The sequence below is a fragment of the Myxocyprinus asiaticus genome, chromosome 36 (genome assembly GCF_019703515.2).
Source record: "Myxocyprinus asiaticus isolate MX2 ecotype Aquarium Trade chromosome 36, UBuf_Myxa_2, whole genome shotgun sequence".
Classification (NCBI taxonomy): domain Eukaryota; kingdom Metazoa; phylum Chordata; class Actinopteri; order Cypriniformes; family Catostomidae; genus Myxocyprinus; species Myxocyprinus asiaticus.
In genome coordinates this window covers 29,045,897-29,190,075 of record NC_059379.1, presented here as the reverse complement: position 1 = coordinate 29,190,075, position 144,179 = coordinate 29,045,897, and positions in this window count along the sequence as shown.

Sequence of the window (144,179 nt, the reverse complement as noted above, 5' to 3'; positions counted from 1 at the left end):
AATAAAAAAATTGGAAAATTAGCAGCCGCATGAGCACCATTGCTCAGAGAAGTGTCAGATATAACCTTTTCCATTAATGGGCAATATTTACTCCCTCTCAGTATTTATTTCTTCATGGTAATTGTTTACCTTTATGAGGGTTTATTTTAAGAGAATATATATATAACAAAAAGTGTCATCCTTTTATGTCAAATACTTAAAATATGATAAATTCAGTAAAATAAATTCTCAATCTAAATAACTTATGAATTTTCAATTAATGTCAGCTCTTTTTATTAGTTAATGCTTGTACACTAACTAGACCTAAAGTAGAATATGAAGACATTTATCAGCTGTTACAATATTTTCAATTGCCATTTGTCACTTTCTGTGGCATGTTTAACCTATTTTAAATGACTGACTTTTGGAATAAATGAACAAATTATACATGTTGTTATTAGGCATGCATCAAAACCACTTTTTCTATGACTACACATTTCATTATAAAACAAAGTAGACAGAAAAAAAAAATACATTAAAAAATGTATTGCCTGTTAAGAAAATATTTATTGTTAACTACTGTATAATGCAGGAGCAAAATTAACAGTTATTCTAGTGAAAATCTTCAGTTAGCATGAAGCCAGTTCTGTTGGCACTGGTCCGGTGGTAAATGGGTTCTGGTGTGGTGGAAACCAGGAAGTAATCATGTTTACCTAATCAATAAAGAGTGTGCTTCGGTGGTTGCATTTTCTACATTTTTACTCCACTGACAGTTAGGTTTAGGATTGGGGTTTGGGTCACTGGGGTTACTGGGTTTATGGGAAATAGAGTTAATATGTGGCCATACTTAAAATTTCAGTGGTTAGAATTTCAGTAAGCACAGACCGAGTTTAGCTCAAGAACTTTCGACCTACTGTTCCCGAATTCACAGTGAGATCAGTCTGTAATTGGTATACACTTTGAGTAAGTACACTCTCAGAATCAAACCCATGACCTAGGCATTGCTTGCATGATGCTCTACTAAGTTGAGCTACAGAAAAAGAGCAGTAAAACTGCCCTGTCTGGATATAGACAGGCTGAGTATGACCACAGCTCCAACAAAAACTTTAAGTTAAACTAATCAACCCCTGTGTTTAATATTTTATGAGGAAATTTTTTTGATTACAAACTGGTAATTGCAAGGGCATTATGCTATAAATGTGGTTTATGAGGACATTTCTAGTGTCCCCATAATTAAAATCGCTTAAAAAACATACTAAACTGTGTTGTTTTTTTTAAATGTAAAAATGCAGTAAGTTTTTCTGTGAGGGTTAGGTTTAGGGGTAGGGTTTAGGGGATAGAATCTATAGTTCGTACAGTATAAAAATCATTATCTCTATGGAGAGTCCTCGTAAGGTTAGCTGCACCAACATATGTGTGTGTGTGTGTGTGTGTGTGTGTGTACTTATTCCCATTTCCCAGTCAGACTCAGTCTGACTATATCCAGACAGATCAGTTTCCATTAAGATAAAATAAGCTAGGGGGCCTTGGTAGCTCAGCGAGTAAAGACGCTGACTTCCACCCCTGTAGTTGCAAGTTCGAATCCAGGGCGTGCTGAATGACTCCAGTCATGTCTCCTCAGCAACCAAATTGGCCCGGTTGCTAGGGAGGGTAAAGTTATATGGGGTAACCTCCTTGTGGTCGCTATAATGTGGTTCTCGCTCTCGGTGGGGTGCGTGGTGAGTTGTGCATAGATGCCGCGGAGAATAGCGTGAAGCCTCCACAAGCGCTATGTCTCCGTGGTAACATGCTCAACAAGCCACATGATAAGATGTGTGGATTGACAGTCTCAGACACGGAGGCAACTGAGAATCGTCCTCCGCCACCCATATTGAGGTGAGTCACTACGCCACCACAAGGACTTAGAGCGCATTGGGAGTTGGGCATGCCAAATTGGGGAGAAAAAAAAAAATAATAATAATAAATAAAAAAAATAAGCTGCTTGATAGATTCATTCCATAGATCAGATGGCAAATGTGGTATGAGGAGAATCCCACAGGTCCTTTTCATTTTTAAGTTCCAAAAACAAAAAGATTGACAAGGCACCAACCTGCTGTGTGTGTGAGGGTGTGCGAGTGTGTGTATGGTTCGGGTTCATCAGTGAGGTAATGAAGCACAGTTTGTATGTCTAAGCAAGGCATGAAGTGTGTGTGTTGTTTCATTGCTCTTGTTCCTCCTACACGTTCAGATGCATTCTACGGCTTTCCTCTCTGTCCATTTTAAATGCGTTTTCAAGTCTGTGTCCTCTCATGGTCATTTAATCTGTTCCTTTATTGCATCCAAGACTTAATCCGTCATATTGATAGGAGAGTTGGTTCTTTTGTTTGTATTTGATTTGTTGAGTGTCCACGTGTAATGAAAGCACATTAACAAAATGAAATAACTAAAAAACTTGACCCAAAATGAAACTGATGTCATTATTTACTCAACCTCATGTTGTCATACATGCTGTTATTTTTCAGTAAAACATGTAGAAGAATGTTTTTCAGAATGTTCATGCAGTTTGTTTTTCATACAATGTTCACAAACAGTTGGGTGAGCTATTCTTTTAATTTTTGTTTGTCTCATATTTCTTGTGTTATACATTGTGGTTGACCCTAGTTTTTAAAGTAATCAAAGCTTTGATAATGCATTGAAGATCTCTGCTTTTACTCTAGCAAATACCACTTCAGATGTGATGGGAAAGGTACTTGAGAATACCCAGTCAACCTGACTAAAGCCCTCAGGAAATGTGCCTTTGGAAACATCTAAACACTTGGTTTTGGCACTTGTCAGCTTATCAGGCTAGGAGTCCCATTAGACAAGCTAAAGTTTAACTGAAGTTCACACACCGAAAGCAAGTGAAATGGTGTCATAATCAGACAAGGTTTTTAAGGTGAAGATTAGAGGTTTTTATGAGTAAATCGTACCTCCCTAACCTAAAACTTTAACCTAAACCTAACCAATAGTGTTTAAAAACAAATGCGAAATGGAAAGCACATGTTCTGAAGCACCCACGTCATTTTGTGTCGCTTCTAAGAGACTTTCATCGTACATGTCAGCTTGCATGCTTGACTGGTCTTGAACCACATACTTCAGTGTCCAAAGTCCAACACTCTCTCAGGTGAGCTACTGCAGTAACTAATGACATTGAAATAAGTGTGTAAATGAAGCATATCATTAGTTCAGGCAGGTCACATGAGTCACACTTGCAGATAGATAGATAGATCAGCTGACAGTCAGCTGATTATGATGTCTACCAATACAATTCAGATGCTCATAATCTATCTATCTATCTATCTATCTATCTATCTATCTGTCTGTCTGTCTGTCTGTCTGTCTGTCTCTAAGAGTACACTGACTTGCCAGTTTAAAATTCTTATCTTCAACATGTTATTGCAACTTGTTCTTGAATTACAAACCAAAATACAGTATTTACATTTTTTTTTTTTTTGTGTCCATTTAATTACACAATGAAGGATTGTACTATGTTGCATTGTCAGAATGTACATTTTTGTGTAAAATAGTTTCATAAAATTCATGTTTCGATATCATAACATAGCAGTGTTAAAAAGTGTTAAAAGTCTGTTTGCAAAAATGTAGTTATAGTAACGTTCATTCTCTGAGACTGGGCTGTTTTTATTCATTGACTGTTGTCATGTGACAACACTAACAGATCAATAGAAAATCTTTCACACTGACCCATTTCTCTTCTTTCCTGTTTCCATGTTGCCATGGAAACTTGTCTAAACCATAAGGGCAGACGTAAGAGAAGAAAGCCCCTTGGGATATGAAGTCCTCCAGGAGCCAGAGAGAACGTGGGTGTATATGTGTACTGAAATGCTCGAGCCCACAACCGCAAGCCACTGGGCTGTCGAAGTTGGGAGTGAAATACATTTACTTATGATAATTTTAAAAGTGAGGCAATGGAAGAAGAGAAACCACTCAATTTTTCATTATTTGTTTCTTTTCTTTGGGTGAGTTGTCAATTGTAGTTATTTGACTATGAAATCTGTAGCCTCACCGTCAGCGGGATATGCTAATATTCCTGTGGGATGACTTTGTGTCTAGCCTTTGTAGTGTCATATTTTTGTGTGGGACCATATTGACCTTTTGATAAAATGTAACTGTATGTGATGGTGTGTTTTTTGCATTCCATAAGTCTGAAATTGACACTTACAGTTTATGATTACAGAGTTGTGAGACTTTGTGTGATGAAATGTTTATGGAGTTACACGCTCTCTGAATCTGCAGTTTTGGTTAAGTTTGCATATTGTTATATAAATCAAACTTGACTTGTATGCCATTTGAGCTCTTATTACAATGTTGTCATTATACAGTCTTGCTTGACTATACAGCTTTAACAGCCTCCTGTCATTATGAATCACTGTCACTTCTAAAATCTTTCTTCAGGCTGGTCTAGTGTGATTGTTTAAGAGGGCATTTGGGCACTTGTCAGTTGATAACTCTGGGAGACCAACTGACTGATCAACTAAGTCAACTAAACATCAGCATGACCAGGGTGGGAGACCAGCTGGACCAGCTTAAACCAGTCAAGGCCAGCAAATTTCAGCTCATTTAAGCATTTGTTTATTTATTTATTTTTTTTTTTTTTTCAGCTGACCTATTTCTACAATCAGTCAATATAAGACTGACTAATATGGCTTACTGAGTCCAAAACTGCTGCTCTTATTCACACCACTTTTATACACACTTCAATTTGTGTCCTATATGTGCAAGCCATTTGTGTATGAGAAGTTTTGGATGCAGCTTGACATGACCTGACATTACTGTTGTTTGGATAAGGGCTGATGTCCTGTGTCCTATCAATCTTTGGTTGTTTGTTTTTGTCAAAATCAAATCAAATCACTTTTATTGTCACACAACCATATGCACAACAGTGGGTGAAAGTCTTGGGTGCAGTTCCAAGCAACATAGCAGTCTTGACAGTGATAAGACATACACCAATTTACAATAAACATCAGATTTACACAACACAATTTACATATCTAATATACACATAATTACACAACACAATAATAATATACAATGTACAGTACACAATATACACAATTTAGAATTCACATACACATAATATAGAATACACATACAATAAAAAATAGTATAAAAAGTATATATAAAATATACAGTAGGTTGTATTGTACTGTACTGTCAGTTGATAATCAGTTGCCAGTGTGTTGTTAAGACAAAATATAATTTATGACAGTCCGGTGTGAGATAATAAGATTAATAAGTGCAGTGCTGATGAATATTGATCGTGAGAGATCAAGAGTTCAAAAGTCTGATTGCTTGGGGGAAGAATCTGTCATGGAGTTGGCTGGTGCGGGTCCTGATGCTGCGATACCGCCTGCCTGATGGTAGCAGTGAGAACAGCCCATGGCTCAGGTGTCTGGAGTGTGGTTGTGCGGTTACTAATGGTGGTTCATCTTCGCTATGACATCTCTTTTGTTTTTCATTGCTGATAAGCCAGAGAGAGAAGGGAAGCATAGGTGTATACCCAGACTTCAAATGTTTCAGCCTTTGTGTACATCAGCATTTTACACTTTGACTCATGTTCAGTTTAAGTCACAACTCACTTTTAGTTAAATGCATGTTATTCATTGGAAATCCACAAAAGATCCTCCCTAAATGAATACAAATGAATTACACTGGGAACCTGAGGAGTAAGACGAATATGGGTAACACTTAAAATACAGTTTCCAAGTTCAACAAATTACACATACCATGAGTCCGTTGAATGCTTGATTCTGATTGGTTGATGGATGTTCTAAGGTGTGCAATTATTTTCCAGTAAACGCACAGCTATTAAGTAGCTCCAGGTCTTGACCGCATAATGGTTCCATGTTAATTCACCAAATTATTTCAGTTATTTCAAAGAGCAGTGCAGGCTACCACAGCAAAATAACCAATTAAAACAAAGACACTGGCTAAGTACAATACATGAGATAAGAATGACAAACAATGTCTATAATATCCTAAATTTATTTCAATCTTTGTTAAAAAGCACCCTTGTGCTCCCTCTCTCTGTCAAGTAACACACCCCCGCAACTTGATCAATACAACAGTTTCTATATTATCTGAAATAACTTGTAATATGCGCACGTTTCAATGTATTTCACTCTAATCAGCCTCCCATAGTGGAAAGCACCCTCGCGCTCCCCCTCTCTTTCGCTTTCATACAACACACACACTCGCAGACAGTCAGCGCACTCTTGCGACTCAGTGGGGTTGCAAATAGTTGTTTAGCAATAGTAAAGCTATATACAAAAATGGTGACACCCGCTGCTGCTGAGAAGTACAGTATATTTAAACTTACAGTAAATCTTAGCAATTTGAAGCGATGTTATTGCTGATGAGAGCCGCTTTAAACACAAGTAATTCCATTCCCGATCTCTCTAATTTTCTCTCTTTCTCTCGCTCACACGCTCTTACACACAAACACACGCGCACACACACACACACACACACACACACACACACATAAACACACACTACCTTTTTACTCCAATGCTGAAAAGCTGCGCATCCTCCATTACTAATTCATTACTAAGTGAGGTTTTCGAACTAGCAGTGAAGGGTCGGGCTGTCTCCAGTGTTAATTTGTTCACAGTTTTTTGTTTTAGTCATAGTTTTAGTCTTTTGATGAAAATGTTCTTTAAAATTAGTTAATATTTCTTCATGTCATATTCATTAATTTTAGTCAGTTTCACTCTGATGAAAATTACAATTTTAGTCAACTAAATTATATCTTTTAGTTGATGATGTTGTGCAAAATGGACAAAAAGTGTTTCAAACTGTAACAGACCAAACTTGAATCAAATATTCAAACATTTTGAAGAAAAAAAATAAATCTATAAACATTTTTTTAATGTAAACATGTATCGTACATATAAATATACATACTGTCTTTGTTGTGAAAAACCTGTGCTCCTCAAATAATAATGAATAGACTGAAGTACTTGCTACTTTTTAGAAGTTAGTCCACTGTATTATGAATTCTTTATGCTTTAGAGACGTATACATTTTCAGTGAAAGGATATTACATTGCATGTAGCATGTTTCTCATGGAAACAGCGTATTCACAAAGCAAGTAATGCAAAGCAAATTGCATATTGCAAATATGCATGTTCTGATTAGCGCATCATTTAGTTCAAGTTTACCTGTTCATTCACTTCACTATGCAGATGTAAGTTGTTTTATTACATATACAGTATGTTGTGGATATAGTGATTGAACTCATGTATAAATAGGATGCGTTTGAATGAGGTATTTACCCTGTTTTGAAGCGGTTCATTATGCCGGTGTTCAGCGTGTTCAACTCACGCAGCTCAAGCGGAGAAATTCCTAACATACTGGATTAATGTTTTAGATGAATCCATGTCTAATATCTTCTTCTATATACAGATTCTCAAGATGTTTCTTAATTTTGTTTATATCTTGCACTGTAAATACTGTATCTTGCAGTATCATTTTATCTCATCATATTTTCGTCAATAGTATGCTTTATTAAAATAGTTAAATTATTGTCATGATGCACCTTTTTCATCTCATCTTCGTTATCGTTGACGAAGTCAAAAAACCCTTGTCAACGAACATTTTCGTCAGTGATTTCGTTGATGGGAAGAGCACTGGCTGTCTCAAAGCAAGACACTGAATCCAAGGCAGAAGAAAGTATTTCCATCCACAAGAGCGTTTTAGGGATACAAGTCAGAAAATATCTTGATATAAAACCCTGAACGGTGTCTTAAGGTGTGGTAGCCGTGGTATAAGTGGAATAATTGACTCTGGCCCGTTGAATCATTAAAAATTAATACACACCTGAGGTATAACAGCCATATTACCACCTACATTATTTTTCAGTAATTCAACAGTTAGTCATCAATTATACCTTACATATAATTAATCACTATAGTAATAACAATATGTAATCAGCTGTACACAGAATTAATACTTAGAGTGTGACGCAGCAATTACTATGTAATTACACAGTACAATATTGCAAAAATAGTTTTGTAACAACATATTTCAAATTTTTTACATTATATAACTGGGAATGTTTAGGGTTGGATAAAATGTGATTTTGTGGTGCTTCATGATTTTCATTTGGAAATTCTTAAATCTACTCTCGCTAATGTGCACTCAACCAAAACACTTGTGCTAGACACTCACTGAACTGCCACTATTCTAAAAGAGACAGTACCGTAAGTTAGAAGGTCCCCTGTATAATTAAAAGCATTAGCTGAGTGAGAATTTATTTTATATGTAAGCAAAATGGACATATTATATATGAAGTAGAACCAAATGAATCAAAATCTAATGGATTCGAGATCAGAATGGAATCGAAAGCTTGTAAATCAAATAAAATTGGGAATCTCTAGAAATGTGTGATTTACGGATCTATAATATGTAAAGTTTTTGCAATCAATTGTTTATTTAGTGATTCAAAATGAAAGAAAAAAGAAAGAAAAAGAAAGATTTATTTATTTATTTATTATTTTTTTATTTTTTTTTTGGCCTCCCAGTCTTTTGACACATTTTCTAGTCTTTATTGCCATTAGATTGGATGACTGAACGAAAAACTGCAGAGCTATAGTTCATCTCAGGTAATCTCTATGTCCTCAGTGGACTAAATCAGTTGAAAGACCTCTTGTTTGTTAGAGGATTTCCTATGAATGACCAGAGCAGGGCTGCAATAGCCAACAACCTGCTGAATGGTCTGCACATAAAGCCACAGAGCCACACTAAATCCAAAAAATGACAACCTCTATAAAAGCAGGCTCAAGGAAAATGGCAGATCTTGCAACTTTACTGCCCCTTCCATGTCAGGTAGTGATGGCTTTTCCTGCATTGGCTCCTGATACCCAAACAGCTTAAACAGAATGCTTTTTATCCGCCACTGAGACCTGTCTTTGTGACCTGCGGTTACCGAGATGGTGTTCTGGTCCAAACAGACCCCATTTCTTGAAAAGCAGAACCCGGTATAATGGATGTCTGGGGTATCCCAAATGCTCTTAAGTGACTCAATACCATCCACTGTAAATAAGCAAGCAAGACTGCAATTAAACAAACATATTAAGACATGTTTCCTAATTGGGTCCCTAATTGATGCTTTTAGAGGGCTGATATAAATAGGCAGCTCGTTTTATGCTTTTGTTTGAAATGCTCATTTTCCAAGCGATGGCCGGTGGAGGGGGGCTAGTCAGGATTTTAGAACTATGCATATAAAAATCTGCTCTATAGGCATGTGCCAGAGTAAATTGGGTGGAATATGGTCAGAATATTTCCCTGTTTGAGAGTGAAGGCAGTGGTCTTATTTGGGATGGAACAGGCGGGCTCAAGCCAGACAGTGCTGCTCAGAAGACTCTTTGTGGGCCAGGCGTATGTTCACCAAACCACAAATTATCATTGGAGCTGAGAAGGCCTCAGGCCTGGGCATCCCACACACTCCTCCTGTTTAATTTAAAACACACAGACACACTCATATGCAAACACACTCCTTTCCTAGTTATCCCACACATGTTTGACGCATAGGGGAGATCAGGGCTAGTTGTCACACTTTCAGCAAACATAAAAAAAAATAATAAAAACAAATGTATAGACACATATCTAAAGTCTTGACAGCAAAAAAAAACAAAACAAAAAAACAAACAAACAAAAAAAAAAAAAAATATTGAACGTTTCCACCGTTCTTGCCCAGAAGGAAAGACACATGGTAACACGCCCCTGGCAACATGCCCCTATAGCTGTCAAAAATTGTTAGATTCTCAGCTAAATATAATCAGTAAAACAGTAATGAAACACAAAACAGTTAAATAAATATTTCTAAACTATATTATTAAAACAATATTATGAATAAAATTTGAATAGATTTATAAAATGTTAAACATGTGACAACTTTCCCCAACCTGATATTTATAGAAAATACTCTTGTCCTGAGGACAAATCTCAGTTTTTTCAGTTAAAATCTACCTTCATAAGTTGACGCTTGCCTGAATATTTGTTGGTGTTTTTTCTTTTTTTTTTTTTTTTTTAAATATGTTCACTAATTTACAATCTATAAAAAACAGCACCACCACTATTTGAAAAAAAGAAATTTTTGATCAAATCTAGACAGGCCCCATTTCCAGCAGCCATCACTCCAACACCTTATCCTTGAGTAATCATGCTAAATTGCTAATTTGATACTAGAAAATCCCATTATATCAAACACAGCTGAAAGTTATTTGGTTTGTTAAATGTAGCTTAACATTGTCTTTGTGTTTGTTTTTGAGTTGCCACAGTATGCAATAGACTGGCATGTCTTAAGGTCAATATTAGGTCAAAAATGGCAAAAATGAAACAGCTTTTTCTAGAAACTCATCAGTTTCAATCATTGTTTTGAGGAATGAAGGCTATACAATGCTTGAAATTGAATTGAAGATTTCATACAAAGGTGTACACTACAGTCTTAAAAGACAAAGGACAACTGGCTCTAACAAGGACAGAAAGAGATGTGGAAGGTCAGATGTACATATAAACAAGAGGATAAGTACATCAGTCTCTAGTTTGAGAAATAGACACCTCACATGTCCTCAGCTGACAGCTTCATTGAATTCTACCCACTCAACACCAGTTTCATGTACAACAGTAAAGAGAAGACTCAGGGGTGCAGGCCATATGGGAAGAATTGCAAAGAAAAAGCCACTTTTGAAACAGAAAACAAAAAGAAAAGGTTAGAGTGGGCAAAGAAACACAGACATTGGACAACAGATAATTGGAAAAGAGTGTTATGGATCTTAACCCCATTGAGCTATTGTGGGATCAGCTAGACTGTAAGGTGTGTGAGAAGTGCCCGACAAGACAGACACATCTATGGCAAGTGCTACAGGAAGCGTGGGGTGAAATGTCACCTGAGTATCTGGACAAACTGACAGCTAGAATGCCAAGGATCTGCAAAGCTGTCATTGCTACACATGGATGATTTTTTGATGAGAACTCTTTGAAGTAGTTTTTTTTTTTTTTTTTTTTTTTCAAATTGTAATAGTAATTTTTCATGTTATTAATGTCCTGACTATACATTGTGATCAGTTGAATGCCACTTTGGTGAATAAAAGTACCAATTTCTTTCCTTAAGAGTAAAATCTGTATATTATTCCAAACTTTTGGCCGCCAGTGTGTGTGTGTGTGTGTATATATATCGTGGACAAAGATACTTATTGAGAACTTAATGGTAAGTACCATTGCAGTTCACCTTACCTAACAATATTTAACTGAACACTGATTATCTTAACTGATTGGTACATTACCCTCCTTACATCCTTGTAATTTCTGGCAATTCATGAAGGGATATTTGATGACATACCTAATAATTATGTGTGTGTTGACAGTTTTCATTTTGGACATATGCAGTAGCTACCAGACTCATATTTGCACTTGACTTTACCAGTTGTCATGTGAAGAAGGCCTTTCTTAAAAGAATTAACCCTCTGAATTACTGTACTTGCTGCTGTGTTTCATATTAGGTTCTATGTAAGATCCCATCCAACTTCAAAAGCATGTACCATGAGGACTTGTACTTACTTATATTTATAATTTTTAAAGTATTGATAAATAGCTACTGTAATGTTTCACATTAGTTAACATATACACACACTATAGGTAAGTGCCTGTTATTACCCCCACACTTGTCTGTAAGTGCTACATATTTACCATATGTGTAGCATTGAGATGTACTAAGTTTCATATTAGTTGCCTCAGTGGTGTAGTAGTGTCTGAGGAGGTGGGCATACTTGTGAATTTATAAAAAATAAAAAAGAATATTGGCTGTTATAATTATAGTCCCACATGAACATGAAAATGTATATCAGGGTAAGTTTCTTGCTGGCATGGTGTTCAGTTCATTACTAAGAACCATGGTATGGTAACTTGATGTTAAATATGTATTTAAATTAATTGGTGTCATTAATGTTACTTTCATTAGGCTACTATTAAAATTGTTAATACTTTATAACTACTCTAACTAATAAACTAATACATACTTAATAGGCAATAAACTGTTAAGCTTTGTATAGCTAATATGAGTGCAGTAATGTTCACGTTAACACTTTATCTAGAATTACCATATATAGCCTACATAAACATGAAGTGGCCCGACCAGACTGGAGGGGGGGCCCACAGAAAGGCTGTCCCATACTGTAGAGCGCATTCAAATGCGGTTAGCGGGAGACGCGCTTATAAACACGGAGACAGTGTGTGAAAGCAAAAGCCGCCGAGTTAGCGCACGTTGATGGAATAACAGTCCACACAACTGATTGGAGGGGGGCCCACTGAATATGTTTTGTACCAGGCCCAAGAATTTCTAACTGCAGCTCTGTCTGTAGGTACAACATGTTTACTGTATATGTACCAGGAAATTACAAATTCTGTAAAATAAAGTGATACCAACATGGGTATAATTTTACACAAAAGATATAGTTATTGAGATATAGCCCTTGTGACAACTTCCCCATTTGACAACAAACCCCTGCAGTCTCTCCTACATTCTTATATACTTCCACTTACATTATAAATCTTGTTCCTACTATCGACCTCTCACTATCACTCTCTCCTCTGCACCTTCTTCATCATCCACTCATTGTTCAACTCGATACAATATTTTCACGATAAATGGAGTGGAGTCTAAAGCATACACTTCAAAATCATCTGTGTATATTTTCCTCTCTGTCCAGAAGTCATGCATATGTGTATGTACAGTGCGCTGTGAAAATATTTTTCTATGTTTCGCAGTTATTTTTAGTCATCGTCCCCTAGTTGTTTTCCATGGTTTGTATAGCACACCTTGTTCCATAAAATAGGTGATTTCTTATGCACAGTCTTCATATATATATATATAACATGAAATTAAAGTTCTTTCCTGACAGAATATAAAGCAGCCCAGTATTAAGTTAAAATGTATGTTTTCTGACAGTAAATTATATCTTTAAAAAAAAACAAAAACAAAAAAAAAACCACATTTACCACCTTTTCAAAACATATAAACTGGTGTCCAAAAATCTGAGACCACTAGTACAAATTCTTCAGTTTTGCATATGTTTTATACATACTTTAAGTTAATACAAGTCAAGTCATTTTTATTTATATAGCACCTTTCACAACACACATTGTTTCAAAGCAGCTTACAGAAAATCATGCATTAACAGAAAATTAAACCGTAATATTTCTAAAGTCTTAGAGTCATCATTGAGATCAGTGAGGTGCTTTGCAGTTCAACCAGCTGGTAATTTCGGTGAGGTCTATCCTAAATCCAAGATTCAGGCAATGGCATATGAAGTATCCCATGTCTTATGGTTGGAGTTGGCATCAGTTCATCCTCTGAGGTCCATCGTAATAGACTGAAGTGATGTCTGGCTGGCACCGGCTGCATTTAAGTGACAGGTAGCATTGGAGTCCGATACCAAGCAGGAATGGAGCTGATCCGGCCGGTTCTGGTGACCTCGGGATAGGAGTCCCGAGGTTGAGACATGGAAACAAATATAATAATATTAGCGTAGATGCCATTACATTTTTTGCAGAGTTATAGATCAGGATCAATGTTTCAGGTTCCGGCAGACCTAACTTGTGCAGCCTAATTGTGTGGTGAAGAATAAATTAGGTGTATGCCTGGCTAAATAGATGAGTCTTTAGTCTAGACTTAAACTCAGTGAGTGTGTCTACATCCCAAACAGTGTTAGGGAGACTATTCCATAGTTTAGGAGCCAAATAGCAAAAGGATCTACCTCCTTTTGTAGATTTTGATATTCTAGGAACTATTAACAGGCCAGAATTTTGTGATCTTAATGAACGTGATGGAATATAGCATGCCAGAAGGTCACTTAAGTACTGTGGAGCTAGACCATTCAACGCTTTATATGTAGTTAACAAAATTTTAAAATTAATACGAAATTTAACAGGTAGCCAATGTAACGACGATAAAATGGGGCTAATATATGATCATATTTCTTGGTTCTAGTCAGCATTCAAGCTGCTGCATTTTGAACAAATTGAAGTTTATTTATTAAACTTGCTGGACATCCTCCCAGTAATGCATTACAATAATCTAGTCTTGAGGTCATGAACGCATGAATTTGTTTTTTGGCATCAGAAACAGAGAGCATGGGTTGTAACTTAGCAATATTTCCTAGGTGGAAGAATGCTGTTCTACAAACATTGATCTACAAATTACAAATTGGTATCAAATATAACACCTAAGTTCTTCACTGTTGAAGATGATGTAACAGTACATCCATCGAGAGACTAATTATATTTTAGTGGCTTATTTTTAGAGGTTTTTGGTCCAATAATTAGTACCTCTGTTTTGTCGGAATTGAGTAGAAGGAAATTTCTGGCCATCCAAGCTTTGATTTCATTGATACATTGCTAATTTGGAAAATTGTGAAATTTTATCAGGTTTCAAAGAAATATAAAGTTGGATATTGTCGGCATAACAGTGGAAACTTATTCCATGATTCCAGATAATATCTCCCAGGGGCAGCATATACACTACCAGTCAAAAGTTTTGAAACACTTGACTGAAATGTTTCTTGTGATCTTAAAAATCTTTTGATCTGAAGGCGTATGCTTAAAGGTTTGAAATTAGTTTTGTAGACAAAAATGTAATTGTGCTACCATATTAATTTATTTCATTATAAAACTAAAATGTAATTTAAAAAAAAAGTTTTTGAAATTAATGACTTGGATCAAATAATAAAGAAAAGCAGCCAATAAGTGCCCAACATGATGGGAACTGCTTCAATACCGTTTAAAAAACATCCCAGGGTGATACCTCAAGAAGTTGGTTGAGTAAATGTCAAGAGTACATGTCTGCAAATTCTAGACAAAGGGTGACTACTTTGAAGATGCTAAAATATAACACAGTTTTGATTTATTTTGGATTTCGTTTAGTCACAACATAATTCCCATTGTTCCATTTATGTTATTCCATAGTTTTGATGACTTTACTATTATTCTAAAATGTGAAAAAAAAATTATAATAAAGAATGAGTAAGTGTTTCAAAACTTTTGACTGGTAGTGTATAAGGAGAAAAGCAGAGGCCCTAAAACTGATCCCTGTGGCACTCCATACTTAACTTTTGTTTGATTTGAGAATTCCTCGTTTATACAGACAAAGTGGTAGCGGTCTGTCAAATAGGACCTAAACCATGCTAATGCAAGTCCACAAATGTCAACATAATTCTCTAGGCTATTCAAGAGAATATTGTGATCTATCATGTAGAAGGCAGCACTAAGATCTAAAAGCACTGGAAGAGAAATGCAGCCGCAATCAGATGATAAGAGCAAGTCATTAGTAACTGATAACTGAAGTCTTTGTACTGTGGTGTGGCCTAAATCATGACTGAAATTGTTCATATATACTATTTCTCTGTAGAAATGAACATAATTGGGAGGACACAAAATGTTCTAGTATTTTTGACATAAATGGGAGATTTGAAATCGGTCTATAATTAGCTAATTCTCCAGGATCAAGTTGTGGCTTCTTAATAAGTGGTTTTATAACTGCCATTTTAAAGTTTCTTGGGACAAGTCCTAAGGATAGCGAAGAGTTAATAATATTAAGAAGAGGTATTGAGATTACAGAGAATACCTCTTTTAAGAGCTTAGTTGGTATTGGATCTAACATTCATGTTGTGACTTTTGATGTTTCGATAAGTTTTGTTAGCTCTTCATGACCTATGACAGTGAAAGATTGAAGTTGCACGTGAGGAAAATTATGAGACACTGTTTTCTGAGGTACTGTGACAGATGATTGCATAATTCCAATTTTATTTCTGATTATTTCAATTTTATCAGTAAAGAAATTCATGAAGTCATTATTATTGTGCTGCGACGGAATATCTGGTTCAGTTGAGGTTTTATATCTAACCAATTTAGCCACAGTACTGAATAAACACCTGAGATTGTTGTGGTTATTTTCTATGAGTTTGCTAAAATATGCTGACCTGGCAGCTTTTAGTGCCTGTCTGTATCTACCGACACTATCCTTCCATGCATCGTGAAATACCTCTAATTTTTTATTCTTCCACTTGCGCTCCATTTTCCGAGCTGCTCTCTTGAGAGCTTCAGTGTGATCATTGTACCATGGAGTGGGGCTTTTTTCTTTAATTTCCTTTAATCGAAGGGGGGGTGACACTATCAAGAGTACTAGAGAAGACTGTATTTATATTTTCAGTTATTTCATCAAGTTCTTCTAGACTTTGGGGCTTACTGAATGTATGTGATAGATCCAGAAGATTATTATTGAAGCTAACTTCAGTGGTCGAAAGAACTGTTCTACTTGAACAATAGCATGGTGTAGATTGAGTAACATTAGCTGATCGCAGCATACAAGAGATGAGGTAATTATCTGAGATGTCATCACTCTGCAGCAGAATTTCTATAGTATCAACATCAACTCCATATGACAGAGTTAATTCTAGCATATGATTGGCCCTGTCACATTTTGTCTGACTCCAAGCGAGTTGAGAATATTGATAAATGCTAATCCCAGTGTGCCATTTCATTATCTATGTGAATGTTGAAGTCACCAGCAATTAAAGCTCTTTCTACAGTAACTAGTAGATCTGATAGAAAATTTGCAAATTCACCAAGAAAATCAGAATAAGGCCCAGGTGATCTATATACTGTAGCCAGGGTTGGGAGGGATAATTTTAAAATGTATTCCACTACAGATTACAGAATACATGCTGCAAAATGTAATTTGTAATGTATTCCGTTAGATTACTCAAGCTCAGTAAGGTATTATAAATACTTTGGATTACTTCTTCAGCACTGGTTACACATACACATGTTAAAAATACATAAAATACATTCTCTGAAAAACCTAAATATCTTATGCAGTGTTGTTTCTAAAACAAGATAAATCAAATTGATCTTGTTTTAAGGATTTTTAGATATTTTTACAGGAAAACAATACAAAAATTATTATCAACAATATGATTTTTGCCCTAATATCAAAGGTCTTAATAGAAAAAAAGAAATTATGATCTAACGTGAATTTTCTTGATAAAAAAATATGATCGTGTCTGGTAACGTGCATGTAAAATGGCTAGAAATAGCATTTTAGCTTAGCGTAAAGCTGACAATTTACACAAGGTTTATTTCTATTTCTTCTGCTTCAAACTTACTTCTCTGTCTGCTCGTAAGAATGTAACACATCATAAGAAAGTGTTTCACCGTTGTTCAAATGCACTTTGGATCGCATCATTTATATGTAAAAATGTTCTCCATCTGAAAGGACTAAATATTAAATGAAACAAATGACAATAAAATGCAAAGTAATCTCTTCAGTAATGAAAATACTTTTTGAATGTAACTGTATTCTAATTTCCAATTATTTAAATTGTAACTGTAGTGGAATACAGTTACTTATATTTTGTATTTTAAATACGTAATCCTGTAACATATATTCTGTTACTCCCCAACCCTGACTGTAGCAAGAGCAAAGGCAACAGAGATTTTTTTTATTTATATCTGATGGTGTTACATTAAGCATTCTTAATTCAAAAGACTTAAACTTATATCCTGTCCTCTGAATAACACCAAAAACGTCACTGTAAATTGTAGCAACAATCTCCGGACACCACCCAGACATCCAGCTGTTCAGTGACACTAATCTACTATAAACCTCGTCACAACGATTAGCAGGGAGGGGGCCAGAGCATGTTACAGTGTCTGACATAATTTTTGCATGTTCACAGACCTCTTTAACATTATTTCTAGTGATCTCCAACTGGCAAAGCCGGACATCGTTAGTGCCAACATGAATAACAATTTTAGAAAATCTACATTTAGCATTGGCCAGCACTTGTAAAATGCATTTAACGATGGTGGCTGGAGTCACTATTTCCACGTTACTTACAATAGAATCACCTATGACCAAGGCTCTTTCAAAATTATTCTCAGTAGGTGCAGCACTGAGTGGGGAGAATCGATTGGAAACCCTAAAAGGAATGGGAGAGTGGTGTCGCTTTGCTGAGCATGTATGCCACCGAGACGTCACCCAAACGCCCTGCTGCGGGGGCTCTTCAGCCACAATCAAAGTGTGTGTATTGCTCGCTGTACTACCCGCATCTGAAACAGTATCTACAGGCTTCTCTTTCTCACTGACCTCCACTAGCATTCGGATGCGGGTCTCTAACTCATTAATCTCCTCCATCAGCCTAACTAATTCCTTACATTTATCACATGTGAATCCCTCACTGCTGACGGAAGAAGCTATAGTAAACATGTGGTATGTAATGCAGGAAGCAATAATATGAGCGGATGCCATGACTTACCTCAATTGTTTGTTGTTGTTGGTTGTTCCTGAGCGGCGAGGGTTTGAGATCGATGTGAATCCCTCACGCAATTGTTTGTTGTTATGGTTGTTCTTGATAAGCGGTGCTTTGAGATCGATGCAATAATCTGTGTAACACAGAGGTGATAATGGGTGCGCGCTGTAAAATGCACGCAGTTTAATCACGATCAGAATAGAAAGTGGATGCACACAGAAAAATGCATGCAATTGAATCGCGATAGAATAATGTGGCGGAAAACCTGATATGTGCTGAAAATAGCAGATATTAAAGATTAAAAGCTGAAAACAGATAGATAAGCAATGCTAAAAAAGCTAGCAGGCTACAAACACAGACTCGAGCTAGGTGCCAGCAGCAACAGGAAGTGACGTCCGAGCTGTCTACATGTCCCCAGAAATACACATTTTCCCCAGAACTATATTATCAGCATAACAATTTTAAAGGAATATTCCAGGTTCAATACAAGTTAATGTCATGGTCCTGTCACTCTGTCAGTCTGGGATTTTGTCTGACAGGACCGTGGCATCATCATCCCATGTCTGTCTTGTGCTTCTGTGTCTGTCTTTGTGTGAGTGCATGGTTGTATTCCCTGCTGTGCGCTCTTCGGTCTGTCTTGTTTCGTGTCTGAAGTATGGTGTTTGGGTCCTGACTTCCTGTCTGGTTCAGTTTCGGTCTGTGTCGGGATCCGGACACTCATGCTCCATGCCTGTCTGTTATTGACGTGGGTGCATCGTGCATATGTCATCTTGGCAGCATGCACTCACATCAATAGTTTATGTCTGTCTCTCGTGAACACTGGTGCGCCTAGCGTCATGCTCATGTTGTGCTGCGTGCCCGGGTTGCGAGTTGCCTTCACGTTGTACTGAGGTTCGGTCACTTCGGTCTGAGATTTCGGGTTTGTGTGTGACCGAACTCTCGCACAGGTGTCCTGTCTTGTTTTTGTTGCCTGTTGCGTGCATCGTGTGCCATTTGCCTCATGATGTACGCTCAGGTTTCGTTTAGTGTGAGAATGCATGGCATCGCTTTGTTTGCCGTTGCTTCGCATTCTCTCATCTTATTTGTCGTTTGGCATGGGCGCAGGGGTGGACTGGGAAGAAACTGGTCCAAAAGTGGTGTCACTTTTGGGGGGGGGGGGTTGCTGTCCTTTTCAGAATATCGCTGCCCCCTTCGGCATATCACGGCGCCGTTTTGTGGCCCGTTCTGCATAACACGGCAGCTCATTTCAGCTTAGTCCTGGTTCTCCCCATGGCCAGTCCACCCTTGATCAGCCCCAGTGTGCATTGGCCCACCGGGAAAATGCCCGGTATGCCAGATTACCAATCCAGCCCTGCATGGGCGTATATTGCCTTATTGTCTTGGTGATGTACACTCATGCCATTCAGGTGTTTTGTCTTGTGAGAGCATGTGGCTTTGTTTTGTTTCTGTATCACCACGTGTCTCTCTCTTACGTCATACCCCACCTCCTTGTTTGATTATTATTAGTTAATTTGCCTCACCTGTCCTCTGTTAACCCGTTTGATTTCTATCCCTATTTTAGTCTCCTCATGTTTGCTGTCCAGTGCCAGTTCATCTTGTTTCCAATCTTGTGTGTTCAGTCTTCCCTGTCGGTCTTGTTTCCCCACACCTGGTTCCTGTTTTGGTCCGGTCGTTCCTGTTTCTCTCTGCCCCTGCCTGGATTACCCTTTTTCCCTTTTGGGGTAGTTTATGTTTTATTCCCCCTTTGTGGGAGATTGGTTTATGTTTTTGCCCTTGTTATTAAATAAATTCCCTTTTATTTTTCAACTCTGCATTTGGGTCCTGCCTCCTGCATTTCGTGACAGTTAAGCTCAATCGACAGCATGTGTGGCATAATGTTGATTACCACAAAAATGTATTTAGACTCGTACCTCAATTTCTTAAAAAAATAAAAAAATAAAAAAATAAAAATAAAAAAATGAAAATCTGGGTTACAGTGAGGAACTTACAATGGAAGTGAATGTGGCCAATCTTTGGAGGGTTTAAACACAGAAATGTGAAGCTTATAATTTTATAAAAACACTAATATTAATTATTCTGTTAAAATTTGTGTATTATTTTATCTGTAAATTTGTTTAAATCTTAATTTTTACAATCATTTTAAGTTTTTAGGGTTTGCTGACATTACATAATCATGGCAGCAAAGTTGTAAATTTGGCTATAAATTTACACAGAAAAGGTTAGTAAGTGATTTTATCACAGTGAAATCATGTTTACATGTATTTTGCTTGTGGCTATACTTTTGAAAAAGTCGAGTCAAGTCGAGTGTTGTGCTTCCCCTTCAGCAGCTGAGTCCACAGGTGTTAAAAGAGTATATTCCAAAAGAGTATATTTTCTCTAAAAGAACTGGCACAAATGATTGGCGTCTTTTTAAAGATGTCCTTTCGCCTTTGTGCTACTGGGTGCGGCCGTTATCTCTCCCTACCGGATGGCCATGAGATCTGTCTCGAGTACTTGGGTCACCAGCATGCCGAGGCAGCTTTCATGGAGGGGTCATGTTCTCACTGCAAGAACATGCCCATGAGAACGTTGTGGTCACGGCTCTCTTCCTTCTTTGTGAAGCAGAGAGCCACCGCGGCTGCTTCCCGACCCGGTCCATCTTGCATTGAAACTCAGGCGGCTGCGTCGACGAGTGCCGCAGGCAATCTGGATGTGGATATGGGAGCGTTTCCACTGGCTCAATCCCCGTGGACCTCCCAGCCCCAGCACGCTTGTTCTGCCTGGTAGAGTTCACGAGCGAGGTAGGCGGTCCACCTCAGGGTGAATTTAATATCTCGTTCAGGGCTCACAACGAGGATGAGTTATCGGTTGCAGCATTGGAGGATGGGCTTCTGCTTTCGGAAGCGGACGAATCTTCAGAGCTCCCGCTCTCGGGTGGTAGAGCTCAGGATGAGGAGGCTAGATGATTGGTTTCTGGGCTCGGAGCACGACTCATGGCCACATCCCGCCCCAGTGCCCTTCTTCCTGGAAGTGCACGAGGAGCTCGCGAAGTCGTGGAAGGCACCTTTCTCTGCCCATATACGCTTCACCAGCATGTCCACCCTAACTACCCTCGACGGCAGAGCGGTTAAGGGATATGTCGAGCTTCTCCAGGTAGAGCACGCTGTCGTGGTGCATTTATGGCTGCAGGGCTCAGCCACATGGAGGAACCGACCAAGGCTCCCTTCCAAAGTGTGTAAGTTTTCTTTGTCACTCGTGGCGAAGGCTTACAATGCCATGGGTCAGGCCGCTTCCGTCCTGCATGCCATGGCCATCATGCAGGTCCACCAGGCCAAGGCGCTCAAAGATCTGCACGAGGATAGGACCGACCCAGGGCTTATGCAGGAACCGTGTACCATGACCAACCTCGCTCTACGGGTGACGAAAGTCATGGCGCGAGCCCTGGGCCGGACAATGTCCACCTTGGTGGTCCAAGAGCGGCATCTATGGCTCAACCTTGCAGAGATACGTGACCCCAAGAAAGTCCACTTTCTCGATGCGCCCATCTTCCAAGTGGGGCTCTTTGGCAATACTGTAGAGGATTTCGCCCACCAGTTTTTGACGGTGAAGAAGCAGACTGAGGCCATCAAACACATCCTGCCGTGGTGAGGCTCTGCCACCTATAGGCCTCCTGTGGTGCCGGCCCCGGCTCCCCCACCATCAGAGCCCGTACGCCGGTCTTTGAGAAGAAGGTCCTCCTGCAGGAAGGCGGCACCGCCTGCTCGCCAGCTGGCCACCAAGAACCCCAGACGGGCTTCGAGGCAGTCCTGAGACGGGCGACCCAGGGATGAGGCAGCGCTCATTGATGACTCTGACCCACAAGGTAGGTATCCCAACATCACCAGATGCCTTCTGGGCTCTGGCACACAAATTGTCAATGAAAGAGCAGTTTCCTCATTCCCTGGGTCATTCAGTGAGCAGGACGCAAGTTTCTCACGTTACCTTGTTTTCCATCGAAAGAAAGCCGGCAAACAGGTAAGTACCGTGTTCTTGGGGCCTCTCGCCCGCCCCAGCCACCGGTCACCGTTGCGGGCTCACGGAGCAGCATGCCTCCCCTGGATGATCCTCTCGGTGGGGCGTCTGCTCTGCCCTGCCGTGAACCACCCATCTCCCTGGTGTCGTTAGCGCAAAGGCTGGAAGACTGGTTAGCGGTTTCCAGCCTGTTGCGATGGCTCATCAGGATGATCCGGCTCAGCTACGTGATCCAGTTCGCCAGATGGCTGCTTAGATTCAGTGGTGTCCTCTCGAAGCACAAGGTCCCTGTGTGAGGGGAGGATGCCTCGGTCCTTCAGGCGGAGGTCACCACCTTTCTGGCGAAGGGAGTGATGGAACCCATCCCCTTAGCCGAGTCACACAAGGGCTTTTACAGCCCTTATTTTATCATGCCCAAGAGAGGGGGGGTTGCGCCCAATCCTGCATCTGCGTGCCTTGAACAGAGCCTTACACAGGTTTCTGTTCAAAAAGTTGATGCAGAAGTGCATCCTGACATCTGTATGACATCAGGATTGGTTCGCGGCCATCGACCTGAAGGACGCGTACTTTTACGTATCAATCCTTCCTCTACACAGACCCTTTCTTCAGTTTGCCTTCGAGGGACGAGAATACCATTACAAGGTCCTCCCTTTCGGTCTGTCCCTGTCTCCTCACATCTTTGCCAAAGTCGCAGAGGCTGCCCTGGCCCCGCTGAGGGAAAAGGGCATTCGCATTCTCAATTATCTCGATGATTGGCTAATCCTAGCTCACTCTCGAGATCTATTGTGTGTGCAGAGGGACCTTGTGCTTTGGCACCTCGACCGACTGGGGCTTCAGGTCAACTGGGAAAAGAGTAAGCTCTCCCAGGCGCAGAGCATCTCTTTTCTCGGTATGGAGTTGGACTCGGTCACCCTGATGGCAAGCCTTATGAACGAGCGTGCACAGTCGGTGCTGGCCTGTCTGAAAACCTTCACGCAGAAGGTAGCGGTCCTGGTGAAACAATTTCAGAGGCTCCTTGGGCATATGGCATCCTCGGCAGCAGTACTTCCCCTTGGGTTGATGCATATGAGACCGCTACAGCACTGGCTACAGACTTGAGTTCTGAGGTGGGCATGGCTCCACAGCATCCAGTGCGTGACTATCACACCTCGGTGCTGTCAAACTTTCAGTCCTAGGTCAGACCTGATGTTTCTATGGGCAGGGATTCCCTTAGAGCAGGTCTCGAGGCACGTCGTGGTCACAACAGATGCCTTGAATTCGGGCTGGGGCGCTGTGTGCAATGGGCAGGCAGTATCGGGGTTCTGGACAGGGCCCCGCCTGCAATGGCACATCGACTGCCAAGAGTTGCTGGCAGTATTGCTGGCCCAGCGGAGGCTTTGGCCGTTGATTCAGGGCAAGCATGTGTTGATCCAGACGGACAACACAGTGACTGTGGTGTACATAAACTGCCAGGGCAGGGTACGCTCACGTTGCATGTCGCAACTCGCCCGCCGCCTCCTCCTTTGGAGTCAGTAGATGTTGAAGTCTCTGCGAGCCACTCACCTCCCGGGCATCCTCAACCGTGCAGCAGATGCAAGTGGAGACTCCATCCCCACGCAGTCCAGCTGATTTGGGAGAGATTCAGTGAGGCGCAGTTGGACCTGTTCGCCTCCCAAGAGTCCTCTCACTGCCCCCTTTGGTACTTCCTGTCTGAGGCTCCCCTTGGCACGGATGTTTTGGCACACAGCTGGCCTCGGGGGCTGCGCAAGTATGCGTTTCCCCCAGTGAGCCTCATTGCACAGATGTTGTGCAAAGTCAGGGAGGACGGGCAACAAGTCCTGATGGTTGTGCCATACTGGCCCAACCGGGCTTGGTTTTCAGACCTGATGCTCCTGGCAGTAGCCCCTCCCTGGCGCATTCATCTGAGGCAGGACCTTCTCACTCAGGGCACGCTCTGGCACCAAAAAAATTAAATAAAATAATAAAATAATTATTAAATGTTCAAAATAAAATAATTTGGCCTGCATAAACTGACGTTTAATCCAAAAATGTGGCAGTGTATGAATGCATGAAAGGTGAGATCAATTTTGGCTATTAATTGATTTTAGATAGACAGATACATTTTTGAAATATTAAAATATTTTTGGGGATATATTTAATATTAAAGGTGCAATATGTAAAATTTTTCATGTAATATTCACCTTTTTTTTTTTTTTTTGCCAATGTGTGAACGGCTTGTAACGCAACTTAAAAAATGAGCTCTTCCTGGACTTCCTAGGTTGCCTATTAAAGCCTGTAGACTGATTTTCATGCGAAGGGAGCAGGTTGCTTTTGCCTGGAAAATCCAAAGGATGTGACGTTTATGCGCGCTCCCGAGAGCCTTGCCTCAGTGCTTCTCTTCCGCTATTTAACAGTGTCAACAGACAGTCTGTAACACTAGGTTATGTTATCTTAGAGATGGATTCCAGCAAACGTCCAGCTCCCAGCACAACACCGACTCCTACACAAACTCTGAGTAAGCCAAAAAAAAAAAAAAATAATAATAATTTACTGAATCCCGTCCCGAGCGAAAACTAGAGTGAACATCGGCAGGACATTTGATTACTGGAGGGACCTTCGTTTGGTTTTGGGGATCAAAACGACCCTGAATTGGCGTTCTTTTTATTGGACAGGTAAGCTTACATAACTGCAAAGCATGTGAAATATAATGCCATAAGGAATGATCTGTGTAACTTTAGCTAACTTGATCTTGCCTGCTAATGCTGACGAATTGCAAGCTACCTTTGTAACTTTCAAAAAATTTCAGCGATCTTCTCCTTATACTAAAAGTCAGGTATGGTGATTCACAGTAACAGACATAATGTTAATCTGTAATTATTCAGCAAGGTAAACTACAATAACACATGAAATGAATGCTAGACAATGTTCAAGATAATGCAGAAAGACCCATTCATTAGTGTAACGTAACTTGGTTATACGGAAAATATATACAATCTATTATTATAAAACAATAGCGCATCGATATATCAAAATGACAGTTGTGATGGAATCGCATCAATACTGAATTGTGTCAACATATTTATAATGTACAGTCTATTTTATAAACAGCTACTGTTATCATCCACCAAATTTAGCTAACAGCTATTGATAAAGCTGGCTAGCTAGCTAACGCCGACATAGGCTATCGTATAAATGCAGTCAATATATCATGCAAAGAAAAATGATTACTTCAAACTACAGTCTCGCATAATCAGACCTAGATCCACACTTTGTTTTAGCCCTGTTCCAGCACTGGAGAGTCAAATATAATATACAGTCTCAAAGTTTGTAGTAAAACAATCATAACTGTGTAATTTTATTTATGCTACTTCATCTGTCATCATGATGCGGTGAATCACGTTCAGTCTCGCGCCCCTGTGGAGTGTATGCACGAGCGCGACCACGAGCAACAGGCTGCAGTTCACTTAACGGCCACAGGTATCAGTAATAACAAGGGTTTCTGAATCTTACATACTGCACCTTTAAGAATACATATATTATATAGGCTACTGTATACTTTGCTTGTTATCATTTCTATGCTCACAATTTCCCCATATGTGATTAAAAAAAAAAAAAAAAAAAAAAAAAAAGATAATTGCTTATTTTCACTTATTTTGGGTGAGGCAAGTTCCTTATTTTGAGCTTGTTTTTCCAGACTATAGGTCCCTTTTATTTTCTTGAGAGCCGGGAACACTATAACTGGTATATACCACAGAATAGGCATACTGTCATTTTAAAAAGTACGTTTTTAACTGTTCTTTATTTTCATTCTAACCATTTGAAAAGGAGGCAACGGAATGCCACAACCAGAATTAAAAAATACAGTCTCTGCTCAGAATGAAGCAAAATTAAAACTTTTAGTCCCTGATTGCAATCATATTATAAAGATAAAGAGGTACAATATTAGAGCTTACTTAAGTGTATTTCCTTTCCTTTTCATTACTTTAAAAGTTTATAGTTGGCTCGTTTAAATTTATTTTCATATAGAAATGAATGCTTTTGAATTACGTAATTTACTGCAAAAACCATTAAGGTCACTTAAATCTTATTGTCATATAATCTGCTCTCTTGATTTGTATTAAACTACTTTCTTCCAACATTCATTACAAATTCATGTGATTTGTGTCTTACAGGCATGCAGCTTTTCATTGGTTTTTCCTAGATCGTCTTTCAGACTTTGTACATAATTCCTTGTGCCAAATAGATGACTGTAATTTACACAGTGCTGAGATTAGTCGTGCTGTGCCTGGTCTTACAGCTGCTGTTAGCAGTAGTGGATCCTGGCATAGGCGATATAGGCAGCCGTCTAGGGTGGCTACGTTCTCTGGGGCAGCATGACAGGGTCCCTGATCAGCCGCCCCCCACAGAGCTCGCAAGATCGCGATGGGAAAAGGTGCCCCGAACTGTGCCGCCCCGCCCCTGGCTTGCGATGGGAGAAAGGTGTGCCAAATCGTGCCACCCTGCCCCCGGAAGATTGCGATGTGAGAAAGGTGCCCCAAATCGAGCCACCCAGCCCCTGCAGAGAGCTCGCAAGATATATATATATATATATATATATATATATATATATATATATATATATATATATATATATATACAGTACTGTGCAAAAGTGCCTAAAACTTCTCACCTAGGTCACCAAGTAAGCCAGAACTGCCACTGGCTGTTAGTCACCACAGTATGCCTTATTAAACCTGTCCAGTATGCCTTATTAAACCTCTCCCTGCCTCTGATTTACCTTACAATCTGTTTCATACTTCTGCACAGCTGATACACACATACCACACTGAGCTTTTGGCACTGTAATGAACATGAGGAAAAGAAACGATACAGGAGTCTCTATTGAGGGCTTGGCCCACTCAGTGAAAATCTCTAGACGTCTGACCTGGCAATGGACATGTGCAAAGGTCTGCAGTTTTTTTTTGTTTTTTTTTTTTGCTTTTGCTCTTATTGGATTGTAAAGAACTAATGTGACTCAAAGGATAAAACAGTAGTCAATCTGTTTCATTAGGCTTCGCGTAATAACTGATCTAGGAGCGAAAATTGTTTGTTGAACATGTTTACCTTCGGCTGTTTTTGAGTTGCTTGGTTACCACTGACAGGCCTATTTCTTATATTTTCTTTGTGGTAAAACTCAAGCTCTGAGTTTCAAATGGCTCTAATCTAATAATTACTGATATTCTTTCGTTCTTTCGTTCTTTCTTTCTGTGAAACTAGCTGTACTGTTAAAATATTTCTTGTTACATTTCTTGGTTACAGTTTACATTAGAGTGTTGATGTTACAGCATAATTACATAAGTAATTAGAGCATAATATTAACATTCTTAAAAGTGAAGTGTACAGTTTCTTTGAATGTTAAAATACTTTCACATATGCCAGCTTAATATGCAGAGACAAGTATAAGTAAGCCATTCATAAATCATTGGTATGAGTTTAGAAACATGAGGGAGGGTTTTGGAAAAATGCTTAAAAACAGTCATTATTTTGCAATTCTTTTTAGTCACAAGTGGTGCAGAAATTTCACACTTCACCTAAGATATACTATAACTATGCCGTTGGACAGAAGTGCAGATTGTTATTGTTAAAGTGATTAATTATACTAATGTGGAACATTGCCAGTGTACTGTAAAGTCTTACCCATTACTTATCTAACTGTATTCCTAATATCTACTATACATGAGGTCATCTGAGCAACACAAAATGATAACTTTGTGTTTGCAGATTGTTTTTTTTTGTTTTTTTTTCTTGCCTCTGTCTGTTCAGCTCTTTTGGTGGGTATACATTTACCAAGCTGCTTATGTACAGTAATATTAGAAATTCCGTAATAATATCCCCAGCAATCGGATACAAAGATTTACTGAGTTTTTTTTTAATTTGTTTTTTATGATGAATTGCTTTTAAGCTGTTCAGATAACAAATCAGTTTTTGGATAAGGAATACACTTTTTTTTAAGGGAAAACTGAGAAAATAACAGATGTTCATAAAGAGCAAGAGAGACTCACAGCATATGAGGCTGGGTCAGGAAGACTGAAAGATTTACCGCTGTGTGCGAGTACGGTACATGTGGCCATTAAAAGAGTGCCATGTTTTTAATGATCTGTGTTTCCTCACATTTCATTTGACATTGCGGTGCACCATGGATTAGGGTGGCTGTAAAGCCCTCACCCATAGTGGTAATGAGTCTGAACTGACCTGGCATCAGTCCTGTTGCTCTGCTCACGGGTTAAGTGTGGGCCTCTCTCTATGGGGGCAAGATGAGAGAGGAATCAGAAACCAATACTATCCACTTATTCCTCTGCCTTCTTGAACCCTTCTATAAAATGTAGAACCCTTTCATGGCTTTAATGGCAAGAATAAAACATGAACGAAGCTAGGTTGGTTTAGTAAGTAAGTAAAAAGATAAAACTTCATATAGCACTTTTTGAAATAGTGTTTACAAAGTACTTTACACAAGACATGGTAAGGCTTTACAGAAAGGTTCTATTTGTAACAATAAATAAATGCATTATGTAACATGAACTAAAAAAATGAACTACATTTTTTAGCGTTTATTCATCTTAATTTTAATTTATAAAATGCAATTGTTAATTGTTAGTTCATGTTAGTTCATAATGCATTAATTCATGTTAACATATCACATTAAGCGCTTTGAGTGTAGTGTCAGAAAAGCGCTATATAAATGTAACATTCATTCATTCATATCCTACTTTTAAGATAAAATACACAGAAAGATAACAAAACAAAAAATGGCAGCTTAAAATAAGATAATACATAGAAAAAATACAATAATAAAATGCAAACTAAGTAAGGAGATAAGAGAACTAAATTGCCCGAGGAAAAGTCCTAGCTTTGAGACCTTTAAAACGTGTAATTTAGCCAATCGCTCGTATGCTGTCTGGGAGAGAATTCCACAGAATTCCACACATCATAGTGACCAAAGGCTGACTCAACAATGTTTTAGGTGTAAGCAGCAAGTTGCAGTTGGATGATCTGAGTGATCTAGTTCTAGGAGTATATTCAGTAGATCATAGAGTCTATCTATGCTGTACTTCAGTCTGAAAAGCAATCTGTCAATTAAAAGCAGAGCCACTCTGTACCGAACAATAGTTGCATATGAAACCCAAGGCATGCTTCGGATTAAACAGCGCCTAGGCTGCTTTTGCCAAATGAAAATGTAGATTTTGTCTGCACATTTTTCCCTCTGCCTTGCACTCTCGGAGTGCCCCAAACGCACACCATGCTCGGAAGTTGTAAAAAAGGCTTTATGTATTCAATAATTGCTTAACAGTTATATAAAATGTCATTAACTCCTCAAGTTGCTTCGGCTACATCCACAGGCTTTCCACAGACTACATACTGCTACCCCACCCTGCCCCTCCCCTTCTACTTGCCTTAACGAGGAACCTTTGACAGCACTGGCGCCAGCCAGGAGTGAACCTGCAGGCGGTGGCCTGTTTAGCTTGAGAGACCCAGTCGACCTCAGGTAGTGTACCTGTCCATATCCACAACCACAATCACGGATCACTCACATAGAGCTCACCACCCAGCCCAGATGCAAATCTTTGCTGATTTGGCCCCCCAAGTTACAGCAGTAAGTGGATTTATGGCTGCCCTTGGTCGCTGGACCATTGTATTTCAGCTCCATTAAAGCTAATTGGCAGATCAGTGCAGAATAAATGTTTGGAAAATGTACTGAAAATTAGAATGACTTACCTGCAGTATGACTGGACTGGGTCTCCCGAGATTAATGTACTGCCGTTTTGTCTTTCATCTTAAACGGGGAGGTGTTTACCAGAATGAGGCAAGTGATGAATACGAATCATTATGCACTTCACCGAAATTATATGGTCCCTTGGTTTCAACAGTGTTCACGGCGTAATGCTCGACGCATATGTGTGTGCGTGTGTGTTGGCGTTTCAAATTTTCACTTCCACTACTACTGTGCCATTCCTTAACTTGTGCTCTTAATGATGTTAATGGCAAATCTGTTTCATTAAATCTCGTCTTCCTCTCAATCCATCCCATCTTCAGTTCACTTACTCACGCACTATTAATGTGATTGAGCAGTAACTTGGCCTTCAGTGTTTAAAAAGCTTTGCCCATTTGTGGTTAATGTAACAGCAAGTACTCTTAAGAAGCTAGCCAGGTCTGTCATGTCTTCTCTGCAGGATTCTGGCTTTAAGCATGACTTCTTGAGCATCTCTCTCACTTACTAGCTGGGTTCTTGGCTTATTCGCTGTTAGTTTGAACTCTGATGGTTCGTACATTAAAATCGTGAGGGTTTTGCCCTCCATTTGTACTTATTCGAACCTGTCCCAGCAGCAAATATGCAGTAAATTAGTCCCATTAAAAGTGATTGATTATTGGATGGGTCTACCGCTCTACCACATCCCAGTTTCACAGTGTCTGTGTGGCCCACCTGCTCATGTAATCAAAAGTATTGACTGGTGCTCTGACTTCCTCGTAAGGTTTTATTTTACCAAGGTTGGCTCGTCCTCTCTGGGGTGAGCTGGCAAAGAAGAGAACCATTTTTAAGCTAAACCATGGCCAAAGCAAGGGGTTATATGCGTACTCTGTTATAGTCTCAGCCACAGATCGCCCACAGTCCGTGACTGACCATCTGATGCATATTGCACAAAAAAAGGGCAGTTGCTGACCGAAAATGCTAATCTGACGTGAGTAAGGGCAAATAGAGGTTTGTTATCAGTCTGCCTGGAAATTAAGTCGTGTTAAGTAGGTTCAGTGCCAGGTTGATAAAATGAGTGATAAGTTACAACTAATCACTGGATCAAGGTTAGTGACATCAAAGTTTTGGGTAACACTTTACAATAAAATTTCATTCGTTAACATTAGTTAATGCATATGGTATCATAAACAATCCCCCTCAGTTGTTTTCAACTTTTGCCTCAAAATAATATTATATGGCTCCTAACAAGTATTGCAGCAGTTCCGAGGTGAAATATCCACTAAGTGGCACAAAAAGTGAGTTAAATTTTCTCCCAAACAGGCAATAATTTTAAGGTTAATGCTCTGTCGAGTTCTGATTCAACAATCCTACCTCCCAACCCTAAGCCTAACCGATAGTGTCATAAAAAGCCAATGTGAGATGAAAAACAGATGAGGTTTTTAAGTTTAATGCTCTTTTGAGTTTTAAATCAACAAAACTGACCCTCCTACCAATTCCATACACACAACCCTAACCGATAGTGTTATAAAAAGCCAATGTGACATAAAAAATACAATCACTGAAGCAACCATGACATTTTGAGGTGCTTCGTTGACACTTTCAGCTCACATGTCAACATGTTCTTCAGGAATCCTTTGTGTCACAAGTGCAATGCTCTTTCAGTTGAGCTACTGCATAATGTGATTGGGTTCGAAAAAGCTTGTAAATGTAATTATATAATACAAACGTTAAAATGTATCGCGTTACAAGTCATGTACTATATAGTAAAAGTGTTTAGAAGTCAAAATATGGCATTGACAAACAGGATGAAAATTTTTTATTAACTGATAATTTGCCCTTTTGATAATGATTTGTGTGAAAGGGAATAAAAGTATTTCTTTTTTTATCACCACTATTTTTCATTTCACCACAGTTCTGAGCACATAGGGGCCCTAAACGAAATCCTATTTGGAGGCCCACCTCCTCCTCTTCCTTTTACTTTATTTCCATTCCTAACTTGTAGGTGCGCTTCATGATGCCTGCATGATGCCTTCTAACTACAACTCTCTCTTTGCAGTTACATTCTCTCTTCCCTTTCAGGCCACAAGGGGCCCTCTACAACTGTCTAATTGAGCCAAAACAGTTGCCTGAGTCTTACTCACAGCTTTTAGTATATTTAAAAATCAAAATGAAAAAGAAAGACTTGCTTTGCGGGGCCCCCTGGTGGCTAAGGGTCCTAAGCATCCATTTATACCGCTTATAGCTAGAAACGGCCCTGTTTCGCCAGGTAACTGCCGTGATACGTACAACAAGCCATGGATGTAAAAATCATTTTGAAAAAAATGTAGGCATAGTGATGTGATTCTATCAGACCAGGTTGCAAAAATTCTGGTCAGAAATCTTTCTACATTTTTTATATTATTTTTTCTATTTTTATGGTATGAATCAATTGCTCGCTATGACTGCTGTGCCACTATTTGAAATTTTTCAAATATTTTTTTTCCTGTGCTATTATTGTGTATTATCTATTATTGTGGTATAATATATTCAGTCCTTCCCTAAATGGCACATGAAAACAAAACAAACTGTGGCTGGTCACTTTTCCAGTCTCTCCCTGTTTAAGGGGCCATTTCTTGGTCAGAATTAGCTGCGATGAGGACCAAACTTTTTTTGTTAGTCAAAAGTCTGTCATTGTGAGACTACCTCAGCAATAGTCCTAAAGGCAGTCTGAAAAACATGCACAAGCACACAAACATGCACACACAGAGGCTCTGAGGTGTTGAGGAACCATAACAGGAGTGCAACAAATGAATTCAGAGTTAAGAGTCTAGCCTTGTGTGGGCCACAGCAGAGAGAAGAACCTCCACAACACACACACACACATGCTCTCATGTACTGTTGAGCAGTGCCTCTGAAATGCCATGTCTGTCATCTCTGTCTGCCTCCTGCCTGTCATCGTACACCACTTTCACTCACCTCCCTTCGTTCCCCCACCATTTTCCCAAAAAACCTTCTCCAGCTCATGCCATGGCTCTTTTTCAAAATATTATTGTTGATTTAAATGGCCCTGGAGTCATGTGCCCCCTTCTCACACAAGCCCTTGTCCATCTCAAATGAAAGATTAAAAATGTCTAAATGTCTCAGTTCTGTTTATATGGTTTTTATGTAGTTTGATTTTGTTTTATAGCCCAGGTCCAGGCTCACTGCACCCCCAAGGAGGCTAAAACAAACTTAGTAAAAGCAGTCCACAGACTCCAGTTTCAGAGTACTGCCTGTAATGCGATGGAAATGTGATGGATATGTGGTGGAAACAGATGTTAAATGAATGGAATTGAAATGTCTGTCTGCTACATTTGTAGCCTTAAATTTGCATTTGCTGTATTCCTCTCGATGAGAGGTACTTTAGAGATGACTGGGGTTTATCTCAATGTGCTCTGAACACATGTTTTTGTTATGAGAATGTGGGATTGGCAGCATTTGTTTATCCGCTTTTTTTTTTCTTTATTCTTTTTCTTTTTTTTTTTATGAAATGAAAGTTGAATGAAAAGTTAAAATGAATATAACTCTGGGAGTTACAAATAAACATTTACATCACTGATATACACACCTGAAACTGCGCATCAGCTGAACTAATTATTTATTTATTTTGTTTGGATTTTTTCCCCCCTTTTTCTCCCAATTTGGAATGCCCAATTCCCAATGTGCTTTTAAGTCCTCGTGGTCGCGTAGTGATTCACCTCAGTCTGGGTGGCGGAGGACGAATCCCAGTTGCCTCGGCGTCTGAGATCGTCAACCCGCGCATCTTATCATGTGGCTTGTTGAGCACATTGCCACAGAGACATAGCGCGCAGGAGGCTTCACGCCATCCACCACTACGCTCAACTCACCACACGCCCCACCGAGAACGAACCACATTATAGTGATCACGAGGAGGTTACCCCATGTGACTCTACCCTCCCTAGCAACCGGGCCAATTTAGTTTCTTAGGAGACCTGGCTGGAGTCACTCAGCACGCCCTGGGATTCAAACTAGCGAACTCCAGGGGTGGTAGCCAGCGTCTTTACCACTGAGCTACCCAGGCCCCCCATCATCAGCTGAACTATTAATTAAAGCAGCAAATCTATATCGCATATCTACAGTATTACCTGTATTTTGACTGATTGTTGATTATTATTATTATTATTATTATTATTATTATTATTATTATTATCTATCAATCAGTGGCTCCAGTACGTCTACCCCCCCCCCCCCATTATGAATAAAACATAAATAATAATAATTTCCATAATTACAATTATTATTATTAATAATGATTATGATAATGCACCTATTAATAATAATAATAATAATAATAATAATAATTATACCACAGATGATTCAGAATTTTGATTGGATGAGCCATGTTCATACTGTTGTAAAATGCCAGTAAACACCCAGCTGTGATGCATATTCAATGTACATGTGCCTAGTTTTTACATTGCTTGGCAACCATAAATAGCCAACAGTTAGACAATTTAAATATGAATGAACTGGCTTGGTGTGAATCTCTCTTTTCTTTTTTTTTTTTTTTTTTTGTTGTTAAGTTTAACTATTCATTTAACATTGTTGTCTTTTATCATATTGGTGTTTTCTTCATGTTGTGCCTATAAGAACAGCCTTTACTTGTGATAAAAGCACTGTAACACACTGCCTTTCATGGCTTATTGCTTATTATTAACTGTGGCAAAAATCACTGTTTAATTACTGGTTCATATTATTATCAATCAAACAATTATGTTGTGGCAGCGGGTGCATGGTCAAGCATCCGTCCAGAGAGAGAAAGCGAGAAGGGTGCTTGCACCTGAGCTAAATTATGTCTAACACCTGTCTCTAATTACAGTGAGCACGGGGAGAGTGGCATAAAAGAGCCACACTGCCAGCAGACCAGAGAGAGAGAGAGCCTGGGTCCAGAAAGTGATTGTTATGAAGCTGAAGAGATTGTCAGGTGGTACTGGAACAGCTAATACATTGACTGCCAAAAGGGATGGCGGAGTGGGTCCAGTGCCACCACCCATTGTCGCTGGAGGAAGCCGTCCGGCTTGCTGAGGACTACATGGCGGCGATCCTGAGGGCGGAAGAGCCCTCCTACTCTCTCTCCCCTCCCCCTGTGTTTTCCCCTGTCTCATCCTCCGCCCCTCTCTCCTCTCGTTCTGCTCTCTCCCCAGGGCCCGTTCCTGCCCCACGCAGGCGAGGAGGTTTTCCGCCACTGAGACCAGTTCCCCGGGCGTGGGAGGAGACACCTTCCCCTGCCCCGATGCCCCATCGCTCTCCCTCTCAGGTGGGGGCGCCCGCCGACGCAAGTGCGGGCGTAGCGCCTGGGCCAGCATGCTGGAGGTGTGGAGACCCGGGCCACTTCCGGGATCAGTGACCTCTGATGGAGCTGGGGATGGTGGAATGGGTCTCTGATATCCCACAGGCTGCCTCCGACCGGGCCAGAGCATACCGGATACCGGTAAGTGTCAAGGGCGGTACTCACCAAGTGTTGGTAGACATCGGTTGTAATCAAACCACTATCCACCAATGCTTGGTTCAACCCGAGGCTTTGGGCACAGCTAAAACGGTGAGGGTGAAGTGTGTGCATGGGGATATTCACAAGTATCCGGTGGTGACTCTTGTGATTAAATTCTGGGGGAAAAGGCATAGAGTGGAGGCTGTGGTTAGTTCCCGCCTCACCCATCCGCTGATTTTGGGGATGGATTGGCCTGATTTTTGAAATTTATTGAAGGGAATTTGTGTGGATGGGTCCTGCACTAAATTAGGGAGATGTGAAATATGCAATGCTCTGGCAGGGGAGGTGGAGCCGGGCCGTCCTCGACAGCTCCACGTCATAATGACGAGAGAGGGGGAGAGGCTGTAGCCCCTCCCCTTCTCAGGGAACTCCCTGAGGGGGATTTCCCTTTGGAGCAGTCGAAAGATGAAACCCTCAAACACGCCTTCGACCAAGTGAGAGTCATTGATGGTCAACAACTCCAGCCAGACATCGCCCTTTCATATCCCTATTTTGCAATTATAAATGAGCGGTTGTATAGAGTGACGCAGGACACTCAGACAAAAGAAGATACAACCCAGCTTTTGATACCATGGAGCCATCGGGAAGTGGTATTCCAGGCAGCTCATTATAATCCCATGGCGGGTCACTTAGGAGAAAGGAAAACACTGAACCGTCTAATAGCCCATTTCTATTGGCCAGGCATTGGCGGCGATGTCCGCAGGTGGTGTGCGGAATGCCGCGAATATCAGCTGGTTAACCTACCGGCCACCCCAAAAGCACCATTGCGCCCCCTTCCATTGATTGAGGTCCCCTTTGAAAGAATTGGAATGGACCTCGTTGGGCCATTAGAGCGGTCAGCACACGGACATCGCTTTGTATTGGTCCTAGTGGACTAAAGCAGTGCCTCTTCGCAACATCTCAGCACGCAGTGTTGCAGAGGCACTCTTCAAAATAATCTCCCGGGTGGGGATTCCGAAAGAAATCCTCACCAATCAAGGCACAATGTTTATGTTACGGACACTACATGAGCTGTACGAATTATTGGGCATTAAATCGATTCGCACCAGCATGTATCATCCACAAGCAGATGGCCTGGTGGAACGATTTAATAAAAATGGTGATTCGTAAGTTCGTGCACGACGATGCTAGAAATTGGGATAAATGGCTCGACCCCCTGTTGTTCGCAGTACGAGAGGTCCCGCAAGCCTCCACTGGCTTCTCCCCATTTGAGCTGCTGTTTGGGCGGTGCCCACACGGTGTGCTTGATGTCTTGCGAGAAGCCTGGGATGAGGGACCTTCAAATAGTAAGAATGAAATTCAATATGTTCTTGATCTTAGAGCAAAACTCCACACTTTGGGGCAACTAACACAGGAGAATTTGCTCCAAGCTCAAGAACGACAGCGCCGACTGTATGACAGGGGAACTCAGCTAAGGGAATTTGCACCGGGAGATAAAGTGCTTGTATTGCTTCCCACATCGAGCTCTAAATTACTCGCCAAGTGGCAAGGACCCTTTGAGGTCACACGACGAGTGGGGGATCTCGATTATGAGGTTAAACGAACCGATAGAGGGGGCGCACATCAAATATACCACCTCAACCTCCTGAAATTGTGGAGGGAGGCAGTCCCTGTGATGTTGGCTATGGTAGTTCCGGAGAGGGCGGAGCTTGGGCCTGAGGTGAATTCAAAACATAAACAGTTCACCCCGGTCACTTGCGGAGACCACCTCTCACCGAGTCAACTCGTGGAGGTTGCCAGGTTGCAACAGGAGTTTGTGGATGTGTTCTCCCCTCTACCGGGTCATACGAACCTCATTCAGCACCACATCGAGACCGAGCCGGGGTTGTGGTACGTAGCCGCCCCTACCGATTACCCGAGCACAAAAAGAAAATCATTCGGGAAGAATTGGATGCATGCTCGATATGGGGGTAATAGAAGAATCCCACAGCGACTGGTCCAGCCCAGTTGTTCTAGTGCCTAAGAGTGACGGGTCTGTACGGTTCTGTGTGGATTATAGAAAAGTCAACGCGGTGTCTAAATTTGACACGTACCCAATGCCTCGCGTTGATGAGTTGCTCGATCGGTTGGGTACTGCTCGATTTTATTCTACACTGGATTTGACATCGGGTTATTGGCAGATCCATTGACACCAATTTCCCATGAAAAATCACCTTCTCCACACCGTTTGGATTACACCAGTTTGTGACACTTCTGTCCGGTTTGTTTGGGGCCCTGGCTACATTTCAGCGTCTCATGGACCGAATCCTCAGACCGCATTCAGCTTATGCCGCTGCCTATTTAGATGATATCATCATTTACAGCAATGATTGGCAGCGACACATGCAGCATCTGAGGGCGGTTCTGAGATCGTTGCGTCGAGTCAGACTCACAGCAAACCCAAAGAAGTGCACGATTGGGCGGGTGGAGGTACGGTATCTGGGGTTCCACTTGGGCCACGGGCAGGTGCATCCCCAAATTGATACGATGGCGGCGATTGCGACCTGCCCAAGGCCCAAGACCAAAAAGGGGGTGAGACAGTTCCTGGGGCTGGCTGGCTATTATAGAAGATTCGTACCTAACTATTCAGACATCACCAGCCCGCTGATTAATCTCACTATAAAGGGAGCTCCAGACCCGGTCCAGTGGACGGAGCAGTGTCAGCAGGCATTCACGCAAGTTAAAGATGCACTTTGCGGGGGGCCACTTTTACATTCACCCGATTTCTCTCACCCTTTTTTTTTACAGATGGACGCTTCAGACAGAGGGCTGGGGGCCGTACTCTCGCAGGTGATGGAGGGGGAGGAGCGCCCATTGCTGTACGTTAGCTGCAAGCTCTCATTGAGGGAAACTAAGTACAGCACCATAGAAAAAGAATGTCTTGCCATCAAGTGGGTGGTCCTCACTCTGCGATACTACCTGTTGGGGCGGGCCTTCACCCTCTGTTCGGATCACGGCCCACTCCAATGGCTCCACCACATGAAAGACGCCAACGCGCGGATCACCCATTGGTATCTGGCTCTTCAGCCATTTAAATTCAAGGTGGTCCACAGACCAGGAGCGCAGAGGCTGCCGGCGATTTCCTTTCCAGAAAGGGGGAGGGGTAGGCAGGCCGGATGCTTCCTCGGCCTGAGTCGGGTGTTGGGGATATGTGGCAGCAGGGGCGTGGCCAAGCATCCATCTGGACTGTCTCTAATTACAGTGAGCACGGGGAGAGCGGCATAAAAGAGCCACACCGCCAGCAGACCAGAGAGAGAGAGAGCCTGGGTCCAGAAAGTGATTGTTATGAAGCTGAAGAGATTATTGTATACTAAGAATTTATTATTGTGAAGCTAAGAATTTATTATTGTGAAACTGAAGAGAATCGTGTGTGAAGCTGTGAGCACTGAAGTGTGGTCATTAAAAGCCTTACCTGTGAGTGGAGCAAACTGCCTCCCGTGTCCTCCTTATTGACTGCCCTTACACATGTATGCAATAATTTCACACTATTTTAGATTATTTTTTTATTATTATTTGACTTGTCTCTCTCTCTTGTTTCCTTTCTTTTCCTTTTTTTTTTTTTTTGCTAAATCTGACAGAGATTTGCTTTGGGGACATCCGCATAGGGAAAAGTGGTTCTTTGTGTGTATGTGTGTGTATGTGTGTGTGTGTGTGTGCCGTGTGCGCAAGTGCGCATGTGTGCCTGTACCTGTACCTGTGTCTGTGTGTGTGTGTGTGTGTGTGTGTGTGTGTGTGTGAGAGAGAGAGAGAGAGAGAGAGAGAGAGAGAGGAGGTGTTAGGTCTTTTCCTCATGGCATCTTCCCTCTCTGCTGGCATTCTGTGAGCTGTTTTTCCCATCCATTAATCATTGGGCTAATTTGTTTTCACACGGTGCTGCTGACAGAGAGTGACTATTATTACAGTGTTGGTGCTCCAGGTCACCTCTCCAAGCACAGGGCTTATCCTCCTCCTCCTCCTCCTCCTCTCTCTCTCTCACTCTCTCTCTCTCTCTCTCGCTCTCTCTCTCTCTCTACCTTCTGTACCCTCAGATCTGAAAAATGGATAATTGAAACAGACTTGTAATATTGTGCCCCCTGCACTAATGGCACCAGCCATGTGTGTGTGCGTGTGGGTAAGGGGTGGTTTGTTCAGGGTGACTGACAGTCAGTCACATGGCTTAGACCAGTACTGTCAAACGCATGGTTGACTGTGTGGCCGGTAGTGATGTGATGGACAAGCTTCTAGCATTCACTCAGTTGGTGGTTATTGGACCAGCTTTTGTTCATCAGGTTGTGACACACACACTTATAATTAAGTCAAAGAATTTGTTTTCTGGTTTTCTGGTTATCTTTGAAACTATGATGCACACTTTACTCATTTCAACTTATTAATGCATAATACAACAATATTCCAAGGAGCATCTTGTGTGCTTCAAGTTATTATGGTCAATGTCACGAATGTGCTTACATTATTAGATTAGTGACCTAGAAACAGTGCAGAATCCTGAATATTTATTTATTTATTTATTTATTTTATGTCCTTATATTTCTGTTCTCTGGAGAAAAAAGGGCCTGTGATACAGTTCATGCAGTGGGGCGAGGGAGACATATACTGTATATATAGAAAGAAGCCAGAAAAGATGAATTAAACCCTGTGGCTGAGCATGAAAAGTGGATAAATGTCTGAAATAACACTTTGAGAGAACCAATCATGGCTTTGGCAACCCGTCCATGAAAAGAACAAATCCATTTGAACTTATCCACTCTTCCCCGGTTTTATTCCTTTCCCTCATCATGTTTTTATTTTCCTTCTCACTCTCTCCCTCTGCCTCTTTAATAAATTAATGACCTATGCTCGCCTTAGTGTCTGCCTTTTAACCCTCTGTGAATGATGGGCCATATTCTGGAGCAACTCAAAATGTAATCAAAATCCAATCTGCGCAAACTCTTTAGTCTTGCTTTTACATAAACACAAATCAGTCTTATAAGGCACAGATGCGCTGGTCAAAAAAAAAAAAAAAAAAACACAACAGAATGGTTTCAATATGTATTTCACAATTGACTTTTTGTGGTTCATTTGTACATTTGTGTGTTAAATTATATTTTTCTTCTTTTGTTTTGTAGACGTATGCACTTACATCACTGCTCCTATGTGAGAGTCAAAGGCTGTTTTCATTATTTTTTGTCCATCATCAAGGTGCTTTTAAGTGCTGGAGCCTGGGTACACATTACATAATGCACAGGAGCTGTCTACTTCTTTTCCTGCCAGGCAATGAACGAGCTTTAGCTTTTAACAAAGTTCAACCCAGGCAGGAGTTAAACCAAACTAAACAACATATATCAGGACGAAAGCTGGGCATCTCACCACACTATATAGATGTTTAGAGAGAAGATAGAAAGTGACACTTTTAGAATGACAGTTAGTGAGGAAAAAGGGAGTTAAATAAAGATTAAAGGAGAGGAAGATTATAGAGAGAAAGATGCACTCAAGCAACTTTTATCCTGCACTACAAAAACTTTACCCTTACTCTGGGTTGGGAGGGTTACTTATAAAATGTATTCCACTACAGATTACAGAATACATGCTGTAAAATGTAATTTGTAACGTATTCCGTAAAATTACGCAAGGTCACTAACGTAATCTAAATACTTTGGATTACTTCTTCAGCACTGGTAAATTTTTTTTCACTTGTTTTGAATATAAAAACGCCAGTACAGTAAGAAAAAATACTTATGTTAAAAATACATTCTCTGAAAAACCTAAATATCTTATGCAATGTTGCTTTTAAAACAAGATAAAGCAAACTGATAATGTTTTAAGGATTCTCATCAAGAATAAGATTTTTGTCTTGTGAAAGGTCTTACTAGAGAGAAAAAAATATAATCTAATGTTTATTTTCTTGATAAAAAAATACGATGTGCTTGGTAACAAGTGCATGTAAAATGGCTAGAAAGAGCATTTTAGCTTAGCATAAAGATACATGTTCACATGACAATTTACACAAGGTTTTTTTCTATTTCTTCTGCTCCAAACTTATTTCAGACTTACTTCTCTGTCTGCTCGTATGAATGTAACACATCGAAAGAAAGTTTCATCACTGTTCAAATGCTCTTTGTATCGCATCATTTATATGGATAAATGTTTTCCATCTGAAAGGACTAAATATTAAATGAAACAAATGACAATAAAATGCAAAGTAATCTCTTCAGTAATCAAAATACTTTTTGACTGTAACTGTATTCTAAATACCAATGATTTAAATTGTAACTGTAGTGGAATACAGTTACTAATATTTTATATTTTAAATAAGTAATCCCGTTACATATATTCAGTTACTCCCCAACCCTGCCCTTATTGTACTTTCACTGCAGTGCCATTTTCAACTAGTTTTGGAGGATTACTTAACTTTACACAAGGCTAAACTTTTAGGTTTAAAATGAACATTCTGTCACCTTTTACTCACCCTGATGTCTTATGAAACCCATGTGAGTATCTTTTTTTTTTTTTTTTTTCATTCAAGGAAATAAAAAAAAAATCTATATAATAGTACAATATAATTCGACTATATTTTTTACATTAATGTAATGAAACTTGGGCTGTATATATATATATATATATATATATATTACTCATAATTAATCAAACATATCGATATTTGCTGAGAAAGGCTCCCAAATATAGATAATTCAATATAAATAATACATCATATTTTAAATAATTAAAAACATTAGACAGACAGACAGACAGATGATAGATAGATAGATAGATAGATAGATAGATAGATAGATAGATAGATAGATAGATAGATAGATAGATATTCAGATTTAAATATATTGCATTATTGTGGTGAGAAAAGTATTGATTAGACAATACAAAATGTGGTTTTAAAAGTCAATATATTGCTTGTTTTATTCACATAGCATCGAACATAAGCCTACAGTCAACAGCTCATCAATCTGTTCTAATCTCACTGCATTCCATCTGCACTATTTTTAATTTGTGTCTATTTATATGCTACATATCGTGTGTGTCAGACGCTTATGGAGCATCTCACTGGTTTTCAGCATCATAAATCCTGCATTTTTAGTACGCTGTTTCAATTTACAAGTACTTGAAAAAAAATAATAATCACATCATGAGACCCTTGTATTCTGTTGTGCTTCATGCAGTTAAGAACATGTCCTGTGTGACTGGCTCTCATTTCATGGCTGCGCTGCTTGTGAGGTTTGTTGAGGTGCGCTGACTGCCCTCTACTGACACGGTTTGTAAAAACACGAAGTTATATGTACTGTACTTCAAGCTTAAATTGTCCCAATAGTTGGAAAATATGTCATTTTATTACAGATTTTATGCAGAGGATTTGATGGAATCTTTTGAACTGAGCTGAGAATGTCACAGGAGCAGTTTTTTGGTGACAGGAAAAAAAAAGAGACTGCCATACTGTGTCATTAGTAGTTTTTTTTTTTTTTTTTTTTTTGGACAGGTCACACCATAAATTATCTTTTAATCTCCCTGACCTGGATTGCCTTTGCTGGGTCACAAGCTGGCTGCAGAGTGGACTGACTTGCTTTAACAGGAATACAGGCCATGAAAATGCAATCCTCCCAAACAACTTTTTGCATTATCACAGGTCCAGCGTTACCATCTCTGCAGGACATTTATCACAATAGAGTCTGCATGAGAGACTCAGCCCACTCCACACATGGCCTCTTCACACTCCTGCTGTCTGGCTCATGATAACGGAGGGGGAGATCAAGGACAACCAGACTAATTAACGCATTTTTACCCTCAGCCTGTCAGGCTAGTATACAGCTCTCACCAATCATCTCACCTCACCTTAAATGCCTCCATTCACTGCTGTTCCATAACTCAGAGCCATGGATCAGAAGCCCTGTTCTTTTTTTATTCGCCTTGCTGGAATACTTGAAGTCCCAGTTGTAGTATACAGCCCTTATCTTCCTTACGTGTATAGTGTTATCACTGTACAAGCCTACTCTACTTTGCTCTGATCTTATTGTATATATAGTATTATGTATTATGTTCCCTAAGTATTATGGTGCATTCATGTCATGTCAGAATTACTGTAATTACGAGATTCTGACTTGTAAAAAATACTTGCAATATTAAACTTCTCTAATTAAATGTTTAGTTCACCCAAAAATGAAAATTCTCTCATCATTTACTCACCCTCATGTCATCCCAGACGTGTATGATTTTCTTTCTTCTGTAGAACACAAACAGAGATTTTTAGAAGAAAATTTCAGATCTATAGATCCATAAAATGCAAGTTAATGGTGGCCATAATATTAAAGCTCCAAAAAGGAGATAAAGTCAGCATAAAGGTAATCCATAAGACTCCAGTGGTTTAATCAATGCCTTCTGAAGTGATCCAGTTGGTTTTGGGTGAGAACAGACCAAAATGTAACTCCTTTTCACTGTACATCTTGCATTGTAGTCTATAGGCACGATCATGATTTCAAGCTTGATTACGCTTTCTAGTACTTGGATGCATACAAAAACCACTAGATGGCGCTACAGGAAGTGTAATCGAACGTGAAATCACAATCACCAAGGAGACTGCTGTCAAGATTTATAGTGAAAAAGGAAATACATTTTGGTCTGGTCTGGTCTATTCAGAAGACAATGCATTAACCATTGGAGAATGATGAATTATGTTTTTGCTGCCTTGATCTGGTTTTTGGAGCTTCAAAGGCCTTGCCACCACTCATTTGCATTGTATGGACCAACAGAGCTGATATTCCTAAAAATCTTTGTTTGTGTTCTGCAGAAGAAAGAAAGTCATACACAGCTGGGATGGCATGAGGGTGAGTAAATGGTGAGAGATTTTTCATTTTTGGGTGAACCAACCCTTTAATTTAGCCTGAAAAAATTAACAATTAATTAATTAATTTCTGAGCTGTGAAAGCCTATTTTCCTAAATATCGCTCAGTGAAAGCTATCACAATCCAATCACTTGACATGTGAACATGGCTTGTGAATTGTAGCTAATGGTAAAGGTGCCTATTTAAATTCTGGAGGATACCCCATGTAGAGGCAATATTTAAATGTATTACTGTAGCCACTACGTTCAGTTAGATGAATTAGAAATTGTTTATAAAATGCCTTTGCTGGGTAATCAGTGTATGATTACAAAGTACCACACGGAAAGACATACATTGACATCCACTCAAAGAACATGTCCAGCCGTAATGGACCCAGTATAAATTTACTTGAAATATGTTTATGCATGCTCTGTGTGTATTTATTGCTTCTTGGCTGGCTATGACAGGCTTTTGGAAAGTCAAACACATTTGAAAGGCCGTTTTGTTTGGTTTCCAAAAAGCTGGTAGCAGATAAGCTCCGGTTGCCATGGTAACATACCCTTCTGGAGCCAAGGCCCAATTTTGGAAACCACAAAATCAACAGAAGTGTGATGAACAGAAAAGGGAGTCAGGGAGAAAGAAAGCAAGGTGTGTTTTTGAAAGCCCTTGAAAGGGGACAAGGAACAAGCCTAAAATGGTCTAAAAGATCAGCATCCATCAATAAAGCCAGGGAACATTTATCATCTGGACTATTTAAAGTAGGGAGAACAGTTCTGGACACATTTAGCTTAAAATACTGTTACTAAATTACATGAAAAATGTATGCTGTAAGGAAACGTCATGCAACATTTAACAAGGACAGTTGTGAATATATAATGTAAGAAAGAATTAATGTATTTCTGTTTAATACATCAAACAATACTTCATAATATGGATCATCAGGTTTTGCACAAACCGTGTGGAGTCCATATAGCTCAGTTCATGCAAAAGGGGGCATATCAAATACAAATAAATGTAGAAATGTATGTAAATTTTTACTTAAAAATTTTTCAATGTAATGAAACTGTTGTATTAAATTAGAAAAACGCAAAATAGACACATTTTCACAAGTGGTCTTAGACTTCGGAACCCCACTGTAAGCATATATGCATGCAATCATTTAATTTTTTATCACTGATAAAAGACAATACATCTTTTCAGCACTTCTTGTACATTTGTTTTTCCCAATCATTTGCAGCATGCAAAATTACGGTTTTGGCACTAAAATGTCTTTATCCAATTAAGGCTGGGTTTAATTTTAGCAATGAAAATTGAAGAAAAAACTTGGCCGTGAGATTTATAGACAGAAAACAGACCCACTGTGACAAAAACCTGAACCACGAGTCAAGGAAAATTCGACATATTTAAAAACGGATCACGGGGTTATAAATTCAAAGCTTGTTCATAGTCTTTCCTCACAGTAGGTGCAAGCAGTGCATGATACCATCCTAATAAAGTCACCGCAGAGCCATGTCAACGTGCTGTTTCATTTCCCCTGATAGCTCTGAAATAATGCCTCACGTTTCATTTCACTGCGTATTGCTGAACCCAATACCTAAATTCACAACCTCTCTTGAACCAAAGGCCCCAGTGAAGGAACCGTGACTCACTCCTTCAGCTGCAGAGTTACTAATTTAAATCAATGAGTTGTTTTGCTTAAAATACACATTAATGCAGGATTAATTATTTGTGAGTCATAAGATTTATTGCACGAGCAAGATGGCAAATAATCATGCAATTAAATATTAATGCCCTGGAGCAAGTTTCAGTAATGTTGCAGAACTATTGTTTTATTCTGTGCCACTCTAATGACTGTTTACATTCTGTTTTGGATGTAAACCATGACCTCTGAATGAAGTTTAAAACACTTTTCCATATAGCGCTGCACCAACGTCTCGGCCTCCGACCATTCACTAGCATATAATGCATATTGCACTCAAAACTAGAAACATTTTTCTTTTTCAATGTTACAAGGTCTAATCTAATTGGCAGACTTTACACAACTTCCTGGAGCACATATGGTTTTTTTATCAATCCGCCAGGAAACAAAGTAATTTTCTCCAAGCTACCAGGTCGATACAGTGAGTGCTTTTGAGGATGAAATGAACACTGAAGTTGCTAAAGTTTGTTATGTCAGTATTTAAGACAAAACTGGCCCTAAATGATATGTAAAAATTAAACAAATTGTGGTCGGTCACATTAGACATCAGCAAGATGGTCTCTTCTTGTCTAAGTGGGCAGTCCTCATCAAAATAAGCTGCAATGTGGACCAGACTACTGTATATGCAGTTTAGTCAAACATCTTGCTACATTAGACTATGCACACTATCAGGCCTCATGTTTTTCCTGAATAACCCATGTTTGTCAGTTTAATTTGTGCCCCAACGTTTATACAGTATCAAATTGCTGATGCTCTTTTTCACAGCACCAATTAGATCTACTAAATCAAATGTGCTTGTTTCTGTTTCCTCCACTAATTCAGAGAGACAAAATCAGGACTCAGGATTCTCTTAATGAACATACCTAGCCAGTAATTAGATGCCTTGCTGGCATGAAGACCTTACCCTTTAAATGTGTGTGTGGGTGGGTTTGGGTGGTTTACGAGGACATTTTTTTAGGTTACAAACTGGTAATTGCAAGGGTATTATGCTATAAATGTGGTTTATGAGGACATTTCAAATGGGAATCCCCATAATTCAAATCACTTAAAAAACATACTAAACTATGTTTTTTTGAAAATGTAGAAAGTTTTTCTGTGAGGGTTAGGTTTAGGGGTAGGGTTTGGGGATAGAATCTATAGTTCGTACAGTATAAAAATCATTATGTCTATGGAGAGTCCTCATAAGGATAGCTGCACCAACATTAAATTAAAAAAATTGACTTTAAGGAAGTAGAATTAAAATGGAATGACATTCAAAGAAATTCGTACAACCGCTGTATGTGTAGATTTTAATAATTTCATTGCATTTAATTTTGTGGAGCTGAGCAGCAAAATTAAAATCTGTTTTGACCGATGTGCTGTTTTGACAGTACACTTTGAGAAATATGTCTAATTAGTTGAGAAATATCAGTTTTAGTAAACAGGCATAACACGTCTTGCATTAGATTCTTCTTCTCTTGTGTTAAAGGGATAGTTCACCCAAAAATGAAAATTCTCTCATTATTTACTCACCCTCATAATATCCCAGGTGTGTATGACTTTCTGTGTTCACCGAAACACATTTGAAGGAAAATAGAAAAATATCTTAGCTCAGTAGGTCCTTAAAATGCAAGTGAATGGAGATTTTTCTTTTGAAGCTCAAAAAATCACAGACAGTCAGCATTAAAGTCATCCATATGACATCAGCTGTTAAATTAATCTTCTAAAGCGACACAATCGCTTTTGGTGTGAAAAAGCTAAATATTTAAATACTTTTTTTACTCTAAATCATGCTTCCGGTTAGCAGCAGTATGCTCATTTGACTTAATCCCATTGGCATTTGAAACACGTGAGAACTGACGCATGTGCATAATAGCCAGAAGAGCAGCGCTGTTTACAATTGAAAAGGAGGAAAGCTGTACAGTAGCTTGGTTGGTTTTGGTTTAGATCTGTATTTATCTGTTTCTTTACTCACAATCGTGCATTTGTGTGCTTATCTTGGATGTCTCAACCGAGTGGAGAACATGAGATTACGTCTGAATCATGGCAACGCGAATACGTCACACGAGAGATAACTTGGACTCCACCCTCTCGTGAAGCTTACCCTCACGTTGGATTATAGTTAAAAAGTACTTAAATATTTATCTTTTATTGCACCTAAAGTGATCGTATTGCTTTAGAAGACTAATTTAACTGTTGGAGTCGTATCGATGACGTTTATGCTGAATGTCTGTGACCTATGGAGCTTCAAAAGAGAAATCTCCATTCACTCGCATTTTAAGGACCTACAGAGCTAAGATATTTTTCTATTTTTCTTCAAATATGTTCTGGTGAAGAAAGAAAGGGATTTCATGAGGGTGAGTAAATGAGAGTGAGAGATTTTTCATTTTTGGATGAACTATCCCTTTAAACTTCTTTGAATTGCAATTCAGTAAATTCCAATTTAGCATCCTGTGGGGTGTGTCCAATTCAGTTCAAATTCTAACTCATGAATTAAAAGGAATCCATATCTATTATTCTGAATTTGCCCAACCCTGTTTTTCGCAGGAAAGGTGAACAAGGCTGAGGGAGATGGTAAACAAACAGAGGTGAAGTCCACGGGGTGGCACTGCAGTATCTGTTACATAAAATGTACAACAATCAACTGTTTCGGAGTAAAACATTTTTTTTTTTACAGTAAATAAATTGTGCGTCACCTGGCAGCTCTGCAGTCATGCAGATCACTGCACTGATAAACTGCTTCTTTGTGCTTGAAATCTGATTATCTCGGCTGTAGCAATTACTCTGCTTCACATTTAAATCACTTTATTTCTGAAGTATATTAGAGCTTGTCAGCTAATAGCCAGATGCCAAAGACTGACATACAGGTTAGTACTCATGTCACTGTAAACAGAGGATGCCTGACCAATCCCATTTCAGAGGCTCCAGGTCTTTGGTGTCTCTTTAATTCAGTTTGAAACCACTCTTCATAAATAAGCATACCTACATGCAGGCCCAAGAAACGTTATTCTCTTAGACACTTTGCCATGATGTGTTTACTGATGTGTTTACTGCACTTATCTGGCTAACAGAGTCCAGAGTGGAGAGAGAGAGTTAATTTATATAATCAAAAAATCTGTAAAAAAAAAAATAAAACACCCACTTACTTTCTCACTTGCTTTTTTCTCAAAAAACGTTGGGTGTTCACAAAGAAAGAAATGTGCACACAGATGGTTTGTTCTGTGTGCAACAGCAGTGCATGCATATTAGTATAATCATTTCATGAATGTGCAGTTATAGTGGTCCTGATAATGTTATGAATATTTGACATGAAATACTTTTGGAAAGTTGACATGTCCTGCAGTATGGCATGCAATACTCCATCTTATACTATTTTAAACAGCATTTTGCTAATTTTTTTATAATTATTACACATTTTATGAGCTCATATTAATTAGAGATTATATGAAATAGCTGTACTTAAAAAAATCACATCACACAGCAAGATAATTTCAAAAGAACCCGTGAAGGTACAAAGGCAATTCAAAATGTAAAAAAAAAAAACAAACAAACAAACAAAAAAAAACATATACACTATGAAAAACATGTTACCTTATACATTCATTCATTCATTATGCATACTGTATATTTTAACCTAAATTATTAATGTTGGTAAAAAAAACAAATAAAAAAATAAATAAATACAAAAATCATGTTGATGGACATGGTGAACTACCTATACTGACTTTCTATCCGACTGACCGAGTACTTCACCCCTGCCCTTAAGCTTCCACTCACAAACAGAAATGATGAAGTACAATTATTTGTTTATAAATAATTCAATGGTCTAGGACCTAAATGCATTCAGAAATGCTTGTACAACAAACCTGATAGACCTTTAATATAGACAATTTAAAATCATGAGGTTCTTTAATATAATTTCAGTAGTTTGCAAGTTAATGTTATCCTGCCATGAGGATAGTGTAAACGTGTTTGGCTCACTGTCCTTGGAGGAGGGCTTGAGGCTCGAGACTTGACTTGACCCCCCCCAGACTTGTTGAGTTATTAATGAATAGATGGGAGGATTAGGGGTGGTGGAGGGATGCGGGAGGAATCGTCGCAGCATGGATGTAAGCAGCTGTTTATATACGCTTACTCTAGCGATGTGATTGGTCGTATTAAATGAACAGGCTCCTCCCGAACTTTGTTATGAAACTCCATTTCACTAGTTTGCAAGTTAATATAATCATGCCATGAGGATAGTGTAAACATGTTTGGCTTGTTGTCCCTGGAGGAGGGCTCGAGGCTCAAGACTTGACCCTAGGGGTTGGGGGGAAATGTAGGCTTTCGATGGGTGGGGGTGGGGGTGATTTCTCCTGAGCCTGTGTGTGAGAGAGGCAGAAATGCCACAGATGATAGAACAAGCAGTTGCCGCTTGCGGAGGCAGCCTCACGCTAGGGTTTGCTTGAGGATAGGAAACTGAGATCTAGAGGATAGATAGAGAATGAGTAGAGTGAAAATAGGCGGAAACACTAAAGAAACAGTGGCGGTCGCTACCGCATGGAAATGAACTCTCGCGGGAGCTGCGTTGCGCTAGAGGACTCTGCAATGCCTGTGGCAGGAAGGCCACCCCCAAGCCCCTCTGGAGGAAGGGGAGTAAACCTGGTGAGAGTGGGCCCCTGCCACCTTAGGCGGGCATGCCCCGTCCCAGACTCAACCTAATGCCACCTCCAGACCCAAGTCATTCGACGGGAGGGGCCCTCGCAGCGAACGGGCTAACCCCACAGGTGTGGGGCTCGGCTGCCGCTCATGTGGGTGAGCCCATCCTGCGATTGAACATGGGCCCTCACTGCATTCGAATGGGGGAGTCCTCACAGCGGAATGAATGGGAAAGCCCATGATACAAATAAACATGAGTTAGCTCACACAGCATTCGCACGGGAGAACCCTCACAGAGATTTGAACGGGAGAGCCCTTGAATGCGTGCAAGTGGGAGGGCCCTCGCAGCATCCGAAGGGGAGGGCCCTCCATGTGTACGGATGGGACTGTTTGGAGCGGCCTGCACATGGTGACTCTCGCTGCATTCGAACTGGAGAGCTCTTACTGCGATTCAGAATGGGACAGCCCATGCTGCATTTGAACGGGAGAGCTGTACTGCATTTGAACGGGAGATCCATACTGCGTTTGAATGGGAGAGCCGTACAATGTTTGAACGGGAGAGTCATACTGCATTTGAATGGGAGAGCCGTACTGCGATTCGAACTGGAGAGCCCACGGCCTGGATGTGGTGACTCTCGCTGCATTCAAATGGGAGAGCCCATGCTGCATTCAAATGAAGTGATTAAAGTTGCTTTAAAACAAGTGCCCTCCTCCTTTTTTGTGATATGAACAGGCTGAATCCTCAAGCGCGGGACCGTACTGCGTTCAATGGGAGAGCATACGATTCATGTGAGAATGGTTTATGCTGTATTTTACTGAGCTCGCTCAGTGCTGCGAGCCACTATATCCACAGGCGTGGGCATTCGACAGTAGAACACTTGATTCTTGTGAAAGAGATATATGCTGCATTTTAAAAGAACTCCCTCTGCGATATGAATGGGCTGAGTTGTCAAGCACGGTATTCGACGGGAGGATATATTAGAATAAAATTGATTGATGCAGAGATGCAGGCATATGGTGAACTGTTTTGGGAAGAACTAAAACAGCCCAATTGTTGTCAGTCACTAGGTGGGTAATGGTTAGTTTTGTATGAGTGGAATATTATGGGACGATTAAGCAGAAAAAAACACAACACGGTTACAGAGCCATGGGTGCTTAGACACATGGCCTGAAAGACATGCTGCGGTTGTGGAACGTGAACGGTGCGTTTGCGCTGCTTCAGAGATGTATTGAGCCAATAGCAGGGGCGCCGTGGTTGCAGTGTTGCCAAGCTTGAGCGCACTGCCCAAGGAGAGGATTTGCGGTGAGGTACCGGGGTGGTACATATGAGTTAGAAGAGAAAGGGACTTGCAGTTGCAAAGTCGGGGTTTGTTACAGCTGCAGTGAGGCATAGACGAAAGGGGCTTCGGTGGAAGCATGGTAAAATGCCAAATGCTGAGGCTGCAGTGGATTGATATTAGAGCCATTAGTGAATGTGGCCGAAGGAACCTGAAATGGTCAGACATAGATTGCATTGGTCCGCAGCTAAAGTTACAGCTAGCCGGGGCTCAAGGTTGGGCAGGCATCTGCATTCTGCTGAGATAACAGCCTAAACCAGCACTCTGATAGTGGGTGTACATTGTTGGAAACATTGGAAGCAGGGCTTCCACTACTTGCTGTTTCCTAGAGGGATGGGTTTATGGATAATATAACACTTACGGATAATGTAAACAGTAATATGTAAAACATGCATTTGCAGAAACGCCTAGTATTAAATGGCATTGGTGATTGTGGTAACAGACAAATAGTTGAGCCAGGATTGTAAAATGGGTCCCCTGTAAAAGCACTTCTTGGAAGATGTTTGGAACTTTAAGTTTTGTTTTGTTTTTTTCATGATTAGGTGTAGCAAGACACTTGCGAACTCGCTTGTACAAACGCTTGTTGAGGGAGACATGATTAAACGTAGCATCTGCATGCGGACACCTAAAACTTAATTGTTTGCTAGATTAAATATCTGGAACATATGTGAAGCAATGTCAGGAAACATGTTTGCATGTGCATATGTTCAACTTCATTTAAATTGTGATTTGTCATTAAATTAGAAGGCACCTGAAAATAAGTACCAAGATGAATACTGTAGTCTGATATTTATTTAACTTAAACATATGGTTTGGGGCTTTGTAGATTGTTCTCCAACGTAATGCGAGTAATTCAATTAACTCTGTATTATTGGCATGGGGTGACTCGTCTCGTTTTGACGAGGACATACAAAATAAGTTTGTGCCTGAGAATTGGATTTAATAGATACTATGGGCGCCATTTGCAGTAGTGTGGTGAATAAATATGACTTATTTCTATTGATAACCTGTAATAAATTCTAGAGTAAAAACTACAATATTGTGAGGATGAAGCAAAATGCGAAGCCGAATCATCTGGTGCCGATTTCAACCCGTTACTTTAAGCCTGAGTGGAGAGCTAGATTATGAAGTTTGTATGTTTGTAATTAGAGTAGCGGTCATTTGAAAGGAAGTTCGCTTGTTGCATGATTGCCCCTGTTTTCCAAATGGAATAAATCACACTCCGAAGGTCACTTTGAAGGGAGAACAATCATGATAGTCATGTTGGAAGGTAACTTCAAACCGAATTTCTAATAATAAAGGCTTAAAAGTGAGCTCCAAATATTTTGAGCCACCCACTTCTTAGCCCTCCAAATATATCATGGTTTATTGGAAATTCTTCCAAGGGAATAGATCATGGAATGATCAATGAATGGAACACGCCCTAAACGAGCTGCACGTTGAGGTAATCAGGCTGACAGTAATCACCTGTGTGGTAGAACCGGATTGAAACACTGGAGTGTTTTGGGATAATGTTTGAATTAAATTGTCTATCTTTTGAATCCCTCGCGTTAAATTAAAGTTGTAATAGAGCTCAAGTGGCATGAAGCTGGAGCAGTGCCATTAGCAGAGGCAGCCTCACGTTATAGGGCGGAAAATATGATGAGAGGACATGTGTACAGCCATAGGGGGCTGTACGAGAGGTTTAGAGCAAAGAAGTGGCCTGTGCGGAGGCAGCCTCGATGCCAGGTATAATTCGGTAATGAAAGATGAGAATAAAAGAAAGACGGTGAAAAAACAATGGTTAAATTGCCAGCCAGAATTGCCACAAAATATGAATAATAGCTTCTGTGGAAGCTTGGTAAAAATGTAACAATTGCGATGGAAGAGCAAATGCTTGGAAGGGCAAATGCTTTGCACAGAGTAGTGTGTCATCCAAAACCGTCACGTGGATCTGTTGTGGGTAAGTGGGCGGAGCTACATGCTGGAGGAATCATCATAGCATGGATGTAAGCAGCTGTTTACAAACACTTACTCTGGCGATGTGATTGGTTGGATTAAATGAAAATGCTCCTCCCGAACTTTGTTATGAAACTCCATAAGTACAATATAGAATTGAATTATACTACATTATGGGTGAAATAATCTTGCCTTGCCTTAACTTGAAATACTTTTATAATCATCTTTCATTGCCAACTGTCTTATAAACATACAGTAGCAGTTAGCATTGTTTGAAAAAGCTGATTTTAAGTATAGCAGAACAAAATGGGATACAGTATGTATGATGACCCACAGAAATTAGTTGAGTGTTTGGTTTAAAGATCAAGCACTCTCGTATAAGTGTCAAACATTGCTTTATATTTCTCTGTATGTGTGCATATGTTCCGACTCACTAAGCAGTAAGCATCCCTGTATGTTAAGCATGAGTAAGAAAATGTAATAGATCGTAAAAGTTCATTGCATATATATATATATATATATATATATATACAGGGTTGGGAGGGTTACTTTTGAAATGTATTCCACTACAGATTACAGATTACATGCCATAAAATGTAATTTGTAATGTATTCCGTTAGATTACTCAAGTTCAGTAACGTATTCTAAATACTTTGGATTTCTTCTTCAGCACTAGTAGATTTTTTTCACTTGTTTTGACTATAAAAACTCTGCCAGAACAGTAAGACAAAATACACATGTTAAAAATACATTCTCTGAAAAACCTAAATATCTTATGCAGTGTTGTTTCTAAAACAAGATAAATCAAATTGATCTTATTTTAAGGATTTGTAGATATTTTTTACAGGAAAACAATACAAATATTATTAACAAAAAATATTATTTTTGCCCTAATATCAAAGGTCTTATGAGAAAAAAAGAAATTATGATCCAACGTGAATTTTCTTGATAAAAAAATATGAACCAGTCTGGTAACGTGCATGTAAAATGGCTAGAAATAGTATTTTAGCTCAGCATAAAGCTGACAATTTACACAAGGTTTATTTCTATTTCTTCTGCTCCAGACTTACTTCAAACTTACTTCTCTGTCTGCTCGTATGAATGTAACACATCATAAGAAAGTGTTTCACCGCTGTTCAAATGCACTTTGGATTGCATCATTTATATGTATAAATGTTTTCCATCTGAAAGCACTAAATATTAAATGAAACAAATGACAATAAAATGCAAAGTAATCTCTTCAGTAATCAAAATACTTTATGAATGTAACTGTATTCTAAATACCAATGATTTAAATTGTAACTGTAGTGGAATACAGTTATTTATATTTTGTATTTTAAATACGTATTCCTGTTACATGTATTCTGTTACTCCCCAACCCTGTGTGTGTATATATATATATATATATATATATATATATATATATATATATATATATATATATATATATATATATTATATACACTGGCAGACAAAAATTTGGAATAATGTACAGATTTTGCTCTTATGGAAAGAAATTGGTACTTTTATTCACCAAAGTGGCATTCAACTGATCACAATGTATAGTCAGGACATTAATAACGTGAAAAATTATTATTACAATTTTTTTTTTTTTTCAAATTTCAGAATTTCTTAAACTACTTCAAAGAGTTCTCATAACAAAATCCTCCACATGCAGCAATGACAGCTTTGCAGATCCTTGGCATTCTAGCTGTCAGTTTGTCCAGATACTCAGGTGACATTTCACCTCACACTTCCTGTAGCACTTGCCATAGATGTGGCTGTCTTGTCGGGCACTTCTCACGCACCTTACAGTCTAGCTGATCCCACAGAAGCTCAATGGAGTTAAGATCCATAACACTCTTTTCCAATTATCTGTTGTTCAATGTCTGTGTTTCTTTGCCCACTCTAACCTTTTCTTTTTGTTTTTCTGTTTCAAAGGTTGCTTTTTCTTTGCAATTCTTCCCATAAGGCCTGCACTCCTGAGTCTTCTCTTTACTGTTGTACATGAAACTGGTGTTGAGTGGGTAGAATTCAATGAAACTGTCAGCTGAGGACATGTGAGGCATCTATTTCTCAAACTAGAGACTCTGATGTACTTATCCTCTTGTTTAGTGGTATATTTGGCCTTCCACATCTCTTTCTGTCCTTGTTAGAGCCAGTTGTCCTTTGTCTTTGAAGACTGTAGTGTACACCTTTGTGTGAAATCTTTAGTTTTTTGGCAATTTCAAGCATTGTATAGCCTTCATTCCTCAAAACAATGATTGACTGACAAGTTTCTAGAGAAAGCTGTTTCTTTTTTTTTTTTTTTTTTTGCCATTTTTTTTTTTTTTTTGCCACTTTTGACCTAATATTGACCTTAAGACATGCCAGTCTGTTGCATACTGTGACAACTCAAAAACAAACACAAAGACAATGTTAAGCCTCATTTAACAAACCAAATAGCTTTCAACTGTGTTTGATATAATGTCAAGTGATTTTCTAGTAGCAAATTAGCAATTTAGCATGATTACTCAAGGATAAGGTGTTGGAGTGATGGCTGCTGGAAATGGGGCCTGTCTAGATTTGATCAAACATGACTTTTTTCAAATAGTAATGGTGCTGTTTTTTACATCAATAATGTCCTGACTATACTTTGTGATCAGTTGAGTGCCACTTTGGTGAATTAAAGTACCAATTTCCTTCCAAAAAAGCAAAATCTGTACATTATTCCAAACTTTTGGCCGCCAGTGTATATATATATAAAAAATTATTTGTCCACTACTAATTTGGCTGTGGCCTCATTATGCATGGCTACAGTGGTCATCTTGGAAGATGTGTGTACTGAATACACACAGTGTTTATGTGCACACGTGTGTATGTGTGCTTATTCTGAGACCACATGTCTCCCTCCCTCCGCCCTTTACTGGCACTGTCTACTCAGTGACCAGGCAACCTTCCACTGTGTTCCACACACAACAATAGAGATGGTGGGCAAATGTTCTCCCTCACTGAATCATGTAATCAGGTCATGGGCCGGCCCCTTGGAGGTCATTCTGCACCAAAAACCAAACTACCAAACCCCCAAAACAGACCTCCTCATTCCCCGTTGGCCATGACCCGGTTAGGCCCATTATAGGAGGAGAACTCTGATTGCTGCTAGCTTGTACTCATTTTCAGACTCATTTGAATGACCTTAGATGAGAGGAGGTGGATGTTTCTACTGATTTTTGATTAAATTACAATATATGGATGGTGTTTCTGAACCGTACAAAGCATGCCTGTGCTGTCATCAAAACCAATCCTTGCTTTTCCAGGAACATCTGAGAACAAATTTTCTGAAGAAAATGAGTTCATTAATGACCTTCTAATGACTGAATAGAATAATTTTATTTTTAACCATGACAAAATGGGAGAAATATTAATACTTTGCCATTATCTCTGATTGTGCATTTGGTACTGATGAAGTAGGTGGGTCCTCGACTTGGTGTCTTGTGTTGCAGTGTTACCATGGCAATAAACAGGCCAAGCGTGGAACACATTGTAAGAGACTTACCATGTCCATGGCAGCCAAGTTTATTATAAAAACGTTGCCACCTTCAACAGACCACATGCTCTGTTATTTGTTTTGATAAGTCTCTGACCCCGTCCATCACAGCTGTGTTGAGTTCCCAGGAAGAAAAGAAAAAGCTGAAGCTGTCAGTTAAAAACAGAAGGTTTGGAAGAGGCAAAAATTTTGCGGTTAAGCGGGGGTCTCCAAAATCTGTGAATTTGTCAAGCGGATATCTAAGGTCGACTACTGCCCAGCCAAGTCCATCCATGTTTTTTCTCGCTGGTTCTGTCTGGTTCTTTGCTGGTATGAGTTGGCAGAACCTTTCCATTGGGCACAAGCATAATGGATCATTCAGGGGAAATGGTTCTGGCCACTAAATAATGGGTTTCCTCCCCAGCGAGGGATGAAAGTACAAAGCAGCATCATTCACCTTTCCCAGTCCCACTGAAATCCATCACATCACACAGAATAACAGCACTAATGGTTTGAGTAATGCTCAGGGGTGGGTGTGCCTTAATTTGGAATTAAGTGTTCTTAGTATGGAGGTTTCTACTGAGGTAGACAGTGAAGCTGAAGGAACAGAACAGGCACAGTTGGTCCAACCATTATGGAAACAGCAAATATGAATTAATCTGGGAGGGAAAGACTGAGGAAAATGGCCACAATTTGGGGCAGTTAAAGCTGTAGTATGTAACCTCTGCCCCACTAGTGCCACCAAACGGAAATGTAAAAATAAACAATGTTTTCAAAAAAGTTTTCCGAATATGCCGTTGGTCAAACAAAAAGATAGTTCCGCCCCCAACTCATGCCATTGGTTGAGTAACGTTGTTGGGGCGGATCTAAGCTGGTCACTTAAAACAAAGAGCAATTTTCAAAGCGCAACAGAAAACAGTACTAACAATTTCTGAGCAATTTAACCTATGAATGGATTACTCATAGTTGTCTCTGCATATAAAGATGGGATAGGAGAACATATTTTAGGTACCCCATCAAATCTCTTGCTTTCTGCCTGCCCTGTGTTGACATAATTTCTATTGAAACAGAAGGTTTGGGCCAAAGGGCTCATCAATAGCCAAGTGCCTTTAGTTTCATCATAACCATGAACCATGATTTGCTACTTACTTTACTATTTTACTAGATAATTATTATCTGCTAAAAAGTATTTTGTCAAATAGGAGTTCACTAGCATTTACAATAGATGACATGGACTAAAAGCCACAAAATTCAAATTTTAATTTCTTAAAGTGTTTAAGTTTAATGTGTTGTTTTTGAGGTAAATTAAGACATCTTACTCTCAATATGGAATGTGTGTGACATAACACTGATTCTTGAGATAAGGGACAAAACATGTCTTACGTACAAACGTCTTCTTTATGTTTAACATAAACAGTAAACATACTGGAAAAGTTAAATCTAAAGGAAATGTGTACACTCAGGACATTCATTACTTATATTTTTAAATAATTGCATTAGAATTTTTGAAATGCATACTCTATACTTGGAAGCACATGTAACTCAACCTGTCCTCAGCAAGAGGTCACAGTGTTACACAGCCAAACAAAATGTTTAAAAATGCAAAAAAAAAAAAAAAAAAAAAGAAATCATAAACATAATTACCTAATGAAAGAGGGGGATCTTTAAGATATCAAACATTATATAGCCTAAAGTAAACTTTAAAATAGATTTTCCATAAAAAAATTAAAAAATAAATTTAAAAAAATGCCTTTCAAAGTTGTGTACTCACTTTGCGTCAACTCTGTCAGATTTTTTTATAATCCTGAACAAATCAGACAATGTCATGGTCAGCTATAACTTTACCCCTTTCCCACTTCCTGCTCATGGTGGATGTAACAGTAGGTTACATGGTCTGGTAAGTTTTACATTTGTTTATATTTTAAACAAACAATTTTTATGTATTGGCAATCACAGCTTCAACATGCCAACATCGTCATGCCATTGTGATAATTTCAGTTAAGAATTGTAAAAAATTTTTTTGCCATTTTAGTTTAGGTTATAGAGGCAGCTTCAACTGAGGAAAAAAAAAAAAAAAAAATGGCTTCAGTTTACAACACAATGTTACAACTTAAAAAATTACTATTTTCAGAATAGTATGAAAACAGAAAAATAAATGTATAAAATGTTTTTAATCACTTAACTCCTTTACTGAGCACCATTATTAGATAATTAAAGAATTGACACTCTTGTTGGATCAAATTAAAATAGCATGCTTTTTAGTGTCTGATGGAGTTGACACAAATTCCAGTATGATGTCATTTATGAGGTGAATAAATGTCCATTTTCAGAAAAAAAGCATTTAAAAAAAAACTGTTCCCTTACATGGTTCGTTAGCTGACACCTTTGTCTTCAAATATATCCATTTCAAACTAATTTAGTATATAAAAAAAAATAAAAATGTAAACTAAGTTTTAAAACCTGTTTTGTCCCTTATCTCAAGAATCAGAGAAATAATGTACTGTGCTGTGATTTGGCCTCTGTATGAGTAAGATAATGCCTATTCAGTCTCAAATCACTTTTATTGTCATACAACCATATACACAAGTGCAATAGTGTGTGAAATTCTTGAGTGCAGTTCTGAGCAACATAGCAGTCATGACAGTGATGAGACATATACCAATTTACAATAAACATCAGATTAACACAGCACAATTTAAAGTCTAATATACACATAATTACACACAACACAATATACAAATAATAACATAAAATGTACTGTATACAATACAAACAATATAGAATACACATTATAAAATAAAAAATAAATTTTTTATATATAGTATATAGAAAATATACAGTAGGTTGTATTGTACTGTATTGACATTCAGGCTGTCGAGGAAATACATACTGTTCAAGGAAACAGTATGTATTTTCAATTCCTAGTCAAATGAAACATAACCTGATATGATTTTTTACGAGGTTAATGTGGCATTTAACGAGATGTTCAGTGAACTTCAGCTCAACTTTTTTGTCAAGCACCACCAGCTTGCTAGACTTCTTCCATGGACATGGAGCCTTTTGTGTGGAGTTTTTGTGCATTAAAGTGGATGGTTTGTGTAAAGGTACAAAACACACTCACTGTCTGAATCAGCATGGGTGTTGGCATAATTTATAGAACTGACCTTAAAATGATTTCTCAAAGCTCTTCCTCAATCAGGAAGCTGACAAATGGTTTGCTGTTTTCTTAAGACATTAAGAACACACACACACAAAAAGTAAAAAAAAACAAAAAACAAAAAACAAAACATATATACGTATATATATATATATATATATATATATATATATATATATATATATATATATATATATATATATATAAATGGAAAAATGAATAAAATTGAACCAAATGTGACACATTTTGTGTGACATGATACATGTGATACATTTCAGTAGGGTCTAAAAGTCTTTTTTTTTAATTTTTTTTTTATTTATTTATTTTACATCAAATAAAGATACATATTTAGAACTTTGAAAATTATACTGTATATATAGTTCAATGAAAATGAAGAAAGAGAATATTTAAGATTTTGCACTACTTCTAGTTCAGTAGGCAAATCATACTTCTCAAATAATGCAGGAATAACAGGTTTTGCGCAAACATGTGGGAGTCCAAGCCAGTTTATGAGCTCATCATGAAAATGTTAGTGATACATAATATTATACACATATACTTCAATATGAATTTGCAATGAAAAAAAGTTGTATTAAACAACAACAATGCAAAGTAGACATTTGGATCCTAACCCACTGAAGATCTTATTGGACTGTTCACACATACCACTTTTGCCTTCCAGTTTTGTGCAGGTGAAGGTATATTTTTGAAAACTTGGAAAAAACATGAAAGGTAAATACACTTTAGACAGACTGATCTCACAGTGAGATCGGAAAGAGTTGGTCGACTTTTCTTTATCTAAAATCGCCGTATATTTACCAAAATTCGGAACACTTCCCCATGTAGCCAAAGTGGTAAGTGGTCACATGTGAGCGCCATTTTCTGGGTGCAATGTCTGCGAAGCGAGTTGTTTTTTTGCTGTTCAGGCACATATGAGGAATGACTGTTTTATAAAGTCTACAACCCAATCCAAACCCATACATAACTTTAACCATTAGTGTATGAAAAATGTAATGATAGAAGTGAAAATGCAACGTCCGCAGTGTGGCCGTCACTGATTATGATTACTCCCTGATCACAATGGGATTTGATCCAAGGTGTTCCCTGATGATGTGACATGCATCCAAATGTGACACGCTTCTGGGTGCACCACAGGGGAAATTACAGTACCACTCCTAGTGTATCAGAACTATCGGAAACAACATGCCGACCTCCCATGTGATCATGTTGCTTTAGATATGCTGCAACACTCATAATACCTTTAGAATACTGGTATCAAGGGATTTTAAGAGTAATCCATCAATTACATTAAAGTAGGTGAAGAAAGGGTTGATATTTGATAATCAGTTTAAATAAACCCACACCTTACCAGCAGTATAAAGACCTCCATTCACTGGCATAATTTTTTGTTGTTTTTTTTCATAGTCCTAAAGCGTGCTTCTTATCCCAGTGTCATTGCCAAAGAGACCATGAGGGAAACCTTGCTGCTGTTATTTATACTTTCCAATCTACCCCTAAAATTTATTAGCTCCTTTTGGATTTGATACATTTGTATAGTGAATAATCTCAGATAATGCTCCAATAATTTCAGAATATTATTTGGATTGCCTGAATATCAAGTTATAAATATGTTTAATAATTTTCAGCTGTGCCCCGTATTTGATTACCTGACAATATCAATTACTTGTCATGCAACTTAAATGTAATTATTTGTATTTCTTTTATATAAATGATGTTCTAAGAGGTATTATAACAGTCCATAATGCATTTCTGCTGTATTAATTCCTTTATATTTATGATCCTCAAAACTGAAAAGTAGTAATTTTGGAACACATCTTTGGTGTGTTGCCGTGCGTCACATGTGGCAGTGTGTGAGTAGTCATGACGTGGTTTGTGCAGTTCACTGCACACATACTAAACCGTATTAGACACCTTATAAATCTTGCTGCCCCAAGAAAGCAAACAGTAATCATGATACATGGGTGACTGATGCATGAACGACTGAATGTAAGAATATGAGAAAATAAGGAGAGAGTAGTAAATGGTGGAGGTGATATGGTGGGGTGGTGCATTACCATTCGAGTGCCACCTCATGCCAGGAGCCCTCACAAAGAGTTAACGGGTGTGTTTTGAAAAGACGCAAATGGGGAGAGATGGCTGGTGGAAAGAATTCTGTGTCTACCTGCTCTGTAATGAGCAAAAATTATTCTTTGGCCTCTGGGAACTGGCACTGGAATGAAGAGGCGCTTCTCAACGCTGGAAAGACTGTTTGTTCTCAAAATAAATAACAGAAATGTAACCTTCCAATTAATTCCAATTTACATATGCCTGGCTCCAGTTTCCATCTGGGAGAGGGCCATGGGACGTCATTCTCATTGCCTCCGTTTGATTAGCTAATTAATAATTCCCTCAGTGCTGCAATTAATTTGAAATTAGCCAAACAGATGGGCTGCACAGGAATAAGGGTGCTCGCCATTTTGACGGCTTTCTACACATCTACACACATTTTCACACATACAGTGGGATTCAAAAGTCTAAGTTCACTTGTTAAAAAAAAAAAAGCTTCTAATTTGTTTTTGTTTTTATCTAGTTGAACAGTTTTAATTTATGCTATCAACAATTTAATATTACAAGAATCACAGAATTACTTTGTATTCGGTAATTCCCTATTTTGCTTCAATGACAGCATACACTCGATTCCACAAGTTTATGAAAACCGATCCATGTCCTCCATCATGATTCGAGAAGGTTCCAAAGAGCATCTTGTGTGCTTCAATGGAAGCAAGGAAATCTGACCTATCGTACAAAGGATTTAACATGGTCAACATCACAAATGTGTTTACGTTTGATAAGTGACCTAGAAATTGTGTTGAATTTCTTGTGCATTTTACATCATACATATTCTTTGTTTTAAAGTTGTCAAAGTCCCAAAAAAGTTCTGTTTATTTAAAGCTTTAAATTGGATTTTAAATCCCTGATTTCAATGTGGACTCAGACTCACACTTTACAATATTCACATAAAGCAGCACAGTGGCCAGGTTTTTCCTGGTGTGTCCAGTTCTGCCACTTTTTCTCTCCTCTGTGACGCTCAGCAGTCAATACTGCCAGAGATTAGTGCAGTTTGTTTGCTTTTTTGTGTCATTAACGCCATCATCAGGGCCCTGGCACCAGGGTTTTACAGTTTGTCACCTGCTCCATGCTATGTTTAAACCAAGAAAAACCATATGAAGTCATGGCTTCAGCAGAGTTGGCAGAAAATAGGCACCTTGTGCCTTGGGTGAAGTCTTAAGTAGCCCTATTGCAGTGCTTCTCAACTGGCGGATCACAGGTCTGTTCTTATAGTGTTGTGCAAGCAGGTAAATAATAACAATAATAATGATAAAAACAATGCTAAATGCAAATAATTAAAAGTGCAAATAACTATACATGAGTTCATACAGTTAGGACTGCAAAATAAAGAGGCTGATCTACTTTTAAAAGGGAAGTGAAAACACTTCCCATATCCAGCCTAGTCCCATGAACATTACGTGACCTTGGCAACATTTTTGCAAAAACGAAATTACGTGCTTCATTACACGTCTGGCTGCAGTTTCCCAGTGAAATATCATGGTCTGTAGAGCTCGTAAAAAGTGTTAATGAAGCGCCACTGAACCTGCATAAATGTATTTATTCTGACTGTGTTTTTGCTCTATATATAGATGTTGATCAGCGTTTACAATCCTGAACATCATCAAATCAGTTTGTTCTCCATTTAATGATTATCTCCACAAATATCTGTCTCCTGCACTGGCTCCTGTGTGCAAATAAACAATATCTGCACATTCTGCAGGACACGGAAATGCTAATTTTCCCCTCATTGAATGGGAGGATAATAAAGAGAAAAACAATAGACATTTTCTCTTTTTTTAATTAAATTTATTCCTAAAAGTTCTATATTTGATGGCCATTGTTTTCTTATGTGGGTTGACATTGTTAAATATGTGGGCTTTAGCAGATCTTAACGTCCCTCGTCATTTTCATAGTTTGTAAAGCAATGGCCCAGATATGTTAAAATGATCATTGTTTTCATTTTTAAAGTGAAGTTGATCAAAATGTATTTGTTAGTTAAGGTTATTAAATCATGTTTTTTCTTCACCAACATCTTAAGGAGGAACTTATGGCCAGACCTTAAAAAATGTTAACTGAATATCCCTTAATATTTTTATGTTAAAACACACAGTATTAATGGTTTAGTTTTTTTTTTTTTTTTTTTGTTAAAAGGTTACATACAATAAAAGTACTAGCTAAGATAAATATAGAAAAAATGTTCGGCCCCCGTCAAGTTTTCATTTGGATAATCTGGCTCCTGCAAGAAAATAATTGAAGAGCCTTGCCCTAAACCAATACCTTAACCTAACAGATGGTGTCCTAAAACAAAATGAGAAATAAAGAAGCTAATTTTTTGAAGCAAGCACATCATTTTGTGTTGCTTCTATAACACTTTTGTCTCACATGTCAGTTTGTGTGCTTGACTGGTTTTGAACCAAAGTCTTCCAAGTTTGATGTCCACTAGTTTACCAGGTGAGCTATCGCAGAAAACAATTCTTGTTTAAATGTATGTCAGTCGGTAATACAAGTGTTAAAATGTATCGTTTTTACAAATGATGTGTTAAAGTGTTTCAATATTATAACATAGCAGTGTGTGAGTAATAGTGTGAAAAACAATTGTTTATAAAGTCATATTCAACTAGTACTTGTGATTTGTGTGAAAGTGAGTAAAGCACACAGTTGTTGTAGCCACTGATTTACAATATAGAACTGTATTGCTGATTATGTCAAAACAGTGAAGCCACTGCACCACCATATTGCTATACCCAAACATTTCAGTGTGCCTGCTGACTTAAAGGAATAGTTTACCCAAAAATTAAAATTCTCTCATAATTTACTTACCCTCACGCCATCCAAGATGTGTACGACTTTCTTTTCTTCAGAAGAACACAAATTAAGATTTTTAGAAAAATATTTCAACAAAATGCAAGTGAATGGGTGCCAAATTTTCGAAGCTCCAAAAAGTACATACAGCCAATATAAAAATAATCCATACGATTCCAGTGGTCTAATTAATGTCTTCTGAAGTGAAACTACAGGTGTGTACGAAATAGATCAATATTGAAAACTTTTTTTACTAAAAATATTCGCTTCCGGCCAGCTTGAGGTTTGTACATTGACGAGGGTGGAGTTCAAACTGCCTCTCGCATGACGTAAATGCGTAAGCCACCTCTGCATAGATATTCATATGTAGATCCCTTATTAGAAGCTGTTTCTATGGACCGTGGTACTTTTTCGACACAAAAGGAGTTTATACAGCAGTCTGAGCAAGGAGCTCATTCAGGCATCTCCTCCACTCACTCACTTGCATTCAGACCGATTCAAACAGTTCTCCTTGTTCACCGTTCCAAGATGGCACTGCAGTTGACGTATTCAAACCAGCTGAATGAGGCATCTATGCATGATTCTCTATGATCCTCTGTTGTAAACAACACTGCGCATCTGTTTTTTTTTTTTGTTTTTTTAGTATTTCACACGTTAGTTCTCCCATGAACTTACCAACGCACTTGACCTCAACCCTCTTGAATTTTTTGTAAAAATAAATTCAATATTGATCCATTTCTTAAACACCTAGCGCTTCACTTCAGAAGACATTCATTAATCGAACGGATTACTTGTATGATGGCTGTGTGTGATTTTTGGAGCTTAACAAATTTGGCACCATTCATTTGGACCTATAGAGCTTAAATATTCTTTTAAAATCTTCATTTGTGTTTTTCAGAAGAAAGAAAGTCATACACATATGGGATAGCATGAGGGTGAGTAAATGATGAGAGAATTTCATTTTTTTTTTTTTTTGGATGAACTACTCCATTAGTAGAAAATCTTCTGTTTTCAGTGAGTATACATTAATCATTCAATCACCGATTTTACAACTGAAATTTGCCTGTACATCCCTACAGCACAAATGTGTAATTATTTATTTATTTATCTAGTTATGTGTATCTATACAAAACAGTATCCACCTCAAACATAATTCAGTGATAAACAGATCAGCTCAATGTAAACAAGTTCACTGAGACTGAGGTAAGATACAAACAGACATTATCAGACATATTGCGAACATCCAAGTGTTTATTCAAAGTTATTTGTTTTATGTTTTCATCAAAAAGTGCCTTTTTCTCACGGTCACTTGAATAAGAGTGCACTCTCTCTCTCTATCACATATGCAGCAGGCTCTGAGATTGGGGGAGACAAGAAAAGCTGGTTAAAATTAAACTGATATGCTAGGTTTAAATGTCAAATGAACATGTAATGTATTACATGTATCCATGTACAGTATGACTACAGAGAGCACTTCAATATGAAAACAGGCAAACCCAGTGTATTTTAGGCAAATTAGGAAGTGTAAACAAGCAAATATTTCAACTTCTCCTACTTACATTGCAACTTGTGGGCAGTTTTACCACTTCCTTTGGTGATTACTGTGCTGTACTGATAGGCAGGTGAATGCTCAGACATCGCGATCCACATATATCTTCTCCCTTGTTATGAATAGTATCCATAACAAGCAAATTAAACATTAAACATGACTAGAGGGCGAAATGCGACTGTTGGATCTGCAGGTCGGAGATGGTGAAACGGGGGCGTTTTCGCCTGTCAGTCATTGATGCACAGTGAGAGTTTGGGAATACCAAAATCAGTGGTTTTAGCACCTCTAGTGTTCATTTCATCAGGAAACTGCAGCAAAAACATAGAATGAGGCACGTCAGTTTTCAAACATGTAGTTATAGTCAGAGGTGGGTAGAGTAGCCAAAAACTGTACTCAAGTAAAAGTACAATTACTTCAAAAAAAGAATTACTCAAGTAGAAGTAAAAGTACTAAAATAAATAATTACTTGAGTAAGAGTAAGAATGTATATAATTAAAAGAGTATTCAAGTAGTGAGTAACTCGTTACTTTCACAAATGACATAATAGACGTTTACTCCCCTATATTCCATTACATAATACACATCGACCATGTACTACAGAATTATTATTATTATTAATGGAAATTCTGTCATTCACCATCATGTTGTTCCAAACTCGTATGACTTTCTTTCTTCCATGCAACACAATAAGGAAATTTTAGACAGAATGTTTGCTTTATTTACTTTCAGCGAATGTTTATATATATATTGTCATGTGTATTCTGTTGATTCATGTCTTTTATTTTGAAATGTTTAGTTCCTGTTTCCCTTGTCATGTGATTCCTGTTTTCCCTTCATGTGTCATGTTTTCATTGGTTTATTGTTTAATTATCTTGTTATCAGTTCTGTTTGTTCATTGGTTTATGTTCCCCCATGTCCATGTATTTAAGCCTCATGTTTTCCATTGTGTAGTTGTCAAGTATTGAATGTGATGGTATGTGTTTGGTACGCTGTAGCCATTGTCAAGCCAAGTCTAGTCCATGTCCATGTTCATGTTTTGTTTTGTAGTCAGGGTTACTGGTTCACATTTGTAAATAAACTGCACTTGGGTTCTTCATCTTCACGTCATCTTCGTCTTTGTCATCATTGTCAGCAGTTCCAGCATACATTACAGAATACTTCACCAACCATGAACCCAGCAGTTTTACTTCTGCACCTACGTCAGGGGACTCGTCCCCTGGAGGACTATGTTGAGGACTTCTGCGGTCTAGCCAGCCAGGTGGACTTTAATGAGGTTGCCCTCAAAGACTGTTTTAGATTTGGTCTGAATGAGTCCATTTCTTTTTTGATGCCTGGCGGTCGCAGTTCCCTCAGCCTGGCTCAATATATCGACCTCGCCCTATGGTTCATTGGTTCCCCGTTCACTGTGGGGGAGGCGGATGCCGAGCCAGAGTTCCACGTCATGGCCGCCGCCGAGCCAGAGTTCCACGTCATGGCCGCCGCCGAGCCAGAGTTCCACGTCATGGCCGCCGCCGAACCAGAGTTCCACGTCATGGCCGCCGCCGAGCCATGCCACGACACAGCAACGCCTCAGCCTGCTCCATGCCACGTCACAGCAACGCCTGAGCAGTGGGACCTGGAGATGGTTCCCACCCTTATACCCACCCTTAGTTCTCCTGAGCAGGCAAGGGGAACTTTCGGCCCTCCGACCCCGCCTGGACCCTCCGAGCCCTGGACTTCGCCTTGGCCTGTCGGTCCCTCGACATTGCCTCAGCTCAGCGTTCCCTCGGCTCCACTACGGTCCTTCAGCCTGTCGGCTGTGCCGGGGTCCCTCGTCCCTCCGGCTCCTCCTTGTTCTGTCGGTCACCTGGCTTTGCTTTGGCTCTCCGATCCTCTGGCTGCGCCTTGTCCCTCCGAACTGTCAGCTTCACTGGGGACCTCCTTTCCTACAGCTCCACCTTGGTCCTCAGTCCCACCGGCTCCACCTCAGTCTTCCGATCCCTCAGCTCATCCTTGCTCCTCCGAGCCTCCAGCACTGCCTTGGTCCTCCCTGCCATTGGCTCCACCCTGGCCCTTCGAGTCTTCGGCTACTCTCCGGGCACCATGTTCCATGCTCCACCCCTCGAGCCTCTCACGGCTCCACCTTCCATTGCTCCGCCCCTCGAGCCTCTCATGGCTTCACCCCCCACGGACTTTGCCCTGGTCCCATGCCCCTCGCCCTTTCTTGCCAAACCCCCCCCCCCGCTCCCTACAGAACTTTGAATTTATGTCATGTTTTGTGTTTTGTTTGTGTTGGGGTGTCAGGAGCCACCCCTTAGTGGGGGGGATATGTCATGTGTATTGTGTTGATTCATGTCTTTTATTTTGAAATTCTAGTTCCTGGTTCATGTCATGTGTTCCTGTTTCCCTTGTCATGTAATTCCTGTTTTCCCTCCATGTTCTTGTGTCATGTTTTCATTGGGTTATTGTTTAATTAGCTTGTTATGAGTTCTGTTTGTTCATTGGTTTATGTTCTCCCATGTCTTGTATTTAAGCCTCATGTTTTCCTTTGTGTAGTTGTGAAGTATTGAATGTGATGGTATATGTTTGGTACGCTTTAGTCAAGTCTAGTCTAGTTTAGTCCATGTTCTTGTTTTGTAGTCAGGGTTACTGGTTCACGTTTGTAAATAAACTGCACTTGGGTTCTTCATCTTCACGTCATCTTCGTCTTTGTCATCATTGTCAGCAGTTCCAGCATATGTTATATATATATGCTACTGGTTGTTTAAATCAGTTTTACTATCAGAAATAATCAAGAATTAATTTTTATTAATTATGGAATAATTAAATAAAAATTAAATAGAATTTTACTAATTAAATTTTATTCTCAGGGCACCACTCTTTGAAAAGAGAAAATGATAGCAAGTTACTGATTGAGTCTCACAAAACAAAATTTACCCTGTAGGTTGAGTATCTTAATTGTTAATCAAAATAATCAAAAAGGGGAAAAACTAGTTAAATTATTGCTATACAAATCTAATAGTAATCTAATTACAGTTAGTTTCTAACACCAACAAAATAACAGTACTCTAAGGTAACTTGGGAGTTCTTCACATGGCAGAGGTTGGCTTCAACACAAATATTCAAACAAAACAAACAGGAGTACTTATTATAATATAACAAGATTTATTATCAAGCAGTAGTGAACACAGCCAATACTATCCGAATATAATCCAAAAATAAATCAAGGAAATCCTAAACTAACAGTGGAGCTATGTGCTAGTGTGTGTGTGTGTGTGTGTATATGAGTGTGTGTGTGTCCAGATGCGGTAACAAAGGAATCAAAATGGAGGATCAGGTTCAAAATGGAGGGTTAGATCCAAAATGGAGCTGATACCACGTGAGGGTGGAAATGAGAGGACACACAAAGGAACTGATGAAACAGGCGGGAGAATTTGGTTCACCAGCCAGAGTCGAACATAAATCGCGGCGCCGCTCACTCAATGAATATCAGTGAGAGAGAGAGAGAATGAGAGCGAGAGAGAGAGGAAAAGTGCATGCAATTTAATTAAGGGTAACCGCTCGTAACAGCGGGACTGAATTACTAGTTCAAATCACTCAACAAAACAAACGTAACCCCAAAAGAAAACTAAATACAAATCTCCCAACTCGAAACAGTGAGCAGAGTTTAACATACAAATATACTCAAAACATCAGCATTTAGAATCAAAAATACTATATAGTTTCACAAGAAAAAATCACAGTTTCTAAACTAAATCTGCCCAGATATCAAGCCTTACTTGGGAAATCCTGTGTGATTTCAGTAGGGTTGTCCGTTGGAATTCCTGTTGCATTGAGCGGTCAGGAGAAACGGTCTGGATGATCCCTTGTCTTACGCTCGTCAGCAAAAAGACGCGTCTCTGCTTTATTCTTCGGATCCAGCGATGGAGAAGAATGCAGAAAGTAGTCAACGTTGAATGAAAAAGAGGGAGAAGGGAAACTGGTCACCTTTCCGTTTTTCAAAATAAATTCACTGTTGTTTTACAGTGAAACTGAACCGGTTGTTATAAGTATACTATAAGACTTGAACAAAGCTAAGTTAATCTTACTCTACCGTGGCCAAATGGTGAGGTTAGAAAAACGTGGTCTCTTTGTTCTCAGTTCAAAATTGAGGGAAAACTCCTTCAGTACGTGCACAATACAGATGTCCCTTAACAGCCAGGCAGAGCTTAGCACAGAGAGGCCGAACTACATCTGTCCGCTGGTTTTATTGACAAGATGATGTCATCAGTCGTATGCCGCTTTTGACCAATGGCGTTTGAGACTGGGTCCATGGGCGGGACTTCGCATCCAGTTGTGAATTTGTGAAGGATCCCGGGAAACTGAGTTCAATGTCTCTCCTTTGATTATCGAACAAAGGTCCATGTGGTCTCTGCTGCCATTTTGAGTGGGCCAAGGCCCTACACCTCCCCCTTTGGTCTTAAGGTTGGGGTTCCTGCCACAGACCTTGAGAGCAACCCAAAAGTTGAACAGTTCAGTCCTTGAGAGCAACCCGAAAGTTGTACAGTCCATGTGTCCTGGGTTTGCATGAGCGTAGTTCCTGGAAACATTAACAGTTCATAAAGGCTTTTGATACCTGGGCAGTCATAGTGGGTAACATCTGGGCAGATGAATTCTAACTAGGCTAGCTAAAATAATTTCTATCAAAACAGCACTTCACATTGGTAAAACACATCAAACATTGCAACAACCCTTTGTTATCCCTGAGTTTTCAATGATTATGAAAAGGAAAATGGGAAAGATTGTTACAGTTAGTATAACTGTTCCTGGGCAGAGTTAGGAGCAGTTAGTGGTAGAGGGGTAGACAGGAGCTTGAAACGGTGTGGAATGAGTGTCATTGCATCCAGTCTAGTGTGTAGTGTTTGGATGTGTCTGTGCATGGTGTATGCGATACCTGCCGTGATGATCCAACCAGTAAGGAGGAGCCCAAGGGCAGTCAAATTGATGGGGTGTTCTTGATAAGCCGATAATTTTCCTATACGATTGAAAAATGTAGTCATGAGCCCAGTCGTTTTGAGACTGAACTTTACTAATTTGGTCCCTTCAGCTAGAAGCTGTTGTTGAAGGTGTCATCAATAGTGAGGTTGTGGCCTCTGAATGCATCCATCATCTCAATCTCTGAATTGTGTCTCTCTGGACTGAGATGGTGGAGGACAATGTCGGCTATATGTACCGTGGCCCCTAGTGGGACCTTCAAGAACACTGTTTGGTTTGGGATTGTTAATTTAGTGTTTGTGTCATGACGGTCATATGACATTAGGATCTCGGTGGCAGGGGTACTGACAAGCCATTGACTACCAGCTCTTTCTACCCTAGATTCTGTCCCTTCGTCTTTAACAGACATACTAGCCTGGCATTTTTGCTCTGGGGTGTCAGCCCTCAGACTGCACAGGTGGTCAGTTATATCTCTGATAAAGGGGTTGCTGGGGCAAACCCAATGTATGTCCTTGGTGTTCGTACACATGTTCAGATTGGGAATAAGGTAGAGAGAGGGGTCATCATCGTGGTGGGCAAGCACCGGTGGTGTTTTGATATGTGCATGTACATTATTCTTCCAAAATCCAACGTTCAATATGGATTTCAGTCTGTAAATGTTCTGTTTCTCTATAATGGGTAAGTTAAGGATAAATCCTATCTCTAGGTTCTGAGGATTTACATGGACGGGGATTGCACTGCCAAGGCTGTATGCCAGATGTATCTGAGAAGTTTGCACAACGGTGGTAGTGGCTGATCTAAGGATTTGTTCAACCATGTTTAGGGGAACTAGGTAGGATGGGATCTTTCCCCCACTCAGGCTGTTAACTGACGTGCTAATTTCCCTTACAAGGTCATGCATTAGATCTCTAACCATTCGCACATGTTATGTCTGATCTCACAACTTCTGACAAGGCATCCAGAGCATGCAAAATGTTATTTAGAATTGCAGAGTGCATGTTTACAGTTAGTATGGTACCCTGTAGGGTTTTACCCAGATCCTGTAATTGTTCTTGTTGTAACAGGAGTTTCTCTTGGATTTCTGGCATTTCCTCATTAAGTTCACCCATTTGTCTTTGGAGTGTACCGAGACTGACGGAGTTGGCAGCCGAAAGGCCAATAGAGAACAGGGAACCAATGGCTGATGCTGCTACTAGCAGACCACCGAGGAACTGCTTTGGTCGAGTTCTTCCTCTGTGACTAGGAATTTCTGCAGTTGTTCTAGGATGCGGACAGTTGTCAATTTGGCATGTTCAACGGTGTCCTGGGTTTGGGTTCCTCTTTCCCTGCCCTCCGTCATCTGTGGAGGTAACTGGATGTGTTTGCGATACACATCCCAAGGGTCTAAACAAACGTATATTCTTTGGGTGTAGAGGTGGCAATGGGTGATTAAGAGCCCAGGGGTCTCCTGTAGGACAATACCAGTTGGCGGGCCGGTTTCTACCACCTCATTGGCTTGTGTGAGCTGTAGGTTTAGGAAGATGCCAAGGATCCAAAGGAATTTCATCCTGAAACATACAAGAGTCTCGTTACCCTGTGTTTGTGGGAGTAGTCTTAAGGGTTAGTGCATGCTAATGTATGAGTAAAGCATGCTACACCCAACTACAAGAGACACTATTTTTGTGGGTCCGCTCCCCTTTGGAGTGGAGACTGTTCAAAGGGTTTGATCTGATTTGAATGGACCCATTTGTACATTGGTGTTTGGTTTGGCTTCAAGATACAGATTCGGTAAGCTATCGGGGAGAGCTTCCCTATAATCTCAAAGGGGCTTGACCAGCTTGGTAGGAAATTTTTGCAGATTCCCACCGGTTTAGCAAACTTGAAGTAGAAGACTTTATCACCTACTTTATATTCACGGTCAGACGTTTTCCTATCGTAATAGGCCTTTTGTCCTTTGACACTGGTTTCCAGGTTTGTTTGGGCCCAAGCAAACGTAGTTTGGAGGTGTTTGCGTAACTCGGTCACATACTGATGTGCAGTATATGTGGTTGCAACACTGACGTCTTCTGAACGGTACAGAATATGCAGTGGGAGAGTCATTTCCCTCCCAGTCATCATTTCAAAGGGTGTGACCCCCGTGGTGTGGTGTGGAGTAGACCTGATGGCCATCAGTACCAAAGGGAGTTTCACGTCCCAATCTTTGCCATTGCTGTTCACATACTTCTTGAACATGCTGACAATGGTACGGTTGGTTCGCTCAACCTGACCTGATGACTGGGGGTGGTATGCAATATGGAATTTGGCTTCCACACCCAACATTTCCCACATTGTTTTCATCACAGCCACCGTGAAATGAGTGCCTCTGTCCGAGTCGATTGAGAGAGGTAGCCCCCAATGGCTGAACACATGGTTCATCAGCATGAGTGCTGTGGTTTCAGCCGTGTCATTGGGTGCTGGCAAACACTCCACCCATTTCGTAAAAGCACAGGTGACAGTGAGGAGGTATTTGTTTCCTTGCGCTGACTTGGGTACTGGTCCGATCCAATCCATCTGCAGATTGGACCAAGGAAACGTCATTCCCTTGACCTGCAGTGGAGCTCGATTCAGTGGCCGGGAAGGACGGAACTGACAACAGATCAAACATCCCTTTACGTAGGCATTAGTGTCTTTGAGCATAGATGGCCAGTACGCAACCTGTTGGAGGGTGTAGTAGGTAGCTTTGTAGCTCCTGTGACCTCCAATGGGAGCATCGTGGGTATGTATTAGCATCACCCCTCTATGGTTGGTCGGAACGACCCACCGGGGTGGACCTGGACCATCGGGAACATAGACCAACAGGCCTTTCTCAAGTTTCAGGTGTTGTTGTACCTGACAAAGAGCTTTTAGTTCTTTTGAATCCTTAAAAAGGATGGTAGGGCCCGTTGTGTTTGAGGTTCCATCAACCGCTGCCAGATTGCCTGGATCACCGGGTCCCATTCCTGCATGGCACTCAAGTCTGTGTCGCCCGGTTGTCGACCCAGGTTCACAGTCTGCAAGCAGTTTTGGGGATTTTCCCGGTTCTCTCTTACCTGTCTACGGGTGAGAGCATTCACCAAGCAAGATAGTGGTTTAGGGAGCCACTCCTCCTTGAATTCCCATAGTGGGCCCTCTACTGCACCTCGCTTAGCTAAACGATCAGCTTCATCGTTGCTCTCTTTGTCGGGGCCAAGCGTTTGTGAATGACCTTTGATCTTCTTTCAACACACAGTCATCCCTCGGTCAGTCAAGAGTTGGTCACAAGCCAGGAAGAGTTCAGAGTGTTTGATCTCTTTACCTCTGGCATTCTTCATGCCATTTTCTTTTCACGTTGGGAAGTGTGAGACGAAACTGTGCCAGGTGTAGTTAGAGTCGGAGCAGACTACCAACTGCACAATAGCTGACCTAGTGGCTTGTTGCAACACAATGAGTGCTGCGGCAATTTCTGCATACTGGCTAGTCTTTGCACCAAGTTGGTAACTGTCTGGCACATGAACGACATAATTGACCCAGACTATGCCCACTCCAGCTCGGGTCTGGCTCTCATGGTGAAAAGAGCAGCCATCCACGTAAACCTTCGGGAGGTCTTGACAGACAGTTTCATCATAGTAATGATGATTTGAGGGAAGAGAAGGAGTGGTATCAAGGAAGGGCGGGGAACCTGTCTGTCCTTCGCAGTCACAATGATGGCACTCGGCCAGGCCCTGAACCAAAGCCATCTTGTGGTTCTGAGCATACCTGACTTCGATGTCGTAGCCTTGTAGTGCCATCATCCATGACGCAATGCGACTGTTGGACACACACCCTTCTCTTAGCCGCTGGCTATTGAGGAAGGAGACAGGCTGGTGGCAAGTTTCAATGATTACCTTCTGACCCCCGATGTAGCTGCGAAAGTGTTCCACAGCCCAGACTGTGGCTAGGAGGGCTTTCTCACAGTCAGAGAACTTCAGCTCTACACTGCTCAGAGGTCGGCTTGCATAGGCAACGACTCGGTTCTCTTTGTCATACCTCTGTGCCAGGGCGGTGTTGAGGCAGTGGGAGGAGAAGCTCGCCTCTAAATGAAACTCCTTATCCTTGTCTGGGTAGGCAAGACAAGGGGCTGAACAGAGCTTTGCTTTCAGTTCTCTGAAAGCCTGCTCTTGAGGGTCTCCCCATTCAAAGACCTTGTCTTTCCAGAGGAGCTCAGTAAGGGGCCTGTCTATCTCTGCATAGTCCTCGATGAACTGTCTGGAGTAGTTGATCTTACACTTTCGCAGCTACATCGGGGGTCAGAAGGTAATCATTGAAACTTGCCACCAGCCTGTCTCCTTCCTCAATAGCCAGCGGCTAAGAGAAGGGTGTGTGTCCAACAGTCGCATTGCGTCATGGATGATGGCACTACAAGGCTACGACATCGAAGTCAGGTATGCTCAGAACCACAAGATGGCTTTGGGTCAGGCGGGACTTCACATCCAGTTGTGAATTTGTGACGGATCCTGGGAAACTGAGTTCAATGTCTCTCCTTTGATTATCGAACGAAGGTTATCTGCCATTTTGATTGGGCCAAGGCCCTACACACACACACACACACACACACACACACACACAGACATATATATATATATATATATATATATATATATATATATATATATATATATATATATATATATATATATATGTATATATATATATAACCATGGAGTCTTATGGATTACTTTTATGCTGACTTATGTGATTTTGTTTAGCTTTATAATGTTGGCACCCATTCACTTGCATTGTATGGACCTACAGAGCTGAGAAATTCTTCTAAAAATCTTAATTTGAGTTCAGTAGATGAAAGAAAGTCATACACATCTAGGATGGTATGAGGTAATTTTTAGGTGAACTATCCCTTTAAGGACTCTTGTCAGATCTGGATGAATTTGTCAATAAGAAGGGAGGTTTGGAAACATTTCTAGCAATTATTACAGTGAAAACGTGAAAATGTCCCACAAGGACATTATATAAAATGCTGAAATATAAACCAAAGCAGACCCACCATCTTTCGCTATTTCATAGCTTTTAAATTCCTGTGTGGATTCTTATTTCAGTGTAGTTACAGTTTTCAGTGTCGTAAGTATTTAGATCATTAGTTCTGTACAGCAGTACTGCCGCTCTCTAAATGCATACATGCAGCCTAGTGAGTAGGGCACCAACCCTGGTCGTGGAACACTCGCTGTGTCTGAAACTGCCCCCTATCCACTATATAGTGCACTATTTCGGGTGTCTGCCATTTTTTAGGAGTGTCTGAATTCTGAGTGAGCTACTCGTTCCCTACTTTTGTTCACTCATTCTTACCCACAATGCACTCTAATTTCAAGTGTACATTTGGGCTGTGTCTCGTTTGGAAGGCTGCATGCTAGGTAGGACGCGTTGAAGGCTGCAGTATACCGAGCGTCCTCCTTTAAACAAGCCTTGTTTAAATGAGACAGCCTTCGTAGGACAAATGAAAACGTAAAGTAACATGGTTGCTATGACAGCATGCCACTCTTTAACAAGCAGGAGCGCTTTGAGTGAGAAGGGAACAAAGTCCCTTTGGAAGGGGATGTATGAGGTTCATTTTCGGAGAGTTATAATGATGTAAATAGAAAAGAAAATAGATTTTACAGGTGTTCTTTTAGTCTAATACTTTATTTTAATTATATATTAATATAATTATACATATTATATACTCTGCTCCCATCTACTGAGGTACTTCAGCTTGGGAATTAACATTACTTGCGTTTGAACATCATATTTACGGGCAAATTGGCGTCATTTTCTTTAGACGTTTCCGTTGAAGCAAAGAATTGTGGGTTGTGAATGCCCATGAAGGATACACCTCATGCATCCTCCAAATTCCTGTGAAAGAAGGTCACATTCGAAGGCTGCATTTGAAGTGTCCTACTCGCTTTTCTGAAACGAGACAGCCTCGATGACGTATGCGGCCGACAAATGTGACCTCCGGAGGACGCATCATTCCAAATGAGACACAGCCTTGATGTACACTCGACAATGGTTAATTTCCCACAATCCACCTCGGAGAAGACGTAAGAGCTGGGAGTTTACTGCTTCCTTCACTCCTGCAATGTTTATTTATTTCATGCTGAATGTAGTAAATTGCTTTTTGACAAATCATTACTTGATTAAAATAACATAATAACATATAGAGAGACAAAACATACAGATACATTTTAAAATGTACTCCTTATTTGATAAAATGTGTTTACTCTTTATATTAACACACAGTATATATTAAAAATGACAAACAGAATGAAGATTTATTGTATTAATATATTATTTAAAAAGAATAACAAGTAAGGTCCAAGTATTTTAAAATTTCATATGTGACAATGTTCCTGCGACAGCCCCAGAGATCCGACGCTCTGTGTATATGTCAGTGTCCGAATTCACTCATTTAATTCACTTATTGTTGAGATATAGTGCACTAACTGTCATTCACTATATAGGAAATAGTGAATGAGTGAACAATTGTGGACACAGCCACTCTCTTCGCCATACGATTGCCTCGCGCCCACACATCTCACATGTGCGCGCCCCGCGCACCTCACTGTGCACGCGCACAAATGCTGTCTGTTCGTGCTCCAGTTGTCGATCACGTGAATGGCAGTGATTTACACTTAACTTGGATGTTTACATGGATTTATACAGTTAATCCACCTGAAGTAGCTGCGATAGTTTCCAGTACCCCCGCGGGGTAAATGCGTACATACTGCTCATGACATGTGGAACGTGGGACAAAGCGCACTGATATATTGCTGCACTGATTTAAAAATGTACACTTAAAAACTGATGTCATAAGAGCCCAGTTACATTATCCACCTGAAAATGACCATCTCATTACACAGAAAAGCCTGCGTTAGGATTAGAGCCAAAACTTACCTCAGCATGCTGCCTTAAATTGGAGCTGTGATTTTAATCTTGAAATATCAGCTTGTCTTGATGTTAAATGAAGGCATTGCATGACAAAACTATTCTTTTTTTTTCACTGTGAGGAGCGAAGAAAGTGTTTCACTTTGTTTGAAGAGCATGATGTTGCAGCACTGATGGCTTGAGTGACAGTCTGTGACAGCGGCTCAGCGCGTGCAGCTGTGTGAACTTCCGGTCTCGTAAAAGTCCCATTCAATAATCTCTTAATAAATTACAAATTAATTAAAATTAAACCCAGTAAAGTAACGACAGGAACGCCACCCATTGTAAAGAAGTAAAAGTAAAAAAAATGTCATTAGAAATTTACTTGAGTGAGAGTAAAAAGTACACACTTAAATGTAGATGTAAATATAGGAGTAAATGTAGTGTGTTACCACCCACCTCTGGTTATAGTAATGTTTCTATGAGACTAGGTTGCCCATATCGTCATGGTTACTGGTGTAACCTCCGTTCCCTGATGGAGGGAACGAGACGTTGGTGTCGATGTAGTGACACTAGGGGTCACTCTTGGGAGCCCGATACACCTCTGGTCTTTGATAAAAGGCCAATGAAAATTGGCGAGTGGTATTTGCATGCCACTCCCCCGAACATACGGGTATAAAAGGAGCTGGTATGCAACCACTCATTCAGGTTTTACGCTGAGGAGCCGATATAAGGTCCGGCCATTTCAGCGGGTAGTTCAGCGTTGTGGCAGGAGGGACCAACGTCTCGTTCCCTCCATCAGGGAACGGAGGTTACACCAGTAACCATGACGTTCCCTATCTGTCACTCACTCGACGTTGGTGTCGATGTAGTGACATTAGGGGTCCCTATACAAAACGCCACAAGGCTGAACTGTGTTACGTGAACTGGCGGTGTGTGGTGGGCAGACTTGCTGTGTGCCTCATAGCCAGCACACCAGGTCGACACGTAACCTCCCCCAACACAGTTATGACAAACGGCCCTTTTTGGGGACAAGTCGACTACCCAGAGATAGAGACAGGCTTAACGCAGTCGTGGCCTCTTTCCCCTTCTCTTTTTCCACTGCCTAAAAAAGAAGGGGAATTATCTGACTGGGCCGCCAGGTCTATTCGGGGGGTGTCCCTCCCAAGGGGAGGACACCGCGGAGACCACACCTCGCCCCAAGAGAGGGGGGGATATTTAAGTGGAAGAATACATCACATGGTCTTTCCAACCATGTGGAGAGCCTTCAAGGTAGATCCTGCCCAATGGGGGAGGAGTTACTACAACATGGAGACTGAGGGGCTCTGCCCAAGGAAGACGCAGTTTGCCAGTAGGGAAACGAACTAGCGGAAGATATAGATCGCATGGGGTTAGCCTTACAGCGAACCACCACATGCGGAGCACCTACCCCAGAACCGGGCTCTTAGTTAGCGCGTGTACTGGGCAGGCAGCGAGTCTCTCCGAAAACTCGACTGCCACAGGGCTCGGAGGAAGTCAACCAGGGAACAACTTTTGTGAACACTACTGGGAATTAACAGCGCACGTCTTCAGCTCAAAAGGAGGTGGAAGGCGCTATGTGCAAGTGATACACCCGGCCGGCTATCCCGGGCTTATCCGCTTGTGTTGCATGCCACTACCTGGGACGAAACCGGTTCCACCCGGAGGTTGTAGAACCTTGCAAAGGTGTTGGGTGTTGCCCAGCCCGCTGCTCTGCAATGTCTGTTAGAGAGGCACCTCTGGCCAGGGCCCAAGAAGCCGCTACACCATGGGTAGAATGGGCTCGTAGCCCTACCGGGGGCGGCATGTTTTGGGTGAGACATGCCATAGTTATGGTGTCAATGAGCCAGTGGGCGATCCTCTGCTTGGAGACAGCGCTTCCTTTCCGCTGTGCACCAAAGCAGACAAAGAGCTGCTCAGAGATTCTAAAGCTCTGCATGTGATCCAAATAGATGCGTAAAGCGTGCACCGGACACAGCAACGACAGGGCTGGGTCTGCCTCCTCCTGGGGCAGCGCTTGCAGGTTCACCACCTGGTCCCTAAAAGGAGTGGTGGGAACCTTGGGCATATAGCCCAGTCGGGGGTCTCAGGATCATGTGAGAATAGCCCGGACCGAACTCCAGGCACGTTTCGCTGACAGAGAACGCTTGCAGGTCACCTACCCTCTTGATGGAAGTGAGCGCAGTCAGGAGGGCAGTCTTCAAGGAGAGTGCCTTAAGCCCGGCTGACTGCAAAACTCAAAGGGGGCTCTCTGTAGACCCTGAAAAACTACAGAGGTCCGATGAGGGAACAAGGCGTGGCCTGGAGGGATTCAGCCTCCTGGCGCCTCTTAGGAACCTGATGATCAGATCATGCTTCCCTAAGGACTTACCGTCGACTGCGTCATGGTGTGCTGCTATGGCAGCAACGTACACCTTCAAGGTGGAAGGGGACAGCCTCCCTTCCAACCTGTCTTGCAGGAAGGAAAGCACTGATCTGACTGCGCACCTCTGGGGGTCTTCCTGATGGGAAGAACACCACTTAGCGAACAGACACCACTTAAAGGCATACAGACGCCTCGTAGAGGGAGCCCTAGCCTGAGTGAACGTGTCTACCACCGCAGGTGGGAGACAGCTTAGGACTTCCACGTCCCATCCAGGGGCCAGACATGGAGATTCCAGAGGTCTGGGCGCGGGTGACGGATGGTGCCCCTTCCCTGAGAAAGAAGGGCCTTCCTCAGGGGAATTTGCCCGGGGGGAGCTGTCACGAGGAGCGTGAGGTCCGAGCACCACGTCTGGGTGGGCCAGTAGGGTGCTTACCAGGACGACCTTCTCCTCGTCCTCCCTGACCTTGCACAGGGTCCGTGCGAGCAGGCTCACTGGGGAAAATGCATATTTGCGAATGCCAGGGGACCAGCTGTGTGCCAGCGCGTCTATGCCGAGGAAGGCCTCGGTGAGGGCGTACCAGAGCAGGGAGTGGGAGGATTCTTGGGAGGCGAACAGGTGCACCTGTGCCTGACTGAATCGACTCCAAATCAACTGGACCACCTGAAGGTGGAGTCTCCACTCTCCCTTGAGGGTAACCTGTTGTTACGGCGCGTCCGCCGGAGTGTTGAGGTTGCCCGGGATGTGAGTGGCTTGCAGCGACTTGGTGCTGCTAACTCCGTTGGAGGAGATGGCGGGCGAGTTATGACATACAGTGGGAGCACAGACCGCCTTGGCGGTTGACATATGCTACCGCTGCCGTGCTGTCTGTCTGAACTAGAACGTGCTTGCCCTGGATCAACGGCCGGAACCTCCGCAGGGCGAGCAGAATTGCCAGTAACTCGAGGCAGTTGATGTGCCAACGCAGCCGTGGACCCGTCTAGAGGCCGGCGGCTGCGTGCCCATTGCCAACAGCGCCCCAGCCCGTTTTGGAGGCATCTGTCATGACCACGACGCGCCTGGAGACCAGTTCTAGCGGAACACCTGCTCGTGGAAACGAGAGGTCGGTCCAAGGGCTGAAAAGACAGTGACAGACCGACGTAATGGCCACGCGGTGTGTCCCATGGCTCGGGACTCGAGTCTCGGGACTCGAGTCTGGAGCCAGTGCTGAAGCGGCCTCATATGCATCAACCCGAGCGGGGTGGCCACCGACGAGGTTGCCATATGCCCCAGGAGCCTCTGAAAATGTTTCAGTGGAACCGCTGTTTTCTGTTTGAACGCCTTCAAACAGGCCAGCACCGACTGGGCGCGCTCGTTCGTAAGGTGCGCCGTCAAGGAGACTGAGTCCAACTCCAAACCGAGAAAAGAGATGCTCTGAACCGGGAGGAGCTTGCTCTTTTCCCAGCTGACCCGAAGCCCTAGTCGGCTGAGGTGTGAGAGCACCAGGTCCCTGTGTGCGCATAACCCGTCTCAAGAGTGAGCTAGGATTAGCCAGTCGTCGAGATAGTTGAGAATGCGAATGCCCACCTCCCTTAACGGGGCAAGGGCAGCCTCTGCGATCTTCGTAAAGATGCAAGGAGACAGGGACAGGCCGAAAGGGAGGACTTGTACCGATACGCCTGACCCTTGAACACGAACCACAGGAAGGGTCTGTGTCAAGGAAGGATCGAGACGTGAAAGTACGCATCCTTCGGGTCTACCGCCGCGAACCAATCTTGATGCTGGACGCTCGCTAGAATGCGTCTTTACGTCAGCATCTTGAACGGGAGTCTGTGTAAGGCCCGGTTCAGTACTCGCAGGTCCAAGATTGGCCGCAACCCACCGCCTTTCTTCGGTACAATGAAGTAGGGGCTGTAAAACCCCTTCTTCATCTCGGCTGGAGGGACAGGTTCTATCGCGTCCTTCCGTAGGAGGGTAGCGATCTCCGCGCAAGGTAGCAGCGTTTCTGTCTTTCACCAAGGTGAAGTGGACATCGCTGGACCTGGGCGGATGTCCAGCGAAGTGAATCGTGCAGCCGAGTCGGACGGTCCGGACCAGCCCTCGTGACGGACTGGAAAGCGCAAGCCATGCGTCCGAGTTCCGCGCAAGGGGGACCAAAGGGACAACGTCATCGGATGTACTGGCAGGTGGGGCCTCGCGGCGGGGCGGAGCTTGAGGTGCCACACCACATCGTGGCCGTGCTGAGTCCGAGGACATCGAAGCACTTACCTGGCTCCTTGTGACCACCCCCGGAACAGCCTGGGACGGGGGAGGAAGAGGCCTGTCCTCATGACCCGTGGAGACTGTCACATCGGGGGCGGATTTGTGCCACAGCTGGGCGCTCAGGGCGGGAGACCACCGCTGGAGCGCCAACCTGCCAAATGGAGTGGTGGACGGTGGTCGTGATGCCAGCCGTACACACCGAATATGTGACCCAGGGAACGAGGAAACCACTCTTGCGGAGCTCTTGAGTACTGCAGCCACTTGGGCATGCAGCGCAATTAAATGCAAAAGGTAACAAAAAGATGAAGATCTGCTTACCAGCTCCAGAGTAGCGGGTTTCGTTGTCCCTGGGTCGCCCGTCTCAGGGGCGCTTTGAAGACCTCCGTGGGTTCTTCGGTGCCGGCTGTGAGACGGGTGGTGTCGGCTTCCTGCGGTGGGCTCCACGCCGGGGCCGGGACGGAGGGGTGGGCTGCGGCGGAGCCGGTGCAGTCACCGCAGGGGGACGCCCTCGGCGATGAGTAGATGGGGTGCGGGATCTTGAGCCACGCCGGAGCAGGACAAGCCGGCTAGCATCCATCTACTGCTCTACCATCGAGAACTGCTGGGCAAAGTCCTCGACGGTGTCGCCGAATAGGCCCGCCTGGGAAATGGGGGCAGCAAGGAATCGTGTCCTGTCGGCCTCACCCATCTCGAACAGGTTGAGCCAAAGGTGGCGCTCCTGGACCACTAGTGTGGCCATCGTCCGCCCGAGAGACTGCGCCGTCACCTCCGTCGCTCGGAGAGCGAGGTCGGTCGCCGAGCGCAGTTCCTGCATCAATCCCGGGGCGGAACTACCCTCGTGCAGTTCCTTTAGCGCCTTGGCGGACTTGCAGGAGAGCCATGGCGTGCAGGGCGGAGGCGGCTTGTCCAGCAGCGCCGTAGGCTTTGACCGTCAGAGACGACGTAAACCTACAGGCCTTGGACGGGGGCTTTGGGCACCCGCGCCAGGTGGTGGCGCTCTGCGGGCATAGGTGCACCACGAGCGCCTTTATCCACCGGGGGATTGCCGAATAACCCTTGGCCGCCCCACCATCGAGAGTAGTGAGAGCGGGGAAGCTGAAAAGATCGGGACCGGGCAGTAAAAGGTGCCTCCCGCGACCTTGTCAGCTCTTCATGCACTTCCGGGAAGAAATGAACGGGGCGGGGCGTGGCTTTGAGCGGTGCCGCGAGCCCAGGAACCAATCACAGAGCCGCGAGGGTTCAGGGAAGAGCGGTGAAATCCACTCTAGCCGACGCTCGCGGCTGTCCGGGAAAGCATGTCGTCATCTCCGCGTCAGCCTGTGACTGGGCGATCGACCCTGAAGGGAGGAGCCCAGCTGAGGCTTCCGACTGGACGAGCCCGCTCTCCGATGCTGCGCTTGAGAGCTCATCACTTTCGCGGGCACCGAATAAGAGGTCGAACTCGCCGTGAGACGAGCCGGCGGACTCACCCGGAAGCCCGATCGGGGCAGACGAGCGTGCTGGGGAATGGGAGGTCCGCGGGGGGATACCCGGCGGAGGCGGTCCCATTGGGGTCCCCAAATCGCCCCCAGTGCTAGCCGCGCTGGCCTCAAACCCGTGGGTAAAAGGACCGATGCGGGAGCCTCTGGGGTGGCTCGCTTCCTTACGAAGGTAATGTTCGGGGGAGTGGCATGCAAATACCACTCGCCAATTTTCATTGGCCTTTTATCAAAGACCAGAGGTGTATCGGGCTCCCAAGAGTGACCCCTAGTGTCACTACATTGACACCAACGTCGAGTGAGTGACAGATAGGGAACTTTTGTTGTTGACATCAGTCAAACTCCATGGTATTTTGGGGCAAATTCATCTGTCACTTGATAATTTTTCTTGGTAACACTTGGTAATATAATTCTAATACAATTTTTGGTCTGCTGTTTGTTCCGTGTGCTAGTCTAATAAATCACACCTCTGATGTTGCTCACACATTTAGGAAACTGTCAATTTTCTTATCCAGATTATGTAATTTTAATATGGAGTCCAAAATGATGTCATATTTGATTTTAAGAACATTTGGGTAACAAAACAAAAGGTAAAAAAAAAAAGAAAAAAAAAGGTTGTATATGTTAATATCAGTTAAGGCAATAGTTTACATGACATAACCTTGAACAAATCTTTTACAGCATTTATTAATGTAGGATAATGTTAATTTCTGCATATACTAATACATTTATAACATTAAAAGCTGTAAACATTAACCTTAGTTAATGCATTATGAACTAACATGCTGTAAAAGCTGTAAAAATGATTAATCATTGTTAGTTTATTATACTAATGCATTAGCTAATGTTAATTAATAGAACCTTATTGTAAAGTGTTACCAACATTTGTAGGATAATTAATTTACATTTGTATAATAAACAATTTTATAACTGTGTTGAATTGTCATTTGATTTCCAGTTTAATCCGTGGACTTGAAGCAAAACCAACAGAGCATCTCTCTGCTACATCCAAATCTAATTTAACATTGATTTTGAATTTGTCATTGGAAATCAGATCATCACTATCAGACTTCCCATGTGGTCCCACATCGTGCCGCACCAGACCCACCAAGAACCTCAGTAACAAACAATTCTTCTTTCCTTGAGACAGTTTCAAAGAGAGTCACCTCATTTTATTGCAAAACCATGAGTAATGGGAGAGTGCATTAGCCTGCAAACGGCTGCAGTTACCATTGTGCAATTAGCACCAATCACAATTAAAGCAGTGGTGCAATTACACAAGCAGATGCCTTTGAGTAATGCTGCTTTAGCAGATTGAGTGATGGAAGAATGGTTGCTGGATGAGGGTGGTAATGTTGACTGTGTTAACCCAGAGCAGGCTCCTCTGTGTGGTTGTCGGCCAAGGTTGTCCCAGGCGTGTGTGGCCTAATTGGCCTAATCCCTCCCAGCAGAAGCTGGGGGTCACATACACAGCTGCCCACACAGTAGGCGCAGGTGCATTTTAAATCCCTTTGCGGTGCTTTGTTTGGGGTCTTTATACCACCTACCCCTGCCAACCCACCGGCAACGTTCCTCCACGACTTGCACTAGGCCCCTGCGCTAAGCCTAGCAGCTGAGCCGGCGCTAGTTGGTTGTTTGAATAAAAGTGAAGGTAAATATTGTCTGAGACCAAGTCAACAGTTGTGTCATACATTTTCAATTTGCCATTCAATTAAGTCCATACTTTTTTTTTTTTTTTTTTTTTTACTTCTACTAAGGGGGAAAGTAAAACAGACTTTGCTGAGAACTGAGAGATTTAGTGAGGCTAATGAATGTGCCAGAGATACAGTGGTACAGATAGGTACGTACCTCAGCTTGGTTAGTGCCACCTGTGTTGGGAAGTATACTAAATGTAGTAATGCTATAAACCTTTTTTTTTTTTTTTCAGTGGCGTGACAGTAGCTCAGCTATTTTTTTAAATAGTGTATAGCTTTTCCAGTTACAAGCTACATTTTCCAACAAGCAGCACTGTAGCATAACAATACAGTAATAGAGTGATTGGAGTAGCTAATCAAACAAGCTCATGTAAACTGTCCTCTTGCTCTCATGGAGTACTGAGAAAACGAAATCATTTAAGTGAATAGCTTCTTTCAGAAAATTAATGCAAATGAACCAGTTTATAAACAATTCCCTTATATTTAGCATTGAGAATTCCAATTCATTTTAGCGAGTTTTTTTCTTTCTTTCTGACTGTTCATGTAAATAAACTAGTTAAAAAAATGACATTATAATTATAATATTTAGTGTATTTCCACTATTCATCGTTGTATTTTGAGTCAATTATTTCAATACGGTAATTTCGTTATACACTTTGTATAAATTAATTATACATTATTATGTAAAAAATAATAATAATAAAAAATAAATAAATAAATAAATACATTTAATGATATCACCATGTTTTGGCAGAAACCATGGTTTTGATCAAATGAATCATGGTTTTACTACAGCAATACTGAAGTATCAATTAAGTAACCATCATTTTACTAGTAATACTGTACTAACCATGACTGTGGTAACAAGGGTTAGTTTTGAAGTTACTATGGTTTTACTACAAAAAACACAGTTAAACTATGGTTACTGTAGTAAAACCATGGTTAATTTTTTATAAGGGAATGTTACCCTTATAAAATGTATAACTATCAGGTGATATTATAAAATTCTGCAGTCTTGCAGAATTACTTTTCTATATTGTTTGGTTATTTTTGAGTGAAATCACTTTTTCCGATGTAAAAATAAATAAATAAATAAAATATGAATAATTAAATTATCAGAGGAGTACACTAACTGGTGACTTTTCCTCCACTTGCCATCTCAACACATACACACACACACACACACACACAAAAAAAAGAAATTGGACTTGATTTGATAAGTCTATGTGGTTGTTAAAAAAAAATAAAAAATAAATAAATAATTACCTCCACTGTTCACGGTCTAAATTGACCAACCATAGGAAATTTTGGGGAAAGAATAAACAACAGATCAAACACACACACACAAATGAAGAGGTGAGACTATAAAACATGCAGAATTTTTGTGTGAATTTTGTCAAATAAAATCTATAAATAAGCCACAACCATATCACACCCACAATGCAGCACACATACACACATGAACACCATTGTCATAACATGATTTTCAAGTTATGTCCTGGACCCCACATTAGTGTTAAAGAACCAAAATGATATAAGTAACTTGGGGGTCCCCTGGTGTTTCATAAAAACTAGAATACTAACAGCAATAAAACAATTATTATTATTAATTTTTTTTTTTTTTTTTTATGTTTGCGGTGACAGCATGACATTGTCCATTATCTGGTTTATTTTTTTTTTTTTTTTACATCGGAAAATTCATTACACGCCTGAGTTTGCCAAGCGCTGTTTTCTGAAGGAACATAAACATGGTAACTGAGTGACACTGGCAGAGTGGATCCTCATTTCCACCTCACAGTCATGGTAAGATATAATTCTTCATTGATATATCACTGATGGTACTTCTAAATAACTAACATTAAATCATCTTTTATCTTAGAACTAAACCGTCACTAGAGGTTAATTCATATGCACAGTTAATATGCATGTAGTTTTGCCAGTATTTCTCTAAAACTATATGTTAGCTCACTGTCATGTTGTTTTGCCTTGTGTTTAGCCTCTGTCTTCTGTTTTCCCCGGACTACATTTCCCATAATTCACTGCCGTCATCACTGCCAGCTGTTCCCAATTGTTCTCACCTGTTTTCCATTACCTCGTTTATCCTTGTGTATATAATGCCCTGATGTCCGCTCCGTCTTTGTCAGTTGTTGTGTGTTTTGCTCCTGTTTGATGTAATGTTTGTTTTAGTTCCCAGTTTCCTAGTCTTGCTGTGTTCCAGTGTTTACCCTATTTTGTACTTTGGATAATTCTTATTAAATATTAGCTGCATCTTTATTCAGATGTTACACTCATGATAAACAGTTATAAAGTTATCACGTGAATGATTTATAGAGAAATACTGCATCTTTGTTTCTTTATGCTGTGCCTGTGACGAGTGGCCTTCCCTCAATATCTTTAAATTTGCAATCCATGCTGATAAACAATAGTAATGTACCTGGTGGGTTGGAAATAATCACCACAGGATACAAAAATATTTTTTGGGGTTTTATTTTGACTGCTGTCTCGTAAAAAGGACTGCAGTCGATGGGGCCATATTGAAAAAGGGTGTATATATATATATATATATATATTTAAACTGTGATTTTGTACGTATTTGATTAATGAAAAATGGAAATGAAATACATAAAATGAAATATGGTAATGAAATACGATAGAGGCTAATGTCAAATGAAAATACAAACAGGGCATTAGCCTTCCCATATGCTTCAGCATGCATCACCTCAATACATGCTTATATTATTCACAGCATTTTTTACATTTAAGCACTTGCTTAAATCACCCAAATCACCCCATGCATTCAACACATGCTCAAATCACTTAAAGCATTTTATTTTTTTAACCAGGCTCTAAGTATAACAGTCTCAACAATACCACCCATATTTTCACATATAAGACGTATTACACTTATTCACTAAACTGGAAAATACTCTGGGATATAAATCATTAAATAAGATATGATTAATACTAAATTTACATATCCAGTCCTTTCATATGCACCAAAACATGGTCTAACTCCACACATGCAATACATATGCATCCCTTAAAAATAACCCACAACAAACACTCAATTTTAACATATGACTCTTGTGAACACATACAGTATTTAATGTAATTTATAAGCATTTTGTGTAACATTTTTATATTTACCCAGTTAACTCTCAAACGATGATCAAAACTGGGAGCTCTCCTACACAACGTATCTTCCCACGTCTCCAACACGAGAGAGTGCCAGAAAGCAGTTGTCGCAAAACACTGGTGCCGCAAAACTCAGGTACTTTATGGGGCCATGTCCAATCTATGACTAGAGTTAAATTATATGAATTTCTCCACTTAGTAATAACAGAATAAACAATTTAATAAGACATTTGGGGCTCTATTTTCATAAGTGTGCAAAGTGCAGTGCTACGTGCAACTAACGTGCGTCTTATTCAATTTTAATAAAAGTGCTAATTCTAAGCACAGTTTTCGTGCCAGTGCAAGTCAAGTCAAGTGGCTTTTATTGTCATTTCAACCATATGCAGCTAGTACAGTACACAGTGAAACAAAACAACGTTCCTCCAGGACCATGGTGCTACATAAAACAACATAAAAAGAACATAAACAAACACAGAACTACACGAGACTACACAGAACTAAATAAGACCTACACATTACTACATAAAGTGCACATGTGCAAACAGTACAAGACGGTACAATAATTGCTAAAAACAGGACAATAGGCACAGTAAGAGACAGTGCAGCACAGACCAGTACACAGTTCTAGTGTGAAAGTGTCAGATAAAACAGGAAGTGCAAAAGATATAGCAATATAATAGAAAATGCTGTGAATGTAAACATAACATACTATGACATAGTATTCAGCAGATAAGCTTATACCATATATGGACATAGCATTTATTGGGGTAGCAGCCAGGTAGAAAGTGACAAGAAATTAAATACAGTATTTTTATGAATAAAGTAGCAGCAAAAATTTGGGTAGACAATACAGAAACGTGCAAAAAATGCAAAGGGAGTCAGATGGTGTTCAGTTGTGTGTGTGTGTGTGTGTGTCAATCCAGTCTCTGAGTATTGAGGAGTCTGATGGCTTGGGGGAAGAAACTGTTACACAGTCTGGCCATGAGGGCTCGAATGCTTCGGTACCTTTTGCCAGATGACAGGAGGGTGAAGAGTTTGTGCGAGGGGTGAATGGGGTCATCCACAATGCTGGTGGCTTTGCGGATGCAGCGTGTGGTGTAAATGTCCATAATGGAAGGAAGAGAGACCCCGATGATCTTCTCAGCTGTCCTCACTATCCTCTGCAGGGTCTTGCGATCCAAGACGGTGCAATTTCCAAACCAGGCAGTGATGCAGCTGCCCAGGATGCTCTCAATAGTCAGTAGAATGTGGTGAGGATGGGTGGTGGGAGATGGGCTTTTCTCAGCCTTCACAGAAAGTAGAGACACTGCTGGGCTTTCCTGGTTATGGAGCTGGTGTTGAGGGACCAGGTGAGGTTCTCTGCCAGGTGAACACCAAGGAATTTGGTGCTCTTGACGATCTCCACAGAGGAGCCGTCGATGTTTAGCAGAGAGTGGTCGCTCCATGTTCTCCTGAAGTCAACAACCATCTCTTTTGTTTTTTCCACGTTCAAAGACAGGTTGTTGACTATACACCAGTCCATTAGCTGCTGTACCTCCTCTCTGTATGCTGACTTGTCGTTCTTGCTGATGAGACCCACTACGGTCGTGTCATTGGCGAATTTGATGATGTGATTTGAGCTGTGCATTGCTGCACAGTTGTGAGTCAGCAAAGTGGACTGAGCACACAGCCCTGGGGGGCCCCAGTTCTCAGTGTGGTGTTGGTAGAGATGCTGCTCCCGATCCAGACTGACTGAGGTCTCCCAGTCAGGAAGTCCAGGATCCAGATGCAGAGGGAGGTGTTCAGGCCCAGCAGGTTCAAATTTCCAATCAGGTGCTGAGGAACGATTGTGTTGAATGCCGAACTGAAGTCTATGAACAGCATTCGAACGTATGCTTCCTTTTTGTCCAGGTGGGTGAGGGCCAGATGGAGGGTGGTGGCGATGGCGTCATCTGTTGAGCGGTTAGGACGATGCACAAACTGCAGGGGGTCCAGTGAGGGGGGCAGCTGGGTCTTAATGTGCCTCATGATGAGCCTCTCGAAGCACTTCATGATGATGGGTGTGAGTGCAATGGGACGGTAGTCATTGAGGCAGGACACTGAAGACTTCTTTGGCATGGGGAAGATGGTGGTGGCCTTGAAGCACGTTGGAACGACGGTGCTGCTCAGGGAGATGTTGAAGATGTCAGTAAGAACATCTGCCAGCTGGTTTGCACATCCTCTGAGCAGTCTGCCAGGAATGTTGTCTGGTCCAGCAGCCTTCCGTGGGTTGACTCTGCATAGAGTTTTCCTCACATCAGCCATGGTAAGACGTGGTAAGTGGGCGTGTGTGGTTGCGCTATCTGTGGGTGTATGTATGCAATCTGTGGGTGCATTGTATGGTAAAAAATAGGTTATTGCACTAAGACATTTCAATACCATGTCAGTTTTCTGCACAATGTCTACATTCAGTTCCTACATTTGCAGTTTGGAGATTCCACCAGCAGGTGGTAATTAAGTTCATGTCCAAACTCTGAATATATTGTGGACATCAAATTGTGTCCCTGACAATCACTGTCGTAATCGTTTTATGAAACAAAAATTAATGATATTTGTGTTAAACTACCTATAGTTTATTTTTGAATTATGTTTATATTTACAATTGTATTTATGATTTAATTAATATTGGTATTTTCCTATCTGTTGTCGTAAGTGATTTTTAAGTCACTGCAAAAGAAGTTTGCGAGGGTAAAATGTTTGTATTTGGTATGATTTTTTTGATGACTTTGTTATTTGTATTATTTTTCCAATTAGTTTGAAGTGTAATTTGAATTTAGAAATATTTTTGGTATAACATTTTCATGTTTCAATAAAATTATTTGATTTTTCTAAATCAAAATCGTCCGGTAGAAGTGAAGCACATACCGATACAATCACTGTTAATACTAGCCATGATCTGTGTCAGTAGATGATTATTAATAGAGAATCGATTAAAAAACTAATTAATCACAGTTTTTTTTTTTTTTTTTTTTTTTTGTGATTAATCATGATTAATCATGAATAAATTATGGTTAATGATACATTACAACAAACATCATCAAAAAAAAATCATCATACATATATTTACTTTATACTTTGTCTCAAAGATCTTGCAATAAATTGGTTAGTAATCATTTATTTTAATTATTTAATTAGAGTTAGTTTTTTTTTTTTTTTTTTTTTTTTTTTGGTGATAAGAGTTAATTAGACACTTTTTTACAGGTATTAATCTTTGATACAAGTATATGTTTACATGCCATAAAATCAGTGGACAGAATTATTACAATACACGATTACAATTGGGTAACCACTTTCCAGTGGATTATTTTTTAATAAGATCAAATGGGCAGATTCAGTTCATATCAAATTTGATTGGCAAGAGAAACTAAGTGTACATTGCCAGTGCATTATTAGACTCTATACACACAGATACAAAACATACTTAGTGCTGAAGTTTAATTTGCCAAAGTTTAAAATTATTTTCTCTGGCTTCTGTTCAGTCTCTACTAGTATAACTGACTGCACATGCTGAGTCTCGCTCATGTGGTTTCGCGTTTGAAACTGGTTCAAATGAAAGTGTTTGAGCGTAGTCAGCCAATGCGAAGAGATTGCTAAGAGATTGGCAGCTTGCCTGTATCTCTTGCATGCTTGGATCACCGCTTGAGGGTGAAGTCTTCATTCTCCATTCAGTAAATCCGCTCCGGTGTTTATTATGCCGGGGACATGCGTCACGTGTAATGAATAAGAATGCGCTGCTCCACACAATCCGTTTCTGTGCTAGGATGTGCAGTTGAGTCTAATATGTACCTCCTTAAAATGTATATATGCCATTTTTAATCACAAAAAGTGGTGAAAAACATTAATGAGGTTTCGCCCATTGTACAAAGGTGCCTGAGTTTGTTCATGGCAGGCAGCAGATGCCCTAACCCCCACCCTATTTGGAGCTTAAAAGGCTGAGTAGCCTGCCAGGAACAATTCAGGACACCTTCCTCCTATCGCGTGGTTGGAGTTTCAGGAAGTAAAAAAAAAAAAAAAAAAAAAATCGATTGCATTGATTGTGTAACATTTTTTTTAACGCATTAAACTAAAAATATTAATCGCAGAAATTACCGTTAAATTTCCCAGCCATAATTAATAATACTCACATTCTCTATAATTTAACAGAGTGGGCATCCAAATTCTGACTAGAATCACATTTTCCATGTGTATGAAAGGAGCGTGTCACTGTCACATAAATATGCCAGACATTCAACAAGGACACAGTAATGCACAAAATAATGTAATTTTCTATTCTTGTAATTCATTGCATCTAGTCCATTTAAACTACCAACTTCTTATGAATGTGCTGTCTTTGTTCATATTGCTGGTGCTTTACAGTGAATGGACTACATAACAGGATGCAGATGCTGCAATAAATGGAGACGAAACTCAGACTAAATTTGCACTTGACTCAGTCTATTAGTGCTTTGCATGTGCAATTTCGCCAAACCCACTTGTGCCTAGACTTAGCGCATGCTTGCATGAAAATACCAACATTTTATAGCCATACCTACAGAGTTTGTGCTTATGACCTAAAGCATAATGCTGCACTTAGTGCTAGTGCTCTTAAAACAAACCTTTTAGAGCTAAATATATGGGAGCTCTGTCATATTTATAACTCTATTGTACACTATGCATCTCAGTCTTGGTGACCACAATTTAAATTCTAAAAAAGGTGTCTATTATTGAGCCTAACATCTTACTCTTGTCCTACAACTCATTAAACTATTTTTAAAGCATTGGGCATCTCCAGCACAAAAGCCCAGCTGAATCAGGTAAACAATGTTTGTGATGTTTGTGGTCACATAAACATGTGGTGCCCTGTTGTTTTGTTAAAGAAACCCAAGAGAAAGAACTATAACTAGTTTCATTTATGAGTAACTTGTAGCTTGGGAAGCTACAGTATCGAAGTAGCTCCCCCAACACTGGCCACGTCTTGCTCTCAAGATAGACAAATTTAAAATCGGAACAACAACAAGGATTCGATTAATAGAGTCAGGGGGTCTGTATAAATCTTATTAAAAAGGCTCTCTGTAATACTCGATTCGGATTAGTCAGTAGCGGCATTCTGCTGTCAGGTATTTTGTAAATTGATCACTAAACTGTCCCAATCTCCTACACTGTGCTAGTTCTATGTCATGACACTCTGCAGTCTCTTGTTTCTCCAAATAATTTCAGCTTAAATAAATATTTAATGTCTGTCTATCTGTCTGTCTGTCTGTCTGTTTACTGTATTTATTCGTGTAGTAAGTAATTTTTGCATCAGGGTCCTGATCACCCTGTCTGAGTTGCAAGGATGTACATTATCCCTTATGTGTACACTATAATAGATTTGGAAATAAGTGAAAAATATCATCTTAAGCTTCAGGACAATGATTTACTGCCATTATTTGCTTTTTCAAGTCTAAAGTCTCAAGTCACTGCCTCATATCTGTAGTTCTGCCTTATTCCCACAAGAGGGGGCCCATTGAAAGACACGTTGAAAAAGGAGATAAAACGTAATTAAAAAAGATTTAAATTTTTTTTGATGTTGCTAATGACCACAAAAACACACTTTCTATTCCTTGCTCACTGCATCATTATTTGCCCACTATTTTCCTGGTGTCCTATTCCCATTTATTTATTTATTTATTTTTATTTATTTTTTACCCTGAGTAAAACACAATCCACATATATTTGCTAACAGTGCAGTGACTGCAACTGGCCAAGTTGTGTCTGTATTTTGTGTGTTACTCAGCCAGCATATCCATGTATTCAGTTCTAATTTGCATTCAGTCATTGGTGTCTTTTTCACCATGCTTGACTTACATGTAAGCAACCATGACATTGCATTTATACATCACATACTATCAAGTCAAAACTATCTGCTGTGCCAGTCAAAACAAGCTTCTGTGATTGATTAGTGCTGCCTGACTTGAAGCGCATGAGGTAGCCCAGTAAGCATGCCAGGTTAATTTGCTATTCAGTGCCACACGACCACCTTCATATTCTGTCAATGAGCCCCATAACAGCTAATTTACCAGACAAATTGCAAAGATATAGTAAACGGAATTTTAAAAATTGCATATAAAGGCTCTTGGCAGATTGTGACAAAACAATTGAATATAGCCGATATACAGACAAAAATAAGCAATGGTTGGAACTGTTCAGGGGCGTTAGAGCAATTTGAAAAGTGGGAGTTGGGTTGAGGGGCACATTAAGGCATGGCAAATCTGTCCCTCCAGTTTATGATGGTTGCTGTTAAGATTTTAGCTCTTCTGAAAAAAAAAATTATATAGTTAATAGTTATATTTACCATTAATAATATACTTTTAAATATAATAAATGGTATATAGAATAAATGCTTAGCTTAGCATATTAATATGCAATGTAGAATAAACAATCACAGGTGTGAGTTTAACAGCATTTTACAATGGCTACAATCACAGTTCATCCAATTATATAGTGTCAGAACTACAGTATATATTTTATAATAAGAAATACATTCTGTGGTGTGTGATAGACAGAGACTGTAAACAGTCAAACTGAACAGCCCAACATGCAGCAGATATATTTGAATTAGGGCCTTACTGCCTTATTCCCTGGATCTCTATCACACACCTCTGTTTTTTCACATAGGCTATACTGTAATAATCCCTATTTGATTTACTTTGGCCTAATGAGGATAATGAATTGGTCCTCCTGGGTAATTGTAATGAGCTGCTCAAACATCCCTCCCAAAGAAAAACATGCAGATCAGTACTGTGAAAATAAATAGTGTTTAAATGTGAGATCACTCAGATGAATAATGAAATCATGTTCTGCTTAGCATGTGTCTGTGGAAACAGAACCCATTCTTTCACTTTTCCAACATCCCAGAAACTCCTTAATGCTGACTTTTAAGTTCATTAAAATTATTTCTTCTAAAACATGATTTAAAGAAAAGGGTACCCATAAATGAAAATGATGTCATCATTTATGTCTTTCGAAACCCATATGACTTTTTTCTTCTTCTGTGATAAAATAAAAAACAATTAAAAAAAATAAATTAAAAAAAAGAGTTGTCCCAGATGCTATTTTTCATACAATGTAAGTTAATGGTGCCCACGGCTGTCAAGCATGATTTTCAAGACAAGTGAATAATGACTTTTCAGTCTGTTGCTCAAACAAACCTATCATATAGCTTCAGAAGATTTTGGAGTATAGCACCCAAGTTGTATGGACTGTTTTTTATGATGCATTATGGTGCTTTTCTGTCCTTTTTGGAGCTTGAAAGCCCCTGGTCTCCATCTACTTTTATTGTTTGGAAGACAGCAGCATGAACATACTTTAATAGTTATCCTTCTATGTTCCATGGAAGAATTCATACAGGTTTGGAATGACATGAAGTTGAGTAAATGATGATAGAATTATCATTTTGGGGGAAACTGTTCCTTTAAATATTGATATAGCATGTCCTGCAAATCTGTCATAAACTGACCTGTAGAAAACATGATTTAGATATTTAGAGTGCAGAATTGTTGAAGGCAGGTTTGCTGATTCACCATGAAGACAAAGAACAGCTCATCCAGGACCTTTATAATTGTTTGCTAACTGCTGTTTCAACTTCCAGTGCCTGTTGGTGAAAGCTTCCAGTTAATATAGACTGACTTCTTCTACCTGCTAACTATTACGAAAGATCTAAAGAAAACTTAAAGTTTATTTGTGGTAAGATATGGCATATTCAAATGTAGATGAAGTCACTGGTTAGCAATGCCCTACCAAGTTGCATAATGCTCTGACACTGATGACACTGACAAAATTGCATGTTTCATTCCTTGAATTCCACACACACACACACACACACACACACACACACACACACACACACACACACACACACATATATATATATATATAGTAACGGGGTTCACAAGACGGGCAAGGAGGAGGCGGGAACCAGCAGAACAGTCAACATTATTTTAATGACTTTTAAATCAACTTAAACATAAACACACAGACACATACACACACACAGCAGCAGCATGTGTCTCTCTCTCGAACTGGCACCCCCGGCTCATCTTTATCACCCTCCCGCTGATTAGGACAACTCAGCGCCAGGCGTGCGTCCTCACAGCCCGGCCACGCCCTCCTCCTCGTCACACTCCTCCACCGCCCGACTCAGGCCAGGGAAACCTCCGGCATGAGGTACTCCCCTCCCTTCCTGGAGGGGAGGTGTTGCCCTTCTGGCCGTCCTTCTGCCGGCAGGTCTTCCCCGACTGGTGAACGGTAATGACTCCTTCCCTTCATGGCGCACGGCAGCGGTTCCTCCGACTCACAGCGGCCAGCAGCGACTCCTCCATTCCCTGGCGAACGGCCACGGCTCCTCCCCTGGCGGACAGTAGCTCGAGGACTCCACGACAGTGCATCCCTCCTCCTTCTTGGGTTTCGGCACCAATGTAATGGGGTTCAGGATGGGCAAGGAGGAGGCAGAAACCGGCACAACAGTCAACATAACTTTAATGACATAAATCAACTTAAACATACATAAACACACAGCGGCCGCGTGTCTCTCGCTCACTCTCTCTCTCGAACTGGTGCCCCCGGCTCGTCTTTATCCCCCTCCTGCTGATTAGGGCAACTCAGTGCTGGGCATGCATCCTATATATATATATATATATATATATATATATATATATATATATATATATATATATATATATAGTATATATATATGCACAGTATATATTGTAAATATGCACAGTATATATTGTAAATATGTACATATTGTGTATATATATATACAGTATATAATTTTATTTTATTTATTCTCCTAGACATAAGAGTGGACTCCTTTTCTCTCTTATTACCACTTTTGCTTCACTTTTCAGACTCAGTCTTGCCCATAAGATATGATGGAGTTGGGCAGAGTGGCATTTGAATGGCACTATGGTGGTTAGAGGCTGTATTTTGGTAAGTGCCTTGTTCCAAGTCCAGTCTCCATATATGTCTGCCAAACTGTACACATTCAATCAAACAAAACCGTATCTATGGTTACCAAATTTAATTGAAGTGAGCACTATTATTGACTAAAGCATTTTTCAATTTTCATAGAATGAAAATAATTAATTTACTTGTAAAGGGAATGGAAAGGGCACGCAATATTCACATAGTCTGTTAAATTATTACCTGTAAAGAAGAAAAAAATACTATATGTTTAGAATGTTATCTTTTTTAGTGTGTAAAGCCAAAGACATATGCCTTCTTCAAAATGAAGATAATTAAAATATAATGAATGAGGCCATCAAAAAAAGTGCATTAGGGTTCAAGTTTATTGGAAATCCTCATTTGACTCGATCAGCATCGATTCACCATTAAATTGTGTCAGGTAGTTCAGTCATGCTTGGTAATTCCAATAAAGTAGTTTCCCCATACAAAAAAGTTAAAGCAAAGAAAACAAACACTTAACTCTAAAGCATAACACAAGCTTTTTCCTGTGCGTCAGATGTTGTAAACAAAACCCTTGAGCAGATATTACTACATTGCACAGATCTTGGACTCAAATCCTGACTTCAATCATTCAGAGAGAAGCTCAGAACTGGACTGAGATCAGTGTTAATAGCCAGTTTCTTCCAGCACTCACTCAAACAACGATGAGCAAATGCCTGTTGCATAAATGGCAGCATGGCTTTGCTCCCAACACACACAGTTTCCAGCACTGTGAGGCAGCAAAGTACTCGAACATGCAAACCGGAGATTCGAGAGTAATGAGACTGAATCAGCCAAAACCTGCAATAACAACAAACTCATATAAACAAATAAACTCAGAATGAATTATGTCATGCATAATGGAGCCCCCTGTATTTGTGCAGTTGTAGAATATGGCAGTGCTTATGGTAATATGCAAAACATGCTGTTGTGAAGTGAGTGAGAGAAAGGGACTGAGGAAGAAATCTGCTGTCTTGCACGTACGTTTCATTTGACTCATCTGCATTGCCATGAATATGGTATATAACAGTTGTGAGACATTAAAAAGAAAAATACCAGCAACTTTAACAGTCATATCATGAAATAAAATATTTCTTAGCCTAACCTTAGCACTTGATTTACAATGTGGCATCAGCTGGAGACACCTTTAGAGTTTTTTTCCCATAATACACTGTAGTCTTAGTTCATTGTTAATTGTTAATTCAACTATATACATCCAGACTTACACAATCGATCGTAACACAAACATCAGAATTACGCAATCGATCACAAGATGTCAAAAGCTATCCCAACGGTTGTTGAAGCTTACCATTGATGACAACCATTTGTTTTGATGGCTTAAGGGTTAATCCATTCATTATTTGTGTGTGATGTGCATCACACATCACTTGCCACATTATCCACCTTTTTACTGAACGCGGAAGTGATACACCATTCGACTGTTTTCAGTTTTGGTCTCCAGTGTTATCACTTGCATCGGCGTATATTCTTAGCAGTAATGTAATGTTTAAGGTATTACATTTGTAAAAATTGTCATAAAACATGTGGCTGTATAGTGCCGATAATTCACAGAGTTGAGATTACCATTTTTTATTGACAGTGCCTCACCTGAGTGTGTTGATTACGTGAAGCGACGGTCCAAGGATAGTTACGTTAATATCATTAACTACTTTGTGTTTTTATGACAGCCAACACCAGTACAAGTTGAGCCTGAAATTAAATTGTATTCCCAAAAAAACTCAAATGGTGGTTGTTCTCCGTCTGGATCGCTCGTTTTGATGGTTTTTAAAGTGCGTCTCAAGACCAGAAACACAAAACAGGCAACTAGAATCATCATGGCGCCACCCAGTGGTTCCTCAGAAAAACTGTGGATACTTGGATGCATGTTTATGTAATTGTCACTTATGCAGTATGCGCTCTTTTGATGTAAGAAGCTTGGATAATGGACTGTCTGTTAAATGTGAATGACATGTTAACATTTCATTTAGCATGTGTCATTTACATTATTAATGGAGTCAACGGTTCATAGCCCTTCTTCAGAGTCTAACCTAGTTTGAGTCAATGGCACAAGTCTTGAACTCAAGAATTAATGTACAGTAATATGATTGTTTTGATTGCACTTTATCACAGAGACTGACAAAAGCTGCTTCTATAGGGTTGTATCAATCTTAAAAGCATGAAACAAAAATGTGAGTTCCATATTGACTGAATGAATCTGGAATGATTGATCTGGGGAAACAAAACAAACAAACAAACAAAAAAAGCTCCAGAAGCATTGATGGGAACATGTCTTCCCAATATTCAGATTAGTACTGTATTTGATCAATAAATGTTTTTTTTTTTTTAATGACTGATTCCTAAATGTTTAGTCAAGTCATTTTTATTTGTATAGCGCTTTTCACAACCAACATCGTTTCAAAGCAGCTTTACAGAAAATCATGCTTAAGCAGAAAATGAAACTGTAATATCTATAAAGTCTTAGAGACATCGTGTAGTTTGATTAAATATGATTGTAAATTGAGTATAAAATAAATAATTCAATAATAATTGTATTTACATCCCTAGTGAGCAGGCTGAAGGTGACTGTGGCAAGGAACACAAAACTCCATAAGATGTTGGTTAATGGAGAAAATTAACCTTGGGAGAAACCAGGCTCTCTGTGGTGGCCAGTTCCCCTGGCTAAACAACATGAATATAATGCCAATATTAGTTATTTGTGTGCAGTGCAAGTCATGGTTTAAAATTTGTAAACTAAGTAAGTGTTCAGGGCCTGTGTTTCAACAAAGATTTTGTATGAACTGTAAGATTAATGGCTAATGTCTTTGAAGTCCATCCTGGATTAGCTGCAGAAGTTAACATAGATGCATTGTCCTTTGTTAGCTGGTTGATGAAGGCTTTTGCTGGCAATTAATTGATGGTCTATGTATTCCATTTCAAGAGTGTAGTCCATCAATAGACAAAGGTGATGCAGGCATAGATCAATGAGGTGCATCGCAGTTCAACCGGCAGGTCATTTTGGTTAGGTTCGGTGGGGTCCATCCTAAGTCCAAGGTTCAGGCAGTGGCATATGAAGTGTCCGATGTCTTACAGTTGGAGTTGGCATCAGTTCATCCTCTAAATTCCATTATAAAAGACTGAAGTGATATCTGGCTAGTACCAGCTATAGTTTGTCACCATCACTCAGCGACACGTAGCAGTGGAGTCTGACACCAAGATGGAACAGAGCTGGATCTGGCTGGCTACGAATCCTGAGGTTGAAACAGGGAAACAAACAGAATAATATTAGCATAGATGCTATTCAATTTATTGCAGAGTTATAGATTATGAGAAATGTTTCAGGTTCTGGCAGACCTAACTAAAGCAGCCTAATTGTGAGTTGATGGATAAATTAGGTGTATGCCTGGCTAAATAGATGAGTCTTTAATCTAGACTTAAACTGAGTGAGTGTGTCTGCGTCCCGAACAGTGTAAGGGAAACTATTCCATAGTTTAGGGGCCAAATAGGAAAATGATCTACCTCCTTTTGTGGATTTTGATATTCTAGGAACTATTAGCAGGCCAGAATTTTGTGATCGTAATGAATGTAATGGAATATAGCATGACAGAAGGTCACTTAAGTACTGTGGAGTTAGACCATTCAATGCTTTGTATGTAGTTAACAGAATTTTAAAATGAATATATAATTTAAGAGGTAGCCAATGTAACAATGATAAAATGGGGCCAATATGATCATATTTCTTGGTTCTAGTCAGCACTCAGGCATCTGCATTTTGAACCAATTGAAGTTTATTTATTGAACTTGCAGTACATCCTCCCAGTAATGCATTACAATAATCTAGTCTTGAGGTCATGAATTAGTTTTTCATCACCAGCAACAGAGAGCATGTGTCGTAACTATCCTTAGGATATGTCCCAAGAAACTTTAAAATGGCAGTTATCAAACCGCTTATTAAGAAGCCACAGCTTGATCCTGGAGAATAGGCTGATTATAGACCGATTTCAAATCTCCCATTTATGTTGAAAATACTAGAAAAGGTAGTGTCCTCCAAACTATATTAATTTATACAGATAAATTGTATATATTAACAATTTCAGTCAGGATTTAGGCCCCATCACAGTACACTGCACTTATCAGAGTTACAAATGACTTGTTTTATCATCTGATAGTGGCTGCATTTCCCTTATAGTGCTTTTAGATCTTAGTGCTGTCTTTGACACCATAGATCAGGGGTGTCAAACTCAGTTTCTGGAGGGCCGCAGCCCCGCAGAGTTTAGTTCCAGCCCTGCTCCAAAATGCCTCCTTGTAATCTTCAAGCACTCCTGAAGACCTTGATTAGCTGCTTCAAGTGTGTTTAATTAGGGTTGGAGCTAAACTCTGGAGAAGGCTGGAGAATAATGTTGGCATTTGTGGACTTGCCTTAGCATGATTTAGGTCATATTTAATAGACCGCTACCACTTTGTATACTGTAAATGAGGAATTGTCAAATCAAACAAAAGTTAAGTTGGAGTGCCACAGGGATCAGTTTTAGGGCCTCTGCTTTTCTCCTTATATATGCTGCCCCTGGGAGATATTATCAGAAATCGTGGAATAAGTTTTCACTGTTATGCCAATGATACCCACCTTTATATTTCTTCTAAACCCAACAAAATTTCACAATTCTGTAAATTAGCAGAGTGTATCAGTGAAATCAAAGATTGGATGGCCAGAAATGTCCTTCTGCTCAAAACAGAGGTACAAATTATTGGACCAAAAACCTCTAAAAATAAGTCTCGATGGATGTACTGTTACGTCATCTTCTGCAGCGAAGAACTTAGGTGTTATATTTGATACCAATCTGTCCTTTGAAAATCAAATTTCCAGTGTTTGTAGAACAGCATTCTTCCACCTAAGCTAAGTGAGGAGTTACAGTAATAATATTAAGAAGATGTTCTGAGATTACAGGGAATACCTCTTTTAAGAGCTTAGTTAGTATTGGATCTAACATACATGTTGTGACTTTTGATTTTTTGATAGGTTTTGTTAGCTCGTCATGGCCTATGACAGCGAAGGATTGAAGCTGCTTGTGAGGTAAATTATGAGACACTGTTTTCTGAGGTGCTGTGACTGTTGATTGCATAATTCCAGTTTTATTTCTGATGATTTCTATTTTATCAGTAAAAAAAATTATGAAGTCATTATTATAGTGCTGCAGTGGAATATCTGGTTCAATCGAGGCTTTATTCATAACAAATTTAGCCACAGTACTGAATAAACACCTAGGATCGTTATGTTTATTTTCTATGATTTTGCTAAAATATGCTGACCTGGCAGCTTTTAGTGCATGTCTGTTGCTACAGACACTATCCTTCCATGCGCCACAAAATACCACTAATTTTGTATTCTTCCACTTGCACACCATTTTCCGAGCTGCTCTCTTGAGAGCATGAGTGTGATCATTGTACCATGGTGCAGGGCTTTTTTCTTTCATTTTAATTTTACTTGAGTGCTAGAGAAGATTGTATTTATATTTTCTGTTATTACATCAAGTTCTTCTAGACTTTTTGGCTTACTGAGTATGTGAGAAATTCTGAAAGATTTTTAGTGAAGCTATCTTTAGTGGTCGAAAGAATAGTTCTACCTGAACGATAGCTTGGTGTAGATTGAGTGACATTAGTAGATCAAAGCAAACAAGAGACAAGGTAATGATCTGAGATGTCATCAAACTGCGGTAGAATTTCTATAGTATCAACATCAACTCCATATGACAGAATTAAATCGAATGTATGATTATGGCAATGAGTTGATCCTGTCACATTTTGTCTGACTCCAGACAAGAGAGTTGAGAATATCGATAAATGCTAATCCCAATGTGTCATTTTCATTATCTATGTGAATGTTGAAGTTACCAACAATTAAAGCTCTATCTATAGTAACTACTAGATCTGATAGAAAATGTGCAAATTCACCAAGGAAATCAGAATATGGCCCAGGTGGTCTATATACTGTAGCAGGGGCAAAAGACGACAGAGATTTTTTATTTGTATCTGATGATGACACATTAAGCTTATTAGTTCAAAATACTTAAACTTATATCCTGTCCCCTGTGTAACACCAAAAACGTCACTGTAAATTGTAGAAACTCCTCCTCGACCCTTCAGAGGCTCAGGTTTATAACAATAACTTAACAATAACCAGGGGGAATAGATGCATTTAAACGAATAAATTCATCGGTTTAAGCCAGGTTTCAGTCAAGCAGAGTGCATCCAAATTATGATCTGTAATAATTTCATTTACAGTTAGTGCTTTGGTTTAAAGAAATCTAATGTTTAGTAGCCCTACCTTTATATGATGTTTATCTTCAAATGTTTTTTGTTTTGTTTTTAAGTTTGACCTAAATCAAAAACTTTTTATTTTTTTATTTAGTGAGGGGTTTGTGTTTGGTAGTTCAGGGAACAGACACAGTGTCTATATGATATCAAGGTGATACAGTCTCTGTGTTGTAGTTTATGTGACCTGTGTGACGTCTCAAAGCAGCTAGCAGACGTTTGGATTAACCAGTTTGTCTGCTTCCTGACCTGGGCCCCAGTTAGTCAAATATTATCACTATTAAGTCTATGAGCCAAATTACTCGAGAGGAGAGCGGCACCTTCCCTGGATGGATGGAGTCCATCGTTCTTTAGCAGGTCAGGCCTACCCTAAAAACTCTTCCAATTGTCTATAAATCCTATGCTATTCTCCAGACACCACTCAGACATCCAGACGTTCAGTGACCCTAATCTACTATAAACCTCATCACCACAATGAGCAGGGAGGAGCCAGAGCATATTAGTGTCTAAAATTGTTTTTGCAATTTCACACCTCTTTAACATTATCTCTAGTGATCTCTGACAGGTGAAGCCAGACATCGTTAGTGCCAACATGAATAACAATTTTAGAAAATCTACATTTAGCATTAGCCAGCACTTGTAAATTTGATCTGATGTCAGATGCTTGAGCCCCGGAAATGCATTTAACAGTGGTGGCTCAAGTGTCTATTTCCATGTTGCTTACAATGGAATCACCTATGACCAAGGCTCTATCAAAATGATTCTCAGTGGGTGCATCACTGAGTGGGTAGAATCGATTTGAAACTCTAACAGGAACAACAGAGTGGTGTCGCTTTTTTTGAGCGAGTATGCCACTGAGACGTCACCCAAATGCCCTGCTGTAGGGGCTCTACAGCCAGCACAAAAGTGTGTGTGTTGTTTGCTGTTCTACCCACATCCAAAACAGTATATACAGGCTTTGCTTTCTCACTGATCTCCATTAGTGTTCGGATGCCTGTCTCTAACTCATTAAACTTCTCTGTCAGCCTGACTAATTCCTTTCATTTAGCACATGTAAATGCCTCACTGCTGATGGAAGAAGCTACAGTAAACATGTGGCATGCTATGCAGGAAGAAATAACATGAGCGGATGCTAGGACTTACAGCAATTGTTTGTTGTTTTATGGCTGTTCTTGAGCGGCGAGGGTTTGAGATCGATGTGGTTCGGTGTCGTCATGATCAGCAGAGGTTTGATATTGATGCAATAATCTGTGTAAAACACAGAGGAGAAAACAAATGCATGTAGTCAAGAATCAAGATGTAGACAAGCAGGAAAAAATAAAATAAAAAAGAGAGCAAACGGGTGCGCAAGGTAAAATACATGCAGTTGAAACAGTCGAAAAACGAAGCATGCGGTAAAATGGTAAAGGATAAAACGATGAGCATATAAGAATAAGTAATGCTAAGCAGGCTAGCAAGCTACAAACACAGACTCATGCAGTAGGCCAGCAGCAACTGGAACATTTGATCTCCCCAATCTTGAATATTTGTTGACATCCTTGCTCATAGCTATTAAAAGAGAATATGAAGATGAGAATTAATTAAACAAATTTTGTGTTGGTGGGTGGCTCAGAGCATGTGTGTGTATCATACCTAGGAGAGTGTATCTGCGCAATGCACGTAATCCTGGCTGCACAGGCCTTCTCTGATCTCCAAATGGAAGCATTTACATTTTATTGCTGGCCTCTCTTTCACGGACCAGCAATTTCACTCCCTGAGAAAACAACTTGTACCAATTGCTTATAATTGGTAGAGATGCTGGCCGCGTGGCAGAAGGAGTGAAAGGTTAGTGACTGTGGGCCGCTGGCCAGCTGTGCTTGAGTCTGTGTTCATTAATAACCCAATTGCAGCCAGAGCCAGAGCTGTCAACAACACTCAAACAGCCAACGGTGCTATATAATATGTTTATTACCATATTTTTACAATTGTTAACTGTTTCTTGCCAGATAAAGTTCACGGCAAATTTTCCAACATTGCTTTAGTTACCCAGCTCATGATTACAAATACATAGATGCTCTGTTTTGAGGAGTGAAGAAAATCGCCCTACAAATGTTATGTTGGATATTGGAATTGACAGTGAATAGCTCCAACTACTAATTCCAAACAGTGATAGTATGCATTTCTCTGGCGCCAAATACTTTGAGTTGATGCTGGACAGTTCCCACAGAGAATCAGATCAAAGCTTTGATTACCCTCAGTTTTGAAATTGCGGACATTTCATAACTACACATTACTCAATTAGACTGTCTCCACTATGGGTCAGAACCGCAATCTTTATGACAGGAAAAATGCACCACTAATTGGACTTTCATTAGTGTATTCTGATTGAGGTATCACTGGGTGAAGTGCTTAATTCCAGGCCTTGTATGAGAACTTTGCCAATGTCATCAACTGATGTCATGTCGGGAAGTAAATGCACTAGATACAGCAAACAAACAAGCAAACAAGTTGTCATAAATGTTATAAATGGCACGATGAATCATTGAGATCTGTCTGGCTTGCCGTAGCCTCCAGTGGTGCCATACTTTTAGAAATCTACATCGTATGATGCTTGCTGATGTCTTGCTTGTTGCTACTATAGTAACTGATCAAGTAATAATAATAATTCCTTACATTTACATGTTGTACATGTACATCAAATTGTTTTACATAGTATTGACAGAATTTCCTACCACCACCAGTATTCAGTATCCATCTGGATGATGCGACGGCAGCCATAGTGCTTCAGAACGTCCACAACCCACCAGCCACTGGTGGAGAGGAGAATACTGTCATGTTTAATGTGTTTTTGTTCATGTTTTGTGTTTCATGTCATGTGATTTCCTGTTCTATAGTCATGTTTCATGTCATGTGATTTTCTGTTTTATAGTCATGTGTTTCTTGGTCATGTGATATCCTGTTTCCCTCCATGTTCATGTGTCTTGTTTTCATTGGTTCATTGTTTGAGTTACTCATTATCAGTCTTGTCTTTTCATTGGTTTTAGTTTATTAGTCTTGTTATCTTGTTTATAATTCTGTCTGTTCATTGGTTGTCTTGTTAACCTTGTCCATGTATTTATACCCTCGTGTTTGCCATGGTCCTTGGTCAGGTATTGTAAATGTATCGTTGGTTGGTTGTCAAGCCATGTCAAGTCTAGTCCAGTCCAGTTCATGTTTCTGTTTCTGTTCACAGTTTTTGGTTTTCATGTTTATGAATAAAATGCACTTGGGTCCTTCACATCATCATCGTCTTCATCTGCCTGTCATCGCCAGCCGACGTTACAGAATACCTGACTGACAAATGAACCCAGCGGATATCCTTATACGTCTACAACAAGGAAAGCGATCTATAGAAGATTACGTGGAGGACTTCTGCATCCTGGCAGACGAGGTAGGCTTCAATGAGATCACCCTCAAACACTTCTTTCGTGCAGGCTTGAATGAGCCCGTGCACTCCTGGATGCCTGGCTGTTGGAGTACCTTCAATCTGGCTCAATATATCGACCTTGCCCTGAGGATAAGTGGTTCAACTCTCACTGTGGGGGAGGCGGATAACAAGCCAAAGTCCCGCGTCATGGCTGCCGAGCCAGAGTCCTACATCATGGCCGCCGAGCCAGAGTGTCACGTCATGGTCGCCGATCCAGAGTGCCAAGTCATGGTCGCCGAGCCAAAGTCCCACGTCATGGCCACCGAGCCAGAGTCCCACGTCATGGCCGCTGAGCCAGAGTACCATGTCATGGCCAATGAGCCAGAGTCCCATGTCATGGTCGCAGAGCCTGCACCACCTTCTACGCCAGAGTCACAGCCACGCCTGAGTCTTCTCCATGCCATGTCACAGCCACACCTCAGTCTGCTCCACTGTCCTGGCCCACCTCTGCTCCATGGTCCAGGCCCACCTCTGCTCCACAGTCCAGGTCTGCCTCTGCTCCATGGTCCAGGCCCACCTCTGCTCCACGGTCCAGGTCTGCCAATGGGGGGGGGGGGGGGTATGTCACATTTAATGTGTTTTTGTTCATGTTTTGTGTTTCATGTCATGTGATTTCCTGTTCTATAGTCATGTGTTTCCTGGTCATGTGATATTCTGTTTCCCTCCATGTTCTTGTGTCTTGTCTTCATTGGTTCATTGTTTGAGTTACTCATTATCAGTCTTGTCTTTTCATTGGTTTTATCAAATACAGTGATGTAGCCAATTCATATATACTGTATTTAGGGGATTATTAGGAAGCCATGATGGATAGAGGCCATTGAGCAAATTTGGCCAGGACACAGGGTTTACACCCCTACACTTCACGAGAAGTGCCCTGGGATATTTAATGACCACAGAGAGTCAGGACCTCAGTTTAATGTCTCATCTGACAGAAGGTTCCTTTTCACAGTATAGTGTCCCCATCATTACTGGAACATTAGTCAAGTCAAGTCAAATTTATTTGTATTGCTCTTTTCACAACAGGCGTTGTTTCAAAGCAGCTGTACATGAAATTATGCTATAACAGAAAATGAATGAATATAATGCCAATATTAGTTATTTATGTTCATAATTATTAGTGGTTAAAATTAGTAAACTAAGTAAGTGGTGTGGGTCAGTGGTTAAACAAAATAATGTTGCAGTAACTATAAGTTTTAATGTTAAAGTCCTGGAAGTCATCCGGAATTAACTGAGGAAATCCACGTAGATGCATTGTCCTTTGCTTTTGGCCGATGAAGGCTTTTGTTAGTGGTTAATTCATTTTCTATGTAGTTTTTATTTATTTATTTATTTTAAGAGTGTGTTGTCCCTCCTTTTACCAAGTTGATGTAGGTATCATTCAGTGAGGAGCATCGCAGTCCGGCTGGAAGCTTATGGCAGGTAATTTTGGTGAACTCCATTCTGAGCCATGCTTCAGACAGTGGCTCATGAAAAATCACATGTTTTTGAGTTTGCATCAGACATTCTCTGTGAAGTCCATCTAAGTAGGCTAAAGTGAAGTCTGGCTGGCACATGCTGCAGTTGGTCATCATCACTGAGGGACACAGTGGGAGTCGGACATCAGGCAGGACTGGAGATGGATCTGGCAGGCTCTGGTAACCTCTGGATATAATCCCGGGATTTGGACAGGAAAAGAAATAGAATAAAATTAATGTAGATGCCATTCACTTTTAAGCAGGGTTAAAGAATAAAATAAGTGTTTTCGGTTCCAGCAGACCTAACCATAGCAGCATAACTATGAATTGGGGGATAAATTAGGAGTATGTCTGGCTGAATAGATAAGTCTTTAGTCTAGACTTAAACTGAGAGAGTGTGTCTGAGTTCCGAACACTCCTAGGAAGACTATTCCATAGTTTAGGAGCCAAATATAAAAATGATCTCTCTACTTTTGTGGATTTTGGTACTGTTAACAGGCTGGAGTTTTGCGATCGTAGTGAGTGTGATCGATTATAGCATGATAGAAGGTCACTTAAGTACTTTGGAGCTAGACCATTCACAGCTTTGTAAGTAATTAACAGAATTTGAAAATGAATACGAAACTTAACAGGTAGCCAATGTAACGGTGATAAATTGGGGCTGATATGATCATACATTTTGGTTCTAGTAGCAATCTAGCTGCTGCATTTTGAACCAACTGAAGTTTATTTATTAAACCTGCAGGACATCCACCTAGTAATGCATTACTATAATCTAGTTTTGAGGTCATGAATGTATCAGAAACGGATAGCATGAGTCGTAACTTATTCGTAATATTTCTGAGGTGGAAGAATGCAGTTCTACATATATTGGAATTTGTTTTTCAATGGTTCGATTGCTATCAAATATAACACCAAAATTTTTTGCTGTAGAAGTTGATGTTACAGTACATACATCAAGAGTCAGATTATATTTCAACATCTTATTTTTTGCAGTTTTTGTTCCAATAATTAGTATTTCTGTTTTATCGGAATTGACTAGAAGGACATTTCTAACCATCCACCCTTTGATATCATTTATACACTCATTTATACATTTGTGAAATTCATGTAAAATGGTGAAATTTCGTTGGGTTACAAAGAAATATAAAGTTGGGTATCATCGGCATAACAGTGAAAACTAATTCCATGATTCCTGATAATGTCTCCCAAGGGGAGCATATATAAGGAGAAAAGCAGAGGCCCTAAAACTGATCCCTGTGGTACTCCATACTTAACTTTATTTTGATCTGACAGTTCCTCATTTACACAGACAAAGTGGTAGCAGTCAGAGAAATAGGACCTAAACCAAGCTAATTCCTGTCCATAAATGCCAACATAATTCTCAAGCCTATCCAAAAGAATGTCATGATATATGGTGTCGAAGGCAGCACTAAGATCTATGAGCACTAGAAGAGAAATGCAGCTGTGATCAGATGATAAGAGCAAGTCATTTATAACTCTGATAAGTGCAGTCTCTGTACTATGATGGGGCCTAAATCCTGACTGAAATTCTTCATATATACCATTTCTTTCTTGATGTTTTGATCATTTTTGTTAGCTCTTCCTGACCTATAACAGCAAAGGTTTGAAGTTGCTTGTAGGGAATAATTTTAGTCTTCTGGGTTGACAGATGCGTAATTCCAATTTTGTTTCTGATGATTTCGATTTTATCAATAAAGAAATTAATAAAATCTTTACTACTATGCTGTGATGGAATATCTGGTTCAAACAAAGTTGTATTCCTAACCAATTTAGCCACAGTACTGAATAAACACCTAGGATTGTTGTAATTATTTTCTATGAGTTTGCTCAAATATGCAGACCTGACAGTTTTTAGAGCCTGTCTGTAGTTAGAGACACTATCCTTCCATGCACCGCAAAATACCTCTAATTTTGTATTCTTCCACTTACGTTCCATTTTCCGAGCTGCTCTCTTGAGCATGAGTGTGATCATTGTACCATGGTGCTGGATTTTTCTCTTTAACTTTCTTTAATCGGTGGGGGGGGTATTATCATACAAGAGATGAGAAAATGATCTGAGATATCATCACTCTGCGGCAGAATTTCTATATTATCATCATCAGTTCCATATGAAAAAATTAGATCTAGTGTATGATTTTGGGTTGGACCTGTCACATTTTGTCTAACCCTTGAGAATATCGATAAATTCGAATCCCAGTGTATCATTTTCATTATCTATGTGGATGCTGAAGTCACTAACGATTAAAGCTCTATCTACAGCAACCACTAGATCTGACAGAAAATCAGCAAATTCTTGAAGGAATTCAGAATAAGGCCCTGGTGGTGTAAATACTGTTGCAAGAACAAAAGACAACAAAGATCTTTTATTTATATCTGAAGATGTCACATTAAGCATTATCAGTCCAAAAGAATTAAACTTATATACAGACCTTTGAGTAACTCAAAAATATCACTCTAAATTGTAGAAACACCTCCTCCTCAACCTTTCAGATGAGGCTCATGTTTATAACAATAACCTGACGGAGTAGACTCATATAAACTAATGTATTCATCTGTTGTAATCCAGGTTTCAGTCAAACAGAGTGAATCCAAACTATAATCTGTAACAATTTAATTTACAATTAGTTATTTGGATGAAAGCGGTCTAATTTTTAGTAGCTCTACCTTTATATGATGTTTATCTTCAGTTTGACATCAATCAATTTGTTTCTAAATGACTTAATGTGGGTTTTGTGTTTGGTAGTTCAGGGATGATATATAGGTGATTCATTCTCTATGTGTTGTAGTTTATGTGACCTGTGTGATGTCTCAAGGCAGCTAGCAGGCGTTCAGATTAGCCAGTTTGTCTGTTTCTTGACCTGGGCCCTAGGACCCTTTCAGACCACAGAGTGAGCCATAATCCGAATGCTCCGTATCCTCTCCAACATAGTTTTAAGTTGACCACTTTGAAATGAAGGATGAACTGCTTTCCAGGTGGCCCTGGGATGCCAGCCACTTTAGAGGCCCATTCCCCACACAGTTGCCACCTTAGCATGGTTCTGATGTTCAAAGGCACTGTTTGGGCTGAGATAGGGCCCAGAGATAGGAACATTTCTTTATTAATTTGACATTGCACATACAGAGACTGGCACACATTCATGTTTTGTTCTTAGCAATTTGACATTTTTAGTGGGTAGTGCATAGGTAGGCTTCGGGTCACTGGCCCTGTTCGCCTTGTCTAAAATCGGTCCTTGCTAGTAATTTGTTCTCTACTTCCTATATATTACATTTAATACACATAATTTACTGTACATTTCCCTGTTGATAGCAACGTAAAATAAATAAATAAATAAATAAATAAATAAATTGCAAATATAGATGCACAGCCATAGTCTTATGAACAATTTGTGATATATAACATATTTGGCAAGCATTTGCAAAGTTCTGTAGACCATATATTCACATTTGCGCAATTGGACTATTGACTTAAAATGTTAGCGTTACTGAGGTATTGACCATGTGACAACTTCCCCATGTGACAACTAGCCCTGTTATATCCTCTTAGAAGAGGCATGAGAAAATTCACAATAAAAGAATTGCAGATATGCTTGCAGATATGTCTCCATTACTTTAAGTAAGTTCTCTTCGCTCAGAGTTATTTCATGAGGTCCTGGAGGCAGAAACAGTGTTACTGGGAAGTAATGGGCTTCCCTGGCATGATTCGCCTTCCTGCTCTGTCTCTTCCTTTTCTTCAGTCTCTGAACAAAGTGGAAAGACGGCTACTCCCAATCTATACCGGCATGCCGCCAAAGAGGCAGACATCCATTGGCTCTAATGCCACAGATGCAAACGATAGCGGTCTGGCTGATTTGTCATTGACTGAATCACTACAACAGAGCTGAAAGGAAAATCACAGGCCAGATGCCTGGAGTTGCCCAGCCAGCTTTGCACCGTGACTCCCAGGGGTCGGCGACTCATGCCTTCCAACACAGAGATCCAGCATGCTAATGGGTTACTTATGCTACTGCACTCCCAGCTGTCAATTCTAGCTGTCTTTTGCTTTCCCTTTTTATAACACTTTAACATTCATCACCTGCCTGTGATTCAGATCTCAGATGGCCCAGCCCACATCAGCATTCGACAGATCAAAATATCTCTCAGACTATCATCTGGCTATATCAATAATGTCAAATTATTTCAGTGTGTAGGTCTATCTATCTGTCTGTCTGTCTGTCCATCCATCCGTCCATCTGTCCATCCATCTGTCCCTTATGTTTAACACAAAAGGAGATGGTGGCCAGAGTGTTAGGGACTGAGAGCCTCAGTTCCGATTTACTTTAAATGTATTTGTATTAAAAAAGTATGTATATGTATTAAAAAAGGGCAGTGTCAGCATTCTCAAAAAATCTTATACAGGAATAAAAAATCATACAGGTTTGGAATGGCATTAATGTGAGTAAATGACAAAATTTTGGGTGAACTAACCCTTAAACTGTACACTGAAAAGCATTTGGAAGTAGGTTCCAAATGATCCAAGCTAAATTTGAATGTTAATGCATGGGAAGACCTAGAGAAACAGAAAGAGAGATCAGTAGAAGAAACAGTGATAAAATCTAATGCAATTTAAAAGTGGGAACAGTATTTTAAAGGGGAGTACATGGGTAACAGTAGACATAGTAGCAAGAACTGCAAGGGCTCTAGAAATCTTGGCACTTGGTTCCAGGGACAGAGTGGAAGCACAACATGAAAGCACCTGCACTTAGTATGCTGCAGTTCACCCGCTGTGCCTCTAACAGGGGTAGGATCACAGTAATCATACATCAACCTGCTGTGATTTAGGAACCATTTGAAGCCCTGAAGTACAGAATGGTAACCTCAAATATCCATTAAATTGGCACTGTGAACACAAAAAAGCCAAGAACCAACCAAAAAACAACTTTTGAATTTTGTGTAGTCTATAATTCATGACAGGAGGTAAAATGAGATATGCAAAGGTGAGGTGAGTTAAGAAAGTTGTTTATTCATTCCTAAAAATAGTTCTAGATTGGCAATCTTTTCACCTCGACCTGTCTGCACCCTCTTCATATAGGAATTTGTTTTATTTTGGAGACCCCTCAATGGTCCTCTGATAGGAATCCCAGTTTCTGAAGTCATCAGGGTGCTTGTAATGTGTTTTAGTGGGACTTGTCCCCTGGGCTCCAAATCCACTTCACTCCCGTGCTTAGCATCCCTGACCATGAAATACATTTGGAATGGTGGTTAGTCCAAACTTTATTTTCTTTTTTTTCTGATATTGCTGTAACAATATTATGATGCTCTGCTTTTAAAAGAGCAACAAAATATTTTTCTTTTTAAGGAAAAGGCATGCTCTTTTTATTGACTTTAATACATATTGTGATTTATTGACTATTATTACATGAAACAAATACATTTTAATGTTTATCACTGAATGATATGCAACAACAAATAAAAGCATAGAATTTGCTGTAACTTTGAGGGTGGATACTTTACTTTGATATGAAGTCAACATAATCAAATGGGAAATCGACAACCTGCTCTCATAGTGAATACATGACTACATTTTTGCAAAACTTGTTATACGTGTCTCCAGGTACAATTCCCTGCAGTTTCCAGGAGAAATTAATATTAGAGGCACTACAACAACTGTGTGTTTTATTCACTTTCACTCAAATCATGACTTTAATGGCTGATTATGATTTTATAAATACTTACTTTTCTCTCTATTACTCAGAACCTGCTATTTGATGTTGACACACTTTTACTCAAATACATATTTTGAAAAAACAATACATTTTAATGCTTGTATTACAGACTCACCTACATATATACACTTATTCCAATTTAATTACCATGTGTGGTAGCTGATAGGGTGTTGCACTTAGAATAGGAGGACTGCAGTTCAAGCCCCAGCAACCTGTCAGCAGAGCTCTTTTATGGTAGTGACATCCAGAAATAGCCCAATCACGGCCCGTATCGCTACCAAGAATATTCGAAGAATTGACCAATCAGGCACGTGTCACTACCAAGTTGCTATGAGGTATTGACCAATCACAGCCCATACCGCAAATTGGATTCTTCGAGGAACTGACCAATCAGTAGAAGAGCGATGCTGCAGCAGGTGTTGTAATAAACATTTCATTCAGTGCACAAGTGTTTCTTCTGTTTCAAAATTATTAATACAAATCCTTTATTTTGTGACACCGAAGAAACCGAGGTAAGTTTCTCCTCTCTCTCTCTCTCTCTCTCTCTCTCTCTCTCTCTCTCTCTCTATCTCTCTCTATATATACAACAGTTAGTTCCAGTCCTCAAATCTGATTGGACAAGAGATGTTCCATGAGTACTGATGGTCTCACACTATCATCACTTGGATGCTTCACTGTGTGTATCACTCCCCTTTTGTTCATGCCATTCTAAACTAAAGTGTAAGAGCAATGCAGATGTGTTAAGAGCTACTGTATATGTGTCTCTTTACATGTAATTATTTGACATTACATTTGTTAGCCAGCAGGTGGTGGAAAAAGATTATTTTTGTGTGTAATATGAGCCAGTTAGGTGACATGAAGTAAGTCAGCGTCAGTCAGTGTTTACATACAACAGCACTACGTGATCGCTTGTATTACTACTACACTACTAAAGCTAGGAAATAGCTTTAAACGGCTTTAAACGAACAACTTCAGCATTACGGCTCATCACAGCTGAGAGACACACCAGACTGATTAATTACACAAACTCAAGGTGCTTACCTCTTACCGGAGAGGACATACTGTTTAAAATGGCGGAGAAGGTTGCGGTTTCTATAGTGAATGATTCTTGCGCACTGGCTACCACAAAATAGGGAGAAATACCCCCACTTGGACGGCTATTTTTCCACTGAGAAAGCTGATCTTCAGAAAGCTGACAGCATCTCTGCTTGGGAGTGGCAACGGGTGATGGCACACGCTCCATCTCTCTCTCTCTCTCTCTATCTCTCACTCACACGCACACACACACACACACACATCCATCGTTGTTTATCCAATAACTTGGTAGAAACAGCACAAGCTGTGATACTATTTCTGAAGTGACATTTTTGAATTACTAACGAAGACTTGGACGCATCATTTGGTTTGAACCAGCAATGGCAGATTCTGATCCGTCACATAAGAAAGTAGTTCCATGCACAAATGTGTTTTTTATGACTGTACTCAGTTTTTCCTAATTTTTTTAAAATTTACTTGTTCATTGAACTGTTGTTTATAAGCAATATCACACTCGCAATCATGCTATATGGCTCTAAATAAGCACTGCTGTGATTACCTACGGCCGCATTATATATGCATGTATATGTGTATTGTACTTTTAAAGTAGTCTTTACAATGTACATGACCCAGTAATGTAATACATAATTCATTGCCCCAAAATACATTTCTGTATATACACAAAACAAATAATAAAGATAAGGATGGCGCAGGCATGAATTCAAGATGACACGTGACATTACAGAGTCATAGATGCACCACAAAACGTCTTGGTTACTGATGTAACCTCTGTTCCCTGATGGAGGGTATGAGACATTGTGCTGATATAGTGACACTAGGGGTTCAATCTTGAGAGCCCCAATCACCTTTGCTTAAAATAGAAAAGGCCAATGAGAATTGGCATGTAGAATATGCATGCCACTCTCCGTCCCGGACATACGGGTATAAAAGGAGATGGCGTGCACCACTCATTCAGATTTATGCTGAGGAGCCAATAGAGAGTCCCAGCCATGTCAGCGGCCAGTTCAGCGCTGCGGCAGGAGGGACACAACGTCTCGTTCCCTCCATCAGGGAACAGAGGTTACCAAGATGAGTGGCCTGAGTGATCGTATTTACCGCTGCTGGCAGAAGACCCACTAGGTCTTCCGTGTCTCATCCAGGAGCCAGGCATGGAGATTTCAGAGGTCTGGCTGCAGGTGCTGGAGCGTGCCCTGCCCCTGAGAAGTTCCTGCCTCAGGGGAATGCGCCAGGGAGGTGCTACTACCAAGAGCATCAGATCTGAGAATGAAGTCCGGTTGGGCCATGAACAGGATGAACAGAACTTGCTGCTCATCCTCCCTGACTTTGCACAGTAACCAAGATGTTCCCTGTCTGTCACTCACTCGATGTTGTGTCAGTGTAGTGACACTAGGGGTTCCTATAGGAAACGCCGCAGGCGCTGAACTGTGTCACAAGGTACGGAAGAGTGGACACAGGCAAGCTGCTGCATGCCTCGCAGCGAGTGCTCAACCACGTCGTGACCTTCCAGCAAGTTAGGTAAGGCATCTCCCTAGATCCGTTAAGGGGGGAGGAGGCACTTACCCAAGGAGGCTATCGGTGGAGTCTTACCTGATTGCTGTTAAGCAATTTCCCTCCGAGCACTTTCTAGAATAAAGCTGAGAAGTGCTCTTCCTTCTCCAGGAGGGGAAGCACTATGGAGACCACATCCTAGGGAGGTTAACATGTGGAGAATATCTCACATGGATTTACCAATGGGGAAGTTCACATATGGAATGATACCACCGTAGGACCCTATCTACAGAGAGGGTACGCAGCAACAGTGGCCAAGGCAGAGAAAGCTCTGGCGAGGGGAAACACAGGGTTCACCTGAGGGGAAATCTGAACAGTGGAAACTCATCATACGGGATTACCAAGGGGGAATCACCATGCATGGAGCACTGAGTCCAAGCACATGGGCTCACCTGAAAAGGGGCATACCACGAGTACTGGGCCTGGTGCCATTACTCCTCCGCTGAGTTCATCACCGAACAGTGCTTAAGAATTAATCTGGGGTTCACTGGATACGGGGAACTGTTGTGGACAAAAGGCATGCATTATCACCTTTATCAAAAGGGGAAAGGTGCAATGCAACGATACACCCAACTGGCCGCCCGGTCTATCTGCTGTTACCGTGTAACACTCAGGTTGAAACCAGGTCTATGCGTAGGTTGTAAAACCTCGTAAAGGTATTGGGTGTAGCCCAACCCGCAGCTCTGCATATGTCTGTTAGAGAGACCCCCCCCTTGCCAGTGCCCAGGAGGATGCAACACCACTAGTGGAGTGCACCCGGACTCCCAAGGGGCACAGCAAGTCCTGAGATTGTTATGCAAGAAAAATGGCATCCACAATCCAATGGGCTAGCCTCTGCCAGGAGACAGCTTTCCCCTTCTGCTGTCCTCCAAAACAGACAAAGAGCTTATCCAAGCATCTAAAGCCCTGTGTGTGGTCCAGATAGATGTGCAGGGTGCGAAATGGACACAGCAACGACAAGGCCGGGTCTTCCTCCTCTGAAGGTAGTGCTTGCAGGTTCACCACCTGGTCCCGAAAAGGAGTGGTGGGAACTTTGGGCATGTAACTGGGCCCAAAGTTCCCACCCTCTCAAGATCACGTGAGAATGTGTCGGCCCGAATTCCAGGCATAAGCTGGTAACAGAGAGCATCTTTGGGTCCCCCACCCTCTTGATGAAAATGAGCGCCACCAGGAGGGCCATCTTCAGAGACAAGGTGCTGAGCTCAGCCTGCTCCAGGGGCTCAAAGGGGGCTCTCTGTAGGGCAGGTAGGACCACAGAGAGAACCCAAGAGGGAATCAGGCACGTCTAGGACGATTCAACCTCCTTGTGTCCTTGAGAAACCTGTTGATCAGGTCATGCTGTCGTGAGGGTCTCCCGTCCAGTGTGTTGTGATAAGCTGCTATGTCAGCCACGTACACTTTTAGGGTAGAGGGAGACAGCCATCTCCCCAGCCCTTCCTGAAGGAAAGACAGCACAGACCCAACGGCGCATCTCTGTGTGTCTTCCCCACAGGAAGAACACCAGTTCGCGAAGAGATGCCACTTCAAGGCATACAGCCACCTCGTAGAGGGGGCTCTGGCCTGAGTGATCGTATTTACCGCTGCTGGCAGAAGACCCACTAGGTCTTCCGTGTCTCATCCAGGAGCCAGGCATGGAGATTTCAGAGGTCTGGCTGCAGGTGCTGGAGCGTGCCCTGTCCCTGAGAAGTTCCTGCCTCAGGGGAATGCGCCAGGGAGGTGCTACTACCAAGAGCATCAGATCTGAGAATGAAGTCCGGTTGGGCCATGAACAGGACGAACAGAACTTGCTGCTCATCCTCCCTGACTTTGCACAGAGTCTGTGCAATGAGGCTCACTGGAGGAGATGCATACTTGTGCAGCAAGTGGAGTCCCCACTCCCCGTGGAGCATTACCTGCCGTGAGAGCGCATCCACTGCACGGTTGAGGACACCCAGAAGGTGAGTGGCTCGCAGAGACTTCAATGTATGCTGACTCCATATGTGAACTTCTGTTGTCGGTCCGGACCAACGCATGCTTGCCCTGAATCAACGGCCGAAGCCTCCTCAGGGCCAGCAACACCGCCAGCAACTCTAAGCAGTTGATGCCTGCCCATTGCACATGGCAACCTAGCCCGAGTTTGAGGCATCTGTCATGACCACGACGCACCTTGAGACCTGCTCTAAGGGAACACCTGCCCGTAGAAACGCCAGGATGCCAGGCTTTGTTCAAGGCACACAGATCAAAGATTGGGCGCAACTCTCCCCCTCTCTTGGGAACGATAAAATAAGGGCTGTAAAAGCCCTCGCACAATTCGGCTACGGGGACGGGTTCTATTGCTCCCTTCACCAGAAGTGTGGCAACCTCCACCCGGCGGACAGAGGCACCCTCGCCCCGCACCGTAGTGGAGAGGATGCCACTGAACCTGAGTGGGCATCTGGTGAAATAGAACGCGTAGCCGAGGCGAATCGTCCTAATGAGCCACCGCAAGGGGCTGGAGAGAGCTAACCAGGCCTCCAGACCCCGCGACAGCGGCACCAAGGGGACAACTGGACTTACCGTGCCCAGGCAGGGAGGTTCGCGGCAAGGCAGAGCAGGCGCCCCACATGGAAGACAGCCCAGGGGGGACGTGCTGCTCCGCAAGCTCACAATGGTGGCCGGTGACTGGGGTGGGCGAGCGACCCCAGAGACCAGCACACTTACCTGTTTGCCGTGCTGTCTCTCGACGGAGAATGAGGGAACGGGAGGTACTCGTGTTTGCCTGATTTACCAGAAAGACTTCCAGCACCTGGATGTCACGAGTGCGATGGCCCAGGAAATGAGGGGACTGCCCTTTTACTTACCATGTGGGTGCCGAGGCCCAGGGGGCACTCGGGGATAGAATACTCACCACGTGCTGGCCCAGGGGCGATGGTGGGGCTGGAGAGATTGCCTGGGCCAGACCGGTCGAAGGCAGTCAACTCATCCCTGGGCTGCCCATGTCAGGGCCACCTCGAAGCCCGTCTGCAGATCTCTTTCTCTGAGACGGGGTGCTAGACTTCGGAGGCGTGGAGGTGGCCGAGTCACGCCGGCAAGATGTGCTTAATCACCTCGGTCTGCTTTCTCACCGTCGAGAATTGATGGGTGAAATCCTCAACGGTGTTGCCAAAAAGCCCCCCTTGGGAGATGGGCGCATCGAGAAAGCGGACTTCCTCGGCGTCACGCATCTCCGCAAGGTTGAGCCACAGGTGTCGCTCTTGGACCACAAGAGTGGACATCGTCCGGCCCTGGGCGCGTGCCATGATTTTCATCGCCAGTAAGGTGAGGTCGGTCGCAGTACGTAGTTCCTGCATCAGCCCTGGGTTGGTTCTACCCTCATGCAGATCTTTCAGCGCCTTGGCCTGGCAGACCTGCAGGATGGCCATGGCATGCAGGGCGGAAGCGGCTTGACCCGCGGCCTTGTAAGCCTTCGTCATTAATGAGGAAGAGAACTTACAGGCATTGGAAGGGAGCCTTGGTTGGTAGCGCCAGGTGGCTGCGCCCTGTGGGCATAAATGCACCACTACAGCGCGCTCTACCCGGGGGAGCTCAACATACCCCTTAGCCGCTCAGCCGTCGAGGGTAGTCAGGGTGGACGAGCCCGCGAAGCGTGTACGGGCAGAAAAAGGTGCCTTCTATGACTTCGTTAGCTCCTCGTGCACTTCCGGGAAGAAAGGCACCGGGGCGGGGCGCGGCCATGAGTCGCGCTCCGAGCCCAGAAGCACATAATCCAGCTGCGAATGCTCAGGGCAAGGTGGAGGGTTCCACTTAGCCCGATGTTTGCAGGCACCTGGGCAAGCACGGCTGCCATCTCAGCGTCCGCCTCATCCTGTGCTCTACTGCCCGCGGGCGGGAGCTCAGAAGATTCGTCCACTTCCGATAGCAGAAGCCCACCTTCCGATGCTGCGACCAAAAGCTCATCCTTGTCGCGAGCCGCAAACGACACATTAAACCTATATTGCTCAACAGGTCTTCCGGATAGAACGAACGTGCTGGGGGATGGGAGGTCCACGGGGCAGAAACGCTCCCATGTCCACATCCAGATCGCCCGCATCTGAGCATCAGCCCAGGGCGGACCAGGTTGGGGAGCAGCCGCGTTGGCTCCTTGCTTCATAAAGAAGGAAGTGAGCCGCGACCGCAACATTCTGATGGGCATGATCTCGCAATGAGAACATATCCCTTCCATGAAAGCTGCCTCGGCGTGCTGGGGCCCCAAGCACTCGAGGCAGATTTCATGGCTGTCCGGAGGGGAGAGATAACGGCCACATCCAGTAGTGCAAACGTGGAATCTTTAAAAAGACGCCAAGCATTTGCACGTGCTTTTTTAGAAGGAAATATACTTTTTTGAATATACTCTTTTAGCACCCGCGGACTCAGCCGCCAAAGCGCCCAGGGGAAACACAACACTTGACCGTGCGAGGGTGTCCGCTGATATGCGCCGTAAAATCCAGCAGTGTAAGCAAAAGGTGAGAGGATGAACACAAGCTGCATTCGGCTCCGAAGAAAAAATCTGAATGAGTGGTGCACGCCATCTCTTTTTATACCTGTATATCCAGGGCGGAGAGTGGCATGCAAACTCGCTAATTCTCATTGGCCTTTTCTGTTTTAAGCAAAGATGAGTGGGGTTCTCAAGATCGAACCCCTAGTGTCACTACATCGACACAACCGCGAGTGAGTGACAGACAGGGAACAAGATGGTTGCTAAAGTAAATATGCTTTTTCATTTCGCTTCTGTATTTTAAAACACTAATGGTTAGATTTAGACATTGATAAGGTAAGGATGTCTTTTTTAACTTCTCATTTATATTTTAAAACACTATTGGTTAGGTTCTTGCAAACGTTTTAGGTTAGGGAGATATGTTTTAAAAAATATATATCTAAAATTCACCTTAAAACCACATCTGAATATGACACCATTTTACTTGCTTTTGGCGCCCCCAGCTGGACATTTCACTAGAAACCTGCAACTAAACGTACAGCAGGTAAATTTTGAATTGCAAAAATGTTGTCACGTTCACATAAATGTGCTGAAGCGGGTGTTCGCCCAGGGCGCCATAGAAGCTAGAACCGCCACTATATCTACATACAGTATATACTTTACAAAAATATAGCATTCCTGAAAAAATTTGCAGCAAGTTTATATTTTCACATTCAAATAAAAGTTTGCAGAAAATGTGTGGCAAGGAGTAAGCAAGCATTTAGTGTATAGTTTAATTTTAATTTAATTATTTTCAGTTGTTTTTAGAGTATGCCTCATTCCACTTTTTGTTGCATATTCAGGGTTGTATTTCTTTTCTAGATTTAAAACTAATTTAAAATATATCTCACCCTTAAAATATATCTGGACAATAATGTTGACTTGTACAAATGATCAAATAAAACATGACAGAATGCAATTTTTAGAAACTCCCACACACTTTCCAAAGATTACCCATAAAAGCTATTATGTGCTCCAAAGACATCATAGAAGTTCTGAAAAATTGCTCATTGAACTCCATAGGAATAAGTTCATATCTGCAAGATGCAGTTCGTTTTAAAAAGGCAGCATCCTTGGTTTCCAGGCATCCTCAAGATAAATATCTAGATTCTAGCCCTCAAATAAAAGAGAAACATGCAGAGGCCGTATTATGGATCATTGGGAGTAAAAGCATCTACTTCATGTCCTCTTTGTGGCTTGGCAGAGATCTGCAAAAATCTCTTACCTGCCTGCAGGCATAATTTACTCTAAGGTGAAGATTCAGGTCAGTGAATGACAATTTTGAGGAAAGGAGAAAATCAAAAGATGGCTTAGAAATCAAACAGTTCTCTGAGTTCTTAGTTTCCACTACTTTGGAGAAAGACTTGAAAATATACACACACTCTTCAATCTTAAAAAATAAAGAATCATACATATCTTTTTATTATTATTATTATTATTATTTTTATTTTTTATTTTTTTATATATGTTCAGTAAAGAACTGTCTTCTTATCTAGAACAGTTGATTCATTTATTTATTTATTGGCTAAAAAAGAGTTTCTGAGTTGCTATGTTTTTTTGAAAATAATTTATTTATTTAATAAAGGTTCTCAAGGTTAAAATTGTGTTTAATTATAGCTTCTTGTCATCAGTGTATTGGTTTTGGGGTTCTTTAAAGCAGCAGTACATAGAATGTTTTCTAAACAGTGAGCCACATTCACACCAATCCGTTTACGTTTGAAATGTTAATTTTCAGTATCTTAACGCCATAGTTTTCCAAAGTATGCCGTTATGGAGAGTGTTTTCGAAAGCCTCTATTTTCGGTGGAGGAAAATGCCATTCTAGAGTGGATGAGAGGCACAAACATAGTGAAATTAATGCATTTTTAAACAAAAATGTATTAGGACCTAACATGTGAGAATATAAAGTTAATTATGAAAATTAAAAGGGTTCTTCTATTATATCAAACTGTAAAACCCCTCTTGGTTCTAAATGGAGTGTAAAATATAATTATAGTTTTCAAGCACATTATAAAAAAAGTTTACTGGCGAACCAATCAGCAAACCAATCACCTTGTTATTTGGCGTGTAATGCCATTTAAAACGTCCGCTATAAATGTCTTTAAATAAACTTGTGTTTACAGCTAATTTGAGCAATCTGTCCCTGAAAAATAAATCAGAGCCTGCCTGCAGAATCTGCAGACAGTTTGAAACCTTTTTTGTGGTAACTTATTATACCCAAGTTTCCCCCATTGAGCGAATGTGCCTGTGGCTTGTAGATTAATGTCTTACCTGCCAATGATGATGCGTACTCTCCTAAATCATCTACGTTCCCATGGGCCACAGCAGATTTGTAATACAATCTCCTTACCAGCCTTTTGAATCCATGCCCTGTATTAAATCAGGTATTATATGACTAACAGCTGTTTTTGTATTATTCATTTATAAATATGAATTCCAGAGGCAGGCTGTAACTGGGCAGTCTGGGTGGACCCGATGATGTTGTCATAGAGTCATCCCAAATCAGGAGAATGACAAAAATCAATGATGTGCAGAAACACACTGAGGGGCAGTGCCCCTTTGTGTGTTTCTTAGGGCAAAACCTGACCCTGTTTAACATATCAGGATTTGCAAGTGAGCTGTATCAGCAGCACCATAAATCATTTTGATTAGATTTTAATGGACATTTGTTACTGATACTGATGGTGAAATCACATGGAATTGGCCCTGGTATTTTATTGGATAGAGAGACGAAAGAAGGTGGAGAGGTTTTAGAGGCGTCTAGAGTATGTTTGGAATATTAACCTGACAATTTATTTATTTATTTATTTATTTATTTATTTTTAATGACCCAACCATTTATTCCTCTCTATAATGAGATACTGTATTTTGAATCTGACTCTGACAACATGGCATTACACACAGACAAGCATACAAAGCATGTGGAGATAATATGTCATGTCACCTTTAGATAAGTAATTAACTGCAAAATGCATGTCGCCAGCAGGATCAAATGACATTAAACATATAAGGGTGATATACAGTTTGCTTTCACTCAAATATCTATGGGAATATACATTTCTGTTAGAAAGTATGTAGGATATTTTGGAAAGGATTTTTTTTTTCTTTCTTTAAAGCAGAAGTGTGTAGTGTCTTTGCTTTTAGCATCACAAAACGGAATTCAAAAATAGTGATTGTTTTCAAAATGTTTTTCAGGAAACTCACCGTGATTTCCATTGGTTGATAGAGGCAGGCTGCAACTGGGCAGTCTGGGTGGACCCGATGATGTTGTCATAGAGTCATCCCAAATCAGGAGAATGACAAAAATCATTGTCAGCCAATATTGCTGTGTCAGGCTGGTAAGGATGATCAATGTTTTTTTATTGAACCATAGAGTCACAAAGTGTAAAATTTTCAGGGAATTCAACTTAAGAATGGCTTATATACAGTATAATTGTCTCTGCACTTTAAGCTGGAATAGGAGAAAATATTTTTAACATTGCAAAGACTGCACTTTTAATTATCTATGGGAATATATGCTCCTGTTCTTAAGTAATTAAGATATTTTGAAAAGGAAACTTTTTTAAATTTTTTTATGCAGAAATGTTGAACGTCAGAAACTGTTCAAATGTGAATGTCTGCGACATTGCCAGAAGTTAAGTAGAAGATCCTATTTGATTTTTCATAATGATATTTTTTTTTCATCTTGTTGAACATGTTGAGTAATGATTAATGTCACTAAAGATCTTGTCTGCGCTCTGTTGATTTGAAGCTAACCAAAGTAAACTATCATGTGATAAAACTGTTATTGTGTAGAGTTTCACCAGTCAGCCAACTCTCTTCCCAGTAGATTAGACAGTAGTATAGTATGTCTGATGTAAATCTATAGGCCCTGGTTTCATTGAGCCAGCATGTAGCAGCAGCATCTCCAGGGAGGATCAGCCGGCTACTGCGAACTTGAGAAAGACCGGCAGTGAAAGACAGCAGAGAAGCGGCGCCAATTCTAATAAGAGAGCATGGGCCTTAAGAAACCACTAATAGTTCCTAAAGTTTCCCATCCCATGAGCCTTAGCAGCAGGAGAGAGGGAGCCGAGTGGATGGTCGGTAATCAGTGTCAGACGTATGGGCAGGGCCTGATGTGTATCTGGATGTGTGTGTATATTGCAAGAGGAGGAGTAAAAGGGGGACTCTTGAGAGCGAGAGAGACTGTGTTGGGTTCTGAATATCAATGTCTATTTCCGGCATGAAATACAGTAGCCTTGTTGGACTGAACTGGCCTCACACTTTAGCAGACAACTGCCGTCCATTCACTGAAGGCTTTTTATTAGTAATTGGGAATGTCTGTAGAACAGGGTTGTCAATATAAGTGGGGCTTAACCCAGAAAGGGTAGATTGCATTAACAAATTAATTCAGAAAGTTAACTTAAAATTATAATATAATAATATGTACATTTTTTGTTAAATTAAAAAAAAAAAGGTACTGTAAGCTACATTTATTCACACTTCACAGTAAGGATCTATGTGTTAACATTAGTTAATGTATTAGGTAAAATGAAGTAACAATAAACAAAATATGCTATATTTACAACATTTATGTAGCCAAGTGAGGAAATTTCATGTAATTAAACTCTAGTCATAAATTGGATGTGGCCCCTTTAAGAGTTTTGCAAAACCAGAATTTTGCGACCCCTGCTTTCAGGCACTCTGTCTTGTTTGATGTGTGAAGACATATGTTGTGCAAGAGCATTCCCAGTTTTGTTCATCTGTTGAGAATTATTTAGGCAAATATTAAATTTTACACAAAAATGTTTGTTATGGGTTATTTTTGAAGGATTCATATGGATTGCATGTGTGCAACGTTTTACATATATGTGAGAACTGGGTATGTAAATTTAGTATTAATCATATCTTATTTAATGATTTATAGCCCAGAGTGTTTTCCAGTTTTGTGAATAAGTGTAATACGTGTTATATGTGAAAATATGTGTAATGAGAATTTTATTGTTTAACCTGTTGTACATCTCCTTAAAGCCTAGTTAAAAATGCATAAAATATTGTGAACAATTTTAGCATGTGTTAAATGCATAAAATGCATTGAGTGATTTAAGCAAGTACTTAAAAGTACCTATGATTCAAGATGGCGGTTTGTCTGTAGGCACGTATTTGTTGGTCTGATTTTTGTCTGTTTAATTTAAGTGTTTTTACTTAAGTTTTGCATGTTATTTTAACGTTCAGACATCATTTTTAAAAATGCGGATATTTTTTCTGCTGTTTTACGTGTGTGGCAGCTTGGTGCTGCGGATGTCTGGGGTTGATGTGTCTCTTGGTGTCAAGGACGGCATTGGATAAGGTGTCGTTAATGGTTGGGGTGTACCTGCGCTCTGTCAGTGGCCTGTTCTACGTGCCGGGACTGCACCGGAGTTGATTAAGGTTCCTACTCCGATGATTCGGCTGTCCTGGAGAGATTTCTCTCTTGTGTTGTCCCTCTCTTCTAGAGATGCATTGCGAGGACTGCACTGCTTGTGGTCGCGGGAGTTTATCACCCTTTGCATCGCCTACCTGTTGTAAAGGCTCAACCGATGGCCCAGCGAGGAGAATTTGGTTAGTTTCCTTTTGCTTCTACTGTCGGGCAATGTTCATCCTAATCCAGGACCAGAGCTGGTTCAACTTCAAACACCTGATGAATATAAAGCTACAAATGGATTATGATTTCTTCATCTAAATGTGCACAGTTTGATAAATAAAATGGACTCAATAAGAGTTTGGGCTGATGCAGACATTCAGGTCTTTTCTGAGACATGGTTAAAAACATCAATTACAAATTATATGATTTATATTGATGGATATTATGTCCTTAGATCTGATCACGCAAAAAAAGGAGGAGTTGCAATATATGTGAAATCTAATTTAAACTGCTCTTGCAGTCATTCAGCAAACCAAATGGTTTTGAACTATTAGTGATTAAATTAAATCTTTCAATTGGCTCAGACATTATTGTGGTTGGATGTTATTGTCTGCTTTCATCCCCAAGTGAAGTAGGCATTTTACTTGCTGACTTTCTCCATGATTGGACCACATCTGAACTGGTTTTACTCGGTGATTTGAACTGGGACTGGTTATCATCATCTTCGGACCCATTTAAGGAGATTTGTGACTCTCTCTGCTTGGTGAAGTTGATAAATTCAACAACCTTGTTAAATCAAAAGGATCTGGCCAGATCTATTTTACTGGATATCATCTTAACCAACGCACCTCATAGATTTTCTGCGGTTGGAGTTTTTTGTAATGATATTAGTGATCACTGCACAGTTGTTGGTGTGAGAAATTATAAGATTCCTAAGAGCTTAACGCGTTTTATTTAACATTTTAACGAACAAGCTTTTCTACATGATATTTATAACAGTGATTTGGGTGTTGTAACATGTATGGCAGATGTAAATTTAGCCTGGGATTATTTTAAATCCACTTTCCTGGCCATATGTGATAAACATGCTCCTTTTAGACGATTTAGGATTAGTGGTAAAGGTAATCCTTGGTTTAATGAATCTGTTTCTACTTTTATTAGACAAAGGAATGCTTCATGGGCTAAAGCAAAGAAAACAAATGACTTCTTATATTGGATCTCTTATAGAGCACTACGAAATAAATGCACAAAACTAATAAAAAGTGCAAAATGTGATTATTATCTTTCTATGATAAATGAAAATCTAAATAATCCCACAGAGTTTTGGAAACTAGTTAAATCTACTTTGGTGTCAAGTTTGTCAGCTTTCCTGATTTTTTAAATGTTAATCAAAATGTAATTAAGGGCAGAGCAAATATTACAGATACTTTTAATAATTATTTTGTTTCTGCTGGTTCAGTTTCTGATTCTAGTAATTTAGATGCTCATGCTCCCATGGTAACTCCTGTGCCTATCCAACATTGTCCTTTGCAGTTGTTCACTTTTTCTCCTATTACCACCACACAAGTTTATGAAGCTTTAATGAAATTAGACAATAAAAAATCAGTTGGAACTGATAAGATTGAGCCCTATTTCTTAAGAATTGCAGCAAATATCGTGGCAGAGCCTAGAATACTTATACCTAGAATGTGGAAATTGGCAATGGTTGTCCCTTTATTAAATGGTGGAGATCCTTCTGATCCAAATAAAATATCTCCAAACTGCCTGTCTTAGCTAAAGTATTTGAATCTTTGGTAAATTATCAATTAAAACAATTCTTATCTGATAATGATATCCTTAATGACTATCAGTCAGGCTTTAGATCAGGCCATAGTACTATTACAGCAGCCATGTTAGTCACAAATGATATTATCAATTCTTTAGATAGTAAAGAGCCTTGTGCAGCTTTATTTGTTGATCTTTCAAAAGCATTTAATTCTGTAGATCATAATTTATTATTACAGAGACTCAGGCATATAGGTCTTAGTGAAGTCGCTCTAAAATGGTTTGAAAACTATCTTTCTGAACGAACCCAATGTGTCTCAGTGGAAACTTATAGCTCATCTATTCTTAAAGTTAACAAAGGTGTTCCACAAGGATCTGTTTTAGCTCCTCTTTTATTCTCCATGACACAATGAGATGATACAATTATCTAAACAGTGGCTCCCTCCTTAAATCAAGCCTTACAGTGATTGCAGAGTGCATTTCAAACAATGCAGCATTCATTATTATGTTTGAAACTGGTTTTAAATAAAAAAAAAAGACTAAATATATGATTTTTGATCATGTTTGCTCTAAAATAGTGGATTTGGCGATCTTGAATTTAGAAGGAATATCCATAGAAAGAGTTAGTTCTTATAAATATTTAGGTATATGGCTTGACGGAAGATTAGCTTTCGATGTGCATATTGATAACTTGTTGAAAAAGCTTAGGCCAAAATTGGGATTCTTTTATCGTTTAAAAAAATGCTTCCCTTATGGGGCTAGAAAGAAAATAGTAGAGAGTACCTTTCTATCTGTATTGGACTATGGTGATCTATTATATATGCATTCAGCTGCATCCTTACTTAAGAAACTGGACTCTGTTTATCATGCTGCACTACACTTTTTGTTTGTGGTGCAGAGTCACGTACTCATCATTGTATTTTGTATGAATCGTTAGCTTGGTCATCCTTATATCACTGGAGAAAATTGCATATGTTTTTATTTATTGACAGGGCATTTTTAGGTAAATTACCCTCTAATGTTTTCAATCTTTTAACCTATCATACAAATAGTTACTGCATGAGATCTACAACTCAAATTCAGCTGAAAGTCCCAAGGGTACATTCTGAATGGTAAAACTGCTTTTTCTTTTTATGCTCCTTGGGCATGGAATGAATTGCAAAATGTAATCAATTTAGATATACTTCCCCCTTTGAGCACTTTTAAAGGTCTTTTGCAAACAGCTTTAAAATAAACTTGTAATTGTTTTTATTGATCTGATTGAATATATCGACTGTATGTTTTTTTTTGTTTTTTTCATGTGTATTTGTAGTATTTGTTATCTTTTGAATTTTATTGTGAAACTTATATGTGCTGCCGTCTTGACCAGGACTCCCTGGAAGAAGAGATTGTATTATCTCAATTGGACCTTCCTGGTTAAATAAAGGATATAAATAAATAATAATGCATAAAATGCTGTGAATGATATAAGCATTGATTAAGGTGGTGTATGCTTTAGCATATGAGTAGGATAATGCCCTGTTCATATTTTCATTTGGATATTAGCCTCTACTGTATTTTGTTTCCATATTTCATTTTCTCATTTCATTTTTGTACTTAATTTTTGTATTTAATTTCCTTTATTTTAATACAATATGGCCCCATCGATCGCTGTTTTTTTTTTTTTTTTTTTAAACAGCCATCAGAATAAAACCCCAAAAGATATTTTTGTATCCGTGTTGTTTCTTTACAACCCACTGGCTACATTTTTATCAATATTTATCTTGGATAATGTCAATATGAAAATTCATTTGTTCATTGTTCATGCAATAAATATTGTTAACATATACTGTACAACTTTACATTTTAAAAATGTATTTGTATATATTCAAAATTAACATTAACTAAGATAAATAAGAATTGTATATTGGTCATTGTTAGTTCATGTTAACTAATTTTGTTAACTAACGTTAATACATATGATTTATTTTAGTGTTTTTATAAAAGATTATTTTAATGAATACCATACATAAAGTGTGCTGATTATTTAAAATATATCTTTGAAATACATGTCTTGATACTCTATCACACATGTCTCTAACTCTGACACCATTTAAGGGATTAAGAGAAAGCAGTTTAACACATCTAGATTTCTCTTGAAGAACACAGCTTATTGTGGTCATGTGCATAAGAATTAAACATTTCTGGAAGTGCAGTGAGAAAATCACTTAAACTATAATATACTCATTTATAGACACCAATCAAGGGTGTAGATTCCAGGGGGGAATAATCAAAACAAGCAAGTACAATGCGTTGTACACAAGCGGTACACCCAGCCAGCTGTCCCGCAACTTACCTGTTCGTACCTGACAAATCACGGGACGAAACCGGTTCAACCCGGAGTTTGTAAAATCTCGTGAAGGTATTGGGTGTTGCCCAGCCCGCTGCTCTGCAGATGTCTGCTAAAGAGGTGCCGTTGGCTAGTGCCCAGGAGGACTCCACACTCCTCGTGGAGTGTGCTCATAACCCGAAGGGGGGGAATGCCATGGGCTTGGTATGCCAACGCAATGGCATCCATGATCCAGTGGGAAAGCCTCTGTTTGGAGACAGCGTTCCCTTTCCCCTGTCCGCCAAAGCAGACAAAGAGCTGCTCAGAGCGTCTACAGCTCTGAGTGTGATCCAAGTAGATGTACAAAGCACGCACGACACAGCAACAACAAGGCTGGGTCTGCCTCCACCTGGGGTAGCGCTTGCAGGCTCACCACTTGATCTCTAAAAGGAGTCGTGGGAACGTGAGAGTATCCCTGACCGAACTCCAGGCAGGTGTCGCTGACAGAGAGCGCCTGCAGGTCCCCAACCCTCTTGATTGATGTAAGCGCAGTCAGGAGGGCAGCCTTCAATGAGACTGCCTTTAGCTCAACTGACTCCAGGGGCTCAAACAGGGCTCTCCACAGGCCCAGCAGGACCACGGAGAGATCCCACAAGGGAATGAGGCACGGCCTAGGAGGGTTCAGCCTCGTGGTGCCTCTCAGGAACCTGATAATCAGGTCATGCTTCCCCAGGGACTTACCGTTCAATGCGTCATGGTGCGCCGCTATAGCGGCCACATACACCTTCAAGGTGGAGGGGGACAGCCGCCCCTCCAGCCTCTTCTGCAGGAAGGAAAGCACTGACCCGATTGCACACCTTTGGGGGTCTTCGCCTCGGGAAGAGCACCAATTTGCGAACAAATGCCACTTCAAGGCATACAGATACCTCGTAGAGGGAGCCCTGGCCTGAGTGATCGTGTCTACCACGCCGGTGGTAGGCCACTTAGATCTTCTGCATCCTGTCCAGGGGCCAGACGTGGAGATTCCAGAGGTCTGGGCGCAGGTGCCAGATGGTGCTCCATCCCTGAGAGAGGAGGTCCTCCCTCAGGGGAACTTGCCAGGGACTGGCTGTCACGAGGAGCATGAGTTCCGAGAACCAAGTCTGGGTTGGCAAGTATGGTGCCATGAGGATGACTTATTTCTCGTCCTCCCTGACCTTTTAATGCCTTGGCCTGGTGTACATGCGGGAGGGCCATGGCATGCAGGGAAGAGGCGGTCTGTCCAGCGGCACTGTAAGCTTTGGCTGTAAGAGACAACGCAGACTTGCAGGCCCTGGACGTGAGTCTCGGGCGACTCCGCCAGGTGGCGGCGTTTTACGGGCACAAGTGCACCGCAACCGCCTTATCCACCTGAGGAATCTCCGTGTACTACCTGGCCGCCCAACCGTCGAGGGTAGTAAGAGCAGATGATCCCAGAAATCAGATCCGGGCAGTAAAAGGTGCCCGCCACGACTTTGTGAGTTCTCCGTACACCTCCGGGAAGAATAGGACTGGGGCAGGGCGTGGCGGGCCAAACCCAGGAGCCAATCGTCAAGCTGCGAGGGCTCAGGGCAGGGTGGAGGGTTCCACTCCAGCCCGATGCTCACGGTGGCCCGGGCAAGCATGGTGGTCAGCTCCACGTCAGCCTCAGACTGGGTGGTCACACCCGAAGGTGGAAGCCCAGTCGAGTCCTCAGCATCCGACTGCACCAACCTGCTCTCCAATGCTGTGATCGAGAGCTCATCCTGCTCACGAGCTCCGAAAGAGACATTAAACTCACCCTGAGGCAAGCTGCCTGTCTCATCCCAGAACTTGACCGGGGCAAACAAGCATACTGGGGTATGGGGGGTCCATGGGGGTTTACCCGGCGGAACCACTCCCATTGAGGTCCCCAAATCGCCCCCAGCGCTCACCGACCCTGCCTCGTACCCGTAGGTAGACGGCCTGGGGAGGGGAGGGGCTGGAGCGGCTTTCCCCCGAAAAGAAGGAAAGTCTCGACCGCAACGTTGCCACGGTCATGTTCTCGGAGTGAGAACACGAACCATCCACGAATGCCGCCTCAACGTGACTATGGCCCAGACACGTGAGACAGCGCTCGTGGCCGTCAGAGGCAGAGAGATAGCGACTGCAACCAGAAATTACACACAGACGGAAAGGCATCTTTAAAAAGATGCTTTCCATCAGTGCGCACTCTTTTAGAGGAAATATACTCTTTTATTTGCAAGAATATACACTCTCTCAGCTGTCAATCGTGCAGAGGGGGAGAAAGCCACTGAAATGCGGCGTATATCCAACAGCATACGCTTGCGTATCAGGTGAATGGAACGGCAGTGGAACTCACTGCTCAACACCACTCGGCTCTGAAGAAAAATCTGAATGAGTGGTTGCGAGCCAGCTCCTTTTATACCCGTATGTCTGGGGGAGTGGCATGCAAATTCCACTCGCCAAATCCCATTGGCCTTTTCTCAAAGATCAGAGGTGTTTGGGGCTCCCAAGAGCGACCCCTAGTGTCACTACATTGACACAACGTTGAGTGAGTGACAGATAGGGAACTTGACTATTGCAGCGCTATTCCGCTGCAGGCTGCGATAAAAAGTTAAAGGAAACAAACACAGCAACAACTCTGGAAATAAAGTGAAGCAACAGAGAATAAAATGGCGATGTAAATGTAGTCAGCGTTTGCATGTATGCATGGAGAGAGAATTAGGTTATTAATTTATTTTAGATGGCCAGTTTGCATGTTTTTGAAACGCCACTTCCATTAGTTGTTAAAGAGATAGTTCACCCAAAAATGAAAATCCTCTCAGTATTTACTCACCCTCATGCCATCCCAGATGTGTATGACTAACTTTCATCTGCAGAACACAAATTATGATTTTTAGAAGAATATATAATTTTGAACCTGCAAAAAGCACATAAAGACATATAAAAGTAATCCAAAGTATTTTAATCCATATCTTCAGAAGTGACATAATAGGTATGGGTGAGAAACAGATCAATATTTAAGTCCTTTTTTGGTAGAAATTATTTTTCCTGCCCAGTACGGGGCAATATGCATGCAGAATGTGAATTACCAAAAAGAAGAAGAATGTGAAAGTGAAAGTTTACAGTAGAGATTGAAGATCACTTCTGTAGACATTTATTTAAACACTGGAATCTTATGGATTACTTTTATGCTGACTTATGTGAATGTTGGAGCATTAAAAGTTTGACACCCATTCACTTGCATTGTATGAACCAAAAGAGCTGAGAAATTCTTCTAAAAATCTTAATTTTTGTTCTGCAGATGAAAGAAAGTCATACACTTCTGGAATGGCATAAGGGTGAGTAAATGATGAGAGAATTTTCAGCTGGCAATTTTCATCCCTTTAAACGGCGATTGCTTCCGTGTAATACAAAAATAAAAAATAAAAAATGCTAAGTGTTCCATTTGGGACATTACCACACTTTTAAAAAAACATACACTACATGGCTGAGTGCATAGTGCATTTTGTAAGTGCATAGAGTATAGTACATCATTTGGGGCACAGCTTTAGTTTAAGTCTAGAGGAAGTTAGCAAAATGGCGGAAATTGCTTAAACCACCTTTATGAATACAAACTTTCTCAAAAATATGTATTTATTTTACGTCATATGGGAAAACAATTGAAACCTAAAATTAGATTTTTTTTTACTGTAATTAATGACCCTACATTATCCTAGTTGAGAGTCATGTTGGAGATGTGGCCTATAGAGGGTAATCCTAATCACCTTCCCTTCTCATTCCCAATAATTTCCTTTTCCCAATAAAAATAATACGTGGCAAAAGTCCAGATAAAACACTTAGTCATAGAAGTAATTTTTCCATGTGATTAATTTTGTTGATTCAAGCTGAATCACATAAATGCTCCTCGCTTACAACACATGGTTATCACTTCATATTACTATTACATAAGAGTAATGGTTCTAGCTAGCTAGAAGTTTTTTAAAAAAAAGAGTCATCCATAAATGACACCGGTCTGATCAAGGAGCTCGCTCAGTCCCCTGAGCTGTGTTTTTGTGTAGCTGTGTTGTGCACACAAACTCACCACAAGCTCTCATGTAGGTCAAATTGTCCGTATAACCAACACATTAAAAGCAGAGCATGAACAGGAATGCGCCCATCAGGTTGAGCGCCATGTAAACATTCCCACCACTGATATTTATTTTGAGCTAGGGAGGTGGCAATGCACCTACACAGGAGGCCTATTCTCCAGAGCCATTGAACACAAGGAAAATGTTTGGTTGGACACTTCAAATATTTTCCCTTAATTACTTATCTACTAAGGCCCCCAGTTTATAGTGTAGTATGTTCAATTTGTTGGTCCTGTGCATCAAATGTAATCTGTTCTGTGAGTTTGCAAAACAAAAACAAATGACAGCAATTTTCTTTATGAACAGGGGTGTATTCCCAAAAGCATAGTGAGCAGTGGCAGCTGGTCAGAGGTTGTAAGGAAGGCTCAGCCTCTGCAAAAATGTATTCAAAATGAATGTTGTTTTAATCAGTTTACTTACTAACATACACAACTCAGATGCCTTTAATGCAAAAAAAAATATCAAAATAAATAAAAATATTTATTTGTCATTCATGCACGGTAGACAGGTGAGTTCATTTATTGTATGAATCATTATGAATGCCAGAGGAAGCTGATGGCATAATGCCTCCTCGAATTAGTAAACTGACCAATCAAAATGGATATTCAAATGGAGCAATGTCATCTGCTTCCATTCAAAAAGCTTCCAAAAAAGGACCTTCTGCGTTCATAACCAATCATTATCAGAGAAAACAATTCAAGCCAATCAGCTTTCAGTGTCATGTTTACGCTTCATCAAGCCTGCTTGTGGATAACACGACAGGTGAAGAGAATATGCCAAAATATAGATGGAATAAAAGTTAATTGAAGATCTAAAACATGTGAAAGACTGAACGACATGATCATATATATACAGTATATTTGACGTAAAGAAGCAGTGGAGGATGGAGTTTGTCTACACATACAGTGGCCTATTTGGTGAGTAGATGTTACTGTACATGGAATGGGGCCCTCCAATCATTTATAAATGTGTGCATTGATCGTAGTATGGAGCTATCGTTGCATCATTTGTTCTGTTCGTTAGTTTTATTTACAGGTGCTGAGTTGGTGATCAGAAAGTGCTGAGTTAATGAGCGGAAAAAGTTTAACACATCTGTAGGTATCAAGACAATTTTAAGATATCAGGGAGAGGACAACATCTGCATGTGCACGGAAGCATAATTGCCAGCAAAAAACATATCATAATATTTTATAATTAGACCCACTCTAATCTTTTATTGGTTTGATCTTTCAATACGAATTTATATATTTGCCTCCTCTGAAAATTTTGTCACAGACCGCCACTGATTGTTAGCCAACTATGGCTGCAGGTTCCATCATTACTAACATAATTCAACAATTTGGTGTTTCCCGAAATCACAGTTCCAACGAACATTCGCAAACAGCATTGCAAAGTTGTGTGGTTGGAACTACAGCTACCTGTGGTTAGAAGCATAGTTCCTTATTTGTTTGCTGTGGGGACATCATTTGACATCATTGAGGCTTCTGTACCTTTCATTCCATGTACAGTGCATCTTTCATTCTGTCAACACCTTGACCTCGTTTACATGAATTTAAGAAACTGATTTATTCCGGGGTTTTGCAGAAAGTTGTGTTCTGAAATGTCACGTAACTGCGAGTGCAGCCATTTAAGGTATTAAATGTTATTAAGAGAAAGCGCTTCATCACACACGGTTTCTGTCAGAGAACGCTCCTTTTTTGTGTTTTTGTTAATGCATAAGTGTGTTTGTTTATATAAGTGCGCATGTGCATATGTCCTCAAGCGTGTCAGGTGAACACCGAAGTTTGATCTAGAGGGAAACCCCACTATTGCAACGTATGTATCTGTTGCATTACAAAGTGCATGCCGCTGTTATGTCTTCAGCAGCTTTTTAGCATTAAACGACTTTCTAGTGTACATGTAAATGAGCTATTATAATTTCATATTTGCGGAAGTTATTACTCCATCCCCTGAGTAACATCATTAACGATAGCTCAACTAACGTGGTTCGAACGATGGATGTGCAACATAGGTACTACAGTTTCGGGAAACAGTCGTGATTAGCTAGTTAATTTCTACAGTGATGCATCATACTGTGGTGTTTAAGCAGTACGTCGTTGTATGGAAAACGCACCCCAGATCAGGACAGGTGAGATTTGTTTCCATGACTTTTCATGTGATGTCTCCATAGAATGGCACCATGAATCATTTTTTACTCTTTCCCTTATACATTCCCTAATGTGTACTCTACGCATAACATGTGCCCTCAAGCACATCCCTGTTATCTGTTACAGACAGTTTACATGATGCAGACACAGGACGCATCGCAACCCACACAACCTATGGCCACTTTGCTCCGCTCTCATTTTCGGTTGGACTCTGGAACTGCCAGTCAGCTGTGAACAAAGCTGACTTCATTCCAGCCTTCGCCACACAGTCCGCCCTCAGCATCCTCACACTGACAGAAACATGGATAAGTCCACAGGATACAGCAATACCCTCTGCCCTCTCCAACAACTTCTCCTTCTCTCACACCCCTTGACATACCGGTAGGGGTGGGGGAACAGGTTTGCTCATTCCAAACAACTGGACATTTTCACCACATTCCTCTCTATGTAACAATACCTCTTTTGAATTCCATGCTATTACTAAAACGTATCCCACAAAAATCCATGTTGCTGTCATCTATCGCCCTCCAGGTCAGATGGCAAACTTTCTTGAGGAGCTGGATGTCCTGCTATCCTCCTTCCCTGAAGATGGCAGGCCACTTGTGGTTCTTGGAGATTTCAACATACACCAAGACAAGCCCCAGGCCTCTGAACTTCATGCACTTCTAGACTTGTTTGACTTGGAAAGACTAAGCACTATAGCAACTCACAGATCGGGCAAACAGCTGGACCTCATTTTTACACATAACTGTACCAACACGAATATCCTTGTTACTCCTTTACATATTTCTGATCACTACTTTATTCAATTCAACATGACTATCCCATGTATATTAAAACAGACTCCACCTTTGGTTTCCTTTCGCCGTAACCTCCATTCTCTTTCATCCACACACTTTTACACTGCTGTCTCTACCTCTCTTCCCTCACAGAATGTATTTTCCATCCTGGATGTAAACAGTGCCACAGACACACTAGACTCTACTTTAACAACCTGTCTTGACAGCATCTGTCCTCTCTCCTCTAGGCCAGCACATATGACACCGCCCAGCCCCTGGCTCTCTGACCATCTTCATGAACATTGGACTGACCTCAGGGTGGCTGAGAGGAGATGGCGGAAATCTAAATATCCAGCAGATCTGAGTAAGTATCAGTCTATACTTTCATCTTTTTCAGATAACGTTAAATCTGCAAAAACTTCCTATTACCAGGACAAGATTAACAGCACCACAGACACTCACAGCCTATTTAGAACATTCAACACACTCCTCTGTCCTCCCACTCCACTGCCTGACACCTCACTGACAGCAGATGTCTTTGCAATATTTTTTACTAATAAGGTTATAGCCATCAGCAATACATTCTCAGCACCACACCCTCTCAAATACCCGCCTCCTGTATGCAGCTCTTCTGTCTCTGTGTTCTCTCCTCTGACTGACACTGAGGTCTCCAAACTCCTCCTCTCCAACCACCCCACCACCTGTTCCCTTGACCCCATTCCTTCCCACCTTCTCCAAGCCATCTCTCCATCCATCCTACCTGCACTCACACACACAATCAACAGATCTCTGCTTACAGGAATTTTCACCACTACATTCATTCAGGCTCGAGTAACCCCTGCTGCTTAAAAAACCTGCATTTAACCCCACATAATTAGAACATTACAGACCAGTCTTTCCCTTCACTTTCAAGGCAAAAACACTTGAAAGGGCAGTTTTCAATCAGATCTCTGCCAATCTCTTGTTGAACAAGCTTCTGGATGACAATCAGTCAGGCTTCAAAAGTGGACATTCCACTAAGACTGCCCTGCTGTCTGTCACTGAGTCACTGAGACAGGCGAGAGCTGGATCCAGATAATCTGTCCTGATTCTACTGGACCTTTCTGCAGCCTTTGACACAGTCAACCATCTGATCCTACTGTCCACCCTCTCTACTCTGGGCATCACATGAACTGTGCTTGACTGGTTTAAGTCTATCTCTCAGGTAGGTCCTTCAATGTAGCCTGGAGAGGTGAGGTGTCCAAGTCACATCAGCTACTTACTGGGGTACCTCAGGGCTCAGTGCTTGGGACACTTCTCTTCTCTATATACACATCACTGGGACCCATCATTCAAGCACATGTGTTCTCTTACCACTGCTACGCCAATGACACACAGCTCTACTTGTCTTTCCAGCCCAACGACTCCACAGTAACTGCTCGAATCTTTGCCTGTTTAGCCCCTTCAAATGATCCAGAATGCAGCAGCATGTTACACCACTCCTTGTCTCTCTTCACTGGCTGCCGGTTGATGCACGTATCAGATTCAGTGCTCTGATGCTGGCATACAGAACAGTCACTGGGTCTGCTCCAGCATACCTAAAATTTCTGCAGAGCTACGTACCCACCAGAAGCCTGCAGTTGGCTAATGAGTGATGCCTTATTGTACCAACACTAAGAGGCACCAAAACACTTTCCTGGACTTTCGGTTTCACTGTACAACGTTGGTGGAATGAGATTCCCAACTCCATCTGTGAAGCAGACTCACTCTCTGTCTTCAAAAATGGCTAAAAACACATCTTTTCCATGAGCACTTAACCATGCACTCGTATATGTATATGTATATGTATATGTGTATATATATATATATACATATTCTTGTTGCACTCTAATCTGTCTTGGCTCGAATGTTTGCAATTTTCCAAAGTCCACTTGAGAAATAGAGGTCATTATTCAAATGAATTAAGAATGATGTGGTTTACATGCGCTCAGACATGTTTACTTTCACTCTGTTTTCCATGCCTCCCATTGTGACCAGTGATGCCTGGGTCCAAATGAGACTGGACAGATCCGGGAACAGTCAGTTCCAGGGACTTGTCTGAGTGATGGTAGAGGCCTGCTTGCCAGTCCGGATCTTGGTATGATACAGGAGGTGTTGGCTTTGGGAATTCCACTTAGTCTACAAGGTGGCTTGGTGGAGAGCAGGTTTGGAGTCAGGCACTCTTGGTGGTGCACACTCTGTGGTGGGGTCTGCAAAGCCCATCCATCTTCTTGCCACTCCAGTGACAGCAAAGCAAACAGAGAGAACAAGCCCCCCATACAGTCGAGAACCCCCAAGATCCAAGTGCTCTCTAAAACAGCAGCAGTGATAATAAGACAAGCCAGGATATGTGTGGAGTATTAGAAAAAACATCTTGAAATCAAATCCCACTTATTTCACTGCACAGACCTTCAGTCAAGCGTAATGTACAGTCAAATAAACTTTTTGTGCTCTTTATCTGTGCTTAATTCTCCATAATGCTTCACAAAGATTGAAGACTAACTTTTGAGTGCTCTTCCAACTGAAATGTCCAGCATGGCATGTGTTTCGGATGCTTGTCCTAGCATGAGATGTTGCTGTGCTGCTGTCTCTACTGCTTTTTTACCTGGCTGACCAGCATGATCAATTTTGACAGCCAAAATAAAAAAAACATACTGGTCAAGCAACCTCACAAGCAAAGTAACCAGTATGACTATGCTGGTCCACCAGCTAGACCAGCACCAAAACAGCATTACCCAGTACTTATAGTTATCAGTCTGGATCAGCATTAAAATTCATACTGGCCTAAGTTGGTCTTTTTAGCAGAGCTGAGCAGCATCATGTACATTTTGTTGTTGATTTTGCTTATGGGGTCACAATGACAGTGCTCTTTTTCCACAAATTTGCCAAATAAAAAAACTGTACTACTGAAATATTTTTAGGACACATATAGGCTAAATGGACAGGGGACCTCAAGGGAACTGAACTATTTTCTTCTTCAACACATTCCATGCAACACTGATAAAAAAAGAAAAAGAAAAAAAATAAAGAAAAAAGTTAAACAAAGATGTATATGAAAAATATTTATAGCTTGTATTTTTGTACTTGTATTTGTACTGTCATTTTGTGCTATGGACATGAATGAAACCTCAAATCATGAGGCTTATTGAAGAGAGGTGTGATATTACTTTTCTAAGTGAATTATGATTTTTGTCATTCAAACGATAAATCAGGTAAAAAAAAATCAAATAGACTCACATTGAAAAAGGGACCCTAGCCATATCTAAGGACCAGAATCTCACAGTGACTTGGGCCAGTAAGCAACCATCCAAAAAACCCTAGCAACAACAAAGCTACGCCCCCTAACAACCACTCACAACACCCTAGCATCATGATGGCAACTTTTTCATGTGCAAGCACCATTCAGTTTTTTCTCAATGTAAAAATCTAATTTGAGTTAAATTATTTAATGTTATACTTTTGCAAGCTGAAGCTATCGTTATACAGTATGCACTTAAATAACGATCTCTCAGGAAAGTGTCCTCAGTTTTGGTTGTTAAAAAAACCAAAACAAGACAACATCACAAAGATGAATGCTCTTTATTGTCACTTCATTTTTGTCCAACACTTTTCCCGTCTGTCTTCTTTTGCCCCAGAGCCACTTGGGTTTGTAGCACTTTGTTGTTTTTTTATTTTATTTTTTTACATGCATTACCACAGCGGTTGAGAACACAGCCTCTTTTAGAGCTGTTACCTGGAGCTAAAAGAGAGCTATATTGCTCAGCACTTGACGTGGCTATCATAATACTTAGTCTGAGACAGACCTCGTGCCCTGGTAGAAACCACAGACTGCACTGTGACACAGTTGCTGCAGCTTTAACAGTGAAACTTGACCCGTGTTTCCCTCTAAGAGCAGTTTTGGGAACAGTATTCTCTGTATCTGAACACACTGGCCTATAGTGAGTAGAGTGGCACTGAGGTGAATGAGTCTCTGTGCAGGTCTAACTGGCCGGTTAGGCTGGTCTCCTCCTAAATATAGAACAACAACAATGGAAAGAGGAAGTACTTAGAATAGGAGTTGACTGGTGCTGGAACAGAGCTGTCACTATCGTGTTTGGACACGTTTGTTGACATTTAGTGTGAGCACACTGAATTTCAACAAATTTGATCACATTCAATACTAGTGTAATTGATTAGCTATTGCTTACCTGGCTGCAAATGAAACTTTGCATGTGTTAGTGTAGATAATATACTGTCTGTGCTGCTGTTTATGTCAAGTTGCTTGTCTGAGTTTGTGGCGTCCCCAACAGGCTGTCAATGCGTTGCTTGGTGACACGCAATGGCTGATCCTACCTCAGACTGATTGCAATGTTACTGTTATTCAGCAACAGTAGGTCAAAAGTTTTGCTGCTAAAATTGGTTTGTGCTTACCAAAATTCAAATCACTGCCCTCCAGCGGCCGAAGCTGGGAGTGTTGTTGAACGTATGGGCATGTGTGAGCTCCAGTTTCTGAGTGAAATGTCCACAGAATGTTGCCAAAAATGGGTTTTTAGTTATAAATGATGCAATACAGTAATCAGGAATGCATATTTTATTCACTTTACTCCCTTACCCAAACCCCAACCCTTAACCTAACCGAAAGTGGAGTAAAAATGAAATATTAGATTGAAAATCTTTTTAGAGCATGGAGTATGTCATTTGTCAAAAATAGTCAATTTTAGGGTTCATAACATTTCTAAAGCAACATGTGATCATGTTGCCTTTTCGTTGGTGGAGCAAAAACTTTACAAAATAACTGGCCATATTTTGCCTGAAATATAAATTACTCAATGTTAGCTTCTTGTTTCTAGAACTGTAGTTTAAAAATGTCAGCTAAGGCTGAATCACAGACATGCTG